Source organism: Chionomys nivalis, chromosome 22 (genome assembly GCF_950005125.1).
Source record: "Chionomys nivalis chromosome 22, mChiNiv1.1, whole genome shotgun sequence".
NCBI lineage: Eukaryota > Metazoa > Chordata > Mammalia > Rodentia > Cricetidae > Chionomys > Chionomys nivalis.
In genome coordinates this window covers 40,544,630-40,665,717 of record NC_080107.1, presented here as the reverse complement: position 1 = coordinate 40,665,717, position 121,088 = coordinate 40,544,630, and the positions used below count along the sequence as shown (strand labels likewise).

General features: G+C 46.4%; 2 protein-coding genes and 2 pseudogenes across 3 annotated transcripts; 2 read left to right on the top strand and 2 right to left on the bottom strand.

Moving 5' to 3' along the window:
• Window positions 1–4,541: 4,541 nt before the first annotated feature.
• Ubac1 (UBA domain containing 1) lies at window positions 4,542–27,387 on the top strand. The gene is made up of 10 exons (XM_057755529.1): window positions 4,542–4,876; window positions 10,027–10,147; window positions 11,423–11,496; window positions 18,261–18,368; window positions 19,470–19,572; window positions 19,866–19,974; window positions 21,169–21,412; window positions 22,334–22,420; window positions 23,240–23,378; window positions 26,866–27,387. The coding sequence occupies exons 1-10, from the start codon at window positions 4,739–4,741 to the stop codon at window positions 26,979–26,981; spliced, it is 1,239 nt and encodes a 412-aa protein (XP_057611512.1). The 5' UTR covers window positions 4,542–4,738; the 3' UTR covers window positions 26,982–27,387.
• LOC130864767 (60S ribosomal protein L37-like) lies at window positions 6,026–6,360 on the bottom strand (annotated as a pseudogene).
• An 8,016-nt stretch (window positions 27,388–35,403) lies between the features above and the next one.
• On the bottom strand, window positions 35,404–37,199 carry LOC130864752 (PIH1 domain-containing protein 1-like; annotated as a pseudogene).
• Window positions 37,200–48,090: 10,891 nt separating this feature from the next.
• On the top strand, window positions 48,091–111,269 carry Camsap1 (calmodulin regulated spectrin associated protein 1). Of its 2 annotated transcripts, XM_057754763.1 has the most exons (18): window positions 48,091–48,520; window positions 70,108–70,370; window positions 71,054–71,215; window positions 80,807–80,887; window positions 81,830–81,862; window positions 84,468–84,609; window positions 92,577–92,716; window positions 92,802–92,898; window positions 93,254–93,431; window positions 96,401–96,492; window positions 97,361–97,445; window positions 98,096–100,457; window positions 101,714–101,850; window positions 102,349–102,557; window positions 102,860–102,962; window positions 104,432–104,547; window positions 105,089–105,207; window positions 109,530–111,269. In XM_057754763.1, exons 1-18 carry the CDS (start codon window positions 48,367–48,369, stop codon window positions 109,830–109,832), a joined length of 4,776 nt encoding a protein of 1,591 aa, XP_057610746.1. In that variant the 5' UTR covers window positions 48,091–48,366; the 3' UTR covers window positions 109,833–111,269. The 2 variants fall into 2 exon arrangements, with proteins under 2 accessions (XP_057610746.1, XP_057610747.1); XM_057754764.1 differs by lacking the exon at window positions 81,830–81,862.
• The last annotated feature ends 9,819 nt before the right edge of the window (window positions 111,270–121,088 follow it).

Genomic DNA, 121,088 nt, shown 5'->3' with positions numbered 1-121,088 from the left:
CTCGGTTTTTGTCTTTCCACTTCGGATACAGAGGACATGCAGAAAATCCACCTTGGTGTTCAGTCCTGGTTCATACTTCCAGACAGAAAAGTCTGGGGAAGTTAAGGTTACACAAGACTAGCCTGCACCAGAGTTAAGATTGGAATTTAGTGTCTGTGCAGGTCTGGGTCAAACTTGCCTTCCAGTCACTCCAATCTTAGCAGCAAGACACAGAGTGGCTGCCAAGGCCCAGGAACCTAAGAGTGGGCAGCACCCCCGCACTGAGGGGAGGGGTATCTGCTTTTGACTCCATAATGATATTCCTCTAAGCTGACAGAGAAGCAAGATGACCTAGTGTCCCCTTGGTCTCTTGAGGAAGGGACAGGGCCCTGCTGCATAGTTGAGGGCCCAGTTCCCAGATGACCGGAATGGTGGCTCTCATCTCATTATTTTGGGAGCTGGGAAATTACTATTCATGACAGTAAACTTAAAAATGAAATAATAAGTCTGTCCTTTTAAAAAGCAAATTACGATGTCAGAATATTCATGAGCTGTGACTTCATGGGAAATGGCAGCCGCCGGGAGATTATCATTTGGTTAAGTCAGCAGCGGCAGAATTTAGGGAAATGTGCCTGTCAGTCTGAGGAGATGGTGATTAATACTTCCTGTTTGCGGCCCCTTAACGGGTGCATTTTAATGTAATAATTAATTAACCTTGGGGATCAGTCACTTTTCACAGCTCCCGATGCCATGGCTCCGGGGCAGTGGAGGCAGCTTTTTTCTGCCAGATTCCTGTCCATCCTGGGCACTGGATCCTTGGGACTGATTTCCTGAGGGGCTGAGAGGTCATGACTGAGCCCTAATCTCAGTGAGAGAGTGTGTACATGAGGGGGTGGCATAGGCAGGACAGGGGACAGGAACCCAATCCTGTGCTAGTAAATGTCTGTGCCTTCCCCTTAGTGCTGCACGTTGAGGGTCCCTGGACTCATGTCCACTTGGAACCCTAGCATGTGGCTTTTCAGGAGAGGGTCTCTGTAGGTACAGTGGTTTAGGATCTCAGATGACCTCACTCTGGAGTTTAAGTGGCACTGAACCCCACAATGAGTGTTCTTACAAGAGGAGGGAACGAAAGGAGGCAGAGGGAAGAGGCCAGTGATTTGAGCCAAGGTTTAGGCTGCCCAGGACTGAGGGAGACACAGGAAGATGGGAGGGGCCTGGGATGGCCAATCTCATTGGGAACTTGGTGTTGATGACTGACCTCCAGAATAGGTGAGAAGGCATTTCTGGTGTTTGGAGTCACAGACAACCTCATGAAGCTGCAGCTACCCCAGGACACTACAGTGGTCTGCCAGGGTGGCCAGCGTCAAGGCCAGTTCAGGGAGGCCCTAGGGGAAAGAATAGGAACTCTTTAGGAACTGGATCAGAAGACCTGGTGCTGGCTTTTACAGCGAGCAGGACAAGTGACCAAACGCCAGTTTTCTCCTCTCTATGTCTAAGAGTCTCCCGTTGTAGAGGGTTGACCAGAGATACACTTCTCAAACTGAATCCCCTCCCGTGCACTCTAAGGGAGCATGAGATCCGCAAAGCCTGCCCTTCTATTTCCTTCACTCGCTGCCTGGAAAACACAGTCATCCTTCCTAGCTATTCCCAGCACCCTCCTCGGGCAGTGCACGCCTCAGTACTCTGTACGTGGCATTGTCTAAGACAGCTCAGGTTCTGGGTTCTGCAGAGCATCATTAGATTCAAGGTGGCCATGTCAAGCTTTGGGGTCCCGGGTCACACACACACACCTGCTCATGCATATATGTACACCACATACATGTGATGACTGTCATCCTACAGACACACACACGCATACTCCCATATAAATTCATACACATATGTGCACAAACATATCCACAAGTATATATCCATATACATGCTCACACATTTGCTCACTCAGGCTACACACCCAGTCAACTCACAAATACCTGCTCTGAGCTGGACAGCAGCTTACCTGCGCCGTCTAGTGGCTATTCCCAGGTACTGCAGTGTCAAATTTGCACCCTGGGGCCTCTGTCCTGTTCAGGGCTGGCCAGAGCATCTGGGGCAGACTTGATGCCTTTTTCCAAGGAGACCCTTTCCAGCTTGTCCAGTATAGTTAATGACAACATAATATGTACAATGACACCACACAGGGCTCAGTGGTTTGGGGTAGGTCTCCCCAAGGTGCTTACCAAGGCAGGGGATAGGGAGGTCATGGGGAGGAGGGTCATGTTCCTGTCAGCCACCATTGAGGGATGCCAACCTCCTCCAGTGAACTCCTGGTGCTGGGGCAGAAGCCAGTACCTGGTTGTGGCAGCCGTCTCACCCCAGGTCTCCACACAGGGTTAGCGCTTTCCGAATCACAACCCTCTCTGGCTCAGCTGGGTCCTCGGGCCTGCCACGCTCAGACCAGTTGAGGTGGGAGTTGGCAGGCTCTGAGAGTGCCCAACTGGCTTGTTCTCTCCTTGAAAACCATATGGGTAGGAAGAGGTTCCTGAAGCTGTAAGTCATGTTACATGCTACAGGTTACTCAGATCCTCCTCATCTGGTTTTATGGGCTAGGGTCTGGGCTAGGGGTCCAGTGTGAAGGTAGGAGTGGGTTCATCTAGTAGAGTGTGTATCTAGCCCTGTATAGTGTGACTTCGGGACCTTATCCTGGTCCCCTTGGCTAACAGAGGTTCTGAGAGAGCCCAGGAACCCCTTTGTAGATTCCTTTCCTCTCCGAAGTGGTTAAAGCTGATTTCAATTGCTTTAATCAAGAGACTTCAGAGCCTTGTCTGGCCCACCTTAGGAAACCACGATCTACCACCAGTCAGGGAGCTCCCTTGCCTTCCCATGTCACACCCCTGGCATAAATAGCAGGTACTCAATAAATACATATCTTTCTATGGGCTAGCAGGGAGGGGGCATCATGTTTTCTGAAGCAGAGACTGAGATCAGGGAGAATCTGAGTCTCCATGCAAGTCCCATGCCTGTGCCAGGCGAGTGAGTGTTAGGATTCAGGTATTATGCTAGCCTGCGCAGTCATTTGGCAGAATGTGTCCAGGCAGTACCCTGGCCAGCCCAGTCCTTGAGAGACAAGCTCTGCCCACTCCCTCACTTTCTTCCTTTCTGCCATTCTCTCTCTTCCTCTCTCCCCCTCCCTCTCTCTCTGTCTCCTCCTCCCCTCTCTCCCCCACCCTCCTCTCCTCTCAATAAACTCCACACCAGGCTGCTCTTCCAGAGGACCCAGGTTCAATTCCCAGAACCCACATGGCAGCTCACAACCGTCTGTAACTCTGGTTCTAGGAGATCTGATACCTTCACACCAATGTACATAAAATAAAGTTAAAGAATATACTTAAAAAAATAAATTCCACACCCAAACTCGTGTGCATGGCATATTCTGTGGTTTGGACCCACTTTCCATGGGATGCCACAAAGGTCCCAACTTGTGCCTTATCATAACAGTGAGCAGGGGGAGAACCAAGTGGGTGTCCCTTGAATACTACATCAGCATCTGCATAGCTTAGCCTTAGAGGGGGCTGTGACCTTCAAGCTTCTGTAGCAAGGCTGGCCTGGGAGGCTGGGCAGAGGGCTTTGAGTGGTGTCTCTGTGTCTACGTGGAAGTCTGGGTCTGTTGGACGTGGGGACTTGTCACCCACTGGGGAGGGACAACAAGCATACATTACAAAGACCACTGTCCCCACAATTTCTCCTGCTTACCATCCCTCTCCTGGGGATCCTGGAGAGCCAGATCTAGTACGTGGAAAGGACTTGTTCCGTGTCCCTCTGGGCAATCCCTCCAGCTTCTTCAGTAGCAGCCTGCTCACACTGACTTTTGGCTCTGTGGAAATACTTTGCCAGCACTCTCAGTATACAAATGGGGAGTCCAGGCAGCCATGACAGGCTTCCAGGAGAAAAGTGTCCTGAGCTTGAAGAATGGGCTGAATTGTCTAGGCTTTGGACAAAGAGCAAGGGTTTGATGGGGAGAGAACTGGGGGATTTGAAGATCAGCTGGAGGGGCCTCAAACCCATTGCTCACAACCTGCATGGCTCGGTTCTGGGAACATCCTCCAAGACTCTAATCTGTGGCAGGAGCCTTCACTTGTAGGGCCTTGCGGACTGGAGACCCCAGGGTGGTGCAACACCCTGCACCCTACAACACCATGTTGTACTTAGATAGAAATAGGTGCCACGGACCCTTCTGGGCCTGTCTAACGTCAGAAGAAACATTGCTTGTGACAGGATCTCATGTACCCAAAGATAACTATGAACTTAACCTCCTGATCCTTCTACTCCTTTCATACCACCATTCCTAGCTCAATGATAGTTATTTTTCATAGGCACCTGACCCTTTTCATACACTTCTGGTAAAGGAGCCGGGAGCCCGACTGGGAACTACACCTCCCGGCATGCCTCGGTGTACTTACGTATTTCCTGCGCGGCGGCGGCAGCAGCTGGGAAGCGCCTACCAAAAAAACCACATCTCCCGGCATACTCACGAGCGCACATTACGCACTTCCGGCGCGGCTGCGACAGCGCGCCCCTGGCGGCTACTGCGACGGCGGCAGCGGCAGCGAGGGGACAGCTCCGGCCCCTTCAGTGACGGGCGGCCCAGCCGACAGGAGCCGGGGCGGGGCGGCGGCGGCCAGCGAAGGAGCGCGCGGCGGCCCGGCCCCGCCCCTGGTCCTCCCGCCAGCCCCGGTGACCTTCACGGGTTCGGGCGGCCGGCGCAGGCTCCGGCGGCGGCGCGATGTTCGTGCAGGAGGAGAAGATCTTCGCTGGCAAGGTGCTTCGGCTGCACATCTGCGCTGCCGACGGCAGCGAGTGGCTGGAGGAGGCGACCGAGGACACGTCGGTAGAGAAGCTCAAGGAGAGTTGCCTCAAGCACGTAAGGCCGAGCCCCTACGACCCCGTTGCACCTCTGCCTCCTTCCTGGAAACCAGAAACTTAGACTCCTGCATGGATTCCACCCCTGAGTCCCATCTCCACCTACTCCCCAGACCTTCGCTTCTGCCTGGGACCCGACCCCGGGATCCTTTGTACAGCCTGCGGTTCCCAGCCGTCGCACCTCTGGGTCGGGTCGGGACAGCTCCTCCCGCTCCTTTTCGGAGCGAGCCGCAAACCTAGGAGAGAATCCGGCTCGGCTGATGGGCGAGCTTTATTTAATTTCTGCAATATCTTGAGGTAGTGAAGGCAACGAGTGAACGGAGGCCGGGAGAGAGAAAGCAAGGGCTCATGGTTTCCTAGTATTAGGGCTTGTTTGATGTTGGGATGAGGTTTTTGTTTTACGTAAGGTTTCCCCAGAAGCTGAGAAGTAATTGGATCCCTTTATTAAGAGAGCCCGCTTCTTGCCTGAGAGCCAGCTACCAGGAGCCCCTGGCCTGGGCCTGGCTCTTAGCTGTAGTCACTTAAAATAGTCTCAGTCTGGGAGAAGTCCCTGGGCTTCTGTTTTCTCCTGGGGCAACAGTTGATTGAGTGGGAAGGTCCAGGACTAGGATCTCCTCACCAGCAAGCGTCCTTTGTAAAGTTTCCTTACATGCTGTGAGCTTTGTACTATAGTTAGCTTTTTGGTTTTTGGTAGTTCAGTCTTGGGACTAATTCTTGAAGCCTCTTTACCTCTAAACTGCTCTCAGTTAAAGGTGAGAGAGATGCCTGTTAGATCCCGTGGCCTATGGAAACACTATACCTGACATGATTGGTTCCACAATTAATATTAAAGGTGGCCACAACTTTTTCGTGGAGATTCTGGAAAGTCAGGGACCTGCAGTGGTAGGTAGTGGAGGATTGTGTTGCCTCTAAAGTAGTCTTCAAGTTTTTGTGGCAGCTCCTTGGAAAGGGTAGTTTAACATCTCCCTTGTGGGGTCAATCTGTAATGTCAGGTAGACACCAGGAGATCTGGTTCAAACTCATGTTACTGCACAGATACTGGGTAACCATGGGTCTTGGCTTCTGTGGTTCACATCAAGGAGGCTCACATGAGCAAGGGTGAGATGTATTTAGACTGCTTTCTTGTTTTTCTTCTTCTTCTTTTTTTAATTTTGGAAACCAGAACATTTATTTTATGACAGATTGAAATCCTCACGATGAACTGGATGCTGCAACAGCTGCCCTCTTGGGTTTAGGGGTTGTCCCTTCACGGAATCCATGTCTGAATCTTCGGTAGACAATTTTTAGGTGCCTCATCCGCCCAGTCCCGGTAGTGTTTCGTCTCTTAGCCTTGGCACTCCAGTTATACTTTCTCCTGTACTTGGCAGGGTAGCCACATTTGCCACAGGTACACTTCTGAAGGTTCTAGGCCTTAGAGCCACAGCAGCGGCACAACGTGTGTGTCTTGTTGCGACGCTTTCCAAAGGATGATGTTCCTTTTGTCATCTTGCTTCTGCCACCAAGGCCAAAGAGACCGGAAGAGCTTGTTTTTCTTCTTAACAGGTTCCAATGGTCTTGCTATCTAGAAAACCCACAGGGTCAGCACAAGTGAAAAGGTTGGGGACTCCTTGGGCATCTAGACTGCCTGGGCATTTACACTTGTCTAGTTCTGTGCTGTGTCCTCTACCACCTGGTTAGGTTCCTTGGGGCTAAACTCGGAGTGACTCTGAAGCCTGTATAAGGATTGAGGGAGCCAGTGAAAATGTGTTGTCAACCCCAAACCACATCAACACGGGATGTCCCCTCCACTAGTGTGGCATTTTGCTTAACTTACTAATGGTGTGGATTTACACATTACACGCCACTAATGGTGTAGCAATAGTTTATGAAGGGACTGGGAAATGATTCATAAATGCTTACTAGCAAATTTCAGGAACAGTGGGGAAAATTAGGCAACTGATTTTGATATGGTGCTAATTATTTGTGATATTTAACATTTCAGTTGGTATTGCAGTTATAGCATTTTGAATTTGTGGGTCTTTATCCTTCTTTAGATTGAGATCTTATTCCACTCTGCATTCTCCAGGTGTGAGGATACAGCGTGATTAAATAACAGGACTAGAGAGCGGAGGGTCAGAACTGACCCACGCCAGGCCCTGTCATCTCCGAGTCACAAAGTGCTCATCATAAGAACCTGAGGCTGCTTGGCAGTGGATGATCCATAGATGCCCCAGATTGGGGCCCGAGAGCTGCCCTGTTCTCCAGTGTAGCCCGGTTTCCTTTCATAAAGGAGCTATCCAGTTCTTACTTCCAATAAACTTGAACTTGGCAAAAAAAACAAAACAAAACAAAAAACAAAGTGCTCATCAGAAGAGAGGGTTTTCCGGTTGTCCCTGCCTGTCTCCCTGGAAACCTATCCGTGCACATCATGTTTCTGTCTTGACTTGCTTTCTGCTCTACACACTTGTACTGGCGTTGTTATTCCTGTGATTTCTCTTCTTTCTGCTATACCAGAGGGGTATTATTCAGTCTTTCAAACTGTTTTTCCACAGTGCTGCTGGAAGTCTACTGCTGTATTGAGGAGTCTTGTTATTGTAGTTCTTAAGGAAATGGATTTGTTTTCTGCCTTTCCGGTTTTTGTTTTATCCAAAGTGACTTCACCATGGTATTCCCCAGCCCCCATTGCCTGTGTCAGGGAAAGGGACACAGTAACCCTCTTTTCTAAAGGGGGTTAGTGGTGGTGTGGTATAATGGAGCTGTAGTGTGGAGGAAAGTGCCCGTATGAAGCGCAGAACTGTCCCAGGTCCTGTGAAGATGTACAGTACCAGACACAAGCATGAGGAGCCAGTGCAGACAGACACCTCTGGGATATATATATGTGAACATGCGGTTTGTGGTGGTGTGTAGTGTCATGACCTATGCTTATGTCTTGGTACTGGTATGCTGTTGACATGCTTCAGAATACAGGTTTTTGGTGTGTTTTTTTTATTGTGTTTCAGACTATATTCTGAACTTGACAAATCCACTAGGATTAGCTACAGATTTTTGAACTTCAAAGTAGCCCACTAATGGAAGCAGAAGGGGTGTTATACTCTTTTAGTTGCTGTGACCAGGTACTACATAAAAGCGTCTTAAGGGACGAGTTTATTTTGGTTCATTGAAGGGATGCAGTTCCTTATGGCAGGGAAGATGGCTATGTGGTGATGGGAGCTTGAGACTGCTTGCCCACTTATCTTTAGATCAGAAAGCAGAGAGAGGGCAGTGCTGGCCCTCAGATGGCTGTCTTCTTTTTATTCAGTCTGGTCTTTATCCCATGTGATGTGCCTTCACATTCAGGATTGATCTTCTTCCCCCTCACCTAATTTTTTGTGGAGAAGCCCTCAGTGTCACCCAGAAGTACACCTTATTAATGCTCGACATTAATTAGCGAACAGCCATTTCTAGGTTCAAGTTCACATTTTCACAATGGTGAGCATGTGGGTTGCTGTAAGGTAGATGCCATGTTATATGCCCATTGATTTTAACAGCTTTGTTTGTGTGTGATGGTCTACTCTTCAAAACTGTTTTCAGTCTGAGTCTGATGGAAGATTCTAGTTTTCTGTAATTCCAGCATCTAGAGGGAACTCATGCTTCAGTTTTTTTCTTCTCTTCTGGTTAGCAGCCATATGTAGAGGCCCTTTGTTGAGTGTGTGCATCATGGTATCAAAGGCCTGACAAACCTTATGTCCCAGATGTGCTAGGTGGCCCATTCTGGGATGGGCCAAAGCTTCCTCCAAGCCTGTGTCTCAGTCTCTTTCAGTTTTAGAAAGTACTGATGAGCCATCTCATTGGGCTTCCTGGACTTCTTCCTTTTAAAATCTAACACCAAGGGATCCATAGCAGCAAGAAACAGTTATAGCCTTGGTCTTGTTCTGAGTTTGGGGAGGACCTGCAGCTGACTTGGCATGATGTGTGGTACCTGGGCTTGGGAAGGCTGTATGATGCTGGGCAGTGGTGAACTTGGGGAAACTTTTACTGGTATACTTGTGAGTGTATCTGGTGTTGAACACACAGGCACTGAGTCCCTGTCTTTGTCATGTGGCACTGGCAGTGTGTTCTTGGTCTCTATCTACATGACAGTCAGGTAGGTGTGGTTCAACTCAAAGGCAAGCAGGACTCTCTCTATCCTTGGAGATGGGTGAGTGCTGGGGCCTGGCTGAGATCATGAGCTGTGTTTGCCAGGCCTCTGCCTACAGTTTGTGGTGGAAGGTTGGAAGGGGCTACACAAGCCTCCACTCAGTATGTGAAGTCATTTGTGAGGTAGCTTCTCTGGTCACCTGCAGGGTCCTTTTGGGGATGCTATCTTCCTCAGTACTTCTGATAGTTTGCTTTCTAGTTCCTGCCTATTCCTCTGCCTGACACTGTTTCTAGGTTTCTGGTGCCCTGGGGGCATAGACACAGCTGTGAGCCCCCTGGTCTGCTGTAAGCTGCATCTGGAATATGGTAGGATCTTGTGTTCCCAAACTCTTAGCCATCCTAAGAGTCTACTGTGGGCTGGTGATAGGCTTAACGGCCTGGCAGGATCAACGCTTGCTAACATCTCACTCATCTTTTTATCATGTGTGCAGATTCTTTACTGTCGTTTATGCTTTAAAATCTGGACTAGGAAGGAAACACTATAATTCCATTGGCTGGGGACATGGCTCAGTCAGTAAAATGTGTGCCATAGAAGCTTGAGGACTTGGGTTGGGATCCCCAGCACCCATGTAAAAGCCAGTGGCAGCAGCACATTGTAATCCAGGCATTGAGGTGGGGTGGGGCGGGGCAAAGACTAGAGGATCCTGGAGCTTGTGGGCCAGGCACTGTAGTTGAATTGATGAGCCAGGTTCAGTGAGAGATGCTGTTTTAAAACATAAAGTGAAGAGTAGTTGAGGGAGACCCCCAACATTAGCCTCTGGCTGTCAGATGCTTGTGGACACATATATGCACACCCACACGAAACATATATACACTACACGCATACACTATGCACAGAGAGAGGGAGAAAGGGAGGGAGGGATGGACACAGACGACAGACACAGAGACAGAGAAGAACCCTCAGTAGTTCTGGGTGTGGCTTGAGGTGTTAGGCCCTGTGCTGCTCCTATCACAGTTCAATTTTATTTATAGATCTGTGGCTTGGTTCTCCCCCAGGGTGCTCATGGGAGCTTAGAAGACCCTAAGAGTGTGACCCACCATAAGTTAATACATGCTGCCTCAGAGAGGGTGCTGAGTGACACCAAAACTATCTTGGAAGAAAACATCCAGGACCAAGGTAAGGAGGCCTTGAGAAGCAGTATCCACAGAGCATGGAGCCTGTGCCCCAGTGCCACCCACACGGTGCTTTTCTGAATCTAGACAAAAGCAAGAGACCAGATTGACTCTGGTTCTCTCTCTCTCTCTCTCTCTCTCTCTCTCTCTCTCTCTCTCTCTTTTATTAAAAGAAGTGTGCATTTTGATGTACTTGTGAAAAATAGCAGAAATCTAAACTGAACAACTGGCAGACATCTGAGAAGCCAAAAGAGAGTGTTACGTTTAATCCTGTTTTAAAGCAAAATGACATTCTGGAGCTTCTGGGGCTTTATTTTTCTGTTGGACGCACTCATCACAGTGGCTGTTTAAGGGTCCGAGTGAGATTCTTCTGTTCTGCACACGCACTTCTTCATTCATACGTGACTCTGGGAGAAAATTTGTTTTCTGTGTTTCATTCAGTTGCGGACTTCAGGCTGTCATCCTTTATGATGGGCTGTGACCAAAGCTCAAAATGGCATGGACGGTGATTCCCCTCCCCCACGATGAACTGTGGACTGGCTCTAGTTCAGGTTGTTCAGGCTTTAGGTCAAGTTATAGATTCACAGATTTTTAGGACCAAGCCCTTGAAAATAAGGACATTGTGCAAGATGTCCCCCAGTACTCTGTATGGTTCTCAGGAATATGTTGTGCCTACCTCAGAAGCCACAGGTCATCTGTGGTGACCCAATGGCCACTTCAAAGCTGAGGAGGGAGAGCTGGCTTGACTTGGGGGGTCCCAGAGGAAACCCCTGATATCAAGTATCCAGCACCATTCTTGTGTGGTGTGTGTGTGTGTGTGTGTGTGTGTGATCTCACTATAGCCTGGTTTGCCTAGAACTAATTATATAGCCCAGGCTGGCCCCAAACTCACAGTGTCCACCTGCCTATGCCTCATGAATGCTGGTATTAAAGGTGTGCACCACCATTCCTAGCCCTTTTACTCTGCAGAGGTGTGTGTCCATGTATGAATATGCACGTGGGGGTCGGGTTGATGTCACTTTATGCACTGAGGCAGAGTCTCTTGCTAACCCAGAACTTGTCTATACAGCTATTCTGACTAGCTCATCTCTGCTGTGCTTTCCTGTCACTCACGTGGTTCTGAGTGAGTGGGGATCTGAACTCTAGTCCTCACTCTTCTATAGAAAGGCCTTAAACCACTGAGCTATCTCTCCCGACCCCCTTCTGGTACCTTTTATGTCATTTATGGCTATGAAATGGTAACTGTCTTCATAAATACAACTGTTACATTTTTTTCTAGATGTCTTGTTATTGATAAAAAAGCGTGCTCCTTCTCCACTTCCTAAGATGGCTGATGTCTCAGCAGAAGAAAAGGTAAGTTTCAATTTGGAACTAAGTGCTCTTCACTGGTAGGTGTCTCTTGTGCTTCCGACTTCAGAGTGCTTGGTTTATTCCGGCCTGTATAGTCCCTCTAAGGGGTCCTTCATTGTGACTGAGCCTGTTCTGCTTGAGTGTGTTCGTGATTGGTGTCTAGTGACAGAGAACTGCCATGGCTCTGGAAGCAGAGGAGAGCGAAGGCACCATCTTTAATGGGTGCTTCCTCCTGTGCTCCAGTGTGAAAGTGCCAGTGTTGATCTGTCTTTCCCTTCTCCCAGAAGAGTAATACAGAAAGCTGTAGCTAGATATATCTGCACATAAAGAGCGGGCATGCACCTGCATTGGCCTGTGTGTGTTCTTGCAGTTATGTTGAATGCAGTGTCCTGGAGTTTATGTTAGAGGGTGATCTGTGGCTTGCGCCTTCCCATTATCTGGGGTCTTAGGGAGGTACCCACTTTGTTCTTTGCGTAGTGACTGCTCCAGAGCCCGTCCTTCAGCAAGGTTCTCTTATGCAGTGCAAGATGTATCCTGTGCATAGCTTGTCTCAACGCCAGACCACACACCTGTGCTTGGTGGAGAGATGATATTTTAAAGATTAATTTTTAAAACTTTTTTATTTGTGTATTTGTGTGAGTCTGTGTTTCTCTGCCTGCAGAGGCCAGAGAATATATCTGATTCCCCTGAGCTGGAGTTACAGATGGCTGTGAGCCTCCTGAAGTGGGTGCTAGGAACTAGACTTAGGTCCTGTGGAGGAGCAGAAAGCATTCTTACCTGCTGAGCCGTCTCTCCAGTCCCAGCGTGTGCTTTTTTAAAGAGCAGTCACCTTTGTTTAACACCTTTTCCTGTTTCAGGAGTCTGTACTTTCTTTATATGTGCTCTGAGTGCTAGGGAAAGTGTTGATCTCAGGGAAGGATCAGGCCAGCTCTTGGGCTGGATCCGTGGCAGATGAGCTATTTTGGAGACTCTTCTGGGGCCAAGGATATGTGAGAGCGCCTGGGTTTCACACCCTCCTTATCTTTGGCCACCTGGCCATGGTGGTGTGGGTGTGGGTACTGACAGGCAGCAAATGGACAGCTCCATCCACCTTCACCAGACAGATCCTGGGCCACCCCTGCTTTCCCGAGCCAGTGGCAGAGCTCAGATTACAGACTTGAAACTCCTGTAGCTATTATGAACATAGTTCTGATCACAAACTGTGTGGCCTACCGCTTGCTTAGAGTACTTACTCAGAGTACTTGGCTAGTAGCTTGCTAGAACTGCCTTGACATAGTATATTACTGCAAAGTGAAACATCGTGGCATTATTTAAAATTCTAAGTAAAAACAATGCAGTTATTAAGAAGAGTACAACAAATCTAATAAAAATCGTACTGGACTCATAACTGTAAGTGTTGGGGACAGATCTCAGCTGCCTTGCGCTTGCCACTGAAACCCATCCAGCCCACCTCTAATTCTTTCAGCTCTTATTCTTGGCAGTTCTCTCTCTTCCTGCTTCCTAGATACTCTGCATTCCTTGCTCTTTCTGCCTTTACCAGAGTTAGATTGTGGCTTCTTAGTGATAAGGATACAGCTCCCCTCCTAGTCTCCTTCCCTCAAGTGATAATAGAAGATGGGGTAAATATTGTTTTCTGTTTACTTACTGTCCTAGTTTGGGTTTTTATTGCTGTGAAGAGATACCATGACAACTACAACTCATTTAATTGGGGTGGTTTGCTTATTGTCATCATGACTGGGAGCGTGGTGGTGTGCAGATGTGCTGCCTCCCTCATCTTGCAGGCAACAGGAAGTCGACTGACAGTCACACTGAAGGAAGCTTGAGCAAAAGAGACCTCAAAGCCTGCCCCCACCGTTACTCACTTCTTCCAACAAGGCTACACCTACTTCAACAAGTCACATTCTAATAATGCCACTCCCTTTGGGGGGCCATTTTCTTTCAAACCACCATATTCTACTCCCTGATCCCCAAAGACTTATAGCCATAAAATAATGCAAAAAAAATGCACTCAGTCCAACTTCAAAAATCCCCATAGTCTCTAACAGTCTCAAACTTGTTTCAAAGCCCAAAGTCTCTTCTGAGATACATGGCAATCTCTTAACTGTAATCCCCCTGTAAAAATCAAAATAAAAAAGCAGGCCACAGGCTGGAGAGATGGCTCAATGGTTAAGAGCATGGACTGCTTTTCCAGAGGACCCAGGTTCAATACCCAGCACCCACATGGCAGCTCACAACTATCTGTAATTCTACTTCCAGGGGATCTGACACCTTCATACCAATGCACACAAAATAAAAGTAGGGAAAAAAACCAGATCATATATTTCTAACATATAATGGTACATATAATTCCCAAAATTGCAGGGAAGGGAGCATAGTGAGGAAATACTGGACAAGAGCAAGGTCAAAAACCAGCTGGGCAAAATCCAAACAGTCAGTTCCATGTCTGATGTAAACATGCTCTTTAGATCTCCAACTCTGTTCAGCTCTGTTGACTGCAACAAATTTATTTCTCTTGGCCCAGTTCCACTTCCTGTTAGCAGCTCTCCTGGGCTGGTATCTTACAACTCTGGCATCTCTAACATCTTGGGTTCTCCAAGGCAATCTAGGCTTCAACTTCACAGCTTCAAGAAATGGCCTGTCTTCTAGACCTCCATTCAGGGACACCCCTGATACATGCCTGGCCTCAGTGGCTTTATTCCATAACTCCTTTCTTCTGTCCTTGACTCTAAAACCAGAACCATGTGACTGAAGCTGCCAAGTTCCGCTGCTTGCTGGGGCTGGGACATGGTCCCCTGGTTCAGTTAAATCTTCACCAGCTTTCTGTCTTCACTGCCTAAACTTGACTGCCTGAAACTTTCTTTGTAGACCAGGCTGGCCTCAAAGTTGGAGAACTGCCAGCGTCAGGCTTTATAGTGCTGGGATTAAAGGTGTGCCCCACCACACCCGGATCTGAGCTTTTCTTTAGTTTCTTTTCACCAGTTGGAAACTTAACTGGGTTGGGGTCTTACCTTGAGGTCACCACTCCCTTTATTCCATTTCTTAATCCTTGAATCTCCTTGAACAGAGGATTTAGCTTCATTCCACTTTCTTGAGTTCTTTTTCTCCTCAGATAATTTTACCTTGCTTAGCTTGCTCCTTTTCATTATATATCTGTATTTGAGTTCCCACTAATATCCACATGAAAGCATTTATACTAGGCTTTTCTGAGATTTCTTCTGCCAACAGATTAATACAAAATTCTTCACTTAGGCAGACTCTTTGGACAATGACACTCTTTGGACAATGACAGAAGGCAACCACTTCCTTCACCAAAATATCATGAGAACAATCTCTATGCAACATACTAAAATTCTCTGAAACCTCTTGAGTAAGCCCCCTATAGTTCACATAACTCTTAGCACCTCTGTCTTCCATGCTCCTACTAGGATGGCCCATTGAGCAGTGCTTAAAGCATTCCATGGCTTTCCAAACTCAAAGGATCAAAGTCCAAATTCCTCCAAACAAACACATGGTCATGCTTATGACAGCAATACCCCAGTCCCTGGTACCAACTTCTGTCTTAGGGTTTCTATTGCTATGAAGAGATACCATGACCACACCAGCTCTTACAAAGAAAACATTTGTTACTCTTCATTCCTAGAAGCAGTTTGCATGACCTTCCTTCCATCTTCATCAAAGAAGTGGAGATTTTTTTTTTTTTTTTTTTTTTTGGTTCTTCGAGACTGGGTTTCTCTGTGGTTTTGGAGCCTGTCCTGGAACTAGCTCTTGTAGACCAGGCTGGTCTCGAACTCACAGAGCTCTGCCTGCCTCTGCCTCCTGAGTGCTGGGATTAAAGGCGTGTGCCACCACAGCCCGGCTAGAAGTGGAGATTTTTAGTGGTTGAATCCCCTTGCTGGAAAGAGTGATATCCTTTGTAAGGGCCCTAATGGCCAGTATTTAAAAAAAAAAAAAAAATCAGTGTGCTTTTTCTGCATTCAACTGTGCCAAATGGCAAAACCCAAACCCAGGGCTGATCATTCCTGCTTATTTCTTAGTATCTTGCAGTCTTTTGGGGCTGTTATCAGGAAGCATAGGGCTATCTGAGTTCTTTTCTGCAGAATTGGGTATCTTCTGTCTTGTTCCTTTGGTGTGTCAGACTTGACGTCACTGTGATATAATACCTAAGGAAACATGCTAGAGGAAGAATTTATTTTGTCTTAACTTTTCAGAAGTTTCAGTTTGTGGTCAGCTGGCTTTATTGTTTTAGCTATCACAGTGCAGAAACCTGGAGGAAGAGCATAGTAGACAAAAGTTGTTCACAGCATGGTAGTCAGGAAGCAAAGAAGAATGACAGGAAGGGGTCAGTCCAAGTTAATACTCTGTAAAAGACACATCTGCAGCTGGGCAGTGGTGGTGCACGTCTTTAATTCCAGCACTCAGGAGGCAGAGGCAGGCAGATTTCTGAGTTCAAGGCAAGCCTGATCTGCAGAGCTAGTTCCAGGACAGCCAGGGCTGTGCAGATAAACCCTGTATGGAAAAACAAAACAAAGCAAAAAGATACATCTTTACCCATTTCATCTAACCAGGCCTTGTCCCCACAGTTCTGCCATTTCCCTAGTGACACTTTGAATCTGTCAACGGATTAAATCATTGATTAGGCTCCAGTTCTCAAAGCTCTTTGGGAACACCTTCTCAGACATACCGCAGGTGTGCTTTACTAGCTTCTCTGTGTCTCTCAACCCACAGGGTAGGTGGAACATGACTTCGCCTTGGTCTCTAGGCTTGGCAGTCCACATCTGACCTGAACAGAGAGTGTTACTCTTGGCCTGCTGTGATCACCTCCTTTCCCTGCTCTGTCTGTCTGAAACCTGGGATCTCTATATCCTGAGGAATTGTGGAATTTCATTATACACTTTGAAATAGACTTTCCCCAGATTCTGGAGATTCAGATGTTTGAATTCTAGAAATTGACTTCTGGATCTTTTGCATATTCTAAGACAGGGCCTTGCTGTGTAGCTCTTGTTAGCTTGTACTTCTAGACTAGGCTGGCTTTGAACTATTGGAGATCTTCCTACTCCAGCCTCCGAAGTGCTGGTATTACTGATGTGTGCCACCACACCTGTTTGTTCTGATTGTTCTTGATAATTTCTTTCTTGCTTTCTTTCTCTGAAGCTATTGTTGGCTGACCTGGTGGGCTTGCATCCTGTGGATTTCCTTGGCCATATCTTATAACCATTCTGTATCTTCTTTCCCTGGCTGTTTTGGCTCTTTCCGGTGGCACCCTGGGTTGGTGTGACTTCAAGTTGCTGGTACCAAGGTACCCACCTCCCTTACCTCCTCCTCCTCTTCCTCACTACTTCCTTCTACCCCTGGCCTCTGAGAGCCCTGGAAACTTGTTGGTGCTTTGTGCCTAGATGACTTGTGCCAGCTGCTGAGCTCAATGGAACAAGAGACCCTTTTCCTTTTGTACCCCTCTTACTCCAGTCTACCCTGTTCCGGTTGGCTTGCTGATTATGTGAGTAGCTGGGGTGAACAAGAAGCAAAGCGGTAGCAGGGTGCAGGAAGGGTCCCTCCTCTCCTTTCTCCTTCCCTTGTTGTTAGGAGCGCTGTTTTTTGTTTCTAGGCTGTTCAGCCTCGAAATAACCACACAGAAACTATATTATTTAAATCACTGCTTGGCTCACTAGCTCTAGCTTCTTATTTGCTAACTCTTTTTTTTTTTTTTTTTTTTTTTGGTTTTTCGAGACAGGGTTTCTCTGTGGTTTTGGAGCCTGTCCTGGAACTAGCTCTTGTAGACCAGGCTGGTCTCGAACTCACAGAGATCCGCCTGCCTCTGCCTCCCGAGTGCTGGGATTAAAGGCGTGCGCCACCACCGCCCGGCTTATTTGCTAACTCTTACATCTTAATTTAACCCATTTCTAGTAATCTGTGTATTGCCATGTGACTGTGGCTTACCGGCAAGATTCCAACTGGTGACTGTCTCTGGCGGGGCTACATGGCTTCTCCCTGACTCTGCCTCCTTTCTCCCAGCATTCAGTTTAGTTTTTCCCATCTACCTAAGTTCTGCCCTATCAACAGGCCAAGGCAGTTTCTTTATTCACCAATGGTATTCACAGCATACAGAGGGGAGCCCCACATCACTTTCTCTCTTAAGTGCAGTCTCCCACTCTAGGCTTTCAGGTTTCACCAGACTGTTGTTGGCTAAGGCCAGTGAGGCAGAAGTATGGTTCTGGCACTGGTATCCCAGTGCCCTTCAGTAGGTTGGTATGGCCTTGCTCTTAGGTTGTATCCTATGGGCTCTTGGCATTAACTATGGCCCCAATGCACCCTTTGTGTGTCTTTCTGGACCTTCTGAACTTGCTGAGTGCTGTTCCCTCTGCTGGTCTGGTTTTCTCTCCTGTTCTTACCTGTGAGCTTCTGCCACCTTCATCTTTACTTTCATTCATGGAGGCTTGGGAGACCTCCGGGCTTCACTGCAGCTGTGTGCTCCTCTGGAGACCTCTGCCCCAGTCCACCAAGGTACCACAGGACTGCCACTCTGCAGCACCAACCTCTCTGTCTTCACCTACATATGATTTATAGCAGGTACGATCATGTCCTAAGCATCTTTTGGCTTCTGCTTCTAATACTGTGCACAGCACTTTCCAGAATCTTCTAGCCCAAAGGGGATCACAGCTAAATCTTAAGAGGTTACTGTTCCCCTCACTTTTGGCTGTTGGTTCAGGTTCATTGTCATACTCTTCATGTTTCTGGGCTCTTCTTTCTGACTTGAATCATTTTCTCTGCAGAAGAAACAAGAGCAAAAGGCTCCAGACAAAGATGCTATCCTCCGGGCAACAGCCAACCTGCCTGCCTGTAGCACAGACCGGACTGCAGTCCAGACCACCATGAGAGATGTGAGTACGTTCCTAGTATGGGGCTAGGGGCATACCCTGTGGGGTAGCAAGAAGCTCTTTAAAAGTGTTTAGGGTTAGTGTGGTGGCTGACATATGCTGTGGTCCTGGCATTCAGGAGGCTGAGGCAGGAAGATGGCTTGAGCTCAGGTTTGAGGCCAGCTTAGATATTCCCCCATGCACACACGCACGCACGCACGCACACACGCACGCACGCACACACACACCGGAAGCAGAACATCCAGGGACTCTTTACTACTTTTGAACTGTTGTACAAATTATAATTTTCTCAAACTACAAAACTGACAAGATATCTGTATCACTGGACAGGCAGCTGTAGGGAAATGATGGCTTTGCTCTGAATACAACAAAGCTTTCAGGGAGGAGTCTGAGCTCCCCAGTCACTTCGGAGAAGAAAACAAAGTTGAAGTCAAAAGCCTGCAGCTTCCATGGGCTAATCCATGTTAGAGTATGCCTATGTCTATGCAGGAGTCAGGGAAAGTGGCCAGCATTTAACTTCAGCAGTTCTGGATCCGTACTGACAGTGCTAGGAGCCCAGCTTCCCTGGGGACTTCTGATAAGAGTTTGATAAGAGTTTTGTAATTCTTCTGCATTGACTTGGACATGTGGCCCTCCTTGGTTTCTATGGGTCCAACCCTGAGTAGGGTCTCAGGAGGCTTTAGATTGTTCATGTCCCATCTCCAGGCCCAGTACCAGAGAGGGGTCTGGTACAGAGGGTGAAGGGGTCTTGATCTCACCAGTCTAGGGGTTTTGTTTATCAGTGAGACAGAGTCTCACTGTATAGCTCAGACTGGCCTTAAATTCGCAGAGATCTGCCTTCAGGTGCTGGGATTAAAGATGAGGGCCAACATACCCTCAAAGATTTGGAGGGCTATGTCCAGGGTAGAGTTACAGATCGAATCAGGTTTGTCGGATATTCAGAGAAATGGTTTTGTTTTTTGTTTATTTGTTTTTAAGACAGGGTTTCACCATATAGTTAGGATGGCCTTAAACTTCCAGCACTCTTTCTGTCTCATGCAAGAGCAGGGATTCCAGGTGTGCATCGCTGTGCCAGGCATGATCTCTTTCCTTATTCTACTGCAGTTCCAGACTGAACTCCGGAAGATCCTGGTGTCCCTCATTGAGGTGGCACAGAAGCTGTTAGCACTGAATCCTGATGCAGTTGAATTATTTAAGAAGGCAAATGGTATGAGTGGGTCCTAGCTTTCAACTGCCACTTGTCTGCCCAAGCCTCAGAATGTGTCCCTAGCCCTTACATTGAAAGCAGGTTCTGCTTTTGGTTGATGGCGGGAGTGTTTGGGGGCAGGGGAAGGTGGCTCCTGGCCTGTTATGTGGCCATTTCTTGTGTGTATATAAGAGTTGATGTTAGGGCTCAAGTTTTCTGTGGCATCCGTAATTGCTAGGAGCCTTTGCAGATGAGCTTATGGGCTTCAAAGGACTTAGGAATCCTCTCATGGTAGGACTTCTCTTTCTTCTCAGCTATGCTGGATGAAGATGAGGATGAGCGAGTGGATGAGACTGCCTTGCGGCAGCTTACAGAAATGGGCTTTCCTGAGAGCAGAGCCTCAAAGGCCCTTCGACTGAACCAGTATGCTTTCTTTCTTTCTTTTTGGGGCTTGACCTGGGCTTCCCTGTGCTCTCCCCTCCCAAACTCTGATGGAGCAATACCTTTGTTTTTTCAGATTTATTTTAATTTTTATTGCCTGTGTATATACATGTGTATATGTACACCCACCCCCAACTCAGGCCCTCTGGAAGAGCAGTATGAGTTCTCCATCTTAACCTCTGAGCCATCTCTCCAATCTCATTAAGTCGTTTCTATATGTGTGTTTTAAAAGATGCACCTTAGAGGCGGGTGGTGGTGACGCACGCTCGGGAGGCAGAGGCAGGTGGATCTCTGTGAGTTTGAGGTCAGCCTGGTCCACAGAGTGAGTTCCAGGACAGGCTCTAAAGCTACAGAGAAACCCTGTCTCGAAAAACAAAACAAAGGGCTGGAGAGATGGCTCAGCAGTTAAGAGCATTGCCTGCTCTCCCAAAGGTCCTGAGTTCAATTCCCAGCAACCACATGGTGGCTCACAACCATCTGTAATGAGGTCTGGTGCCCTCTTCTGGCCTGCAGGCATACGTGTAGACAGAATATATACAGAACATTGTATACATAATAAATAAATAAATATTTAAAAAAAAGAAAAAACAAAAAGACGCACCTTATTGTTGTGTCTCAAGTAGTTTGATTTATGATCCTTTTGGTGTGCATGTGTGTGTTTTGAGGGTCTCTGTCTTGAACTTCTGGACTCATGCATTCCTCCTGCCTCAAGCTCCTGAGTGAGTGGGACTGAAGGGGTGAACCACCATACCTAGCTGTTAGGAAAGTTAAAAATCAATCTGTAAGTAGGCCCTGAACCCTCAAATTAGGACAGTTCTAAGCCAAACTTGCCCCCGGCAGGGCAGTTCTTTCTTAATCTTCTTGGACTCCTGGTTTCAGTCTCTTACTCAGATCCCGTATGAATACTATAGATCAGAGCTGGTCAACGGCTGTGCTCTTTGAGCTGTGGACCTAGGACCTAGACTCCTTTATCCCTTTGTTTTGGGCACATGTCTGTGCTTGCCCTGTTGGGTTTTCGGAGTTCAAGGCAAGAACTGTGTGAAGGTTTCCATCCCCGGAGATCATCTGCTGCTGTTGCTGCTGCTGCTGTTCTTGCGGTCTCTGTTGAAATATGTTGGAGTACATGGGATAGGAAAGTCTCCAGTGACTATCCTGGAATCTCTTGTCCCCTTTCAGCATGTCAGTGCCTCAGGCCATGGAGTGGTTAATTGAACACTCGGAAGACCCAGCTATTGACACACCTCTTCCAGGCCATGCCCCGCAAGCAGGGGCAGGTGCTACAGCTACCACCTCCACCTCCCATGAAGCTGCTGGGGGAGCAGCTGTGGGAACTAGTGCTGGAGATGAGGAGGCCCGGGATGAGCTCACAGAAATCTTCAAGAAGATCCGCAGGAAAAGGGAATTCCGAGCCGATGCACGGGTATGTGATGGGGGCCTCCGCCTGAGGTTGTCTTCATGTTGTGTTGTGCAAGGAAACTGGGAGGCCTGGAGTCTGGGTGGGAGTTCCCATTTAGGCCTGGGCAGACTTGGGTCTTTATAAAATTTTCCGTGCTTGGGTCCAGTTGGCTTCTTTCTGCTCCTGAAAAGCTGAGTGTGCAAGCTTCTGTCTGCTAGAAGTTTGCTGCTGCACCTGTTGCTGTGGCCTTTGGGCTGGGTGGGCAGTGTCCCGAGAGCTGGAGGAACATCTCGTGGGCTGGCAGTGGAGTGGGAATATGTCATTCTGGCTGTTTACTGGACAAGGGCCTGGGATCTAGGATATCTGTCTGCCCTCTATCAGCTGCCACAAATGCACATTTATGGCCCCACCTGATCATCGCCACAGACTGATACTTTCTTGCCTTTGTGTTCCTTAGTCTCTCTCCTGTTCTTGGCTGGAGTTTTGATTCCTCCTTTGGCCTTTCACTTTCTTTCAGGGGGCACATCTGCCCACTCAGGGCGCATGCGACTTGCTCTTCGGATTTTGGCATGTTGAATAAATGATTTTCTCAGGGCGTCAGCTGTGGCTTGTATTTTCCTTAGTAATCCCATTGGCTAGGTTGAGAGATTTCTAAAGATAAATGGGGCTTTAGTTGTGCAGGGCTGAGGGAAACGGGCAGCTAGGGCCTGTTTAGTTAGTTGTCCTGATGCAGTCATGTGCAGTACCAACTGCACTTCCTCTGACTTCTGTCCTTGCTCTGCTCTGCTCTGGCTTTAAGTAAAAGTCCCAGTCCCCTTTCCTACCTCAGGTGTGCCAAGTATGAGCCTGTGTGACTGACTGAAACAAACCTGTACTGCATGTAGTACTGCTCCCTGGTGGGCAGTGTCCTCTGGTGAGGCTGACCGGCTTGTTCTTCCCTCTTAGGCTGTCATTTCGCTGATGGAGATGGGCTTTGATGAGAAGGAAGTGATTGACGCACTCCGAGTGAACAACAATCAGCAGAATGCTGCTGTGAGTGCCAGCAAATTGCAGCCTGCGCATCTAATGTTGCCTTTACCTTATGTGGCATGCACTGGGAATGTCCCTTGTCTCAGAGTTTCCACACATAGTTGGTGGTGGCACTTTTTTATGTGAAATACTAGGGCAAATGTTTCAAACAGAAACTGAGAAAATCCTGGACCCACAATGCTTTTGTGTATATATTCTGTGAGTTATTAGCTGTTAAGATCAAGTTCCATAGGATGGGTGTGGTAGTGCGAGCCTCTAGTCTCAGCACTTGGGAGGCAGAGGCTGGTGGACCTCTGAGCTCGAGGCCAGCCAGGGCTACACAGAGAAACCTTGTCTCAAAGAAACAAAACAAACAAACAAACAGAAAAGATCAAATACCATGTCATGAACACACAGTGGCTGCTAACAGGTCCTCCGTCCAGGGAGCACTGTGTGATGGGCCTATGCCCTCCTCACGCGTGTGTGGAGTTGAGGCTCAGACACCTGAGGCACAGTTCTAGATCCAGACTTCTCAGGATCGTTGGATGTGGAGAGATATTGTCATACTGGGGTTTCCCTCAAGTAAAGCCAGTGTTAGGGACTATGTTGTGAATAGGGCCATGTCAGTGATCAAATTGAACTGCAATGCTAGCTCTGCTAAGAAAGCAAGGTTAATACTTCCTTCTCTCTCTACCCTGGCTGAATGTGGACCAGGTGTGTTTATGTTAGGGCCCCTTTCTGGTATTGCAGCAGCGGGGGCTTGTGGAGAACCACAGAAAGGGACAGGTAAGCCTCAGGTGCTTTGAGAAGGGACTAACTGCTCCTCTGATGTTCTTGGTTTAGTGTGAATGGCTGCTAGGGGACCGGAAACCATCCCCTGAGGAATTGGACCAGGGCATCGATCCCAGTAGCCCTCTGTTTCAGGCCATCCTGGACAACCCAGTGGTGCAACTGGGTTTGACAAACCCTAAGACATTGCTAGGTATGTGTGTCTACTTAGACCAGCTTGGGTAGGGGACATGTGGTGGGTGGGTTTCCTGCCACAAGCCACAGGTGCCAATGAGAGGTTTGGGCACTACTAGTGTGCCATGCAGGTTGGCTTCTGCAAGGCATTTTAGCTATACTTCTGAAAGCCTGGTCCCTGGAAGTTGGGCTGTCTTGGTGGGATGGGTAACTGCAGAAGGTCACTTGAGAACGGCAGAGCAGTGGTCTGAATGGGGATAGGAGATGAGGAGATGGTGTGTTTCGGCTTTTGCTTATTATTTATAAGACACTTCTTTGATAATTATTTTAACTTGTGATATATAGTTATATATTAAAAATCTGCCAGTTGGTGGTGGCATACCACCATCTTTAATCCCTGCATTCAGGAGACAGAGACAGATCTTTGCATTTGAGGCCGACCTGGTCTACAGAGCTAGTTCCAGGACAGCCAAAGCTATGCAGAGAAACCCTGTCTCGAAAAACTAAAAAAAAAGAAAGAAGAAATAAGAAAAAAAATCCACATAATGGGGCTAGCAAGATAACTTAGTGGGTAAAAGAGTATTTGCTTCTAAGTCTGAATTTGACCCTGGAAATCACATAGTAAAAGGTGAAAACTAACTTCTGCTTGCACACTGGCAGTGCATTCCCTCTAAAAAAACAAACAAATAAATAAATAAATAAATGCCAAAAATATAAATAAAATCTATACTTTTAAAAAGTGACAGAGCTAAATAGCCTTGCATTTGGCATTCGTTTGTCAACAGTACAGTGAGCCAGTTTTAGTGGCCATGTCCCACATAGCTGTCATCATCAGTGTCCTCAGTACTGGTCCGGGGAGTGTGAGCAGAGAAGGACAGCCTAAGCTAGGAGTGAGACCTTGTCTCAAAGAAACAATAAAAGAAGCATAGTATTGCTTATACTCTCTAGATTCCTTTTGGCTTCTAATGTAACATAAAAGCCAGGGGATTGGCTGTGATTCTGAATTGTTCAGGGATGATGATATAATGGAAAACTCTATATGCATTTGTGTAATGCACATTTTTTTTTCTTGAAGTTTTATGTTTGTTTGCTTGTGTTTTTTTTTTTTTTGAAGACAGGGTCTGGCTATCCAGCCTCCTGAATCAAGGTGGGCGTTTCCTCAGTTTTATTCCTGTGAGTGTAGAGGGCCGACCCATCCAATCCCTACTTCCTCTGAGCCTTCACATGTTGTTCCCATACATCACCCATCCCCTTGCATACAAGAGTGGCCATGACCTTGAGGGCCTTCCTTCCTGGGCTTTCCTGTAGGATTTGTTTTGGCCACTCTTTTATACATATTTTCTGTCACTTGCCCCTGCCTTGTAATGTGGCATCGCTTTTTAGGCTACTTCTGTGGCTTAATGCCATTATCTCCTCCTGTGAGGTGTACTACTCCATGGGCCAGAGATGACTGTATTCTGCTGTCCAGTCGTATGTGGGTTTTTTCCTTGCATTCAGGACCTTGTTGCTGTCCCTCATGCACATGGGCTCCTGTGGCTGGGCTTCCAGAACCAGTGGTGAGCACAGAAAAGGTACTGCTGCCTGGGCTCAACGTGTTTTGTGCTCTCTGATCTCCGATGGAGTACAGCAGCAGTGTGTGACATCACAAGAACTTCTATGTCTTCATGTCTCTTTTCCTTCTTTTTCTCATTGTTAAGGAAGCTTTTCACATTGTAAACACAGGCCCTTCCTAGTTTACTGTGTATGTGGTTCCACTTGTGGCTTCCTATCAAGTAGCTTTTGGGAACAGAAATTCTCTATTCCTTGAACTTGAAAGGTGCCTATTATCTTTATGTTCAGAAAGACATTTCTCTTAGGTTATTGGAGCGTTTTGTAGTTTCTTTAAGTCCATCACTTAGCAGAAAATGTGTGTGTGCAGGTGTGAGTTGTAGCACGTGTTGGTATAAGGTCCAGAGTTGTCCTTAATGTGTTTGAGCTGTGTCGTTGGTGTTTTTGTTGTTACTGGTCCTTCCACACTGACAGCATCACTCTCCCAACCCTTACCAGGTTCTTTGTGGCTCTTAAGAAAATAATAGGTGGCCGGGCGGTGGTGGCGCACGCCTTTAATCCCAGCACTTGGGAGGCAGAGGCAGGCGGATCTCTGTGAGTTCGAGACCAGCCTGGTCTACAGAGCTAGTTCCAGGACAGGCTCCAAAACCACAGAGAAACCCTGTCTTGAAAAACCAAAAAAAAAAAAAAAAAATAGGTGCTGTATTGGGATCTGAACAGAGGACTGTGTGTGTGCTGGGGATCCAGGGTCTGGCATGCTAAGTACACACTCTGATGAGCTTTCTTTTCGTTTGTCACTGTGGATCTTGCTGCGTGGAAGCTAGTGGGTTTTAAGGTACATTTGGTCAGATAAAAGAAGCTCTCCATTTTAGGTGCTGGTCTTTAGCCTTGTGTTTTTTTTTTTTTTTTTTTAGATTTATTTATTTATTATTATGCAACATTCTGCCTCCATGTATGCCCGCACACCAGAAGAGGGTGCCAGATCTCATTACAGATGGTTGTGAGCCTCCATGTGGTTGCTGGGAATTGAACTCAGGACCTCTGGAAGAGCAGCCAGTGCTCTTAACCACTGAGGCATCTTTCCAGCCCCTGTTTTTTTTTTTTTTTTAAGACTATTACATATATATTTAGCCAGTGTTACCCTTTCTTCCTTTTCTGAAATAAGCCACCTGGAGTAAGCACAAGCACCCTTAGTCTGCACAAGCACCCTTAGTCTGCACCTGGTATGTGTGTGTGTGTGTGTGTGTGTGTGTGTGTATGTTGGTGGGGGTCTGGGTTAGGACCCAGATACGTGAACTGCTCCTCATAGCAGCAGCCTGTTCACAGGGCAGGGTGCCCAGCATAATGGGACTGAGTTGCCTACAGCAGTGGCATATGGCTCTCAGCCATGTCTGCACTGCAGGCTGCTCCATCGTGAAGTACTCCTGTGAAGGTCCAGCCTTCCATGATATGTTCACTGTGCTTGAGCATGGAGGTTTTTCCAAGCTGATGGTGTTAAATCTGCTGGAGTACAAAGGGTTATGCACATGGCCATTTCCTGTGGTGTCTGGAAATGGGAGTTGCAGGCTGACTTGAGTCTTGCTGGTGGCTTTCCTGAGCTCAGGCTGTTGACTGCCCACTGACGGACTGTGAGCTGGAGTACTATAAGCACACAGGCAGTCTGTGGCTTTGACAAATATGTGAGCAAAGGCAGCCGACCATCCTGCTGAAGGGCCATGGGTTGTGGGTGCTCTGATCACACTGTCTACCTCCCTGTTGACAGCCCCTGAGATCTGACTTCTCTTCTCAGATCTGTTTGGTCAACAACTCAGGCACTGTGTTGGCTTTTAAGGGTGAGTGCTAGGGTCAGTATTGAGCATTTTGTGTCCCTGCCCTCTATCACTACAGGGCCACTGGGAAAGGCTCAGTGTGCCCATTGGTTTTGGGTGCTGCCACTCAGCTCTGTTGTCTTCCCACAGCATTTGAAGACATGCTGGAGAACCCACTTAACAGTACACAGTGGATGAACGACCCAGAGACGGGCCCTGTCATGCTGCAGATCTCTAGAATCTTCCAGACACTGAATCGTACGTAGGTGGTGCCTACTGTGCTCCTTGGCTGTGCAACCTCAGCAGCCTCCGAGGCAGTGGGCACAGGGCCCAGCCGGGATCTTGCCTGGATCACAGCTGCGGTAACTCTCCTTCCCTGACCTTACTGCTTATCACCTTCTGCCACATGGCTTGAAAGCTGCAGTCCTAGCTTCTGCCAGGTGTTTACAGGAAGTGGCTCTTGCACTGGGAAGGTGAATGATTGCTGCCCCATCCCCTCCAGATGCTCTGCTGGGCTCCTGAAGTGCTACTTGAATTGACCCTTAGGTGTTTGCTTGTGGAGCCCACTGTATTTTAAAGACGGCATGTTCTGATCCAAAGTGTTATGTCAAGTGTGCTAATTTAACCAGAGTGACTCACAGATAACTTTAATAAATAAACCCTTTTCCTATTTTCAGTTGTGTTACTCCATGGCAGCAAGGACATCACATGTATTTGCTAGGCGGTGTGCATGCAGCCTCTGTCCAGAGCAGCTGTCATTGCCACTTCTCTTTTTGAGGCAGGGTTTCTCTGTAGCCCTGGCTGCCCTGGAACTTGCTCTGTAGACCAGGCTGGCCTCAAACTTAGAGATCCACCTGCCTCCAAGAGTGCTGTGATTAAAGGTGTGTCATCATCATGTTGTGCTCCCCACTCCCCCCACACTTTTATTGCCACTTCTTTACCTTGGAATATTGATCTTCTGGGATGGCCTAGCTCAAGTTGGGTCTAGGGGCAATGACATTTGCTGGAACCAGGCTTTTTCCGTACAGGTACAGCTGGCGAAACAGGGAAGTCTCCTGATGCCATCCTTTTCTCTCTTTTCTTTTCTTTTTTTTTTAGATTTTATTTATTTATTATGTATACAACATTCTGCCTCCATGTATGCCTGAATGCCAGAAGAGGGCGCCAGATCTCATTACAGATGGCTGTGAGCCATCATGTGGTTTCTGGGAATTGAACTCAGGACCTCTGGAAGAGCAGCCAGGGCTCTTAACCACTGAGCCATCTCTCCAGCCCCCTTCTCTTTTCTTATATATTTTTATTTTTAAAAATTTCAAGTGTGTGTGTGTATGCATTCATGGGTGCGTGTGCTTGTGCATGTACTTTGTGCCACAGTGCACATGTGGAGATCAAACCTACACAGGAATTGTTTTTTTCCTCCCATCGTGATCCCAGGGATCAAGCTCAGATGTCAGTCTTGTGCATCAAGCCTTATTTTTTTAAAATACCTTCTGACTCATCTTGCTGGCCCATGAAGGAGTCCCCTTCCTGTGACCCCTGCTCAGTGCTACTGTGTAAAGCTCTCAAGTGTGTTTAAGCAACTTTATGAAGCAGCCTCACTTCCACCTCCAAGGTGAGCTGTAGCCTTGGCACTCACCCTGTTGCAGAATCATCTAAGAACATGTTTCTAGGTGCTAGGGAAGTAGCTTGGTGGGTGATGTGCTTCTGCATAAGCGCAAGGACTTGGAGTTTGAGTCCCTAGCACCATGTGAAAATCTAGGCATGGTGGCACATGCCTGTAACCCCAGTGTTTGGGGAGAGTAAGTGGAGTTTTGATCCTGGAGGCTCATAGTAAGCTGGAAAGCGATAGAGGAAGAAGCACACAACAAGGACTACGCTGCTGTCAGTCCCATGCCAGGCTTATCTGCCTAGTGAGTTGAAGAGTCAGGGAGCGAGCAGAAGCTCCGAGGGAGGGTGGAGAAATGACTCAGTGCCTAAGAGCCCTTGCTATTCTGGCAGAGGATTCAAGTTTAATTCCCAGCATCCACATTGGGTGGCTCACAACCACCTGTCTGACTCCAACCCCAGCTCCAGAAGATCTGGTTTCTTCTTCTAGTCTCCGCACACATATCCAAATATAAATAAAGGGGCTGTGGGGACCATGGAAGTGTCCTGTACTTGCGGATAGGCCCCGATGCTCTGGGTTTTTGTCCAGGATCTCTGTGTGTGTTTTCTATAACACAAGTGTCTTTGGAGTGACCAAGCAGATAAGCGGCTGTGCCCATGTGACAGCTTCAGAAGCTAACAACAGATTGGCTCTGTAAAAGGGTCTTCATTTGGAGAGATTGGATTTTCTGTTCTTTTGGGGTTTTTTTGAGACAGGGTTTTTCTGTGTAGCCCTGGCTGTCCTGGAACTCACTCTGTAGACCAGGCTGGACTTGAACTCACTGAGATCCACCTGCCTCCGCCTCCCGAGTGCTGGGATTAAAGGTATACTTACTTTCAACCAACATGGCTTTCCCCTTCTTGGCTGTTTTTACAGAATGCTTCCCCTGCTAGTGTGAGCCTTATGTGGCTCACTGGTAGCCGAAGGCTCGAGGTTGCAAATGCACTTTCTCTAATCTCAACCTCTGATGTGCATACAGCAGTGTGTCGATGGGGTTGTAGTTTTTTGACATTAAAAAGAATCTTGAATTGTTAATGGTGCGTGTGAGAGAGTATTTTTTGAGCCACAGTGTGTGTATTAAAGTCAGAAGAGTCCATTTAATGGAGTCCATTTTCTCCTTCACTTTTTTATATGGATTCTAGGTGTCTGACTCAGGTCGTCAAGCTCACCTGCAAGCATTTTACTTGCTGAATCAACCTCCCAGCTCTGGGTCGTAGTTTTAATACACTGTGGAGTTCTGGAAAGAACCACAGTGCTGGTAACCAGTCTGCCCTGGGGCCCCAGTGAATAACTACTCTAGTGCCAAATTTCACTCCTTCTTTGGCCACTGGGGAGTGCACAGGGCATTGTTGTGCTCTTGCTACTTGATACACATTCAGCCTCCTGTGGAGCCTGTTGGGTGAGCACTGTCTAGCAGTCATTGTTTAGTGCTGCTGTTGCATGGCTGGCAAAACATGGAATTTGTCATTCTGTATGTAGACTTGAATTGAAAGCTGGGACCCAGAGAGAAAAAAAACACTGTGCCTTGAGCTGGCTTTAAGCTCAGTTTATGTCTCAACTGTTGGTGGCTAAGTGACTTCAGCCAGTTGCGGTGGGTTCTGTGGCTCTGAGATGGAGCTTTTGCTGATGAGTTATGGACGTAGTGACAGAGGCCTGATGGTATTTGCACAGTTGGCCTAGGTAGGACATTCATTCTGTTGAACACAGGGCAACTGTGTCATTTCAGCTTCTGCACAGCCTTGTCCCTTAAGGGAACTTGTAGGATGGGTACTGTGCAGATCCACATTTGACACTAGTGGGGGAACTGGATATAGGGAAGGCCTTTGGGTTCATGGTCCACAACCTTCTTGAGGACAGGACCTATGCGAGATCCCAGGTTCAGGCCTGGCAGGCCATGGTGGTGGTGAAAACAAAGCAAACTCCGTGGGATGGGTGGGGGAGCTTCAAGCCTGTGGCCTCTCAGCCAGCAGTCGATCCTGTGCCCAGAATTTACTTGCTAAATTTCCACACTGGGCTTGAAGCACTGCTGTGATCAGATGGCTTGAAAACCAGTGTTTCATTGTAAAATACTTGTATTTAATGGCGTATTTCTTTTTTTTTTTTTTTCCTCTGAGACAGGGTTTCACTGTGTAACAGCCCTAGTTGTCCTGGAACTAGCTCTGTACACCAGTCTGACCTCTGAGTTACAGAGATCTGCCTGAATAGCATGTTCCTAACTGTGGTGTTTAATAAGACAGGTACTCCAGGCGGTGGTGGGGCACGCCTTTAATCCCAGCACTCAGGAGGCAGAGACAGGCCTCTGTGAGTTTGAAGCCAGCTTGGTCTACAAGAACTAGTTCCAGGACAGCCAGGGCTACACAGAGAAACCCTATCTTGAAAAGCAACACACACACACACACACGCGCACACACACACGCGCACACACGCACGCGCGCGCACACACACACCAGGTACAGCTGGGCAATGGTGGCACACACCTTTAATCCCAGTACTTGGGAGGGGGCAGAGACAGGTGGATCTCTTTGAGTTCTGGGTCAGCCTGGTCTACAGAGCAAGTTCCAGGACAACCAAGGGTAAACAAAGAAATCTTGTCTTGGGGTGGAGAGGGAAGACTCCCAGGTATATTTGGATTTGGACTCTGTACGTACAGAAACTGTAGTCTGAGATGCATGTCATGGGGCAGAATAAGGAGTGGACATGGCACTCTAGAGCCGACAGACATAGAGTTTCTCTGTGTAACTGTGTGGATTGTGGACCAGGAATAAGGGGTGGGTGGAAAGGTATGCATGCTGCCCTGAGGAAGAGCATGAACCGTGGAGTCTTTTGTCAGCTGGCCTGTCGGTTTTCCATCCTTGCTAGACCCTTGCCACCTTTCCCTGTGATGCCCTGTCCTCCATTCATATCCTATGACCCCAGCATGGCGATGTTGAGACTGGTCCTTTGGGGGTCTTGTTCCCTGCTTGGTTGTATAAGGCCTGTAGCACCTACATGTTCCTGTCAGCAGGTTGCCATGGAGCCCAGCTGGGAGGTGCCTACCAGCTGCAGAGCTGTGCAGGTAGATGAAGGCAGGGAGTGGGAAGTGGAGAACCATTGCAAGTTGTAAAAGGTGAAGATCTTGAGTCGAGGGTTGGCATGGGGGTTGCAGAAGAAGGGAATGGGGAGGGAGATGGACAGGAAAGTCGTGGGGATAGAGTTCTGTGCCAAAGAAAAGGGCCTGAAGGACAATAGATACAGGTCGCACACAGGGAAGGGAACTTGAGGATAGATGAGGGTACTCTCTTCACTACCAGAAGGCTTAGACTACTAAGCATAGGACTACCCTAGAGGGTGGTGCACCTCCACCCCTGGCTGCTGTATGTTTTCCAAGCATAGCTCCACTAGCAGCTATTTACCAAAACACCAAATATAGACTGGTGTGCGATTCATCAATAGATACCCTAAAGAAGTGAAAGCAGGCTCTCCAGCAGGTCCTGTGTTCATAGCAGAAGCCGCCACGTAACCCAGAGGTGGGACAACCCAGTGTCTGCAGACATTCTGGGTCAGCAGCCTGTGGTCCATCCATCACATGGGGTGTTACTCGGTCTTAAGCAGAGGGAAATCCCCTCCTACAATGGGAATTGATCTGGAGGAATCATGTTGAGTGACAGGAGCCAAACACAGGTTTCCAGAGCTCACAAAGCCAGGACAGGAAGTGAACTAGTGTGTTTCATGGGACAGTTTCAGTTTAGGAAACGGAAGTTATAGAGAAGTGTGATGACGATGGTTGCACTGTGAATGTGTTAGTATACTGAACTGAAGTTACAGTAAAGTCGGCTTCCAACTCCAAACCTAGGACCAAGGGACGAAAGAATGTAAGGGTACACGTCTTTTAGTGATGCTTAGCAAGGAGAAGCAGCGGCCTAGCTTAGGGTGCCTCAGAAGACAACCTTCCTTGCACGGGTGGGTGCCCTGGAAGAAACCCTTAATTGCCTGTTCCTCTTTCTAGCTTCTTTCTGGCCAAGCTGAGTGACCCAGCACTCTGCAGTCTGGTGGTGCTCCCTGGGGACAAGAATGGTGTCAATCAGATCAGCCTGTCAGGTCCCACACCCAGGAGAGTTGGCAGAGAGACCAAGATGGGTGACGCTGCGCTATTGAGAGACACTTGGATGTAGAGCACCCCTAGAGGGGTGTCCACGGGAGGGTGTGTAGAGCACCCCTAGAGGGGTGCCCACAGGAGGGTGTGTGGCTAGCAGCCATGCTGAGGACTGAAGAGTTGTGCCTCAGGCTTAGATGTCTAGGTGGAACAGACGCAGAACCATCCTCTTCACCCATTCTTTCCGTCCTCTGTTTCATGGGAGCTGTCAGAGCCTCACAGGTCCCTGGAGAGAGGACGAGGCTCCCATACACCCTGTGGGTGTTAGGCTACAAACTGGCCCCACTTGCTTCTAGGCTTCTGGTGCCATTCTAAAGGAGGGTTCATTTGGATTTCAAAGGTCCCTACCAGCTGAGAGGCCCTGACTCCTGGTGTCATACTGACGTTTTGGGGCTCTTCAGGTCTCTGCCCCTAGTGGCTGGTCTCTGGTTAGATCATAAGGCACAGGCCAGAGAGGCCGTGGTGGTGGTGGTGTATGGCTTGTGCAGGCCATCCAACTCCTTGGATTCAGTTCTTTTTGTTATGTTTTTACTTCTGATCAGCCAGCTCCTGGATGACAGCAGCCATCTCTGCCAGGTGCCATTGTACACATGGGGCTGTGGTTTGCCTTGTTCTGTCCTTGACTTTGAGGGCACAGCTTTGTTCTGATATATCCTGGTGCCCTGGCCCTGCAAACTGAAACCATATGCCACTGTGTACCTTAGGGGGTAGGCTTTCCAGTTAAGAAGTGTGATGCCATGTGTAAGGTCTCCCCTACCATTGGCCACACAGAGACAGATTACATCTAGTTTTTTCCTTGGGAGCAGCTCTACCCCATGGACTTTACTGTATCCAGACGAGGTGAGACCCCTGATCATAGCAGCTGTATCCTTGGATACACAGAACCTATTTCCAGGCATGGTCATCTCTGTGTGTGTGTGTGTGTGTGTGTGTGTATGTGTGTGTGAGTGTGTGTGTGTATATATATATATATATATATATATATATATATATATATATATATATACAGAGGGGGGTTTCTGTGTACTTTAGGCTGTCATGGAACTCACTCTATAGACCAGGCTGACCTCGAAGTCACAGAGATCTACCTGTCTCTGCCTCCTGAATGCTAGGATTAAAAGCATGTGCCATCACTGTCAGGCACCAGGCATGGCCTTGACATTTGGTTTTATCCAGTTTGTGGAAGTCTTGTGGAACTAAGGGACTGTGTGTAGGACTTTGTCCTCACTACCTTGAGGTTATGCCTCAGTTTCTTCCTTTACATGGACAGGAGTTTGAAAACTGCAGGTGGGTAGCTGCTCAGACCTGGGTCTCTGCTGAGCTGAGTTCCATCTTCCTTCACACCTATTTTATTTCACTTTTGGTTTTTCAAGACAGGGTTTCTCTGTGTATCCCTGACTGTCCTAGAACTCGCTCTGTAGACCAGGCTGACCTCGAACTCATAGAGATCTTCCTGCCTCTGCCTTCCGAGTGCTGAGATTAAAGGCATATGCAACCATCGCCCCACCTCTTCATACCTAATTTTAATGTGGGTCCCAAAGAAATGTGGACACATGTCCAGTGTGCAGAGATACAAAAAGGCCATACAAAGTCAAGCCTTGATTATGTTCTTCAGCATTTACCCTGTCTCCAGAATTCAGAAGGTCCAAAGATGACAACAGGTGAACAGTGCTTATGTTCCAGAAGCAGCTGGCCTTGAGATGTATGAAGACCACTCAGGAGTGGTGTGGCCGGAGGCATTTGACTGGGCTCGGGAGACCCCAGACTTGGACCTGGGTAACATGGAGTTTTTCTACTTGCCACTGTTCAGATGAGTGTTCTCATTCACCACAAGGCTGAAATCTTGGGCTGGCATGGGTGAAAACACAGCTACGTCCTTGGTTTGGGCTGTGTGGTCCACAGATACCTGACTAGTAAGGAGACAGCCTCCAGGCCACTCAGTCCATTGTACAGCACAGTGCCTACTGGCTGGGTGGGTGGGTGGGGTGGGGGGCTGGTATATATATGTTCCAGGAGGGCAGGCAGCCAAGGGCGTCTCAGCAGTCCCAGAGCTGGGATAGGGCTATACCATCTTAGGCACTTAGAAACTATAACTCCAGTTGCACAAAAGCCTGGGCAGGCTTCCTTGTCTCCAGAGGCCTAATGGCCAGAGGAGCTTTACTAAGTGTGTAGCAGATATCTAAGCAGAAGACAAGCGGGCATCCCCGGAGCTTGTGGCTACATTCTGTAGGATTTAGGAACATCATGGTTATGTTGTAATTTAAAAAACGGCATGCAAAAGAAAGACAACATGCAACAGAACTCATGTGGAGGGGTTTTTTATTGGGGGAAAGAGAATGGGAAAAAGGGGGAAGGGAAGACGGGAGACCAGCCTCTGGGGATAGGCGCATCAGAAGAGGGGAGAGTTAGAGAGAGAAACAGAAAGAGATTGGAGGTAGGCAAGGCCCACCTTTTAAAAGGGAACAGTGAATGTGCACAGGAGGAGCTCTTAGTGGCTGCAGCTGAGGATGTATCCTGTCAGGACCAGCTTGTGCCCAGCCTGACCTTCCTTAGGGTACCTTTAGTACCTCAATAAAGCATTCCTCAGTTACCCAAACGAGAGCCCATATATCAAGTTTAGTTGGGGTGGGGGTTGTGCTGAATTTTAGGGTTTTTTTATTCATAGCTCTTTTATTTGGATAGCAGTCTCATCATATGTGGTGAAGAACATTCAAATATGAACCCAGTAAATCCAGTATGTTAAATATTGGTCTTCAAATTTTATAGCCAATGATGCCACGTTTGCCTATCATCTCCGATATAACCACAGTCACACTTCAGTGGCCACCAAACTATTCAACACATCTTCCTTAACTGTTAATTATTGAAGATACCAGTTTTAGCACCTGGAATTTTTTTTCAAGCTCTGCGTAGCTGCTATAGGGAGCTCAGCAGGGAGTTGTAATCAGGTCAACCTTGGTGTATTACCAAAATGTGGCCAATTGTGGATTGAGTTTACAGTGCTGGGGCCTTCTCTGACAGGTTGCTGATGAACTCAGCTGTGGTCTAAGGTGGAAGGTCCGTCACTTTGAACCACCATCTGAATGTCACCTCCAGAAGCTTGTCTGCTGTTCGGTGTTTATATCCGTAATTCAGCTCTCCAGTTTACAGGAGATAAAAGCTAATATTAGATACATGGTGGAACCCAGTCTCAAAGAGCAAAAAAAACAGAAAAGAAAAGAAAAAAAAAAACTGAGTTTTTAAACCATTTGTGTTGAGGAACTAATTCCCTTAACTTCTCTAAGGCTATTTAAAATCTAGTTTCTCTTTTTCTTTTTTTGGAAGTATGTACAGAAGTGGCCTGTGTTTAGAGTGAACAGCTGATGAGTTTTCTGTGTGTGCAGTGGGCCCTTTCCTGTTGAGAAACGACATTCTGGTGTTTACTTAGTTGTCCCCTCATGCTGGGTCAAGGATACCAGGGCTATAAGCAGGACCAACTCCATCTCTTTCCCCCACAGTGAATAAAGTGAAAATTGTCTCACCCTAGGAACTAATTCTGAGGGGTCACCCTCATTTGGGGGTCAGGATGGAGCACTATAAAATTGTAAACCTTTGATTTCAAACATGCTACAATCAAAACAGCTTGAGTTTGCCTCCAAAGCTGTGTGTCTTACTATGAGCAGGATTTACTTAGCACAGAAGTGCTCCCAGCGTGGGTACCGCGCAGCTGCCCACCCAGACATGGCAGTAGCATCATCTCTCCTCAGCAGCTCTAGCTGTTTTCAAACTGGAAAAACTTTAGAGAATACAAGGGGGCTCTGGAAAGAAGACACTGGCAGGAGGGGCACAGACATCATCAGTTGCTTTTCCCTCTGGTGGAAAGCAGCCCTGCTCACCTCCATGTTAATCAGCAGGGGAATAGAGGCGTGGAGGTAATATAGTTGCTGGGGATTCCCATCCCCTGGGGAGTCTCCTATCTCTAGTGTCTGTCCATGGGCTCTGTCCAGCTTGGGGCAGTCAGCTTCAGCCAAGAAGAGGCCAGGGGCTTCCAACAACCAAAGGTTCCGTTGAGACTACTCTGGGCCTCGATGGGGTTTGTAGGGAGGGTCACACCGAGAGTCCCCAGCTCCTGGATCTGAGGGCACTACCAGGACCAGATGATCTGCTGTGAGATGGAACCCAGGAAAGCCACTGCCAGTCTGGATTAGCTATAAGCCATACTCATCCTCAAGACCCTCCTGGCAATGGTAACCATCAGCTCCTGAAAAAATTGGCTGTTCTGCATCCTCAGGTAGAAGTTGCTATTGATGGCAATGTCATAGACAGTACAACCCTGGTCTTTTGTATTCAGTTTACCGTCTGGCTCTCCCAGGCTCTTGGGGATTTGGAAGGTGGCTTGGTCTGAAGCAGTTTATCTTCAGTCGTCATGTCCACTGGGGGAGGGATGAAGGGAGAGTGGCAGATGTGGATGAACGCCTCTCCTTCTGAAGAGTTGGTCTTTATACAGAAACCAGGCTGGGGCTGGATCTGCATAGATTCTGGCCTGGCTATCTGGGCTTGCTCTTTGGAAGCTGGCAGCAGCAGCTTATGAAACCACACAGTCTCATTGCCTATTGACTCTGTGTCTCTTAGCTCTGGGGCCAGAAGCTTCGAGTCAGCCATAACCCTGGGAAAAACTAGGCATCCAAAACATGGAGAACTTTTCCTGGATAAACAAAGCTAGCCTGTTATAGGGCCTCAGTTGATTCTTGGTTGCTGGACTTTTTTTTTTTTCTTTTTCGAGACAGGGTTTCTCTGTGGTTTTGGAGCCTGTCCTGGAACTAGCTCTTGTAGACCAGGCTGGTCTCGAACTCACAGAGATCCACCTGCCTCTGCCTCCCAAGTGCTGGGATTAAAGGCGTGCGCCACCACTACCCGGCCTCAGTTGATTCTTAACACACAGTACTGTTGCACGAGTTCTAATTGGTCTTAACAATAAAAACCCAGAGTCAGATATTAGGGGGTGAAAGCAGAAAGATCAGAAAAGCAGAGCAGCCAGCCACTAGTTCTTACCTCTACCAAATCCTCAGACTGAAAAAAAAGCTTGCCCAGCCATATCACTTTGTTTCCTCCTCCTAGTGCTGGATTTAAAGGTGTGTGCCACCGCTGCCTAGCCTCTATGGTTAACTAGTGGCTAGCTCCATACTCTGATCCCCAGAGAACAAAACATCACCACTCAGTACTCAACCCGTAACAGTTTACAGTTCCATTATGATGAGGGCATCGTCCTCAAGTTTGTTGGGCTTGTTGGTCAGCCCTGTTTGGTAAATGGGTAAAATTGTATCTGTTTTCTTAAAAGAACTTTGAAATGGGGCTAGCAAGATGGCTCAGTGAGTACAGGTGCTTGTACTAAGTGGGTGACCTGAGTTCAAGCCGCAGACCCACAGGATGGAAGGAGAAAAATGGCTCCTGCAGATTGTTCTCTAATCTCCGCGTGTACACTGTAGTACATGTACATCCTCATACACAAAATTTACAAAAATGTTTGAGATGCAATATTGTGTCACACAGTTCATTCTTTTGAAGGGTGTGATTCGGTGGTTTTTAGCATGTTTTGCACATCTGTCTAGCTCACGGCATTCTGATCCATGCCCATCAGGCCGCAGCACTTCAGCTCCTCTGGATCTGCTGAGTCAAAGCACATTTTCCACTCTGGCTTCTTTTCATTTAGCACCAGGCTGGAGCACTTCCCCTGCACTATAGCCCCGGCTGGTGGTTCATTCCCTGTAGGAGTTAGGTGATTTTCACCAAGCTGATTCCTTTGTATCATAGGCCATTGGACAGTTGGACCCCAATGTTTATGCTTCATCCATTGATGGACCCCTGACTGTACTGTCTCTTAGCTCTAGGGAATAATGCTGCTGGTGTGTGGGTGTCCATTTTTGTTTGATGTCCCTTCTGTGCTATGTACCCCTTGGACAATCTGGTAAAACCCAGACCTCTTCTGAGAGGGTGCCCTCCGTTTTGAGACAGGGTCATGCTGTGTGGCACAGGCTGTCCTGTAAACTCTCCATCCTCCAGCCTCAGTCCTCCCAGGAGTGATACTGGGATTACACGTGCATGTCACTACACTAGCAAATTAAAAATCACTGTTTCAAATGTCTTTTTCTCCTTTTTGCCATGATACAGATGACATTTAAGGCCTTACACATGTGAGGCAAGTGTGCGACACTAAGTCATATCCCCAGCACTGTTTTCCATTCATTCATTCATCCATTCATTCATTCATTTGGTTTTCTGAGACGTTTTCTCTATGTATCCCTGGCTGTTCTGGAACTCACTCTGTAGAGCAGACTGGCCTTGAATTTCTAGAGATCTGCCTGTCTCTGCTTCTGGATTGCTGAAATTAAAGGCATGCTCCACCACCGCCCAGCCAGCCGTTTTTCTGAAGATTTTGTGTGTGTGCATTCATGTGTGTGTGTGTGTCTGCCTGTCTGTCTGAGTGTATTTATGTGCAAGGGACTGAGGTAGTTGAATCTCCTGGAACTAGAGTTAGAGGCAGTTTTGAGCTATTATGTGGGATCTGGGAAGTGACCCGGGTCCTCTGCAGAAGCCATTAAGTGCTTTTAGACCCATCTTTCTAGCCTATGCTGGCCTCATGTTAAAAACAAGCAAGCAAACAAAAACAGCTGTCAAAATAGGGCTTGGTGTGGTGGTGTATACCTTTCAGTACTTGGGAGGCAGAGGCAGGGAGATCTCTGTGAGTTTGAGGTTGGCCACAGCTACATAATAGAGACCCTGCCTCAAAAGAAAAAAGTCAAAATAGCACATACAAATGTGCTGCCATCTCATTCTTTGTGAATGTCATGTATACAAGCACAAGGCCAGAGGTCAATGTTGGGTGTCTTCCTTAATCAGTCCTTAATGTGTACAGTATTCTCAGTATTCTGTCTGCCATGTATGCTGTAGGCCAGAAGAGGGCACCAGATCTCATTACAAATGGTTGTGAGCCACCATGTGGTTGCTGGGAATTAAACTCAGGACCTTTGGAAGAGCAGACAGTGCTCTTAACCGCTGAGCCATCTCTCCAGCCCTTTGTTTTTTAAGACAGGGTTTCACTGTAGTTCTAGAGCCTGTCCTGGAACTAGCTCTGTAGACCAGGCTGGCCTTGAACTCACAGAGATCCACCTGTCTCTGCCTCCCGAGTGCTGGGATTAAAGGCGTGTGCCACCCCTGCCCGGCTTCATCTTATTTTTAAAAATATTTATTTTTATTTTTTATGGTGTATGGGTGTTTTTTATATATGTGTGACAAATGTGTTCCTGGTGCCTGTGGAAGCCAGAAGAGGGCACTGGATCCCCTGGAACTGGACCCAGTTGTGAGCTACCATGTGTGTGCTGGGAACTGAATCCAGGTCACTGAAGCCATTATTCTTGTTTTAGGATTACTGTTTCTATGATTTGACCAAAAGCACGTTGGGAAGTATGGGCTTATCTGGCTTCTGCTTCCACATCACTACTCATCACTGAAGGAAGTCAAGACAGGAATGCAAAGAGGGCAGGAACCCGGAGGCAGGAGCTGATACAGAGGCCATGGAGGAGTGCTGCTTACTGACTCCTGGCTTGCTCAGCCTGCTTTCTTACAGAACCCAGGCCTACCAGCCCACGGATGGCACCACCCAAAATGGGCTGGGCACTCCCCCATCAATCACTAATAAAGAAAATGGCTTACAGGAGAAAACGGAGGTATTTTCTCAAGTGAGGTTCCCGCCTCAGATGACTCTAGCTTGTGTCGAGTTGACATAAACTAAGCTCTTAACCGGAGTCAGCTCTTTAGCCCTTCCATCTTAGTTTTTGAGACAAGGTCTCTCACTGAACCTAGCTTGCCAGTTTAAGCCAGTCTCATTGCACCCTCTAATCAAATTCTATCCAGTAAACAGACGTGAACAGGAAATAGACCTCAGAACAGGTGACTGGGAGCATTTCTGAGTTCTGTATCCTAGCTGGTGTCTGCCTGAAAATTTTTTTTTTTTAATTTTTTTATGGCTATGTAGTAGAGGGTAGCCTTGAACTTGCCATCCTCCTTCTCAGCCTCCTAAGTACTGAGATCCCAGGTTTATACTACAGGCTTCAGTCCGGTTTTGCACATAGAAGTGTCACGAAGGGATAATGTTTTGGTTGGAGACCTCAGAGGAGTTTGCACTGGGGTGTGGAGCAGCCTCCCTCCCAATTCACCTCTCAGCTCTGTCCAGATTTAAGAGAAATGAGCCCGGGAAGGGGAAGGGGAACAAGGGGAGCAAGGGGGGCCTGCTCTCAATGAGCCACACAGCCTCTTACTATCAGGAGCTCCTACTGTGCTCTAAACCGGGCGCTGGTGGAGCTGTGAGTATATAGGGAGGACTCTTGGAAACACCTCAGACTCCCAGCTCCGGGGTGGGAGCAGACAGCTGTCCTAGCTTACAGGGAAACTGTTACAAAGGCTTACCTGCTCAGTGTCCTCAGGTGCAAGAGCCCTCCAGGTGGCCTCCTCCCAGCTTCCTGTGGTGCTATCTTGCTTTTTGTTGTTTTTTTTTTTTTTTTAATTAATTTATTTATTTTGGTTTTTTGGGACAAGGTTTCTCTGTGGCTTTGGAGCCTGTCCTGGAACTAGCTCTTGTAGACCAGGCTGGTCTCGAACTCACAGAGATTCACCTGCCTCCCAAGTGCTGGGATTAAAGGTGTGCGCCACCACTGCCCGGCTTTTTGTTGTTTTTTGACACAGGGTATGTCTGTGTAGCTCTAGAGCCTGTCCTGGGCCTCTGCCTCCTGAGTGCTGGGATTAAAGGTGTGTGGCGTGGTGTGTCCTTCCCGCCCCCCCCCCCCCCCCCCCCCCCCCCCCCCCCGCTCTGTGGTGCTGTCTTAAAACTTTTTCAGAGCTTCCTGCTTCCTGTTGTGCAGGGAGGTATGGTCAGGGGCCTTCCCATTATTCATGCAGGGCCAGGATGCTTCTGATTTCTCTGCTGTATGCACACAATTTTGATGCAAAGGCCAGGAAGAGTGCAGTAAATACTGAGTTTGAGCAGGTCATACATATCAAAGCCTTCTGTGGCTATATTCCCTTTGTGGACATGGGCCATGGGCCATACTCGCCATTGCCACAGATCGGGAGTGGGCCTCAGAGCCACGCTGCATCACGTTCTCCTGGGCATCTGTGACGAGCCTGTGTCTAACAGCAGTGACTTACGGCATATGGGGTCATGCCTGTTGTGTGTCTGAGTTGGGGGAGAGGACCAGCTTGAACCAGAATTTTTAAGAAGACAGGTCAGCGGGCCCTGGCTTGCCAGGCAGACTGTTGGCCTCCTCTGGGAGACACTAGGGGGTGAAGGACAGGGTTGCAAGCTGGTTGTGTGTGTGTTTGTGTAGCTACTGCCCACTGATTGGCACTATCATTGTATCCTGAGGATTCAAGGGTGGCCAGAAGGAGAAGCTGTTCCTCTTGTCTCCTTAGAGCCTGCTAGTGTCTCTGATAAGCCACGCTCACCTCCTCCTGGAGTTTGTTGTAGGTGCTGGGACAGAGCTTCTCCTTCCCACGTTAGTTGTGAGTACTGTGCAGAAGCATGGGCAAATGGCTTTGAGGGAAGATCCCTAAAACTGAAAACAAGCTCAGCACCTAGACAAGGGCTAATCTCGCCAGCTGGTCTCTGAGAAGGCAGTTTAAATACATGGCTCTGACCACCCCAGTGTGGCTACTGTTCGTCTAGGCTCAAGTTCATTCTTTTCTGTGCAGCCTGCTGCTGGAGCTCAAGGGACCTCAGGCTGTTCCTTGTGCCTGGGGCACCCTGTGTTGCTGAATCCTCCATCTGCTTGTTGGCCCAGTGTCACCAGTGACTCCAGCACATCCTTTGATGGTTCTATCCTGGTCAAACTCAGTAGGTCTCCCTAAACCTTCACCCATGTTGTAGCCTCCTGTCCACTTGTAGCAGGGAATGCAGCTGGCATCATGTTCTGTCTCTGCAGCTGAGATAACTGTCCCAGGCCTTTTCTTGTCTAACCCATAGTGCCTTGGCTCTGCCACCAGTACAGAACTAGCTGGTGCCCACTCCAGTCAACCTTCCTGCCCCAACACCTCCTGCTGCTAAGGCAGGAAGAAGAAAGGCCCTCCCTGCTAGGTTTTGGCCCAATGGTATGATGCCAGCACTCTGCCAACCTATCCAGCACCAGACCTTCCTACTACTGCAATATGCCAGTGGGCATCCCAATGATGTAATCTTGCCAATCTTAAAATGGACTTGGTCTACTGTACCTTCTGTAGCCCCTAAGTCCCACCTCCCCTCCTGAAATTGCACCTATTGTGAGAATTCTTCCTCTGGGGAGACACAAACAAACCCTTTCCTCATGAGGATAAAGCCCCAAAGACAAACCAGAGTTCACTGTGTGGAACCAGTGAATTTATATTGGGCTCACTTACAGAACATGGGTGAAGTGCTAGTTATAAAAGGGTGGGACCCAGAGATAGAGGCCAGCCTGGTCTATAGAGCGAGTTCTAGGACAGCCAGGGCTACACAAAGAAACCCTGTCTCAACCGCACCCCCCAAAAAGTGTGGGACCCCAAAGCAACTATAGCAGATTTTTTTTTTTTTTAATCCTGGTTGTCCTGGAACCTGCTATGTAGACCAGGCTTGCCCCTAACTTCTGGAATTAAAGGTCTGAGACACCACACCTGACTTTGCACCAGAAAGTCTTTACTCATCATGGGTGTTTTTCTAATAGCTGCAGAATGGAGGTCTGTCTGCTTTAAAACCTCCATAGGTCATATGCAGTTAGAGCATTATTGCACCCAGATGGCTGGAAGGTGCAGCAGGAAACACCTGGACTCTCAGGTGAGGGCTCAGTGACCCTCCTCACACACCCTCCTTCCAGCTGATCAGATAAACCCGACAGCTGTCTTGCTCAGAGGACAGCACTGTATGACAGTACCCCATAGCTGCTGTCCCTTATGGCACTGCACCATCTGCCTCCAGGGACCTTGTCTCTCTGTTACAGCAACTGCATCCTGTGCCTGGTGGAACCTCCGTTTTCCTTCATAGGAACAGTAATCCCTGTCTTCCCTATTTCACCTTTACCTCATCATTTCTAAAAGGGTTAAGTTTGGTTGTCAACTTGAGGGGATTTAGAATCTAGGAGACAAACTTCACCACACGTCCATGAGGGCATTTCCAAAGAGGTTTAGCTGAGGGGACAGGACCCACCCTGAACGTGTGTGGCACCATCCTATGGGGGTGGCGATCCAGACTGAATAAAAATGAGGACACAAGCCGAGCCCTACCATTCATTTCGGCCATCTCACACTCTCCCTGCTATACCTTTGCTGCCGTGATGTGTTCTGCCCTCAAACTGTGAGCTACTTGTTAGTATTTGGTCATAGCGCACATGCACACACACACATACACAATAGTAATACAGGATGCAATGCAAATACTCATTGTGAGGATGTCTGTCCCCTTCAGGCCTTTGTTTCACAAAAGTACCTGTCAAGGATAGTAAGACCCCATGAACAGAGTCACTCTCCAGACTCCTGAACTAGCTTCTTCTCCTCCTCTGCCTCTTCCATCCTGATTGAAGACAAGGCTTTGGCCCAAATCCCTGGACTTGAATAAAATAGACAGATTCCTAGAAAGACACAAAGCATGGAACTTGACTGAAGAAACGTGATTTGAGCAGACCTCCAGCAAGGAGGAAAGTCTGTCATGAAGTCACCTGATGACCAGCAGGCTCGCTACACAAGCCTGAAGTTTGGTCCCTGGAGTCCACTGTGGAAGAAGAGAGTTGTCCCTGAACGTCATCCTCTGACTGCCACATGGACTTGCGTGACCCTCCTCACTACAAGCCACCCAGTAAGACCAAACCAAGATAGGTCTGCGAAATACTGAGAGCATTCATACCAACTCCTCCCAAAACTGTTAAGAGGGGCCAGGCATTTGTCATAGCCAGAACCTGGAAACAACCTAGATACCCCTCAATCGAAGAATGGATAAGAAAAATGTAGTACATTTACACAATGGAGTACTGCACAGCAGAAAAAAATGACAGCTTGAATTTTGCAGGAAAATGGATGGAGCTAGAAAACATTATTTTGACAGAGGTAACCCAGACCCAGAAAGACAATTATCACATGTACTCACTCATACGTGGTTTTTAAACATAAAGAAAGCCAGCCTACAAACCACAATCCCAGAGAACTTAGACAACAATGCAGACACTAAGAGAGACTTACATAGATATAATCTACATGGGAAGTAGAAAGTATAAAAAGACAAGATCTCCTGAGTAAATTGGGAGCATGGGGACCTTGGGGGAGAATTGAAAGGGGGAGGGGAGAGGCAGGGAGGGGAGCAGAGAAAAACGTAGAGCTCAATAAATATCAATAAAATAAAAAAAAATCCAAGTTGAGTTTGGAGGGGAGTTCCCATCACATCTTTGGTCATCCTGGAAATGTCTTTTTCAAGGTGCATTATTTATTTACTTAATTTATTTTCATATTTGTATAAAAAAGGGGGGGGCGGACATAGTGGGTGGCTCATGTCCATAATCTTAACACACTGGGAGGCTGAGTAGGAGCTTGGCATAGAATGAGTTTCAGACTAGCATGGCCAGTAAGGCTTTGCCTCAAATAATTAAACCAAACCAAACCAAGATCACAAAAGGAACACTCCCAATGTACTTACTTTGACCAGTAGCAATCTGCTACTGAAACCACCCACAGACACCACAAGCAAAGTGAAGACTAGAATCTGCCATGAAAACTCAACAGATAGCAGTAAATGAAGATAGGTACATATAAAAAGGATTATGCTCATGCCAAGTGGAATCTCTTCCAGAATACAGGGATAGATGAGTATCTGAAAACCAGTCAATATATACCACAGACAGAATAAAAACCTTTACATGACCAGCAGGTGCAAAACAAAGCCCTTGACAAAAAACACAGTTTCCAGGCGGTGGTGGCGCAGGCCTTTAATCCCAGCACTCGGGAGGCAGAGGCAGGCGGATCTCTGTGAGTTCGAGGCCAGCTTGGTCTACAAAGGGAGTTCCAGGACAGGCTCCAAAGCTACAGAGAAACCCTGTCTCGAAAAACCAAAACAAACAAACAAACAAAAAAAACCCCCAAAGAAACCCCACACTGTTTCCAAACTGAATGTCTTCAGTCCCAGCACGGGGAGGGCAGGGAGAGCAAGACAGGTGGATCTCTGAGTTCGAGGCTAGCCTGGTTTACAGAGCTCGTTCCAGGACAGTTAGGCCTACATAGAGAAACCTTGTCTCTAAAAGCAAACAAACTAAAAGCAAAAAAAAAAAAAAAAAACAAAAAACAAAAAACAAAAAACAAAAAACAAACCCAGTTTCGTGAGGAAGAACACTGCGCCGACTTGGAATAGATGGATTTCTTGTGCTTGATAAGGAACATCTACCAAATCCCCACACTCATAGTCACTGCAAAATGCTTTCTTCAGGTCAGAGTAAGACAAGGAGCTGGTTTTCATGCCAGTCCATAGGGCACTGACGGCTCTGGGTAAGATAGTCAGGAAGACAGGATTGAAAAGACTCCCAGGTGGGGAAGGAGGAGGTAAGGCAGACAGACTCCTCTACCCACAGAGGACATGTCTGTATCAAGGACATCTCAAGAACCCACCAAGAAACTATCTAAACAAGCAAATGGGTTCCTCAGAGCTGCAAAATACAGGGCCAGCACACCAAATCTCTATCCCTGACCCCTTTTTCACCTCTCTCCCATTTGTCAGCTTTGTCCTGCTACCTGCCTGGTACCACCCCACATCCCAGTCAGGCCAAGTTCTGCTGTTCCAACCTTTGGTCCTGGGGCTCTGTGCTTGGTGGCCTTGCTGTTTCTTACACACTGGGGTTTAGATCAGCCTACTACAGCAACCCAATCTACTGTCAAGGACCGGCCTCGACAATCTACTGCTTCCCAGACAGACTCACACCAAGCTCACATCTTGCCTCTTTCTACCCAAATGTCCCCCTCTTGTCTCTCCCTGGCTACCTAGCCCTAACAAATTTTTATTTTATTTTTGAGACAGGTCCTACTATGTTATTTTGGTTGACCTGGATTCGATTAGAAATGGGTGTCCCTGAAGCCACATAGATCCAATTACCTCTGCATCCCAAGTGCTGGGATTCAAGGTGTGTGCCACACCAGGCGTCTATGCACTTTTCGATTTGCTTTTTGAGACAGGGTTTCATCTCTAGGAGCTGAAGCCGGCCTTGAATTTCATTCAGATCCTGCCTCTACCTCCCCAGTGCTGGGGTTACAAGCATGGGACCATGTACAACCTCATCCACCTCTTATTTATTTACTTATTATTACTTTATAAATAATACCAATCAAAATTTCCACTTCCTCCCCTCCTACTTCCCTCCCCCTCTCTCCCTCCCCCTCCCGGCCTCCTGTCCTAAGAGAGGGCAGGATACCCCGCCCTGGGGGAAGTCCAAGGCTCCCCCCCTCAATCCAGGCTTCGGAAGGTATGCATCCAAATAGAATAGGATCCCCAAAAGCCAGTACGTGCAGTAGAGACAAATCCCAGTGCCACCTCACCTACCTCTTGATCTGATTGCATGCACTCTCTCCTCGAACATCCACTTTACCTACTTACTGTCTTTTTGTGGGTAAGGGATGATCTGACAATGACAGAGGTTAAGCACCCTGAATCTTACAGGGCCAGTACGGCCACCCACACCCCCCACACCCGGGGTGCTGGGTTCCTGCTGCTCCCCCGGGGCTGGTGCATACACTGTCGCCTCTCCAGTGATGTCTTCCGCATTGCGCACCCAGGTTTCACAAAAATACTCTCGTTCCTTTCAAGCACTAACGCAGGCCACACGCGGCGCTGGTCTTAAGCATCCATTCCCCTAGGCACCGAACCTGAGCGAGAGAACATGCCAGTGTCCGTCTGGGGTACTGGGGCTCGCGGTTGCTCCAGACTCGAGCGCTGATCTCAGGTGCTGTTTCCGAGCCGCGTGCACTCAGCCTGCCCCGGCGGCGACGTCTCGCGATCTCCGTCGGCAGGCCCAGCGCCCGTGCAAACCCTAAGGGTGCTCGGTTCACAGGGAGCCGGCCTTACCAGTGGAAGAGACGAACCAGTCCCTGAGCGCAGGAGTGAAGCTCTATCAACCTGCGGCGCCCGATGGTAATCCCCTCGCAAGTCGCAGAAAAGGAGGCGGGTCCCCAGCAGAGTATACTGCGCCTGCGCAGACCCGGGCTGGGGCGGGGCAGGGGCGTGACTACTGTGGCAGAAGAAGGGGGCGAGGCTGGGTGGACCGGCGTGGTTACTGCGCTTGAGGAGGAGGTAGGGGCGGGGCAAGGGCGTGTCCACGGCTACTGAGGACCCGGACTGGGCTGGGTTAGAGGGGCGTTGCCTGCTGCTCCCGCAGGGGACGCGGGCTGAGGGCGGGCCGAGGGTGTGTCTAGAGCGCCTGAAGAAGGGCACAGGTACTGAGCTCGCGGAAGGAGGGCGGGGCGAACGGGGGTACGGGGGTGGTGCCTACTGCGCCTGCGGAGAAAGGTGGGGCTGCGGGAGGCGCCAAGTGCGCCTGCGTGACGCGGCGGCGGCGCGTTAGCTTCTACCCGTTGGCCGCCGCCTCAGCTGCCGCTCCTCCGGGGCCGCGCACGCGCCGCCACCGCCGCCGCCCCCGGCCCGTGCCCGCACCGCGCCTGCCCCGCGCCCGCCTTGGCCGGCGCTTGCCCGCCGCCGCTTTTCCGGCCGGCTCTGCGCCTTCTCGGCCTCGGCTCGGCGCCCGCAACATGCAGCAGCAGCAGCCTGGGTGGCGGCGGCGGCCGTGAAGCAAGGGCCGTGTGCCCGGGCCGGCGGCGCGGGAGGGCGGCGGCGTCTTTGTTGCGGCCGGGCCGCCGCGGCCTTTGTCTGCAGATGGACGCGGGCGGCCGCCCCGCCGCCGAAGGCTGGAGGAGGATGGAGGCACCGCCGGAGGGCGCCGACCTGGTGCCGCTGGACCGCTACGACGCGGCGCGGGCCAAGATCGCAGCCAACCTGCAGTGGATCTGTGCGAAGGCCTATGGCCTAGGTGGGCGGGCGCGCCGGGGTCCGGGGCAGGGGGATGGGATTACAGGGGGACGAACGGGGAATGAATCGGACTCCGGGTTGGTACTAGAGGGGAACCGACGGGACATGGACGGCTGTCGGGCGCGACCGAGAGATGTCGGACGGGTGCGGGAGCCGGGGGATGGGACCATAGGGAGACGAACCGGGGTCGGATGGGATATGCGACCATAGGAGGACGGAGTAGCCGTAGGATGGGACCAGAGGGAGACAGACAGGGAATAGATTGGACTAGGTATGATACAGAGGGGACAGAAAGGGGACTGACATGCAGGGGGATGAGACCAGAGAGGATCGGACGCTGGAAGAACCGGGCAATAGGACCAGAGGGGATCCGATGAGTCGGGGGGATGGGGGACACGGAGAAAGGTCTGGGGACGAGGAGTGAAGACAGCCAAGGTTGAGAATGAAGCCGGTGACAGGGCCAGGGCGCGCCTTCGCGTGGTGTCGGTTCAAGACTTGCTGTCCTGGCGGGTGGCCCAGGTGAGCGAGCGCTGAGGTCGGCCGGAGTAGGTCCTGGCACGGGACTACGCTCGCGTATCATCCATACTCTGAGTCTCGGGTCGGGTAGAGGGTGCCTGTCTGGTGCAGTGTTATTCTCTGGCTACTCGACTGGCCGTCCGAGTCCAAGAGAGACTTTCTTCTTCTTCTTTTTTTTTTTTTTGCTTTTTTTCGAGACAGGGTTTCTCTGTGGTTTTGAAGCCTGTCCTGGAACTAGCTCTTGTAGACCAGGCTGGTCTCGAACTCACAGAGATCCGCCTGCCTCTGCCTCCCAAGTGCTGAGATTAAAGGCATGCGCCACCACCGCCCTGCAAGAGGGACTTTCTTATGTGAGTAACCTCCGTTTAGCCATCTCCTACTGCATCAGTGGCCAGAAGGCTTAGTTTGAATAGTTGGAGGCTTAGTCCAAGGGGACAAACCCAGAGTCCCAGCCATTCTGGTTTATATATTATGAATTTTGATACTTTCCAGAACATGAGCTATTGGATACTCCAAAGATAAATTTTGTGTTACACAAATTGTGCAGAAACAACCCCTTTGGCTAATTCCTGTTGTGAAGAACAAGGTAACCTTGTGATGAAACCCCATTTATGAGGCCTAATATGCTTAGTGGATTAAGACGTTCTGGTTTGGTGCTCTGGGAACTTTGTAGGCCAAATAATGCTGGTGATGTGTTGACTGGGAGGCTCTAGTATCACTGACAAGTACCTTGTTTCAGGCACAAAACTAAGTGTTAAATACTTGTGAATCCCCTTAAAATGAAGTACGAGTCACCCTTGTTCTGGCAGAACCATTACAGACTGGGTTGCTGGAATAACCCTTTCAGGAGAGGGTTAGGTGACCAGTTTAAAAAACTTGCTGAGCAGGTGTTCTCTGTGACAGTAGACTGTGTCGCATCAGGGCCTCCTAGTCCTAGTCATAAGGACAAGCATGTTTCATGAGTTTTGGGAGTAAATAAACTGCTTTCTTTATTTTATTTTAAACTTAATGCTATGGTGTAAAGCTAGCAGTGAGGAAGTAGTTCTGTCTTTTACAATCTTTAGTTTTATAATTCTTGGTCACCGTTTCTGTTGAGTTTCAGGTGGAGAAACACTGCTGTGTAATTGGCTTTATCTGACTTTAAAAAGTACAGTTGAAGAAGCCAGGTGGTGGTGGCGGCTCATGCCTTTAATTACAGCACTTGGGAGGCAACATAGAGAAACCCTGTCTTGAAACCCGCTCCCCCCCAAAAAAAACCCCAAACACTGAATAACCGCTGAAATGGATAAAAAGGTGTCTAATACCTGACTAGAGCAAATAGTGAGTGCCTAGCCAGTGGTCACATCCATCATTGCTGGCTCCACACACCCCTTGTTGCCTCAGCACCTCCCCCTCCACTGCTGTAACCCTTTGCTGTTGTTCTAAGCTATATTATTCAGTTTTTTTATTTGTTTATTTTTGGGGACCGGGTTTCTTTTTCTTCATCTTTACATTATGTGTATTGGTATGAAGGTATCATATCAGATCCCCTGGAACTGGAGTTACAGACAGGTATAAACTGCCGTGTGGGTGCTGGGAATTGATCCCATGTCCTCTGGAATAACAGTCAGTGCTCTTAAACACTGAGCCCTCTCTCCAGCCCCAAGATGGGGTTTCTTTGTGTAGTCCTGACTGCTCTGGAACTCGCTCTGTAGACCAGGCTGACCTCACTCACAGAGATCTTGCCTCTGCCTCATTAGTGCTGGGATCAAAGGCGTGGGGTACCACAGCCTGGCATTGTTAAGTTTTGCATGATTTTTCCTCCTCCTCCTCCTCCTTCTTCTTCTTTCTTCTTTCTTCTTCTTTTTTTGAGGCAGTGGATTGGATTCCCATTTAGACCATTCTGGCCTTGAACTCAGAGATCTATCTACCTCTTTGTCTCCTGAGTTGCTGGCATTAAAGATGCATACAGACATACTGGCCTAGTTTTGTGTATTGTTGAACCTTTTTAGTGCTGTCTTTAGAGACTTTCTTTTCTTCTATAGAATATGTTCATAAGTTCATCTTAGCTCCCAGCATTCTTTTGCCCGGCTGTTTAGTATTTGACCAAGACTAGCCTACCACATGCCATTGTCCTACTGAGAGGTGCTGGTTCATTTCCAGCTTTTTGCTCTTAAACATGGTGCATCCTAGTGCACAGCTCCTAGTCTTATGTACAGATTTCACTCTTGTGTATATGTATTTTATTTAACCTTTGTGCTGGGCATGGGACTCACGGCTTTGCTAGGCAAGTACTCTTGCTGAACTGCCATCTGTGTTTTAAGGTTGGCCATGTGGGAATAGTTTACTTAGACTCTATTTACTTTGTAGTTTCTCTAGGAGGGTGTGTTTAGTGGTAGCATTCAACTTGGTATCTAGAGATAAATTTTCCCCTCTCGTTGGCACCTGGTTTAGTTTTATTCTAGTTAGTACTCGATTACTCATGAGGTCTTGTTGCCTCATCAAATAATGGAGCAAATGGGTTTTAGATTTTTTTTTTTTTTTTTGAGACAGGGTTTCTCTCTGGAACTGGATTTGTAGACCAGGCTGGCCCGAACTCACTGCTATCCTCTTAACCTCTGTGTGTGCCACCATGCCCAGTGGTTTTAGAATTACTTAGAGTGCTTATTTGAGGACTGGGAGGAAGAGCAGGACTGAGGACTAGCAAGGGACCCGAGCCTAGGTGTCCCTATGACCTGAGTGAGACAGGGCCTCTGCTAGCAGAATGCACATCATATGTGCTTTAGAGGTCTAGTTCCCTTCCGTTCATTGTTGTAAATGAGAAGGTTTCCATTCTAGACCCAGCTTCGACATTTGGGAGGTGCCAATTTATATGACCAGGCTGGCTCAGCTGGACAGTTGTTTATGGTGTTCATAGCCTGGTATGGATTTACTTCTACCAGCCTGGAGTTGTATCTTCCAGAAATCAGGGTGGGGAGGGCGTTTTGGCAAGATATGGGGGACATCCTCCTGCCCCCCCCCCAAAAAAAAAAAACAACTCTGTTCCTATTCACGGGGTGAATCTTTTTTTTTTTTTTTTTGGTTTTTCAAGACAGGGTTTCTCTGTGGTTTTGGAGCCTGTCCTGGAACTAGCTCTGTAGACCAGGCTGGTCTCGAACTCACAGAGATCCGCCTGCCTCTGCCTCCCAAGTGCTGGGATTAAAGGCGTGCGCCACCACCGCCCGGCTCACGGGGTGAATCTTTATCTTTGGCAATCTCCATGTGATCTCATCTTAGGCTGCTATTCATTGGTTATGCTGCTTTCCATTTGGATGCTTCAAAGACAATTTAGTTTGGGTGGGCGGTCATAGGGAAAGGGTCTTGTATGTTTTATGTGTTATGCACTTTTTGGTTAAGTCTGGAAGTGAAAATAGTTTTCCTTCTGTGTAGGAGTTGGAAGTGTGGTGGAACTGTGGGGCTAACTACTGGAGTCTCCATTGTCACTTGCCCCGAGAGTCCATGTCCCTATTTCAGCCTGCAATCTGTAGTGAGTGGCAGGCTCTGGAGCTCACCTAGGCCTTGGGCTTATGATTATGAAGAAGCATTTTCTCAGATTTTTTCTGCTCTGGTGCCACAACCTAGATTTGGGCTCTGTCCTATACTTCTGTTTTTAGGTTATTCTTGGGGAATATGATTTTCGGGTGTGTGACTTTTGTTATGCTGCATTTGATTAATTGTGAAGCTGATTCTTTGCCTGTCTAAACTACTTGATGGTCCTAGTAAAGAACAGCCAATATCGAGGCAGAAGCAAGGATAGGCGGGGCCAGCAGGCAGAGTATAAATGGAGAAACGAGAAGGCAAACGAGAAGCAGAAGGACATCAGGGGTTAGCCACCCAGCTACACAGCAAGCCATGGAATAAAAACTATGGAAGGTTATACAGAAATAGAGAAACATAAAAACCCAGAGGCAAAAGGTAGTCAGAATAATTTAAGAAAGGGCTGGGCATTTATATTTAAGAATAAACCTCCGTGTGTGAGATTTATTTGGGAGCTGGGTGGCGGGACCCCTAAAAAGCCAAAAGAGTAAAAGATCACACAACATTCTTTCTCTTCTTTTTCTGGCAACTCTTGCATTACATTGACAGTCTTTTAGTTATTTTTTGGGAGTAACTTAATTAGGCATGCTGAAAATTGTTTACTTAAATGTGTTTGCAAAGAGGAGCAAAGTCTGCTTAACTGCAAGAGTATAGTGGCATTTGTGTGAAACCTGCAATAAATTCATTGATAAGTTCAAAGGGGTGATTTGAAGGACCATTTATTTTACAGGACAGTGTGCTAGACCAGGGCTGCAGCAGTCCTGGCTTTTGCTTCTGGTCTATTTGCATTGTATTTGCGCTCTTAGCAAACTCAGAGGTATCTAGGCTTTGGTTTCAGGGAATAGTGGGGGAATATGAGTTTTTATCTCTCAAGGACAACGGAGCACACAGGGACCGGATGAGAAGGTTCTCAACTGTTTGCAAGGAGATTGCTCTGTGGCTCAGCAAAAACTGATTTGTCCTTTTGCCCCAGAGCTGAGCTGTCCTGAATCCTAGGCCCAGTCAGGAGCTCATCCTTCTCATCTTACCGCCAGCAGCAGGCTGGGTTGGAAAAGGGTGGTGACCTAGCTGGAGGGTTAGGTCTACTAACGAGGAATGCTGCTCTCTGTCCTTTTTTCGGCCCCCAAACTCCCATTCTCCTATGCTCACCAGAGTCCTACAGACTGCTACTTTGAAAAACACGCCGTAGAATAAGAATTCCTATGCCAGCCTGTGGCCAATGGAGCCCAGTTCCTAGGAAATATGTGCTAGAGCCACTGCAGGCCACAAAGTGCTTTTTTACGTTGGTTGGCCTGGCCAGTGTTAGGAGCAGAGCTCTCTCCTAACTCTAGGAGTCACCGCATTGCCAGAGTCATGGTTTAGTGGCATTTGGTCAAAAGAAGTTTTGTTGTGATGTTTTACTCTTTCGGCTTTTAGGGGGGCTCACCACCCAGCTCCTAAATATACACAGAGGCTTATTATTACTTATAAACACCCGCCTTATCTTGGTTTGTTTCTTGCCAGCTTTTCTTAAATTAACCCGACTAATTTTCTTAAATTAAACCTCTGGGCTTTTTATCTTTCTCTATTTCTGTATACCTTTTTTTACTTCTCTTCCGTGGCTTTCTGTGTAGCTGGATGGCTGCCCCCCCACCCCCCGTGTCTTCCTCTCCTTGTTCTCTTGCTCCTTTTCTTCCTCGTTTCTCCTTTTTATATTCTCTTTCTGCCAGCCCTGCCTGTCCTTCCTCCTGCTTTAAAATAGCCAATAGGCCATTCAGCGTTTTATTAGACCATCAGGTGTTTTAGACAGGCAAAAAAAAAAAATCACAGCTTCACAGAGTTAAACAAATGCAGCATAAACAAAAGCAACACACCTTAAAACAATCCTCCCCAACAGAGCTTGCTTCTTGGAACCTCTTTCGATAGCTCCAGAGCTGGCTGGGACTGCTCACTGCTCCTTTCTTTTCCTGGACTGGGCAGGTTTCCCTGGGAGCAGTCTGCTGCCTGAGCTCAGTTCAGAAGTGTCTTACCAAGTTGTTCTAGGTCACAATTTGTTCAGACCACTGTTTCATGAGTTTAGATTGTGGTTTTATTTACTTTTATTTTAAGTGTCTGGGTACATTGTCTTCATGTATATATCTGTACCTGGTGCCCTCAGGCTAGAAGAGGCCTTCAGGTCCCCTGGCACTAGGCATATATATATATGGTTGTGAACTCCTTGTAGGTGGTGGGAATTAAACCTCAGTCCTCTGGAAGAACAGCTAGTGCTCTTCAGGGCTGAGCCATTTCTCAGCCCCTACACTGTAGTTTTTAAATAGCCTTTTGTTATTCTTGGCAAGTGAGTTGGGTGTTTCTGGGTGGGCGGGTCCAGGAGCCTCAAGTGTTTGCTGATCCTGAGAAGTCTGATACTGTAGGGGCTGCTGCCTGGCAGCGGTTGCCATGACCCTTTCTCTGCAGGGTGTCTGGAGAACCTCCTATCTTCTTGTTTTGGTATCTCTGCAAGATTGGGGGGTCCTGGCTCTCACATGTACTGTTGTGCCCACCTGCAGAATACTCGGGTGCGTGCTATGTATGTGGGGGGAATTTGTCTTTAGAGTTGTTCTAATACATGTTCTTCCTGGCCTGATGCCAGGAGCTAAATACTAATCAGAGAATGAAAATCTGTCTTTAATCTCTTAGCTAATCCTTTGTTTGACCCTCCAAAGGGTTAGCTACTATTGTGTTTCAAAATGTTAATTTTGGCTATACATTCAAATGGCTTTTAAGAGGGGGATTGGTTGAGACAGGGTCTCACACTATTTAAGGCTGTCCTGGAACAAACTTAACTGCTGCCATGTTGTGTTGATTTTTGTTTCAGGATAGCCCTGTCAACTTTAGGTATGCTAGTGCTCCCTCTACCTCAGAGTTGCACTGTTCAGTGACCTGGATGGTTGTCAGTTTTCATCTTGTCTGAGGATGACTAACATGGAGCAAAGATTAGTTTTATCTAATGTCTAGTGTGTGCATAACTATTTTTTTTTTACAGTATAGGAAATATAAAGGGAAAAGACACATGGTGCCATCTAAATTTGTTGATCACAATCTTCATGAAATATGGACATTCATGGAGGAAATGGAAGGGTTGAAGGTGACTACATAGGACTGAGGAGACAGCTCAGACACTAAAGAGCTTGTGAGGCACGGGACTGGGGAGATGGCTAAGATTGGTAAAGTGCTTGTTAAACAAGCATGGAGACTTGAGTGGAGTCCCAGAACCCATATTAAAAGCCAGGTATGGAGCTGGTGAGATGGCTCAGCAGATAAAAGATGTTTGCTGCCAAGCCTGACAACCTGAGTTTGATCCCTGGAACCTAAATAACGGAAAGAGAGCTGGCTCCTACAAGCTGTCCTCTGGCCTCTACACATATGCTGTGGCATGCATGGGTATACATGCACACATACGAATGAATAAATATTGTTGTTTTCAAGACAGGCTTTCTCTTTGTAGCTCTGACTGTCCTGGAATTCGCTCTGTAGACCAGGCTTGCCTTGAACTCAGATATCCGTCTTGCTGCCTCCTGAGTGCTGGGATTAAAGGTGTGTCCTCCCATCACTTGGCATAAAGTAATTTTTAAATATTAAAAAAGTCAGGTGTGGTATATGATTGTAATCCCATACTGGAGAGGTAGAAATGGGTTCTCAGACCAGCCAGACTGGCCTACTCTTTGACTCTAGGTCAGTGAGAGACCATGAGTCAAAGAACAAAAGTGAATAGCTATGAAGGGTGGTAAAGGCCTGGATAGACCCTGAGAGCAGGGGGTGGGTATCTGACTGCACCATTGTGTAGCAGCCAAGTGATCTTGTGCATTGAGTAGATTAGCTGTGCTTAGGCAGAGGCGTAAAGGCTGACACAGTAGGTGATTAGTTTGGAAATAGTCTGGGGCCAGGTTGTTTACCACGTTCCTGGTGTCATTAGGGATTTCTTTGTATGTGCCTGGGAACACTTTTGAATAGGAGATGGTTTGCTGAGAGCCTGGGAATGTGCTTTGAGCAGGTAGTCCCCAGTTGCTACAGTTTCAACCAGTCAAAATTAGAGGTGTATCAGTCCAGGTGAACAATGTCTTATGACCCGTGGGAACTGAATGGAGCGTGGAAGGTCACACATGCAAAGACCTATAAGGAGAATCCTGGATGGTGCCTCATTTACAGAGGAGCAGATGCCACTAGCAGGTCAGGTGAAGAAGAAGATCTGGATCTGGAATGCCCCATAAAGAAGTATGTAGTCTAAGCAAGGGCAGGGAAAGGGAATGGAGGCAGGTGTGGGTGCAGCTAGCACAAGCCTAGGCAAGTGGAATTTAGAAGCTGAGATTAGCTTGGACAAATGGCTGAGTTTCAGATATTGGGATGTCTTAAATGACAAATTGGTAAACCCTTGCTGGGTTTACTTATGGACTGTTCTTAAGGATATTTTCCGAGCAGGAAAGAGATCTGGCTTTTTAGCAGGGCATAGTGGGTACTGCTCAAGTGGATTCTTGTTTATCAAGTGGATGCTTGTCTTGGACCTTTATTGGAGTATAGTTGATATACAGTACAAAGTTTTGGTGGTGTGCCTCCTCCAGATCCCTGTCTCATCCTGGCCTTCCTGTACCTCTTCCTGCCTGGAGTTTCTTACTATTTAAGCACATCAGGGTTCTGCACCTAGCTTTCTTTTCTCCACACGGTATCTTTGAGATTCATCTGTGTATCTCATGGTGTGCAGGTCTTTGCTTAGTAATAGTGTTCCATTGTATGGCTAGCCCATTTGTCTGTTGGTGAATGTTATTGGGGTGGTTTCTAGTTTTGGGATATTATGAAAAAGCTATGTGCATTCATTTCTCTGGACAGATACTTTTATTCATCTTAAAGGAGTAATGGGTCATGAGATAATGCATTTTTAATTTATAAGAAAGTATGAAGTTTTCTAGAGTAATTGAGTCATTATTTCCCATGAGTACTATATGAAATTCTCTGCCTTCATGTCAGCGCTTGGTGGTGTTGGTCTTTATACTTTTAGCCAGTCAAGTGGGTGGATTGCACCTTCCTACTGTGGTTTAGTATGCATTTCCCTGATGACAAATAAAGAGGAACCTTTTAAATAATGCCTTTTGTCCCATTAGTTTCTTTTCGTGTAATAATAGCTTTTAGGATCTTGGACAATATAAGAAAAATTAAATTATTTTGAGGTTTATTAACATGTAGTTGTAAGACGTTCTGCAAAGGTTCTGGATGTCTTTACTCAGTTTCTCAATGGTAACTTCTTTTTTAAAAAAATTTACTTATTTTTGTTTTGTGTGCATTGGTGTTCTGCTTGCATCTGTGTCTGTGTAAAAGTGTCAGAAGCCCTGGAACTGGAGTCACAGATAGGTGTGAGCTGCCATGTGGGTGCTGGAGATTGAACCCAGGTCCTGGAAGAGCAGCCAGTGCTCAGAACTGCTGAGCCATCTCTCCAGTTCCGCCAGTAGTAACTTCTTATAAATCTATTGGAAAATTGCAGCCCGATGTTACCCTTTCATGGCTGTGACTGCCTTGTGATCTGACTGCGGTTGCCCTTCCTTTTCTAGTTTTTGACTAGACTTAGCCTGCTGACCCCTGCTTAGACACGCAGTTAGTGCGGCAGTGCTACCTTCCCTGCAGCTCACATGTGTTGGTAGTTTATTGTGTGGTTTTGTTTGCTTGTTTTGGGATGAAGGCTTATGTAGGCCAGGCTCAACTTAAATTTAGGGATGACCTTGAACCAGTCTTCCTGCCTCTACCTCCTCAAAGTGCTGAGATTACCATGTGTGTCACCATGCTGGGTTTATGTTTTCATGTTTATCTATTTCTGTGTGTGAAACATTTCCTTTGATGCTTGCTTTTATTTCATTTTGTTTGCTATGAAAAATACCATAGCCTAGGTAATTCATAAATGATGGAGATGTATTGTTTACAGTTCTAGGGATTGGGAGTCCAAATTGAGTGCAATAGCAGATCCTACACGTGATAAGGCTCTCGTCCTGGTTCCATACCCAGCACCCATAAACTGGGTATTGTGGCATGTGCCTGTAATTCTAGTACTTGAGAAGTAGAGACAGGAGGATCAGGAGTTCAAGATCATCCTTATATACAGCAAATTGAAGACCAGCCAGGACTACATGAGATCCTGTCTTTATTCCCATCCCACATTTAAACATTGGAACACAGCACAATGCAAATATATCAGTTTGATACTTACATGCTGAGGAATGAGGATGGGAAATATTTTTCTGTATTAAGCTATTATGTTTCTATAGGAGCAGAAAACATTGTGTTATCGTAAAAACATTGCTGTTCATGACACACAGTATCCTTGAATCTAAGGTGATATATTTCAGGTTATATTTGTTGGCTTGTATGGTATGATGGCATGTACAGTGTGTATGCTGTGTGTTCAGAACCAAGGTTGCAGTGAAGTTTTTTTATAAAACATGAGTGAGCACTGTCAGAAACATCTTGGATCCATGATACATTTGATTTTGAATTGATTTTCTGGTTGTTGTGTGTTTGGAAACTTTTTACTGTTACTATTTACTTCTAGCTCCCACATTCAGTTATGTTGCCCCTATGAACTCAAGACCTACAGTGTAAGAAGCTAAGACCTAGAATATAATTTATTTTGGTGAATATTTGGGCATGTAGCAAAGATCATTTTAAACAGCTTCTTGCTCTCCTCGCTTGCCTTCCAATCCTTCTGTTCCTTTTGGCCAAGCAAAAGAGCTTTCCTTAAGGCTCTGCTGACCAGATGCAGGAGGTCCAGGTCCTTGTGCAGTTCCTGTCTGGACCCTCATAGATTAAGTTATGGCAACATCTCCCATTTCAAAATCTCCAGCTCTGTTTGATTCATCAGGACACAGGCAGAACTGAGGTGTGTTGCCCACAGACCCTTGGGATAGAACAGTGCAGGTGGAAATGCCATTCATACCTTGAGCATGAGCATGATATTCTGAGAAGAATATCAGAGTAAGAAACTAAGCCGGTTATTTTGAAGGAAGAGAACTGAGTGTGAGGTGATGAATTGGGGCTTTAGTTTTCTTTCCAGTCCTTTCTCTAATATCTTAACATTAATCCTTTTTCAGTGCTACTTCCCTCTTCTTTTGTTCCTGTTAACTGGTTTATTTGAGAATAAAATGCCCAGGAGTTCCCAGATCCAGATGACTTTCAGTAAGAGGGTGGGGATTTTCTACCTGTTGTCACTTTGTACCCCCTCATGTTTTTATATTCCCTACAGCTAGCTTCTTTAAACCCCCTTGGCTTTTGGGCTTCAGTAGAATGTGAGTTCTGTGGACCCAGATTCCGGCAGTAGGCATTCTGTCAATAGCAGCCTGGGCTTTGTGTACAGGTAATCTTGGTGTCCTTGCTGACTCTGATAAACCTTGTCAGTTGCTGAAGAACAAGTGCCAGAATTTTCATGTTAGTGGATTTGTCTGCTTTATTAGCTCTGTCAGATGTTTTATGTATTTTGAGTCTAGTTAGTACTAACAGTAAGCATCATTTACTGTTTGTCTTTAGTAATTTGTGCCCTACCTACCTTTTTTTTTGTTTTGTTTTTTTGTTTTTTGTTTTTCAAGACAGGATTTCTCTGTGTAGTCCTGAAATTAGCTTGGTAGACCAGGCTGGCCTCAAACTCAGAGAGCTCTGCCTGCCTGCCCTGAGTGCTTAAAGTTGTGCACCACCACTGCCTGGGTTCCTCTGTATTTTCTCAGCCTTCATTGTACTGTCATCCTCACTTAGCTGTTTTTCATTTTGTGCAGTATGCTACCATGATCAACTGCAGTCTGAAAGTGTTTAATGGAAAAATCCAGAAATAATTTCTAAGTTTTAAATTGCATGGCATTTGGAGTTGCACAGTGGTTCTCAACCTTCCTAATGCCATGACACTTTAATGCGGTTCTCACGTTGTGGTGACCCCTGACCATAAAATTACTCGGGTTGCTGCTTCATAACTAATTTTGCTGCTGTTATGGATCATAATGTAAATAAGTGATATGCAGGAGATCTGATATGTGACCCTGTGAAAGGGTCGTTCAACCCTCAAAGGAGTCTCAGCTGCAGGTTTAGAACCACTGGAATAGTGTGATTAATCACATACCATCCTTCCTGGGCTCTTAAAATTGCTTTATTGTGAATTGAACTTCATCAGCTACATCTGTATAGAGGAATAGGATTTGGGACTACTTTAGTTTCAGATGTCCCTGGGTGTCTGGAAACCAGTCCTGGCAGAAGAGGATAGAGGCATTGTAATCCTTTCTGATAATGTAACAGCTGCTGAAAGAGTTTAAAGATTTCTCCAGGAAATCCCATGACAGAGAAGGAATTACTGGAGGAGAAAGGTGTCCTGGAGAGTGTTAACTTATGGCTCTGATAATTTACCTGATACTTATAGCTAATCCCACAGTGCCTAGTTCCTGGCTTTTCCTTTCTTTTTTTCTGTAAACTGTAATGTGGCTAAAGGGAAGGCTGAGAGAAACATATTTTCCTTTCCTCATTTGGATCTAAAATTTATATTTCCATTGACCAATTTCCGTCTCTCAATTTTTTGGTAGAGAAACCAGCAGTGGACTTCAGATTCTACTAACACCATCTTCTTATTAAATACTGTTTGCATAATATAGATACATTTTTTCTGCCCTACATCTGCCCTGGGCTATACCCCTAATCATGGTGTATCTGTTTCCATTTTATTTTTTTATTTTGTTTTTTTTTCATCCTTATCCTCTTCTTCCATCTGTTATTCCCTTCCTTTCTTGTTTCTTTTAGAGACTAGGTCTTGCAGTGTTAAACTCAGGCTAGCCACAAGTCGGTTTATCTTGCTGAATTAGAAGTGAATTTCTTGTGAAATTTGTTGTTTGACATAGGGTCTCTATTATGTAGCGTTGGCTGGTCTGGAACAAATTATGTATAGCAGGCTGGCCTTGAACTCAAAGACATACGTCTGCCTCTACCTCCCGAGTGCTGGGATTAAAGATGTGGGCCACTAGGCCCATGGTTCTAGTGTGGTAGTTTTGTTTGTACTGCGTTTCAGTGAAAACTCCAAAGGACAGTCTGCTATAGTTATCATAATGCTCATTTCTTCCTGCTATTTTTTCTTAATGCTTCATTTTCTTTCTCTTTGGAGGACTTACTTTAGCCATTTTCATAGGTTTTGTTTGTTTGTTTTTTTTTTTTTTACTTAACTTACTTTTAAAAATTATTATGGGAGGCAGAGACAAGTGGATCTCTGTGAGTTAGAGGCCAGTCTGGTCTACAAAGTGAGTTCCAAGAAAAAAAAAATATATAATATTTACTTGTGTGTATGTCTTGTACCACTCCCCTGCTTCATGTACAGGGAGGCCAGAAGAAGGTGTCAGATCTTCTGGAACCAGAATTACAGTTGTGAGCCACCATATGACTTCCAAGACTCAGGTACTCTGCAATATCCAGTACTCTTAACTGCTGAGCCGTCTCTCCAGCCCCTGGTTATTTGTGTGGGGGTGTGTTTATGTTTGCCACTGTGTATGTGTGGAGGTCAGAGACAGCTTACAGGAGTCGGTTCTCTTCTTTTATTATGGTGGGTTCTGGGGATGGAACTTAAGTCATCAGGCTTGGCTGCGAGCACTGTTGCATATCGACACCACAGCTTCAGATGACAGTCCCACTGTCACCGAATTCCCTCTACAAGTATGTCTTTCCTCTGCTTCAGAATTTTCTTTTTAGCTTTAGAAGTTTGAATATATGTCTTGGCTCAGATTCCTTTGGGTTTTCCTGATTCATGGTTTGCTCAATGTTTTTATGTTTCTGTTTGTTTTGTTTTTCGAGACAGGGTTTCTCTGTAGCTTTAGAGCCTGTTTTGGAACTAGCTCTGTAGACCAGGATGGCCTCAGACTCACAGAGATCCTCCTGCCTCTGCCTCCCAAATGCTGGGATTAAAGGTGTGTGCCACCACCTTTCGACTCAGTGTCTTAAAATCAGTAGGTTGATGTCTTACATTGTATTTGGTAAAATTTCAATCATTAATTTGCTCTGTACTCTCCTTGCCATCTTTTTCCCGGGACTCTGGTGGACAGCTCCTCTCCCGTAGCTCCGTCTCTTTTCTTCTTCTTCTTCCCCATTCTAGTCTCCATCTTCTGCCTGTGGTTCAGATTGGATGAATGCTATTGATGTAAGCTTAAAACCAGCAATTCAGTCCTGTGCCATTGTCACCCTGCTGTTCAGCGCCATTGTCACCCTGCTGTTCAGCCTGTCCAGTGAGTTTCTAAACGTCTGTTGCTCTCCTTTTCATTTCTATATTTAGTGTTTTAAAAAACTTTCTTTGCTGAACTTTTGCTTCAGAGTTTAATTCCTGCAATCATTTTGTGCTGGCGACTTTCACATGTCAGAGATGTTTCAACACTTGAATGCTGGTGTGTGTCAGTTGGTCATCTTACTGAGTGGCAATTTCAGGTGATTCCTCATCATCTTAGTTATTGCATGAGGAGCCAGGGCTCTCAGTCTGACTTTAACAGCCACTCTCCTGTTTGCTTGCAGCCTTGAGCTTCATTGTTGGCTCTGGTTATAGTAAGTCCTGTGCCCCAGCCCTGTGCTTCTGGTTCAGTCTACTCATGGGCCTCCCTGCTGCTGTTGCTTAAGGGCAAGAGGAACTTCCCAGGCTGGGTAGGTGGGACGTTGCCTACAAGACTGCTGGTTATTTCACACAGTTCTGACAACTTATCGACCCATTTTATAGACAGAGCAGTGATTGGCCAGTGATAGGCAGGACCATTCCTTGATCTGGACTGCTGAATTATGCATGCCTTTTCTTTGAGCCTAAATGTCATGTCAGTACCCTAAAGATGGACTTAGAGGTCACTGGACCCCGCTATTCTTCCCAGTGTGATCACAGTGAATACATTCTTTTCTGTCTGTCTCTGTCACTTGTATTGTTAATTGGTGTATTGAGGACAGGTGGCCAAGCCTAGCTCGTTGGGGATGCCAGGGACCAGAATTATACCCAGAATCTCTACAACAAGGTGATTGATTCCCTTTACTAGAATCCCCAGCTGTATGGGGAGAAGAATTTCATGTCTAGCGGGGAAGGAGAGTTATCTTCTCTGCCAGGTGCTTTTGGTGAGACCTTGTTTGTTGTGTTCCCTGGTCCATGTGGCTCTGACTTTAGGGAGTGGTGTCTCAGGCTGGACATGGAAGCAGAGCACCTTTGCCCCACAGTGTCTCCATGTCCCCTGATGTTTTATTGTTATTGGGGGCCTCCTCTTGATCCCCTCCTTCTAAGGCCCAGAAACTAGTTAGTTGCCTTGCCTGTTTTGCCTGTTGTACTGGGAGTCCTCAAGCATCAGGTCTGCCCTTGGTGGGGGTGCCCTGCAGTGTGAAGTCCAAGCCAGCATCCTTCTCTCCACTTTCTAGTTCCCCTCTTCTTGTCCTTGATTTTTTCAGTGTGTGTAGCTGCCTTCTTCACAAAGGGACAAGCAGAACTGGTCTGTTGGCCTGGCCTGACAGGAATACCTCTGGTACATTAAATAAAAAATATTTTTGCCTTTGGATTCTGTCAGTGTGACTGTAGTGCTTTTTTGATGTGGGTTTCCTTTTTGAGTCTTGCTGGTATTTTTAGTGGTTTCATAAATTTTACAAGGATTGGAAAATTCTCTGCAGTGTCTGCTTAAACATCCTTCTGCCATGTTCCTTCTCCCTTCTGGGCTTGCAGTTCCTTTCTGTGGTCTGACAACCATTGCCACTTGCTTTCTCCTCATTGTCTTATTGTTCCTCATTATGGATACTTATTCATCTTCATTTCTCAAGTGTCTAATCTTAATCTGCTTTCAACAGTTCATTTTATGAAACTGGTTCAGTCAGAATGTGTGTGTGTGTTGATTGTTGTTCCAGAGTTTCTATTTTGCTCTTTCTCTAGTCCGTCATTTTTTTCTTTATTAAAAATACTTTTACTTTTCTACCTTGGGTGTCATCCACAGTCAGCTAGTCTGTGGATGATCAGTTCTGTTGCATTCTGTGGGTTCCTGAGCCTGACTTTCTTTGAGTTTGTTTATTTTAGGGTTTGCTAGGCTTCCTGAGCTTCTTGAGCTGGCCTTGAACTCACCAGGATCCTCTTGTCTCAGCCTCTGTCTGCTGCTGTGTTAGAGCTTTCACAGTTGTTGCCATTCTAGTTGCAATGGATTTAGCAAATAGATCTCTTGAGGTGGCCAGGACATTTTTATACACACCTGACTGTAGTAGGTTTTCTTGGGCCACCAGCCTGCAAATCATGACACACAAACTTATTAGTTATGAATGCTTGACCTTACCTTATGCTTGTCCCACTTAACCTGTTTCTCCATCTACATTTTGCCTTGGAGCTTTTTACTTTTCTTTCATTCTGTATGTCTTACTTTCACTGCTTTCTCTGTGTCTGTCTGGTGGCTGGCTGGCCTGGGATGTCTCTTCTTTCTCCCTCCTCTCTCTTCTATTTATTCTCTCTGCTTGCCAGCCCCTGCCTATCCCTCTACTGCCTAGCTATTGGCCGTTCAACTTTTTATTAGACCAATCAGGTGCCTTAGGCAGGCAAGATGAAACGGTGACACATCTTTACATAGTTAAACAAGTGCAGCCTAAACACCTTTGCATAGTTAAAAGTTTTAGTCCACAACACCCGACATCCCTTCCCTTTTGTTTTGGAATTTCTCCCCACTCTCTGAGGTCCCCCTCCTAGCCTCTGACTAGTAGCCCAGTCTGCACACCTGAGGCTACACTGTCCAGAGAGTTCATGGAACCTTCTTTTCCTTGGTGTCCCTGTTCCTGATGCTGCTGAGGCATGTTGATTTTGGTGGCTCTACCCAGTGTGTTTGGGTGGAATAGGGGTGGCCATATAATTGCCAATGTCTCCTAACCACCTACTAGTTCCTTTGGCTTGTCTTCCTTGTCTGCCTAGCCCAGGGTGAGCCATTAGTCTGACTGCTCAGCTTCCATTCTCACTGTGCCCTCTTTCTGAGTGTTCATACATATCATACATAAATGCTATCTCTTTAATTTGTACTTCTGCTTTGCATATGTTGGCCTCTTCAGAATGCTGCCCCTCTCCCCATATAGCTGTGCGTCCCTTATGGAGCTCCTCTTTCTGCCATGGTCATCTTCTGGGCCATAGTTCCTACTTCAGTGACAGGGCCTGTCCTGTGCCTGGCTGGTGTCCAGACCTGTCTTCTACTCTAGGAAACAGCAGTGAACATTATTTCCTTATCCTCTTCTTTCCATTATTTCCCAATACAACCTGTTCTAGTTTATCCTTTTTTGTGCTTCCAGAGTATATAAGCCTACTCAGTACCCTGACAGTTGAAGGCACAGCATTCTCCTATTCTGAACTGTGTTTCTTAAAACTGATGAGAGTCATTATCTTTTTTCTTGTTTGCCTAAGCTGGGCTCTGTGCATACTTCAGTGTGATGCTCCTTGTTATGGAAGTTGCCTACTGTTTTTTTTTTTGTTTTTTTTTTTCCCTCCTCAGAGCCTCAGAGTGTTTGCTGAGGGTGATGGTCTTCTACCTCCTTTTGGTGGCCCAGAGTGTTCATGCATTTCCCAGTTTCTGCTCAGTAATTGTTCAATGATTATAAACTGCTGTCTTTGCCTTTTAGAGGGCAACAAGTCACCCAAAACACTCAGAAGACATTTACAGTGCTTTTGTATTATTTTTAAAATATTTTATTATCATTATTATCATCTTAAAATTATATACGTGTATGTATGTGTGTGTGTGGGAGGGTGTTGTTCATATGAGTATATTGCCACAGAGGCCAGAAAGGTTGTTGGAACTTTGCAGACAAGTAGTTATAAGCTGCCCAATACAGGATCTGAGACTCAATCTTGATTCTGCAAGAGCAGTATGTGTTTTTAACCATTGAACCACTTCTCTAGCCCTAAATTGCTTTGTTTTAAGAATAGTTATTGACTGCTAGATATTAGAAGACCAGACGTGTGCAAACATAGCTTCTGATACGAGCTGAGCTGAGTATTATCTAGGAACAGCCACTGCACTGGTGGACTGGTAGAAGTAGGTGCTCCCTTTCTGAGCTAGGGACAGTTTCTGCCATGAAGGGCCAGAAAGGAGGTTCAGTTGCTGAGTGGGCTGTAGCACTTTATGGCTGGATTGGAGGGAACTCACAGATTGTGGTGGATCTACTGATCTGGGATTGCTGTCATGAATCTCAAGTGTACAGGAATGGTTATTGTTTTTTTAGGATCCGATATGCTGATTACATGAACCACCTCAGGCCCAGGGAAACATTTCCATTTGGACACTTAGCCTGGATGGTTTTTTCTGTCTTACTAGCTTCCAAGTCCAGGATGTTTATGTCTTTATACTGTGGCTTGAGCTCCATATCTTCCCTAGGTCTTCCCTTGTGTCTGTCAAAGACTAGCTCTTGGTGTGCTTCTGTGGTGTCCTGTCTCTCCTTCCCTGCAACAGAGAGAGGCTCTGTTGGGTCCCTTCTGAGCTGTGCTATTTCTGCTCTCAGAAAGGAACCTTACCAGCTATCCAGGTGAGCAGGGAGAGTTGCTTGGACCAGCCAGTATGGCTTGCAGTATTCACATGGATGTCATGTAGGTGGGTCAGAGGAGGTAGCTGGGGCTAGTATACATGTTGGGATAGACATACATGCATGACTTTTCAGGTCTCAAGGTGGGTAAAGTCCCCCAGAGGTGAAGTCAGATGTGTTCTTGGAATTTTTGAACATGGGAGAAGAACCTGGACAGAGCTTGAGGTATGGGCTGAAAGTTAGGCGAGGGGTAGTAGCTCTTGCTGGGAGCCCTGGTAGCGAGGTACTGCTACTAGGCACTTAAAGAAGGTGTAGGCCTGAGAGGACTCTTGTCTATTTTCCTGGCAGCAGCACAAACTTGGGGTTTGGGCTCCCTAGCTCAGAACCTTGCTTGATTTTTACCAGTCTAGAACCAGATCCCACAGTTTCTGATGGTGTGATCTGTGCCTCTCAGTTCTGTTCCATGGGACTCCTCACTCGAGTGTGGTGTGGCTCGTCCCCTCTTTCTGTGCTACACACTTGGCATACAGCTCTTTCCTCAGTCATCTGACCAGGCAAGCAGAGGCCTTCCCATGTGGAATACCCAGGGCTCATCCTTTTATTACCACCACTCTCTGTTTAGTGTTAGTACTGTAGATGGCTTCAGAATAGGATGCTACCCAATGTAGTCATCCCGTATGGGTTTTGACGTCCTCTAAGCCTGGACAGCGAGCACTGGTGCATAGCCCTGTTCACTACTTTGATTGCTGTAGTGACCAAATCCTATATGCACAACAGAGCTTCAAAACTAAAGTGCTGTGTAAACTCTAGCCATGTTGTTAAGAAATAAGAATCAAAAATGAAGTTGGGATTGTGGAGCGGGGCTGGCAGTGGGTAAACGTGCTTGTCATATAAGCCTAACAATATGAGCTCTGGAACCCATGTAAAGGTGGAAGGAGAGCGCCAACTCCACAGGGTTATTCTGTCTTTCACACTCATGTAGTAGCTTGTATGCACTCCCTCATATGTATATACAATAATAAATTTAGAAAACAATTGTGAAACAATAACAAGGGTCTAGAGACCAGTAATTAGACCCGGACCTCAAAAAAATAGTACCTATCAGAAACAAAGAAGGGAGCAGAGAAAGGATGCTGGGGCAGGGGAGGTAGCTTCTGAGAGCTGACCTTTTCTCACTGTGGTGGCTAGACCTGGCATAAGGCTAGAAGAGTTTGGATGTTTTCCTGTTAGGGTTACTATTGCTCTTATGAAGCACCATGACCAAAAGCAAGTTGGGAGAGGAAAGGGTTTATTTGGCTTACACTTCCGTGTCATTGTTCGTATTGAAGGAAGTCAGGCTAGAAACTCAAACAGGGCAGGGACCTGGAGGCAGGAACTGATACAGAGATCATGGAGGGGTGCTGTTCACTGGCTTCCTCCCCATGGCTTGCTCAGTCTGCTTTCTTACAGCCCCAGGACCAACTGCTCAGGAGTGGCACCACCCACAATGGACTAATCAATCACTAATTAAGAAAACGGACCAGGCGAGGTGGTGGTGGCACTTCCTTTAATCTTAGGACTCAGGAGGCAGAGGCAGGCAGATCTCTGCGTTTGAGGCCAGCCTGGTCTACAGGGCTAGTTCCAGGACAGCTAGGGCTACACAGAGAAACCCTGTCTTGGAGAAAAAAAAGAAAGAAAGAAAATGGACTGGGCATACATCTTTAATGCCAGCACTTGGGAGGTAGAGGCAGGTGGCAGATCTCTGTGAGTTCAAGGCCAAGCCTGGTCTACTTAGTGAATTAGAGGACAACCAGTGAGATTTAAAAAGAAAGAAGAAAGAAAGAAAATGTCCTAGAGGCTTGCCTGCAGCCTGACCTAATGGAAGCTTTTTATCAATTGAGGTTCCCTCCTCTCAGGTGATTTTAAGTTGTTGATACAAATCAACTAGCACAAATGTTCATGGATTGTGGGGGTGATTTTCTGATATGTTTCTACCCACTTATTTGAATGCCCTTCTTGGTGATTGCAGCTTTCTAAACTCTCCAGGAGGTAAGGATGTTTGAGAAGACCAAACTCAAAGGTCTGGGGCCCTGGGTAAAAGAATGAGATTCTTTTTCAGGACTTTGTGCTTTCTACAAAGGATAGGTTTCAGTATCTTACAAGTGGTGCAAAGAGGATACAGAATCAGTGTAGCACACTTGGTCCCCTGGTCATGTGTCTGCTGTAGGTAGTGAGTGCATGAGAGACCAGATTGCAGTTGGTTCCTGTCTCTTTTGACATTGGACATGTCACATCTTTTTTCTCGTGCCTCATTTTCTTGTCTGTAATGTGGGCACATTAGTCTTTTTTTTTTTTTTTAATTTTCGAGACAGGGTTTCTCCGTAGTTTTTGGTTTCTGTCCTGGAACTAGCTCTTGTAGACCAGGCTGGCCTCGAACTCACAGAGATCCGCCTGCCTCTGCCTCCCAAGTGCTGGGATTAAAGGCGTGCACCACCACCGCCCGGCTATTTGATCAGTAGAATTATGATTAAATAGTGTGCTGCCTGAAGCAGAGATGAGTGAAAGCTGGTTGCCTTTGTTCTGTTGTTACAGTGCACCAGATTTGACTCATTTCCTAAAGAGGAGGCTGTTGAGTCTCTGCTGTTACCTGGATCTTGATTTTGAAAGAAGACACACAGAGCTCCCTCCCCAGAACTAATGCCACTGTGCTCACAGTCACCAGATGATGCATCATCTCAGCCCTGTTGCATATTGGTTTCTTTTGAGCCCACTAAGACCCAAGGACTTTTGCCCTTGTGTCCCACCATCATTCAGGTGATGGTGGAAGTTCAAAATGCCTTGTATTACCTCTGTTGTGCAGATGCTAATGAGACTGTCAGTTGGCCCTGGACCTTGGTATGTAGATTGTCACCTGGTCAGTGGGCTGCACTTTGACTGACATTGTGCTGGAAGGTGCTCCTCTGTGTGTTCTCATCCATCTGGGGATGCTCCAGACTGGATTGTGCATGTCCACTCACCCAGTGCTCTCTCCTGCCATAGACAACATCCCTGAGGACCTCAGAGATCCTTTTTACATCGACCAGTATGAGCAGGAGCACATTAAGCCACCCGTCATCAAACTTCTCCTGTCGAGTGAGCTGTATTGCCGTGTCTGCAGCCTCATCCTAAAAGGGGACCAGGTGGCTACCTTACAAGGACACCAGTCTGTCATTCAGGCCCTGTCCCGGAAGGGCATCTATGTGATGGAGAGTGATGATACCCCTGTGACAGATGCTGACCTCAGCCAGGCACCTATTAAGATGGTAAGTGTCTGACAGGCATTCCTTCTGTTCCCTTGGCTGAGCAGGCAAGACTCAGTGCCCTGCTGTTAGGTGACAGATGGTGAAGTCTGTCCATGTGCATTGGTGGTCCTTAATGACATGCCTGTATTTTAAAGAATGCCCCCATTCTGGAAAGAGCAGCTTGCTTCTGGTTCTTCTCACTGTGACGCAATGAAGTGTGACAATGTAAATGTGGTGGGGCACACCACTGCAGAGCCTTTTGGTTGGATGGCTATACTAGCCAAAATCAGTTGCTCTGTCCTCAGAGCTTCTTCCTGGTCCCTAGCCCACTATGTCTTTGCATTGCTTTTGTTAACTTGTTCCCTGGCATTTTGCGTGCCATAGCTTTTTTCACTCACTTTAAGGATGACATGTTGTGGGTGAAGAGAAAGTTCTGAAGAGACTGAAGGTAGGGTGATACAGAAGAGTGCCCTGTTGGCATCCCAGAGCCTTAGGAAGCAGAGGGAGGGTACAGCCTCTTCCCACAGCTTTTTCAGGGCTACAGAGGAAGCTTATAGTGTGCTGGTAAGAAATGAGGACCCTGTACCACTATTGCAGTCTAGAACAGTGCCCAGCCAGTGTTGTTCTTTGTGGGGAAGCCAAGGCAGAAAGTTTTTTTGCATTGGGACCTGGTTTAGGATACTGATTGCTGCCTCTGTCCCCAGAGTGCCCACATGGCAATGGTGGATGCCCTGATGATGGCCTATACTGTGGAGATGATCAGCATTGAGAAGGTGGTGGCCAGTGTCAAGCGATTTTCTACATTTAGCGCCTCAAAAGAGCTTCCGTATGACCTCGAGGATGCCATGGTATTCTGGATCAATAAGGTGAGTGCCTGTCTAGCTCTCTCTTGATCAAGAGCTGTCTGCTTCTTGTTCCCCTTGCTGGGACTTAGGCATTAGGTCTTGCCATTTAGGACTGCCTTATGCCGTATCCAGCTAGGTGTCCAGTAGGTTAGCAGACAGTCCTCACTCCTGAGCACTGAGAGTAGAGCAAGATGAGTTTGTGTGTGGAAATGTACATATATGTGTAGTGACAGCTAATGAGGTTTCATTTTTATCTGAGATACTTGTATATAGTACTTGTTCATGATCTTTGCCAATAATTATTGGGGAGGGATCAAGTTTCTTGTGTATTTCTATGTTTGAGTGAATGGTTGATTTTTTTTTTTATCAGTGTATACGTGTGTATACACATGTACTTATGCATGCCTGTGGAAGAAAACCTCAGGTGTTGCTCATTGTCTTCCACCTTGTTTGAGACAAAATCTTTGGATCTCTACCTCACATTTTACCAAACACTTGCTACTGTGTTTGGGGTTACATACTGTGCTGGTTATAGGGGCATTGTGGCCTAAGATAGAGTAATTTTGGAAGAGAGGACCTCACTTGGAAAAATATCCCCACTAGATTGACCTGAGGGCAAGCCTTTAGTGTGTTTTCTTGATTGATGGTTAATGTGGGAGATTCTAGTGATTCTTGGTGCTATAAGAAAGCAGGCTGAGCAAGCCAATGCTGCCGGGAGGTAGCATGCTTTCATGGCCTCTGCTTTACTTCTTCCAGGTTCTTGCCCTGACTTCTGTCAATGATGTACTGTTACCTGGAAGTATAAGAAGAAATAAATACTTTCCTCCCCAAGTTGCTTTTGATCATGGGGTTTTAGCGCAGCAATAGAAATTATAACTAGGGGCTGGAGAGATGACTCAGTGGTTAAGAGCGCTGGCAGTTCTTCCAGAGGACCTGGGTTCACTTCCCAGCACCCACATAGCAGCTTACAACTGCTAGTAACTCTACCTCCAGCAAGCACTTTACCTCCTGAATCCTCATCTCCAAGATTTTACTGATGCCCGTGATTTAAAACTCACTCTACTGAAACATAACTAATGAACCATGCCACGTATAGACATGGTTCCTTGCATTTTAACAAGCGGTGATATCCTTTAAATAGCCACCACAGTCAAGGCAGTTTTCTGTCATTCGTAGACAGACTCATACCCATCTGCTTTTATCTTTCTATCAGTCTGTCTGTCTAATTTTATGTGCATTGGTGTTTTGCCTGTTTGTACGTCTGTGAGGGTGTTGAATTTCTTAGAACTGAAGTTACAGACAGTTGTGAGCTGCCATATAGATGCTGGAAATTGAACCCAGGTCCTCTGGAAGAGCAGTTAGTGCTCTTAACCACTGAACCATCTCTCTACCTGTCCCCCCTCCCCATCTGCTTTCTTAATGGGATTAGTTTTGCTTCATCCAGGTTTTGCTTATAATGTTATTGTAACTTCTTTCACTGCACCAAATGTAGCTGTAAGTAGTTTGGTTCTGTTTATGCCTTGTAGAATTTCTTTATGTGATTGTGCCATGATTTGTCAGTCACCTGCTGAGGGACATATGGGTGCTTTCCAGTTTTTGTCTATTTTGAATAAAGCTGCTGGGGCATTTGGGTGTGTGTCTCTGGATGCTGATACTCTTTCTTTGAGTAAATACTTAGTAGCATTGCTGGGTCAGATGAGTGTATTTTAACATTCTTGGTTAAATTGTTTTGACAGAGTCTCACTAGATCAGGCTGGCCTCAGTCTCACCAGTTGCCTCTGACACCAGGTGCTGGAACTAAAGACCTATTCCACACCCAACATTTAGTTAAGTCTTTAGGGGGAAAAATGCTAGAATATTTTCTAAGTGAACACCTTTTTAAACTCAGGGACAGGATAGAAATCTTTTGGCTCTGTTAATCAGTACTTGATCAGTTGGTCTTTGATTTGGGGCCATTTGTGTGGCTGTGTAGTAGAATCTCTTGTGTTTCCTGATGTTTATATTTTTGCAAGTCCTTATTTGGCTGTTTTACACAACTTTTATTTATTTTGTTTATGTGTTTTAGATAGGGTCTTACTTTGTAGTTGAAGCTGGCTTGGAACTCTGTGAAGCCTAAGCTGGCCTTGAGCTTTCTGTCTTCCTGCCTCAGTCTCTTGAATGTTGTGAATGTTGTGATTACAACTGAGTGATATATTTCTTGGTTTAAACCAGTTTTTTTTTTAAAATTTATTTATTATGTATACAATATTCTGTCTGTATGACTGAAGGCCAGAAGAGGGCGCCAGATGGTTGTGAGCCACCATGTGGCTGCTGGGAATTGAACTCAGGACCTTTGGAAGAGCAGGCAATGCTCTTAACCACTGAGCCATCTCTCCAGCCCCTTAAACCAGTTTTTAACTGGGTTGTTTGTCTTAATCTAGTTGTAAGAGTATGTGTACCTTTTTAGGACTGTCTGTTGTGATTTTCTTAGTCTTGGCTTCTTACCATTTCTTAGTAATTGCTGTACCAAAGCAAAGGTTTCTGGAATTTTGAAGCCCAGTTTACATTTTTCATGCTAAGTGTTTCCTGCACTGCCCCAAGATTCAAGGATTTGCTTCCTTGCTTCCTTCTAGTGGTCTTTACTCTTGCCTTGAGATTTCTGATGCACCTTGAGTTTATCCACTGTGCAAGAGGAGGGAAGGGATGAAATCTACCTTCTTTTTGCACAGAGAGCAGTTAGAGTCTCCCTGTAGCAGAGATTTTTCTTTCCTCTACATGCTACTGTGGCAGCGGCTCCGTTGGGACCCATTTGAGCTGCACATGGGAGTCTGCCTCTAGGTGTTCCTTGTCTATTGAACTGTGTGACTAGTTCCATGGTCACTTGAGGTGAGTGCAGCTTATGCAAACCGTAGAATGTAATAATGACTTGAATTTGGACAACACATGTCTTTGAACTGGATTCATATTAAAGAAAGAATTGTTTCAGTTCTAGTAGGTTATCTGCATGTCCTCACGAATTTTTAGAATCAACTTGTTCGTTTCTACGAAAGCACTTGTAGGAATTTTGATTGGGAATCCATTGAGTCTAGATCAGTTTGATGGGACATGGATGTGTTACCCTGTTGAGGAATGCAGTCATTGTCCTTTTCATGAAATTTATCCCCAGAATTGCAGTGTTTTGAGTTGTGTTGCAAGTAGTGTTTCTTAGTTCCCATTTCCAGTTGCTTGTTGTTAATCTACAGAAGCACAATTTAAAAACCCTTTTCCCTTATGGAATTGGCTAGGACCTCTTGTAGAATGTGGAGTTGAAGTGGCAGAAGGCGGCATTTTGTTTGTCCCTAATCCTCAGGATCCAGATCGTGGTCTGCAGTTATCTTTCGAGCATTACAAGTCTCTGCTATTTAATATTTATTTTCTTCTTTTACCTTGATCTTCTTTTTTTGTTTTTTTGTTTCACCTTTAATTAATTAATTAATTAATTAATTAATTAATTGCGACAGTTTCTCTCTGTGTAACAGGCCTAACTGTCCTGCAACTTGCTTTGTAGACTAGCATGGCCTCCAACTCTGCCTGCCTCTGCCTCCTGAGTGTTGGGATTAAAGGCATGCACCACCATGCCTGTCTAGCACAACAATGCCTGGCTTATCTTAAATTTATTTTTTTAGAGATAGGTTCTAATTCTTTAGCCCAAGCTGCCCTTCAAGTTCCCAGCATTTCTGCTGTCCTAGCCTCAGTGTTCACCTCTTGATTGTTACTCGCACATAGCAACTGAGCATATTTATGCAGTGATGTTTAGCACCATGTAATGGTCAGATCCAGTTAGCATATCTGTAATGTCAAGTATTCATCTTCTTTAGGCTGAGAGCAGATGAACCTTGTTTCTAGGGGCTGGGCAAGTAGCACAGTGGGCAGAGATGCTTGTCTAGTGGGCAGGAAGCCTTGGGTTCTATTCTCAGCACTAAAAACAAAAGCAAAATTAAATGTTTCAGCTATTGGAAGCATTATACACTCTCTGCATACATTGTTAAGGTAGAAAGCTAGTTCCCTCAGACTTGAGCTTCGCTTCTCCTGTGTGAGGCCTTGAGGTGGTGCATCCCTTCAAGCAGTGCTTTGCTTCGTCTTATGAACTTACCGATGCTGCACTTTGTCATTCCATTTATTTTGTTTCATTTGTGGTTTCTTGTTTTATCAGTGGGTTATCTGAAAAGACTTGTTTGATTTTTAATATTTGGAGGGAATTTATTCCAGACACAGTTTTGTATTTTGGGCTTTATTTTTTAAAGATTTATTCTTATTATTTTTATTATGTATCTGCTGGGGGTGGAGGTGGGGCATGTGCATGCAAATGCAGGTACCTGCTCAGGCCAGAGGTATAGGATCCCTGGCTAGAGTTACAGGTGGTGGTGAGCCACCCTAAGTGAGTGCTAGAAACCAAACTCAGATCCTTAAAGAGCAGTATCTGCTGTTAACTGATGAGCCATCTCTCCAGCCCCTGCTTTTTGATTTCTAGTTTAATTTGGTGGTATGGTTTGAATTCCCTGGGGTGACTGAGTCCCCTTGGCAGCTAGTGGTACCTTCACTAGTTAGTCTTCCTACTCCTGAGGGTCATTCTCTAGGGGAACAGGAGCTGCAATGTTGTCCACTTCATGCTTCATTTTGTCAGCTCTGCTCTTTATAGGTTCAGTCTGTTATTAGGGTTTGTACATTTTTACAAATTAACCCCTAGTCTTTAAGCTGTGTCTATCAAAAGTGAGAAATAGCCCTTGTCCCCAGAGGCTTTCTGCGTTTAGAACCCAGTATTTTTTCCAGCTGCCTTGTGAACAGTATTGTGCCTGTGCTTTACCTCTTTCCTTCTTTGTACTTGTTTTGTGTATGTGTGTGTGTGTCTCTGTGTGTGTCTCTGTGTGTGTGTGTTTATCTCATTATATAGCCTGGCTTGCCTTGAACTTACTATGTAGGCCGGGCTGGCCCCAAACTCAACAGAATCCACCTGCCTCTGCCTCGTGAATGCTGGTATTAAAGGTGTGCGCCACTGTATCCAGCCCTTTTGCTCTGTTGTCTTTTTGTTTAAGTGGATTCTTGAACACACTGTAGTTAGCCATCCTCATTTATTCATTTGATAGCCTCTGACTTGTATTAGAGTGTTTAGACCAGTTAGATTAGTGTTATTGTCCATGTGTCTGAATTTTACCATCTGGCCTGATGTCTGGTTATCTCATCTTTTTTTTTTTTTTTTTTAAACCTTCCCTCCTTTCTTTGGGTTACCTGTAGTTCTCCAATATTTCATAGGGGTTGCTGTAGGTTATGATGTGCATTGTTAGGTTGCCAGGGGCTACTGTGACCAGAGTGATGTATTCACAGTAATAGGAGACATATTTTTCTCCTAGGAGTCTGTCGTTGTCTAATTCATTTTATGGCAACCCCAGCCAGTTAGTTCTTTTATTTTCAGCAGTCATTTGTTTATTTGTTTTCTGTTATTTTGTACTAGCTGTGGTTGTTGCTGTGGAGGCTGCTGCTGACCAATGCTTTCTGGTTCTTGTGCCCTTCCTGGTTGTGAAGAAACAGCAGTTCACAAAGACCATGTGGTGCCCACACTGCAAAAAGACAAAGAGAGTCTTGATGTTTTAAGAAGATATTCTCTTTGTTGGAGGGGCATTGAATATTGTAAGTGCAGGTGTACAGTGAGACCGAGGAAGATGTCTGTTATTTCTTCTCTTCTTTCCTTATCCCCGTGCCACAGGGTCTCTCATTGAACCTGGTTTTGGCTAGACTGGTTGGCCTACAGTGATCCTCTTCTCTTTGCCTCCCACAATGTTGGGGCCACATGTACTGTTGGCCTGTGCTACGTGTGCTATGGTACTACACACTATGAGACAGTTCTTGAGTTGGGCAAGGGCTTGGAGATTTAAACATACACACACAGACAGTGACACAGGTCTTCCTTGAAGCAAGAATGCCCCCTTTATTGTGTTCAGGGGCAGCTTATATAGTGCTCTGGCCACGCCCCAGCTCTCAGGATCTTTCAGTTGCAGACCCATCAGAAAGCACTCCCCTGCCATCAGGGTCTTGTGCTCAGAGCAGCTGCAGGCTGCTCAGAGCAGAAGAAAACAGTTTGTTGACAGGAGATTCAGGGTCTGGTGGTCTGCAGCCACAGGTGCACCTAGTCATGCTCAGCTTAAAAGAAATTACATTTTTTAAAGATTTATTTATTTATTATATATACAACATTCTGCCTCCATGTATGCCCAAACACCAGAGGAGGGCACCAGATCACATTACAGATGGTTGTGAGCCACCATGTGGTTGCTGGGAATTGAACTCAGGACCTCTGGAAGAGCAGCCAGTGCTCTTAACTACTGAGCCATCTCTCCAGCCCAAGAAATTACATTTTATCTGTCTGTATATAAAAGTATGTGTGCTTGTGCTAATGGTGCCATACAGAGGTCAGAGGACAACTTGTGGAAGTTGATTCTCTAATTCTACTATGTGGGTCCCAGGGATTGAACTCGGATTGTTAGGCTTGGTAGCAAGTGTCTCTACTCACTGAGCCTTCTTGCCAACCAGCTTCCACCTTCCCCCTCTTTCAACACTGGGACTTACTGAGCCATCTCCCTAATTTGTATATATTTTTATTTACTTTTGGTTTGTTTGCTTGCTTGCTTATTTATTGGTTGACTGACTGATTGATTGATTGATTCAGGGTCTCTCTCTGTAACTCTGGCTGTCCTGGAACTCACTCTGTAGATCAGGCAAGTCTTGAACTCACAGAGATCTGTCTGTCTTTGCTTCCCAAGTGCTTGGACTAAAGGTGTGTGCCTATATTTATATCTTGAAATGGGGTATTGCATATCCCAGGCTAGTCTCATACTGGTTATTGTTATGTAGTTGAAGGTGAATTTGAACCACTAGTTCTCTTGCCTTCATACCCCAAGGGTTATACCTAGTTTTATGTGGTACCAGGAATTGAACCTGGGGCCTTGTGAATATTAGACACTCTACTGACTGAGTTATACTGATCCCTCCCTTTTTTAAGAGACAGGATTTTGCTATTCTAGGTTGGTCTGGAACTCACTATGTGGCTCAGACTGGGCCTCAAGCTCTCAGCAGTCTTACCTCAAACTCCCAAGTGCTGGGATAAGCTTCGTGCACTACCTTGCCTAGTGTAATCCCAGCAGGATCTGAGATTTCTAGGTGTCCCTGGGTCCCATTTAGAGAACTGGCTGTACTTGCACATTTCCAGCTGCAGTTTCCTTCCCACCTAGTTACTCCTGCAGTGGTTTTTATAGACTAGGTGTGAATTCACTGAGCCTTGGCTTCCTGGAAGAGATTTAATAGACATTTTTTTTCAGGTGCTACTACAGCTGGATATAGACAGTGGTTGGCAGCATCTGTCTTTGGGTGAAGGGGAGGCACTGGGGGCTGAGATGACAATTCTTGCCCCAATTATATTTTTTAAAAGTCAGTATCTATTCTCATGGTCAGCTTTACTTTTCCCTCAGAATGTGGGGTGTGTGTCTTGTATCCTCTCTTCCCCTCCTGTCTGTCTCTCAGCCCACTCCTGCCCTAGCTGCTATGCTCTCCCCTGTGCTTTCTGGGCCGTATGGCTCCTAGCATACACTTGGTTTGCTTTGCCGTGGTTATTCTCCTTGATTCTGAAAATAATGTATGTTTTCCTTTAAAATACAAAATTAATTTACGTTTTAGGTACAAAGATAGAATTTTATGTGGTACTTTTAAAATTTTTTTATATATGTAATAACAAGGGTCTCATATATCCAAGGCTGGTTTGGAACTCAACTTTGTAGCTGAGGAAGACCTAGAACTTCTGATCTTTCTGCCTGCATCTCCCGAAGGGCTGAGATGACGCAGGCACGAGCCACCTCATCTAGTTTTTTTTTTTTTTTTTTTGGTTTTTCGAGACAGGGTTTCTCTGTGGTTTTGGAGCCTGTCCTGGAACTAGCTCTTGTAGACCAGGCTGGTCTCGAACTCACAGAGATCCGCCTGCCTCTGCCTCCCGAGTGCTGGGATTAAAGGCATGCGCCACCACCGCCCGGCCACCTCATCTAGTTTTTGAGTGGCTTTACTCTCCTTCAAAAATCTGACTATTGGCTTGGTAAGATGGCTTATCAGATAAGGGTCCTTGCTGCCAAGCCTGCCAACCTGAAACTGGTCCTTATCCACATGGTAGGAGAGAACTGCTTCCTGTAAGTTGTCTTCTGACCTCCATGTGTGTACTGTGGCACTGTGAGCACAGGCACATGTACACACATAGAGATAGACAGACAGACAGACTATGTGCACTATGGCCTTACCCTGTGTGGGGCAGAGATAAGCAGTTGTAAACTACTATGCGAGTGCTGGAACTTAAACCCAGGTCATCTGCAAAAACTAGTGCTTTTGCTACTGAGCTCTCTCTCTAGCCCCTTTATCTTAGTTTTAAAGAGATTTTTCTACCTTCTTGATGTTATGTAATGTAGTGGTATTTCATTTGTATTTTAATAAATAAAGCTTGCCTGAATATCAGAGTTAAACAGCCACACTGGTCAGCCATACAGACCAGGCAGTGGTTTGGCACACCTTTAATTCCAGTAGCCACACTAGTTAGCCATAGAAGCCAGGCAGTAGTGGTGCATGTCTTTAATTCCAGCCCTAGAGAGGAATATAAAACAGGAGGAGACAGGTCTCTGCTCAATCTCATTCTGAGATTTCCTAGAGGCAGGACTGCCATTTTGGTTTGAGGTAGAGGTAAGAGCCAGTGGTTGGCTGTTTAGCTTTTCTGATCTTCAGGTTGAACCCTAATATCTGTCTCTGGGTTTTTATTATTCGTATTACAGTGTAGTTCAAATATTGTATTTCTATTTGTTGATGAGCCACTCAGTCGTGCATATTTTCACCTAACTATCACTCTGACCATTCCTAGGTATTAATGTGTATTTTTACAAAATAAAAGTTATTATTTTATAAATACAAATTAAGACATTATTGTTTGTGTGCAGGATTACGTGTGGGTGCACATATGACACAACAGGCATGTTGTAGCCAGAGGACAGCTTTGTGGAGCTTGTTCTCTCTCCTTCTGTCTTTATATGGGTTCCAGGGATTGAACTCTAGATACTAGGCTAGAGTGACAGCTGCTTTATCTGCTGAACTAGCTCACTGACCCAGTATAAACAGAAATTTGATACTATCTTAATTTCAAGAGAGATTACTTAAGTCTCTGTTTTTTTAAGGGATGTACAGCTTGGGTTTTATAGTTGAACTTTATTTTGTGTTGACTTTCTCTGGTCAGATGTGACCCAAGATTAGGTAGATTGTTATGGGTTGTCAGCAGACAGCTGTGTACACAGTGTGCATGGGGTCTGACCTTCATGACCACAGTGGAGAGGGAAGAGCCTTGCTGTGGTACTTGGAGGCACAGTGATTTCTTTGCAGGAGCAGGCTGACCCTGTGAGTCCTGGTAAGTCTTGGATCACATGGAATCCAACTGTTTTTACATCTTTGTAATTGACCTGATAGCACTTGTGTCTTAAGAGTTAACAGTAGGAGCTCTGGATCTTCTGGTGATGAAATGGAGATATAGGGGATGACATGGGGGAGCAGTGGCCTTCTTAATGCATTTTCCTTCTGTCTTAGGTAAATCTTAAAATGAGAGAGATAACAGAGAAAGAAGTTAAATTAAAACAGCAGCCACTGGAAAGTCCTGCCCATCAAAAGGTAAAGGGTAAATTTAATTTCTTCAGAACACATTAAGTTAATGTTAGTAGTAAAGAATTATGTCTGTTTCTACTTGCTCATTCTATATTTTTGTCATTCCAAGCAAGCTAGCCTCTTAGATTCTACTGGTGGCTGATTCTCAATGCTTCAATTAGGCGTTACCATTGGCAGCCTGTCTTCTGTCCCTACCCCCAAAAAGGGTTCATAGTTTGAACAGGGGATATTCTGGGAGGACTTGGGAGGATCAATAATGGAAACAATGTAGCCTGAGCTGAGAGTGAACTTCTGAAGGTAAGAGATTGAGCAGAAAACGAACTGTAGTAGCTGTGCCTTGGCAGATTCTTGAGATGGCCTGTTAGGTTTCATCAGGCCGGTGGGGGTCTGAAGCCCAGTGCCTGGAGCCAGTGGAAAGTGTGTACCTTGGAATGGGTGCAGATGGGTGTGTTCATCCCACATTCTGGCTTTGGCCTCATTTCTGGCCATTTTCTCTTTTGCCAAGGCCATGTGTTACAGTCAGTGGTATGTACACAAGAGTGCCTGACTGTTGACACAGTTTTACTGCTGAGAGCAACATGTATTCTCCCCTTGTGGTTTTCTCTCTATATTGTCCAGCTCTCGTCAGTTGGGTTGAGTGCCTGCCTAATCCTTGGATGGGACAGACACACATGGGCATAGACAAAGGGAGCAGAACTCTAGCCTGGTCCCTGACTTTGTCAAGTGTGGAACTATTCCTTGCTGTTGTGAAGGATAGAGTTGTGAAGGGGAAAAGTTATCTTCCAGTTGAATTGCCTGGTATTGTGATCGACGGAGGTCATGCACATTGGAAAGCCTTTGCTTACCAGAGGCTATCTCTACCTCTTCGCGTGAGCATGTGTGTCATGGCCACGCCTGGACCTACAGTGCTGACATTCCTTTCCACCTTCCTTCCCGCTTCCTGAGCAGTCTCCCTCCAAGTGGTATTGGAAGTTAGTACCCGTAAGTGACCCAGGCCACCAGCCGCAATCTGCAAAGCCATTTGTTGCCATCATGCGCTTCCATTAAATTGCTCGCACCCAAGACTGGGTTTTTGTTTGTTTGTTTAAATGTCCACCTGGGGGTTGTGTTACATCTTCTCTAGCATGAGCCCTGCTGGCCACGCTGATGGGCTTTGTAATGTGGCACTTTGGAATTGCCATGTCCATTTCCCCCAGGTTCTAAGTGATCTCTAAGTAACCAGTGTAGCATAGCTGACAGGAAACAGTCTTTCCTCGTAGACCTCAAGAGTCTGATGGTGACCTAGTGACTGGCATCAATCCTTAACCTTTTTTCCTGCTGCTACTTTGCCTGAGAGGTGGTATCTACCGTGACCTTTCCTACTACCTATATCCTAGGCTGTCAGGTTGGGAAGGTGTTCCCCCACTGAGGGCACAGGCGGGCTGCAGAAAGTACTCTTGCTGGTGTGTCTTGATAGGGTTCCTGTTTCCATCCCTCAGGCCTGTATGGAAGTCAACTCAGATTCTGCAATCTGAGTTAGGTCAGTTCAGATGCAGGGCTACTGAAATAATTTTAATACAAATTTTAGAAACCAGGATTAGGCTTAGTAATTTCAGCAGTACCTCACTGGTGACCAATTCTGGAAGTGGGCCAGTTTGTCACTGCCCTTATATGCCTGGTGCCAAGTGGTGCTTTTTCATGTGAACTTTTGGGCACAGATCTCTTTGTAGATGGTTTTGAATGTGCCCTTTGATTGCTTGGATCCTGTAGCTTCATTATTTGGCCCAGATTGTTCTTTGGGTTCTCACTTGGACCCATGTCTGTGGGCTACAAAAAGCTTATGTAAACATAGGTTGTACTGCCTGATGATGTGTTAGAAGGAAAAGAAGGTATGCTTAACGGGTGTTTGAGTCCTGGGTTTGACTAAGGCAAGGCTCACAAACTCAGGTGTCAGAGAGGTTTGGTTTCAGATAAGTTTCATGAAAAAAGAGAAATATAACCAAAATTAATCTCCCTTATCTTGCCTTTGTTAGAGAGGCTTTGGGTGTCCTGTAGTGATGTTTAGTAAATAGACCAATAAGAAAAAATGTGGTAAAGATTGACAGATTATGGGTTTTATCTGAACGTTTCACAACTAGAAGTTTGAAGATGTGGGTGAGCAAAACAGTCATGTGAGCCTCCTGCACCCCTGTAGTTCAATGTCAGCCTAATTTTTACCCATACCATCCATCTTTACTCAAGAAATCATTTGCTTTACTGCATGCCTGCTCACTCTCTGTCTGCTGTCTCCGTGAAAGCCTGGCCTGGAGCATGCTGTGATGCATTGCATGCTGGAACCTGTGGAGTTTGCACGTGTGGTACAGTATTAGGCGGGTTCCCTGTGATAGTACATGTCATGGGCTCTGAGAAACAAGTTAAAATGTATTTTGGAATATACAGTTAACACAAAACAAACCTTGTTGCTAAATCCTAGGGGATCTGTTGTGTTTTCTGGCAAGCATCACTACTGGTTATTTGGAATTTCTGTAGAGGCATCAGCTTGAAGTCTAGATTCTTTTTTTGGTTTTTCAAGACAGGGTTTCTCTGTGGCTTTGGAGCCTGTCCTGGAACTAGCTCTTGTAGACCAGGCTGGTCTCGAACTCACAGAGATTCACCTGCCTCTGCCTCCCAAGTGCTGGGATTAAAGGCGTGCGCCACCACCGCCCGGCTGAAGTCTAGATTCTAGGATAATTATTTGATTTGGATTCACCTGCAGAACTCTCAGAAACCAACAGTTTTTGTTATAGACAGGTGCTGGCTTTCTTTTTTAGTTTCTGTTGTGTATGTGCCCCCTCTGGAGGAAGTGTGACTGGTGGTTATCCTGCCCTGAGCACTGACACAGGCAAGAGCAGTGCACTGCAGCTCTGGGGCAGTTGTCTCCTCACAGAGCAGCCCTCTTTGCTAAGTGCTCTCTGACCATGGGCAGAGAGGCTTGGGCTATGGTGCTTAGAATACTGACGGGAGGCTTCCTCAGGTGTGAACATGAGGGATCCTCGGCCTGGCATTTGCTTGATGATCTTGCAGGTTTTAGTCCTGATGTTTCTCTTGCAGTTCTTGGTGACTGGTGTGGAAATGTGAGAAATTTGTTGAACCTGGTTTCTGAAATTTCTCAAGCAATCAATTAATGCTATTTTCTTAATGATCAATGCTAATCTTGATAATACTTAGAAAAGTGCCTGTAGCTTGGGTCTTTCAAGCTCTGAATGCTCACTGTTTAACTTGTTTCTCATTAGTTTGTAATGCATTGGCTTATAAGAGTGTAGATGTGTGTTTTGTCTCCTTCCCATGTGTGCCCACTGCCAGAGTCAGTTTAGAGTTAGACTGGCCCTGGTAGTGTTAGCAGTGGATCTCTGCCATCCAGTGTACCCATGGACCCCAGTCCTGGATCTGACTTGTTTATTCTGGACAGAGGATATCATCCACACAGTCTTAATTTTTCTAGGCAATAACAGTTGGTCTTTATGTGGCTCTAGGCTTGGTGTAAATCTTACTCTAGCAGTGTACCTATAACATACGCAGGGTGAAGTGATCTCACACGCAGAGACCATTTTCCTTTTATCAACTGCAGGTCCGCTATCGGCGAGAGCACCTTTCCGCTAGGCAGTCACCCTACTTCCCGTTGTTGGAGGACTTGATGAGAGACGGCAGTGATGGCGCTGCTCTCTTAGCAGTGGTTCACTATTATTGCCCAGAGCAGATGAAACTGGATGGTGAGTGGAGAATGCTTCCCCTGAACAGACCTGAAAGGGAACAGTGTGCATTTAATATGCAAGGAAAACCCAAGGAATTAGTATGGAGTCCCTGTATCAACTGGCATACTACCACATACCTAGAAATGCCGAGAGACCAAGTATCTCTGCATCGTATGTGATGTGGAAATTGCCCATTGAGTATTTGGATAATATGTCATTGTATTTTGTGACTTTGCCTCTGTTTCAGAGTGAGTGAGATTTAAAATCCTTTCTTATTTTGAAACACCTAGAAAGTAAGCCGGACAGGGTGGCACACACCTGTAATTCTGGCATTTGGTAGGCTGAGTTTGGACCAAGATCAGCTGGGCTGAATAAATGAGACCCCTTGTCAGACCAAAAAGAAACAACTCTGTAGACCTTTCTGAAGACATAAGGATGAATGCTAGAATCAGTTTGTCTCCTGCCTTGGCCTGATGCCTGAAAACCTCTTTCTAGGTGATTGTGTCCTGCAGGGGGAGAAGGAAAGTGAGTGGTTGTGAAGGGCTTGGCACAGACCTGCTAAGGTGATGTGGAAGCACCAGTTGTCAGTGGCTCGGTGTCCTAAGTACCTTTTGTTTGGCGTGGGCAGGTAGAAGACTAGGGACCCCGCTAGTGCCTCTACTGGACATTGCCTCAGACTTTAGCCCTGGACATCTTAGGCTGGTGTTATGCCTACTCCAGGCATGGAATTGCAGATAATACATTCTTTACAGATACAGAGGTGACTTGTAGGACAGGGTAAAGGGCTAGAGGGAGGGCTCAGCAGTCTTCCAGAGGACCTGAGTTCAATTCCCAGCACCCACATAGCAGCTTAAAACTGTCTGTAACTCCAGTTCCAGGGCACTGCCAACTGTGGTAAAACACCAATGCACATAAAAATAATTTTTAAAAATGATAAAATAGTTTAAAAGAAAAACAGGAAGAGCTCCAGGTTCCAGGAGGATAAAAGCTGCAGGTGGACAGTGAGCTCCTCACATCCAACTGGCCTTGGTCCTATGACTAGGACTTTTTGGGGAAGAGTGCCAGAAAAGTCCTGTCTCACCCAGGAAAATGCAAGGAGGCTCTACAAGTACCCGTGTCTCTGAAGGACTAAGAAGTGAGTGAAAGGGAGGCCAGGTCCACAAAACAAAAAACAATTCTGGGGTAAATAATTCAGTGGTATACACTTGCTTAGCATGACTGAGTCCTTGGGCTCAGTCTCCTGTATCACTGCCTGTTGTGCTTTGCCATCTCCTTTTACATCTACAGCTCCGTCTCCACTTGTCTGCTTTGTTTGCTTCTCTGTCTATTTTGAGACAAGGTCTCTACATAGCCCTGACAGTCCTGGAACTCAGTATATCGACCAGGCTAACCTCAGATTCACAGAGATCCTCCTGCTTCTTCCTATTGAGTTACTGGGATTAAAGGCATGCATCACCATGCCTGCCTGTACCCTGCTTTTTAACCTGTCTTTTGAGGACCTTATGGCAGGAAGTAATATTGGGCCTAACATCATTATTGGAAACAAAAGGGCAGAATTACATGAAGAAGCTGACAAGCCACACATAGCTAACTGAAACTGACAGAAGCAGGAATTTGGTAATACCATAGAAGACTTGAATACAAATGTGGCAGACTACATTTATTGTACCAGATATTGTGCTAACACTAAATAAAAACAATTGATCACGGCTGGCAAGATGGACAGGGTAAAAGTGCTTACTGCCAAGCCTGATGACCTGAGTTCAGATCCAGAACACATAGGGTGGAATGACAGAACTGATTCCTGCAAGTTGTGCCCTGGCCTCCATATACACAAATATTTGCAAATAATGACCCTGGGCCAATTGTGGTGGGACACATCTTTATTTAGTGTTGTGTTCTCCCTCCCCACACACATACACACTCAAGAAGCAGAGATAGGCAAAACTGTGAGTTAAAGACAAGCCTAGTTTACAAAGCCAGGTCCAGGCTGGTCAGGGTCACATAATTGAGACCACGCCTGAAAAAAACAAAACAAAAACAAAAAGACCTAGGTGGGCTAGAAAGATGGCTCAATAGTTAAGAGTACCAGCTGCTGTTCCAGAGGTCGTGAGTTCAACTCCCAGCAGCCACAGGCTCACAACCATCTATAGTTGGATGCAGACGTTTGTGCAGATAGAGCACTTATATACATAGAATAAATAAATAAATATTTTTTATATAAAAAGAGAACTTGATCAAAGCCACATAAGAAATTGCAACAGATTCCAAAGCTTATGTTCTTACTAGTTGAGAACATTAGAAATCAGTAACAAAGACAGCTAGCTACTTTCTGTAATACTTGCAGACCAGGGGCAATATGTATAAATGCTCCATGAGTAAGAGAAGTCAGAACTGGTGGGTAAGAGCTGCAAGTGTGGGGGCTTTTTATATGTTTTCACTGATAGGTAACAACCATTTAAAATAACACTGGGACTGGAGAGATGGTGCAGAGGTTAAGAGCACTGGCTACTCTTTCAGAGGACCTGGGTTCAAATCCCAGCACCCATATGACAGCTCACAACTGTCTGTAACTCTAGTTCCAGGGAATCCAACACCTTCACAACAATGCACATAAAATAAATTCAAATGAATTATTCAAAAAAATAAAATAACATGTAGGGTAAACGGATGTGGACTAGGTATTGAACAAGTGAACAACTAGAGGAACTATAGGACACAGCCTGAAGTATGCTGTGAGTGAGGTGACTGTGTCTGTCTGAAAGGAAGGAACTTGGGAATGAATGAACTAGGTCCATTGCAGCAACCTAAAAAAATCTGACACAATCTCAGAGAAAAGTAAAGGGAAGAAAAATGAAGTTTTGTGACTGTCTGTACAGTGAGCAACTGAAGTTCTAGGCTCTAAGGAGCTGGCTAGCCAAGAAGTGAAACAGAAGTACAGAGGAGGTCAAGCCAGAGAATCAGTGCAATTCACCAGCCAGAATTCTGAAGCTACCACAGGAAGATGAAAGGACTTTGGCTAGCAGTCATACATGGGGGTGTCTTTGAAAGTCAGTCTGAAGATCAGTGAGAGCCTGGGTCCTCCTTTGCTTCCAGCAATACCCTCCATGTCCAAAGACTGGGGCTATAACACACTTGGGGGAGACTGAGCCTGCAAGTCATAGTCTAAGTCATAGTCTCAGACTTCAGCATGGGACAGGCAGCAGTGAGGTGACCAGGGATTTTGTGTGAGCTTCCTCCAGTCACCTGTATCATTAAGCCTTACTTCCTTGCTGGGTTTCATTAAGACATGCAACACAGGAAAGGCATTTTCTTCGCAGAAACTTGTCTAAAGGACAAGATCCACAGTTACTGAGGTTTGGCATCAGCTGGCTTTTTACAATGGTCACCTGCAGCAAAGGCCACTTCCTAATGCCTCCCTCTAACAGTGAAGGGGTGCCCAGGGTGTTCCTCTGACATTTGAGAAAATCCCCTGAGTGCAGCTATAGTTCAGAATATACAGACAGCAGTAAGAAGCTGGGATCTAGTTGCTAAGAATGAATACTGGGAAGGGGCATTTAGAAAACAGTCATATGGTATGTCCACATTAGGTTCCATATAGTTCTGAGGAAGTGTGTGCATTTTGGTATCTGAAGTGTAAGAGTCTACTAAAGAGTTAGATGGCTAAGTAGAAAAAAGAATCTCCCAGGAAACAGAGCAAAAAAGCAAAGACATGGAAGTAAAGGAGAAACTAGAAAAATGAGATCAATTTAGGAGGAACTAACAGAATAGAGAAGATTTAACCAAGGGAAGTGTAGATGTCCCTGGGATGAGCATAGGCAAATTTTAAGAATCTTCTGAATGTGTCTAATCAAAGGACTGTGGTGTATACACTAGGAAGGCCCCAAATAATTTCGTGAGAAGGCAGAGCAGGTTACACAGACTAGGAGATTGTATGACAGCAGCAGAACCTTTAGCCAAGTCCTGGAAGCAACACAGCCTGCTCTTTCTAGTCCCCCCACCCCACACCTCTGTACTCCAGGTTTGCTGGGGAGAGGCAATATAGAACACTTCATTTTTCTTTGTGGAATTTAAAAGACAATGTATCTTGTTGAAATAAAAATAAAAAAGTAAATTTAGGAGTAAAATAGTAAAATAGAAACATTTTAAATGTTTTGAAGAGAAAACTGTAAAACTTAAAGCTGTTTTTTTGACAAATTAATAAAATAATTTTCCAGACTGCTTAGTCAATAAAAGGGGGCAAAATAAAAACTGCAGAAAACAAAACAAGATAAATTCAGGTCTAGTAGACATCAAATAAAAATACGAAGAGTATTTCTGTGCTGAGTATGTTGACAGTGTTCTGACACAAACAGTGTGTATTGGAGAAGGAGGAATGGAGAGCTAAAGACTCATGACTACAGGGCAGATGGACTCAGACGTCAAGAAGGACATCCTTGTGGTCTGACTTCTTGTGGGAACTTTTGCTGGGGCATTTCCCATACTTGTAAAAAGTTGACAGTTTCTGTGGTTTTTAAATTGTGTCAGGGAAGATGGAATGCTGTTGGTCTCTGTGTAGGAGGGTTATCCCTGGCTCACTGGGAAGAGACCCCAGAAGATAGTTAAGCCAGGCTTGTCTTGTCAGCACAGATCGAAACCTTGTGTAAAGTGTTGGAAGACAAGACTCGAAACCTTTACACCTGCTTTTTACACAACTAAACACAACTAGCTTAGTAAGTGTACCTCCTGGCCTGCAGTGATGTAATTTTACCTGGCAGATGCTGTGGTCTACAGGCCGCCCCAGCTGTGGACCAAATATGAACAGGACCAGTACCTTGTGTCCTGTAGTCTGACTGCGCCAGGAGACAAGGAGGAACCCTGGTGATAGCCCAGTTAGTCCTGAATCTTTCTGTAGTTCTTAGAAGAGGCTTCACATTCTTAGATGTGGAGAGGCAGTATCCCGAAAATTATAATTTCTTTCCTGTTCTGTAAATATATTGCCAGTCCAGTAAATACTTTCTTTTCAGTCATCAGTTACCTTTTTAGATATAAAAATGAATCCTCTTTTTAAAAAGTAATGCAGAAAAAAAATGTTTCCTGAATTCACAAAACATTTCAGACAAATTTCTTAGTCAGATGTTTATGGATTCTATTCTACAACCTAGCTTAATCCGCTAGGCAGAAGCTTCTGAAGCAGTTACTAACTCACTTCCTTATATACCCGTGCACAACCTTATGTCTGATATAAAAAAAAATCAACAGCGCCAATTTTTTTTTTTTTTGAGCCACTGAAATATCCAAAATAGCCAAATCATGCCAGACAGAAACAGACACTTCTGCCTGTAAAAGTCAACACTGATGAGAATATGCTCAGGAGCACCTCGGACCCAGGAGCTCTCTGGAGGGAGTGTGACAGATTCTATTGTAAGGCCATGACTAACTTGCCACAGAATCCCCACGGCCACATATTTAGTCGTGTCTGGACCCAAATGCTGGAGGGACTGAGGGCCCCTCTCCTGCCACATCCAAACCAAAGTCACAAAGATATTGCTCAGAGTTCCTCACTGTGCTAGACTAGGGGAAAGCCACCATGTCTGGAGCAGGGTCTGATGATGCACACATGAACACCAGGCCCTGCAGTGTCAGTGCCAAGGATGCCCACAGAATCAGAGCCCACGAAGTACACCAACACCCGTGCACCTCACAGCCCTCCACAGGTTGAGCCACAATCACATTTCTCACAAGATTCTGCTTCTTTGTAGACCTCCAGCTGAAATCTTGTGGCCCTTTGGCTGAGGTGTGTGTGTGGGGGGGTGCTCCCAGGTACCTCCCAGCTCTCCCAGACCCTCGACCCTCAGCCCACCCTGCCAATCACAGGCAGCAGTCCTAGAGACTGCCCAGAGCAATACTTTTGTTTTGTTTTTAACCAGGTTGACAAGGCAACACAGGGGCAAAGTTGTAATGTTTTATTTTGGCATAAGTTTAATATGTAGCAGATGGCTCAAGGAATTTCTGTTTTTTAAATCTAGCTTTCCCAGGGCGGGATTTTTCACTTTTATGTTTGGAGTAGTTTAGGGACAGAGGCTTTCCTGGCAGTGCTGGTGTGTTCACTGCTCAGGGAAGTCCTGAGGCACGCTATCTGAGACCCTGTCCAGGCTTGCCACCTGTCCAGCAATGGCCTTTCACCCTTCACTCACTGTTTTCAGTTGTTAGGCCTTGCAGTGTCCCTGAAGCCACAGTGCCCAGCCTTTGCCTCTCTTGATTTTCAGGCTGTTGAATTGGTCCCTTGTCCCCCCTGGTTGATTGGTTTGGTGTTTCCTTATGCTCTGCCTGCCTCAGACTACAGTGTGCATCCCAGCATCTGTGCCCACTGTGCTCTTGGTCAAAGTGCTGTGCTGGCCTCTTAAGACCCCCCAAGAGAAGTGATTGATGCTTCAAGATTAGCTGAATCCTTTATGGGGGAAACCCTTGGAATATGAATCTTCATTTATCATTTCCCTCCTTATCTGAATTTTACCATTGGAGTTTTCAGCCTCATTTCCTATTATTCTGCAGGGATAGCTTTGTCTTTTTCCTGCCAGCAATGTCTGTTTGTTGATTCATGAGTTGAACTCTTGTTACAATCTCATCATCTAATAGCCTGTATTAGATTCCATTTCTCTTATCATACTTGTTGGTTACGTTTTTACAGATTTTTAGCTGCATTAATTTTGAAGAATAAGAACATGGTCCTTGTTCTATAAGTGTTAGATTTTGTTTGACTTTACACTGGCTGGAGTGTGGCATTGGCCCAGGGCAGTCACTTGGAACACAGAACAGCACACAAACCACAGAAAAGAGACATTCAGTAGAGAGCTGTGTGTTGAGAACAGGGAGGACTGGGCAGTCAGGAATTTTGCAAACAGTATTTCATGACCAGGTGACAATACCTCACTTGATACTGACACGCCCTGTTCTTGGAATAATGACCTAGACTGGAAGACAGCATTTGAGATCTTTGCAAAAGAAGAAAAAAAAATCCTTTTTTTCTTATTTTTGTTCTTGACTATGCTGAACTCCTCTACTCTCCCCCCCCCCACCTGCTTTAAAAAGTGGCACATACTCGGAGGCCTTGGTGCATTTGTCTTGTGATCCTACAGCTGCTGTTTACTTTTACTAAGGAGTATCCGGACAAACACTGGAGGCCCTTTCAGGGGGTCCTTATTTACTGCCTGTACCACATTTCCAGTGGAGGGTCTGCTTTCCTGAATTTTCCTACCTGAGAGGTTGGAAAGATTGTTGCTCTTCATAGAGGAGGCTTGTACTATGTGTAGTCTTCATTTGGAGAATCAGAGACCTTGTTTGACAATTGTAATTTTGTGCATATCCTAGCCCCCACCCTTTGCAAATATGATATTAACCTCAGACAGAGGTATCTGCTTGCTGAAGAAAATGCAGACATTTAAAAAAATTATTTGAATATTATTTATATATGTGGACGTTGGTGTGACGGCACAAATGTGGAGGTGAAAGGGTGCCTTTGCGGAGTTGGTTTTCTCCTACCTTTTTGTGAATCCTGGGGATTGAACTCAGGAGGTTGGGCTTGCAGGGTGAGAGTCTTTACCTGGGGAGCCATCTCGTGGACCCGGAAACATATCTCTCTAGAAGGTGATTTCCACTGTTCATCTTTTGCCTGCCCTCATGCTGGGGATGAAACCCAGTGCCTTGCCTGTGGCAGGCAAGTGCTCTGCTACTAACCTCTAGCTGCAGCTACCACTGTTCACTTTAGGAATCTGGTCTGGAACTCTCATACTATTTATTTTATAAAGGCAGATTCTGGAGATTTCCCATATTTTCTTTCTACATTTATGTCACCTGTGAAACTTACTATCTTTTAAAATCCCTTAATCCTGCCTACTTTATCACCACCCCGCTACGTAAAGTTTCAGTTCAGAATTGTGTATCTACACACACCCTTGTGAGCAGAATATGCATGTCATAACACAGTCTACCTGACTATCTACTAGATATTTGCCTGAAGGAGGTTCCGTCGATGGCTGACAGCCTGTATAACATCCGGCTTCTGAGGGAGTTTTCCAATGAACATCTGAACAAGTGTTTCTATCTCACCCTGGAGGATATGCTGTACGCTCCCCTAGTGCTGAAGGTAAAGCTACCATCAGACATGTGCTTAAAACCAGCTGCTTTTGAGCAGGTCCTTACTGTGTCTGGGTTGTTGTGTTTTGTTTTAGCCTAACGTTATGGTTTTTATTGCTGAGCTCTTCTGGTGGTTTGAGAACGTCAAACCAGATTTCGTGCAGCCCCGAGATATTCAAGAACTGAAGGATGGTGAGTGGTGACTGAGTGATCATAGCCGTTTTCTTGAAAGCCCAGAGGATTGAGGAAGCCCATAGAACTATAAAGGCCAACGTGCCCTTTCTCTCAGTGCTTTCACAGACCAAAAGCCCAAGCTTGCCTTTCCTGTAGGTTCATGTTCCAGTCTGTGTTGTCTTTAAATTAGGTATTTGTAATAGTCTTCGAGGGTCAGCCATGGCCTCACCTGTTAAAAACCAATTTTGAGAAATTTAGTTTAAGTAGAAGTTGGGTTGTTTTCATGGTTATAAAAGCTACAGGTTTTCTGTTTCCTGCTGATACTGTAACTATAAATAATAGATGTATTTCTGTGCAATTGTCATTTCTGCAGCTAAAGCAGTGTTGCAGCAGAAGAGCAGCCGGCCTCCTGTCCCCATCTCCAACGCAACCAAACGTAGTTTCCTGGGTAGCCCTGCTGCCATGAGCCCTGCTGACCTGCCACCACCCACTCAGCCTCTCTCTGAAGGCAGCCATCGGTACCACCTCCACTCGGAGGAGCCCGAGTGTCTGTGAGTCTGTCATACTGCTTTTGGGGTCAGTTTGCCATCCTGTTTTCCTTCTTATAGAGGCCAAAACTATTTGTTGAAGTAGGTAATGCGGAAAGTACCTGAATATCTTCTGCAGCTGGCTGTCCTCCTGTCTGTTCCAGGGTTTTAAAATAAGAGTATTCATCAATACAATTTAAATTAATTAATTAAATTAAATTAATCAAGACAGTTTAAATACATTAAACTGTAGTATAGAAAGGAGATTTCTCAGCTGTGCGGTGGTGGTGCACACCTTTAATCCCAGCACTCGGGAGGCAGAGGCAGGCAGATCTCTGTGAGTTTGAGGCCAGCCTGGACTACAGAGCAAGTTCCAGGACAGTCAAGACTATGTAACAGAGAAACCCTGTCTCGGGGGATAAACAAGGAGCTTTCTGCGTTGTCTCTTCACAGTGATACAGCTTCACGAGTGGTCTAATGAGAAGAGTCTGGGCTCTGAAATGTAACCTGATTGAGGACACTCACCTTGATCAGTACTGGTTCATCTGCTTCAGTGAGCAACGGCTTTCACAATGAGACAGTAAATGGAACTCGAGTGTTTTTTGAGAACTGATTTTGTCATTAAGACTTAGAATTTAGCTGACTGGATCCTGGTTGATTGGCTACAACCAGGTCAATGGGCATGTGGGATGAGGATGAGCAAGCTCTTTTCAGAGGGGGTTTGAGCCGCTTGTATGGAAGAAGAGTCTGAAAGTATTTTCAAATGGAAACATAGTTTTAAAATGTGGAGTGTGAATTTAAGGTGAAAACAATACTCAGAAGTGATTTTTGAATGGCTGGTTAGACACATGTTAGAAAGGACCTCAGCTTTCTGACATTGGCACTAAGGATGCTAGATGGTTGGACCAGGAAGAGAGTGTTCAGAGGGCACGAAGTATGTCAGGTGGTGCTTGGAGTGTTAAGGGCTGAGACTCACTGACAGGATCAGATCTTTGGAGCGGAAGTGGAATGCTGTGTATGGCTCAGAGCCCATGTACAGATGATGGCTGAGATGTGACAGCATCTCAAGGGCAGAGCTGCACAGCGCGTGGCTCCTTATGTGAGTACCTGGGTATTCTTGCTGCAGTCCTTGCATTCAGTCCTGGTTCTGGATCTTTATGGTCAGATCTAGTACATGCAGCTTGTATGTGTGCATGAAAGTTGGTTAAAGCAGCATTGGTATCACATGTGCACTGGCTCAGCGACCTTTTCTACCTAACAGTGTCTGTGAAGTTTTCTCATTCATCAGTCTCTTCCCTTGAGCAGCTGTACACTGTAATACATTCTGGTTCTATTCTGTTTGGTTTTTGCTGGTCGTTGTGCTATGGGTGGTTTGTAACCTTTACCCTCTGCCGGGAAGTTTTCTCCTGCCTCTGCTGGGCTCCTCTGGGGTCCCTATGCCTTTCACCCTTTCTGTGCAGTTTGCTCTTTTTGTCTCCTTCTCTACCTTGTGTCTCCTCCATCTCTGAAGAACCTTTCCCTGTCTTTGTCTTTTGGGCTTAACCATATAGTAACTACAGCCCTGGGTATGCCTCTGTGATTCCTACCCACACTTTATTACTGTCCATTAGCCAAGTTCTTCCCCAAAGTGAAATAGCAAAATAGCCACCCTGCAGTGTGTGTTTCCTGTTGGGCCAGCTAGTGCCAGCCCCCGTGGTTGGGTGTCAGGCTACTGTAGCTGCGTGGGACAGTGCTCACCTGGTCAGTGCTTGTGCAGCACACATTGATCTCTTGTGAGTGTCCTTATAGCCACAGCCATGAATCCTCTTTTATTCAACCTGTGATTGAAGAAATAGAAAAGGTGTGACTAGTTGTGGATTTTCTGTGTCTGTTTCCTTGTTCTGTAAAATGTGAGTATGTTCTCCCAGCTCTGTGGGAATGCCCTACTTGTCCATGTAGGCTCATACTCATACTCAGCACTTTCAGTTAGTTTGTATAGTGGAATCATCTTTGTGGTCTTTCTGTTTACTTTTGTGTTTTAGAGACAGGGTCTCACTAGATAGCCTTAGATGGCCTAGAACTTGCTATGTAGATCAGGCTGGCCAAGAATTCAGGGATCTGACTGCCTGTGTCTCCCAAGTGCTGGGATTAAAGGTATGTGCCACTGCCGCCTGGCTTGTGAGTGTGACATTTTCATACATACATATGCATTGTCTCTACCCCCACTCCCGTCCCCTTGCTGGTCTCTTTTGTGGTAGCCACTTGAGTTTTTATGTCAAATGCTGCAGCCAGAAGTTGTATGATCTCTGCAGCTTTGGGATTTGTGAATGTTTGTGTTTGGCACATGTATGTATGTACCTGTGCAAGGAGGACAGAGGTTGATGTTGGTGTTTTTCTTGATCACACTCTACCTTATCTTTTGAGATAAGGTCTCTCATTGAACCCAGAGCTCACTGATTTGGCTAGACTAACTGGTCAACAAGCCTCTCTAGTGCAAGGATTGCAGATACATGTTGCTCTGCCTGGCTTTTTTAGGTGGGTACTGGCAGTTGAACTTGCATGGCAAACACTTTACCAACTGAGCTATCTCTCCAGTCCAATTTTGAAATCTTTATCTCAGATTCAAAACTTTATTGGTTTTTGGTTCAGTTTTATGGGAACTGTTTTCTCAGAGAAAACTGTTTACTCCCAGCTTAGTACAAGTATATAATGGTTTCTGTTACTTGTATGTGTTTGCCTTTTACTTTCATATTGATTGATTGTGTATATGAATTTGTGTATGTGTGTGTATTTATGATTACACACATACCATAGCGTCCATATGGAAGTCAGGACAACTTCTAGGAATAAGTTCTCTCCTTCTACTATGTGCGACCTAGCAATAGAGTTTAGGCTGTCAGGTTTTTTCTGCCAGTGCCCTGCTCAGCTGAGCCATCTTGCCACCCTCTGCTTTTGCTTTAGAACTTGAAGAAGTTTGATAAACTCATTATTTTCTCTGAATTATTTTTATTTAGTGGGAAAGGAGCTTCCACATTTAGTCCATCCCATCCTTTGTTGCCACTGAGGCAGAAACAGCAGAAAGTGTCACAGGCAGAGGACGTCCCCGGTGAGAGCGTGATTCTCTTCTATTTTCCCTTTTGATACTTTTTACTTTCATAATTTAGTAAAATAATATTACTCAAAATTGAATGATCTTTTTCTTAAAAAACATTTATTTATTTATTTATTTATTTATTTATTTATTTATTTATTTATTATGCGTACAATATTCTGTCTGTGTGCAAGTCCGCAGGCCAGAAGAGGGCACCAGACCTGTTTACAGATGGCTGTGAGCTACCATGTGGCTGCCGGGAATTGAACTCAGGACCTTTGGAAGAGCAGGCAGTGCTCTTAACCACTGAGCCATCTCTCCAGCCCCAAAAATTGAATGATCTTGATCTAATATGTATCCATTTTAGTTAATAATAGCAGGAAATTTTTTTCTGATGTTAATATATATATATGTATTTTTTTTAAAGATTTATTTTATGTATGAATACTCTGCCTGCATGTATACCTGCAGGCCAGAAGAGGGCATCAGATCCCATTATAGATGGTTGTGAGCCACCATGTGGTTGCTGGGAATTGAACCCAGGACCTTTGGAAGAGCAGCCAGTGCTCTCTCCAGCCCTAGCAGGATAAATTTTAGTTTGTATTGCTACAGCTCAGAATTTATAGTCTTGTGGTATAAATGTCATTTCAAATCTGCTAAGTTCTGCCCAGCATCCTGAGCACTCTGCACTGACTGCACTGTTCTTCACTTGCTGGAGTAGCTGGAAGTTGCACTCTTCTGGTTATCTGCTTTCCTGAGTGCCCTTGTGGACTGAGTTAGGTGGTTCATTATCCAGAGAAATGGCTGTTACATTAAAGGAATTTACAAGTGGTACATAGTTGGTCCCTTAACATTGACTGTACTTATTTCCTCCAAACTACAGATCAGCGACACAGATCGAATTCTTTAACTCGGGTTGATGGTCAGCCACGAGGTGCAGTAGTAGCATGGCCAGATAAAAAAAACAGGTGAGTAACTTGGAACTGTTTCTAATTAGGTGTCCTTTAGACTAAGCAACAGTCTCAGATATGTTTTAGGGACCCTTAAAGATTTGCCAAGCTGCTTCAGGGAGCTGGCAGCCAGTGTTTTTGCAACAGTGCCAGTATATGCTTGCTCTATTCTGTGCTCGGCCTCTCCTATGAGCCACTATGTACTTGCAGAGTGGCTCTGTGATTTGTGATGTCCCAGCAATAGAGGGGGATGTGAGAGTCTGCCAGATGTCAGAGAGGTCTGTAGTAGCAGTAGTGCCGCCTACACTATAGGTCTTTTTTTATTATTATTTAAAGTATACACACACACGTGTGTGTTTTATATATTATTATTTTTCAAGTTCCTTGTGATATTTACTCAGGGTTTAAAAAGTATCGAACTTTCATTTGTAGTGTGCTGAGTTTAGTAAATCAAGGATCATTGAAACTTTGTTTACTTTAAAGGGCATGTGAAGGGGTGCTGGGAGCAAAGTGAGTCATTCACCCACTTGAAGTTGCCTCTGGTGCTCTTTTGCCCTACAGCATTTATATAATTCTTCTACGTGGAAGATTGGTATTCTCCCTCTCTCTTCATACCTTGAACTCCTCTCCCTTAGGATTTAAACAGTGAGTTTCTCCCCTTGTTTCAGGCCTGTGTCCCAGCCAACACCCTTTGCTCTCCATCATGCTGCAAGTTGTGATGTGGACCCCAGTTCTGGTGACAGTATCAGCTTGGCCCGCTCTATCAGCAAAGATAGCTTGGCATCCAACATTATCCACCTTACCCCACAGAATCAACCCCATCCTTCAGCTGGAAAGATCAACGGGAAAAGCCTCCTAAGCAATGTCAACATTGAGGATGAGGAGGAAGAACTTGTGGCTATCATCAGGACAGATGTATCTTCTCATTCCCCAGAGATCCCCAGGACCTCACCTCAGGCCCCAGGCCTGGTAGCAAGTGTCAGGTCTCCCCAGAGACAGGTTGACACTCTGGAGAGTAAGCCTGACAGTTTTTATTTAGAGCCCCTGATGCCAGCAGTACTTCGGCCAGCCAAAGAGAAGCAGATTATCACTAAGGAAGATGAGCTTGGAGAAGGGAGGCCAAGGACCACCATGTCCAAGAGGCCTAGTGAGGGCTCCCAGCCTCTGGTACGGAAGAAAGGTAACCATGGAAGTCGTGACCTGAACAGAACTTTCACCCCAATTCCTTGTTCAGAATTTGCTGCAAGCATTGATCCTGCAGAGGTAGGACCACAGTCAGCAGAAGCTGCAGGAGAAGGGCAGCCTCTGGCCATGGGTAGATTTGATCCGTTACCTCAGGGACAGACTGCTGATGGCTTCTTCCTCCATGTAGGCAGGGCTGAGGAAGATGAAGGGAGGTGGTATGTTGGTTCACAGAGCCCCAGCTCCCATGACTCAGAACCCTGGACTATCCTGAGACAGGACTCCGACTCTGATGCGGTAGACGTAGAGGATGCAGAGCAGGATTTCATTGGTGAGGACCATCCTGTGGTTATCCCCAGATACGCTGGTGAGGAAGAATCAGCCAAACTACAAGAGGATATGAAGGTGAAAGAACACGAAGACAAGGATGATGCCAGCGGCCGATCAAGCCCATGTCTGAGTACGACCTCTCAGCTCAGCAGCATGTCCATGGCGAGTGGCAGTGTAAAGATGACCAGCTTTGCCGAAAGGAAGCTCCAGCGGCTCAACAGCTGTGAGACCAAGTCCAGCACCAGCAGCTCCCAGAAGACCACCCCAGATGCATCTGAAAGCTGCCCAGCTCCTCTGACGACATGGCGCCAGAAGAGGGAGCAGAGCCCTGGCAGGCACAGCAAGGACCCTGCCAGTCTTCTGGCTTCTGAGCTAGTGCAGCTACACATGCAGCTAGAGGAAAAGCGCAGGGCTATTGAAGCCCAGAAGAAAAAGATGGAGGCGCTGTCTGCGCGGCAGCGTTTGAAACTGGGCAAGGCAGCCTTTCTGCATGTTGTGAAGAAGGGGAAGGCTGATGGTGCCCCACAGCCACTGAAGCCTGAACACTTCACTAAGGAGTTCACACAGCACAATGGGGAGGACTTGGATGATGGCACTTGTAAAACTGAAGGATTCCTCGTCAAAGAAGATCAAAGAGATCTCGGTGAGTCTCAGGATATGGCATTTGTCCAGCTGCATAAACCCAGGGACCCAGCTTCTCTGCATGATGGCGAGAAGCACAGAGTGATTTCCGCTGCTCTCCTAGAGGACAGTGTCGGCGAGGTAGATGTGAGTGAGTGTGACCTGTCTATTGAAAAGCTGAATGAGACCATCAGTACACTGCAGCAGGCTATACTGAAGATCTCCCAGCAGCAGGAGCAACTTCTCATGAAGTCTCCCACAGTGCCAACGCCAGGCGCTAAAAATAACTGCCAGGACCAAAAGGTAAAGGCCCCAGTCCACTTTGTTGAGCCACTCTCTCCAACTGGTGTGCCTGGCCACCGCAAACCCCCGCGGCTTGGCCAAGGCCGGAACTCCCGTCCGGGAAGGCCAGCTGAATTGAAGGTTCCAAAAGACAGACAGCAGAGTTGTTCCCGGAGCAAAACCCCAACACCCAGTGTGGAGACACTCCCACATCCTCGATCTTTGCCCCCAAGCACCCATCCACGGTCGCCCTCCGACCCAGGTGGGGAACCCCCTGAGAAGTGTCTCTTTGACAGTTACAGGCTCCATGATGAGAGCAACCATCGGATATTGGTTCAGTCCTCTTGCAAAGATGCAAACATTGTATCAGAACAGATGAACTTTAAAGAGGGTCTGGATACAAGTGTGAAAGAGGCGGGGCTGAGCTCCTCTGCCATCTCAGGCAAAGAACACACCCTGATGGAAGAGCCGTTGAGGAGCAAGGCCAGCCTCATTGAGGTGGACCTCTCTGACCTGAAGGCCCCTGACGAGGATGGGGAGGTGGTTGGCCATGAAAGCTCAGCAGAGCTTGGTGGAGATGGCGACCAGAAGCCTGGTGTTGGTTTCTTCTTCAAGGTGAGTGGCCATGAGGTGTGCTTACATCACTTCGCGTATGAGGGCGTCTCAAGAACTCCTGTTCTAAGCTGACTCCATAAAAAGTCAGGGGAGAAACATGTTTAACTTTGTGGGTACAGAAGCCTCCATCCTGAGGGTCAGATGTTACAGGCAGCACACCCTAGAACCTGATAATTTTCATGGGTCTTGAAATACTTGATTTTTGGATGACATTTTGGTAAAAAGTGCTCAGAACTTGAAAACTGTACAAAGACATCCAGGCCAGATACGACCTGCATGCTGCAGTTTGCCCACCTCTGGCATGGAAGCCTGGCTGCAGAGAAGCTTTACAAATACCTCTGCTTCTCTGCCCTACGCTTTCTCAGAGATGCAGAGAAGTGTGGGTTCCGGGGTTGCTCTTGTGTCCTAACCATTCTGTTTTCTCCTGACCATGTGGCATAGTCTCAGCCTCATAAGACTCACATTTTATTGATATTTGTGGTTGTGTGAGAGAGAGAGCGTGAGGTTGATATTGGGTGTCTTCCTTGATTGTTCTCCACTCTGTGTATTAGACGCGATAGGATAAGTTCAGGGTAATATGTCCATAGACCCTTATATACTAAGGCAAGGTGTCTTACAGAATGCAGAGCTTACCATTTTAGTCAGCTTGGCTAGCTAGTTTGCTGTACAAGTTCCCTATCTCCACGTCTCATTGGGATTACAGGCAGGCCGTCTTTCCTGCCTGACCTTTTTGTGGGTTCTGAGGATCTGAACTCAGATCCTCATGCTTGCCCAGCAAACATTTTCTCTGCTGAGCCATCTCTTCGTTCTCATTTGTTCTTTGTATGGTATGAATGCAGTCACATTGCCATTAGCTCAGTTTGTGGAGAAATAAGTGGTTTTGCAGGGAAACTGAATTTGGTGCAGGCCATGTGGAAGGTTGTCTAACTGAGGCCATTTTGATGGCTTGGACTTCTTTCTGTTTGTGTCACAGTTTTGCACATATGTTAAACTCATCCATTAGTTAAGGTGTCAGAGCTGGGTGTGGTAGTGCATGCCTTTGGCAAACAGAAGCAGACAGATCACTGAGTTTGAACCCAGCTTGGTTTGCATGGAGAGGCCAAAACAGGCTGCATAGACCCTGTCTCCCTCTCTCCCAAAGAAGTCAGATTTTCTAAGTGTATGTTACAGTCTATACTTGATCAAGGTAAGCCTAGATTGGATAGTTTAAGGGGTTTCTTGTATTATCACTGACTGTAAAGTGATGGGTTTTGTAGGATGAACAGAAAGCAGAAGATGAGCTTGCTAAGAAGAGGGCAGCCTTCCTTCTGAAACAGCAGCGCAAGGCTGAAGAGGCTCGTGCGCGCAAGCAGCAGCTGGAGGCTGAAGTGGAGCTCAAGCGAGATGAAGCCCGGTAACCTCTTCCTCAGCAGCCTCCAGCTGTGTCCAGTGGGACAGCATAGCGATGTCTATAGATGGTATACAGGGCCAGATTGGCACACCCAAGTTGGGATAGCATCTCACAGCCCCTTCACTCATTCCTCATTCCTGCTCTTGCCACTTACCATTTACTAGCCATGACAGTACACATCTGCACAGCTATCACATCAGATAATTCCTTTGGGTGATCCTTAGTTTTCATAGCAGCCCTATGAGTCCTGTAAGTGTGTAGCACAGTAAATAAGTTGTCTGTGGTCCCAGCGCTCTCCAGAGAGTCTACCAGGTGATTCAGTCCTATCCTACCCCTTTCACCACTGTCTCTTGCTCCTATACTCCCAGAGCTCTAGTAATCTGCGGTGGGAACCACAGAGAAGTACCCTGGGGAGAACTGCAGGAGGGGGGGGGGCTGGTAGATTCCTATCTAGGAAGAATGCCTCTGACCCAGACTCTTGTGAATCTATTTTGCTCTTAGGCGTAAGGCTGAAGAGGATCGATTACGGAAGGAGGAGGAAAAGGCCCGGCGAGAGCTTATTAAACAGGAATACTTGCGGAGGAAGCAGCAGCAGGCCTTGGAGGAGCAAGGACTTGGCAAACCTAAATCGAAGCCTAAAAAGCCTCGGCCAAAGTCAGTTCACCGAGAAGAGTCCTGTAGTGACTCTGGAACCAAGTGTTCCTCCACCCGTAAGCAGCCTCATCCAGCACCCACGCTGCATTTGCTGTTTAGTGCTCGGCTTCTTTATCTCCTTGTGCTTTTCTCGAGACCTGAGTGAGGCGGGCAGGGTAATAAGGGATTATCCCTTCAAACAGGCTTAAGAAGTTGAGACCAAATGTGATGCTTTGAGATAGCTAGGGGCATCCAGGGTTTGGGCCAGAGAGTTGTTGGCTGGGTTTGGTAGAGGGAAGCTCCATGCCACAGTGAGTTACGGCAGCAGGGATGGGCCTGGTAAAGCTCTTCACAGTCTGTCGCTTTCTTGTCCCTGCAGCTGATAACTTGAGTCGCACGCACTCTGGCTCCAGCCTGTCCTTGGCATCTGCAGCAACAACAGAACCTGAGAGTGTTCATTCAGGGGGCACACCTTCTCACCGGTAAGGAGGCCAAGCAGCTATGGCATCTCAGTGCTCTAGTCAAGAGAAAGAGAGAACCCTCCAGATCAAGCTGAAGGAGAGATGTTTTGTAACCAATTCCACAGTGTTTAGGAAGAAATCAAACCTGCCTCTCCACCAGGGCTTGGCAGCTTCTGTCACATCCCCCCTCATTCTTTCCCTTGGCCTCTCTGTTGTTGCCCACATACTTCATTGTGTATCTCATACCATCGTACTTGTCAAATCATCTTTTTTTCTGATCCCAATCTGTCTAGTCCTCTGTCATCTATTGCCCCCATAACTAACACCTCTGACGACCGTTGCCCAGCCTGGATCTGTTGAAATGCTGTTAATTCAGGACTGTCCACCATCTTTTCTGATCTTGACAGTTTTGCAGCCTCCTCGTCCATCCCTCGCAGTGGAGTCACATGGTCTCAACTGAAGTGTGAATATCTTTCTCAGGTTGTAGGCAGGCAGGGCCCAATGCTTTTGGGATATTTGGATCATTAAAAGTGGTGTTTCCAGCCATGCGGTGGTGGTGTATACCTTTAATCCCAGCACTCGGGAGGCAGAGGCAGGCGCATCTCTGTGTGTTCGAGGCCAGCCTGGTCTACCTGGCTGTTCCAGAACAGAACAGGCTCCAAAGCTACACAGAGAAACCCTGTCTCGGGGGAAAAAAAAACAAAAAAAAAAATCAACAGTTTAAAAAAAAGTGGTATTTTGTTTTCCACAAGCTGTTGAACCGTCCCCTTTGCGTTACAAAGAAATTTTACAGGTGCTGTGGGTGCCTGTCCAGACATCAGTGCATTTTTACTGCAGTTTTAAGAACCCCTGCATGTTTCTGACTTCTTGTTGTAGCCAGGGTTCACGTGAATGATATCATATATTGGCATCTGTGAATGCTGTCTGTGAAGAGGCATTTTCCTGCCTCCTTAGTGTCTAGTGGCTTTTTGTAGCCCAGAATTTGTGGAGGACTCCTGGAGAATCTTGAATAGTGCTTTAGTTTTTTTCTGGAAGTTGGTTACCCAGCTGAATTCTACTCTCAGCCCTGTCAGCGTGCCTAGAGAGCATCAGCCTACCTTTTAAGCAGTTTTCTCAGTCTTCAGCCTTGGTATTTACTGTTTGATACAGCATCTCTGCATGTGTAGCCCAGACCTGCCAGGAATCAGTATCTGAGGCGTGAGTTTTCAGACTCGCCCCACTGTGCTCCCTCCTTCCCTGGGTTTCGTCACTTATTTGACAGCTGTTAGTCACCTGTGCTTTGTCCTCTGTTCTTGAGCCTGCATCATTCACTCCCCACACTCTCTGGTGGTACCCACTAGAACTAGCTAATAAAATCTTAGCAGCTCCTCCACCTTCACAGGAAGGCCCTGTTTCAGCAGTGGGCATGCTTCTTGCCCTGGTGGTACAGGTGGCCATGGTAGTAGAAGAGCATGGTACAGCTAGAGCATCTTGTCATTTTCTACCTGCAGAGTTGAATCACTGGAAGCCTTACCCATCCTGAGCCGCAACCCCAGTAGGAGCACAGACCGAGACTGGGAAACTGCATCGGCAGCTTCTTCTTTGGCCTCTGTGGCCGAGTACACAGGTAACAGCCACACACCCTCTTTAGAGTATATTGGGCACAGGGCACCCAGGTGTAACACTCCTTAAAATACATCTTTATTTTGACCAAAAGGTATTTTTTGAAATTAAGTATTTATCCAGTGTCAGAGCTGTATCTAAATGCCAGGTATCCATAGCAGGGAGGCCTGACCTGTCCTCACATTTGTCTCATGGGCAGTAAATAATGCCAAGTCCGTACTACTTTTTAGGGGAGAGCTAAAGCAGGATCACACATCCTGGGCACTTGGAACCTTAGGTTTTCAGGTTTTAGGGTTTGTAATTTATATAATAAAAAGACTCAAGTCAGAGAGTAGCTACAGTTACTTTAGTCTGCCTCTTTTTTTAAATTTATAATTGCAAATTCTTTTGAGTAGATTTGAAGAGGTCTTTATGATCTGTTTTCAAAAATGCATAACTGTCCATGATTGAAGCTTTCTGTATTTTTCTGCTGAGAAAAGTGTTGTCCTTTTGTGTGTGTTTGACCTTTGTTATTAATTTTGCAAATTTTGATCTGGTTTCCTTAGGTCCTAAACTCTTTAAGGAGCCCAGTAGTAAATCAAACAAACCAATTATTCACAATGCCATCTCTCACTGCTGTCTGGCTGGAAAAGTGAATGAACCTCACAAGAATTCAATATTGGAGGCAAGTGTCAAATTTCTTGACGGTTATATTTAGAATAAAAGGTGCATGTAGATTACAATTCTATTAGCCCTTGGTGTTTGCTCAGAGCTGTGTTCTCTTTCTCTTATTTTAAGCTACCCTGTTACTGATTAGCCATGGAGTCTTTTTCTCCTGAATACCAGGGAGTAGAGGATGTGTCCTGAGGCCTAAACACAGAGTTCCTATAGGGACCAGGCTTGGGGACCCCACAGAATACGGAATTTTGAAAGGTAGAGAAAGATGGAGCTTTGCTTCATTAAAAATTCAGTTAATGGTTTTATGCGGGACAAAGCTAAACATAAGGCTTTCTAGCCAGGGAAGAAGACACTTCTGTTTGTAGTCTCCATGGTATGTGGGCTCTGAGAGGGCCAGGGCACTGGTCTAATGGCGCACATTCCTGTGGGGGAATATATGGATATGTTGTTTGTGGCGGGGTTTTGTTGGTGATGGTGTAGCAGTGGAACCCAGAGCTTTATGCTGGCATATACACAAGTACCCTGCTGTCAAGCATAGCCTCCCCCAAGAATAGATCAGATGTTTTTAAGTGAAGAGCAAGTATAAATAGTTTGGTGTACTTGAGACAGAAAGGAAGCCGGTGACCCTGCTGTCCTGCTAGTGAGTGCCCATGGTTGGAGACAGGCGTTAGAGAGAAGGGCAGGCCTTGGAAGCACTTTGGGCACCTGAGTCACCAAGAGCTTAAAAGTTGTGTCAGGTGAAATATGGCTTGTCTTTACTGTGTTGTCACCTTCCCTTCTAGGTCTGGGTATAGTAGCTCATGTCTATAATCTCAGCACTTATAGAGGCTGAGGCAGGAGGATTACTTTGAGTTTGAGGCTAACCTGATTGTAGTATAAGACTTTGTCTCAACAAAAGAACAAGGAAAGGTAGTAGCATTACCAAATGTAAGGGTGCAAAAGGCAATGGAAAGTGCAGGTCAGAGTCAGGGTTTGACATGCTTTCCATTTGGGAGCTTTCAGTCTGGGTGGTGAGGAGGGAGGCCCACATCTGCACAGTGAGTGCTTATAGAGTGATATTGGCGAACAGTGTGCAGTGACCAGGGAGGACAGGTACATCTAGTGGGCTACTATCTAGGGTGGTGGAATCCATGTTGGCTCTGTGGGTCATGCAAGAAGAAAGCCAGGCTTGAGAGGTGAGTGTGGACATCTGATTCCATCAGACTTGGATTCACAGCATTTGGGCTTCAGACAGCAAGCAAGGTAATGGAAAAAGTACAGCAGCAGCAGCAGCAGGGCCTGGGTAGAGCTTCCCTAGGCACAGTGCCCAGAGGTTGAGTGCATAGGTCTTCAGAACAGCAGTTGCAGGAAAGACAGGGTGTGCAGTTCAAGGGCAGGTCAGAGAGGGACTCTGGGCTCAGGGTCTGGTCAGAGGTCACAGGGCACTGGGCCTCTGTGAGTCAAAGCAAGACCAAGACTGGCTTTACCCTGAGTAAAATGATGGTATGAATATGAACAGAGGAAGACAAGAACTGATTGACCCCTCAGAGGGTCAGAGAGCAGATGAATGAGGAGCAGGGTCTCTGGAGGGAGCTTGAGGGGAGGAGTATGCTTCTGCATACCTTTTGAGGGCAGAGCCTGGAGAGCGACCTGATTTCATAGGGAGCAGATGACACCTGAGTTAGGAGTGACTTTGGGTCCTGCCTGTAACAGAGGAAGTGGAGGGGGAATAGCTGACCTTGAGAAAGATGCATACCCAGGGTCTCTGGCTGTAGACACCTGAAAATTAGGGATGAGCTCTAGCATGGTTCCTTAACTTGGCAGGAATGGAATTCTTGCAAGAGAAAGCTATGAAAGCAAGTGGCCCCATATTTCAGGGGGTTTATGAATGTGTTGCTGACCTTGGGGTACCAGAAAAATACAGAACAGTGTTCTGTCTTTCATCAGAAATTGTGTTTTAGTATTTACTACCAAGCCCTCTTCCTCATTTGCTTGTTTTTAGTAGTAAAATTGGTACCTCTGGAAGAACTTGTTTTCTCCCACCACCCATCCCTTTATCTCTTTTGCATTCCCCCTTTCCCCTTCTCCTCTCTTCTTGTCTCTTTTTATATATAATCTTAAAATATTTTCTTTGAGAATTTCATACAGTGTATTTTGATTATACCACCTCTCACCCCACATTTCATCCCAGTTCCATCTCTTCCTTCTCCCTCTTCTTTGAATAACCCACTGAGTCTAATCAGTGCTTTCCATGTGTGCATGGCCATGGTGCCATCACTAGAGCACGAGCAACCTTCAGTGGCCACAGCCGTAAAGGAAAATGACTGTATTCCAGCAGTCATCACTGACTGATAGCGCCTTAGCTAGAAGTTGGGTCTTGTGAGTCTCTTGATCTATCAGAAAATATTTGGTTGCTCCCCTAGTAGTCTTTCCACTGTTCCATCAGTGGGCACATCTTGCCCTGTAGGTTGGTATTAAAGCATCCAGTTCCAGCACTGAGTAAGAACATTAAGGTCTTTTCTTCCCCAATGACCAGTAGCATCTCCTAGCACAATGAAAGCTATCCAGCAGGGAGAAAGTTTTCTTTATTTCAGTTTATTGCTTTATTTCCATGCAATCCAAGTATGTTGTGTCATCAGCAGTTAAGGTCTTATTGTCTAGTTATAGTAGGCAACCAGGACAATGGCAACAGGCTGTGTTCTGAGGTCTTTGGGACCCTTGATCATATACTTGTAAGGAAGTATTCCATGCCTGGCACAGATTATTTTTTGTTTGTTTAATAATGCATGTGTTTGGGCTGGAGAGATGGCTCAGAGGTTAAGAGCATTGCCTGCTCTTCCAAAGGTCCTGAGTTCAATTCCCAGCCACCACATGGTGGCTCACAACCATCTGTAATGAGGTCTGGTGCCCTCTTCTGTCCTGCAGGCGTAGACACAGACAGAATATTGTATACATAATAAATAAATAAATTAAAAAAAATAATGCATGTGTTTTTGGGAGCAACATTGTCTGCGCATGCATGGTACCTCTATTCCTTTAAAACAAAAGTCGTATTTTCTAATTAACATACAAATTAGTGGGTTTCAGTAAGGCTTTGCTGTATGTCTTTACTTTTTTTTTTTCTTCTTAATTAAAGACTGGGGAGATGGATCAGAAGTTAAGAGCACTTTTTTGTTCTTATAGAGAACCTGAGTTCAGTTCCCTGCACCTACATGATAGCTTTCAACCATCTGTAACTCTGATTCCAGGGGACCCAATACTCCTTGGATACCAGGCATACATATGGTACACATGCATACATATATACAAACAAAACACTCATACACATTAATTTTTTTGTATTAGAACAGCACATGGTTGTATCTGCTTCTTCTCTGATGGTCTTTGTCTATCTTGGTGTTTACCATACCAAGTGTTTTAAAGTGTTTTGAAGTCAGATATAAGGTACCTTCTCTTTTTGTTCAGGATTGCTTTTTTATCTAGGGTCTTTGGTACTTCCATATGAATTTTAAGATTTTTGTAGATGGAAGTTTCTGTCCTGCCTGGTCCCTCAGCTGTTCAGTCTCAAAGAAAGACACAGAGGCTTATATTAATTATAAACTGTTGGGCCTCTTAGCTCATGCTTATTATTAACTAGCTCGTTAACTTAAATTAACCCATAATTCTTGTCTATGTTTAGCCACATGGCTTGGTACCTTTTATGAGTGAGGCATTTTTATCATACTTCCTTTGTGTCTGGTGACTTTGTCTCTGCCTTTCCTCTTCCCACAATTCTCCTAGTCTGGTCACCCCACCTACACTTCCTGCCTGGCTACTGGCCAATCAGCATTTTATTAAACTAATATGAGTGACAAATATTTACAGTGTACAAGAGCATTATCCCACAGTAATTATGTTTTCTATTTCTGTGGAATTGCATTGAATCTGTAGGTTGTTTTTGGTAGGATGGCCACTCTCACAGTGTTAATCCTACCGCCAGTCCAGGAGCACAGAAGGGCTTTCATCTCTATTATTTTTCTGTTTCTTTGATGTCTTAAAGTTTTTTTTGTTTGTTTTTTGTTTTTTTTATAGAGCTCTTTTGTTTATTTGAGACAGGGTTTCTCTGTGTAACCCTGACTGTCCTGGAACTCATTCTGTAGACCAGGCTGGCCTTGAATTTAGAGTGCTCTGTCTGCCTCTGCTTCCTGAGTGCTGGGATTAAAAGCATGTGCCACCACACTTTTTTTAGAAATGGGTGCTATTAGATACTTACTACCTTGAAATAATACCTCCCATTAGGCAGTTGTGGTGACCTGTGGTGTAAGTGTGTTGGAGTGTCACTCCGTGTTTCCCTCTCTTCCCATTCCCCAGGAGCTGGAGAAATGTGATGCCAACCATTACATCATTCTGTTTCGAGATGCGGGGTGCCAGTTCAGGGCGCTGTACTGCTACCAACCCGACACTGAAGAAATCTACAAACTCACTGGCACAGGGCCAAAGAGTATCACCAAGAAGATGATTGACAAACTGTATAAATACAGCTCAGACCGAAAGCAGTTTAACCTGATCCCAGCCAAGACCATGTCCGTCAGTGTGGATGCACTCACAATCCATAACCACTTGTGGCAGCCCAAGCGGCCCACAGTGCCAAAGAAGACCCAGACTCGTAAGTGACCATGGCAACCAGGACTGAGAGGATGTGCTGACGGGATTCTTATTTATTATTTTCATTCATTCGGTACGAAATGTGAGGAGCCACAGACAGTGTTTACAGAGGTTCCTACAGAACAGAGAAGATCCTCTCACCCCTGCACACATGGACGCTGGGCACGGAGAATACAGGAGTGAGTGCTGTTTTTCATGGGCACAGCTGCTGTCGCCCTGCTGACCGCTGAGATCCCCAGAATAAGGGACATCGTGGAGTGAGGTCCTGGGCTGTGAACCCTCACTTGAAGTTCTTCAGGATAAGTTAAATGTGATCTGCTCTCTGGCCTCCCTTCACCCACCCCTTTGCACATTGCCTGATGCCCCATGTTGGCCAGCTGTAATCGTGCGTGATTATAGGGCCGAGGCTTGTTCTCGGGTCAGGGTGTTTGAATGTCTTCATAAAAGGAGTTCGTATGGGAAATCTTTTTCATTTTAGAAATTGTATGATATTTATTGACTGTGTCTACTGCCAACCTTTATATCCAGTTCTAAGATTTCTGAAAAAAAAAATCCTGTTCCTTGCTGCTCAGAAAAAGTTTACTGAAAATATCAGTTCACTAAAAGCACTGAAATCAGCAAAGTTTGTCTTCTGCTAAAATGACGTTTACATATTTGGAGTGATTATTTCTGCCACACAGTTGGGAGGGTTGTGGGGTACCGCTAGCTGATGCTGGCCTCGTTGGAAGCAGGCAGCCTAAGCCAGCTTCAACCACCACTGGTTAGGTCTGGGAAGGTGCTGATTTGTTGACTTTAATAAAGGCAGATTTTGGTATAGTAGTGTACTCTCCCCCCTTTGGCCGCCGGCTCCTTTGTGGTGCTGTCATGTCCTGGCTTGCCTACCATAGTTCTTGCTTCTGGAGGAGCACATGCTCAGCCGGGTGTGCAGTCTCAGGTGAGGTTGGTAATTCTTCTTTGTTGCCTCTGTAAAAACTTGGTTATTTGCAGTTATTTCAGAATGGTGTAGCTGCTTCGGGTCCTTTTCCCCGGGTCCCTGTGGTGACTCCGTCAGAACAGACATTCCTGGGGAGCAGAGGTGCCCAGCGATGGATCAGTTGTGAGGAGACCCTGGAGCCACGTTTAGTTTTGCACATTTCTTTTTTTTGAGAGTGTTACTTGAATCTGAACTGCAGGAGGGAAGCGAAGGTAACGGAGGAAAGTTAGACAAGTGTGGCCGCCCAGGTAGACAGGAAAGGAGCTTGGGACGGAGACCAGAGGAGGTGAGGTTGTCATCTTCCTCTTCATCCAGTCGGGGTGGCACCGTGCTGTATGAGCATTAAAGTCTGGCCACCTGTCACCAGCTGTCCCCTGTGTGTCTTCATTTCTCACTGTGCACTTGATGTTATATTTATTTTAAGAAAGCACTGAAATGTAATAAAGTAATAAGCTGGCTTTCTGTTAACCATTTGTGTGGTTGTCGCAACTCCTTCTGCTGATAGTGTCCCCAGCTCCTGGCCTCCAGGGCTGCACATGACTTTTGTGTTGCCTTGGAATTTGATTATTTTTCATGAAGCACTGGAAGATCCATTGTAGAGGCAGGAAGCTGCATTTCTATGCAACTTGTGCTGTGATGAGTCAGCATGGCCTGTCCTGGAGACCATCTCAGAACGCAGAGTTTGGATGAGAAGTGCAGCACCTTAGGTGTCAGGCAGCAGCTGTCTAGGCCATGTGGCGTGACAGCTAAGACGCACCCCTGCCTTCTGTGCACCATGGCACAGCAGTGGGTTTTATTAGGATGTTTCAGGTACAAGGCTGTGGTGGGGATCTGGGGCCTTCTGGTTGCAGCAGGCTCTGCTTACACGCACTGCTTTCTGAGTCCTCCAGTGTGTGGGTGCCTACCGTGCCTTCACCAACTGTGCTGGGACGGCCGCTCATCTCACCTTGCCTCTCAGGCCTCCAGCAGCATGAAGACCATGTGTTGTACTGGTTTCTGCTGGGACTTCGTGCAGGAGGCGTCAAGTGATTCAGTGCATGATGACTCGTGGATCCCAAGGAGCACAGGATGGGTGGTATTAAAAACAGCTCAGAAGTAGATGTGCAGACACATGGAGTGTGCAGGTGTCCATGTGTGCACACAAGCATCTGCAGGCACGTGTGTGTAGACATGGGGTGTACCTATATGTGGATATGGGAGTATGTGCAGGTGGCCTGTGTACACACATGTGCATGTGTGTATGCATGCCAAAGATACTATTTTTAGTGTGACCTTTTGACCTGATGATCTAAGTATATTCCTGCAATGCATTCCTGCAATGTAATCTCTAGTCAGATTTTTCAGGCCCAGATTTCTTTAGGCAATATTAAACAGTAACATAAAATTTACTTCTAGATTGTTTGAAACTATGTTATTTTGAAGAAGAAAGTATTAAAATAATTTTTTCTGTTAAAAGTTAGTTGACTTGGGTAAACCTTTACAGATTGATTCTGGTTGATTCTGGTTTTAGTGAAATGGTTTTGGTCTTGGAGACTTGAGCCTGTCTGTGGTCTCATCTTATGGTTGGTTACCTATGTTCAGTGCCACGTGTGGAAAGCTAATGCTGTCTCCATTGTTGTGGCTGTGGCCAAGTCACCAAGCAGTCATGCCCAGCACCCTCTTATTTCTCACTGATTCCTTTGCAATAAGCTTGTACCTTGCTGGCGTGGGGTCTTTCCTGGTGTCTGAGGTGCAATTCTTGGGGGCATTTCTGCTATCTGTTATCGTTGGTGTTCTATGCTTCGTGTTGCTGTGATAAATCAAAAACCATGATCAATAAAAACCACGACCAAATGCAACTTGGGAAAGAAAGGGTTTATTTGGCTTACAGGTTACAGTCCACCACTGAAGGACACCAACTGAAGCAGAGACAGTGGGGTAATGCCACTTCAGCCTGCTTCTTCCCCGGCTCACTCTGCTGCCGGGTTTTTGTTGTTGTTGTTGTTGTTTTGTTTGTTTGTTTGTTTTGTTTTGTTTTGTTTTGTTTTTTATACATAGGCTGGACCCTCCTACATCAGTTACCAATCAAGAAAATGCCACACAGACATCCCTAGGCCAGCCTAATGGAGGCAGTTCCTCAATGGGGATTGTCTCCTCCCTGGTATTTCTAGGTTTGTCTTGGCAACCCTATGACGACCTACAAAACTGTGAAAGGTGTTCCCAGTATCTTCCTGTGTCGTTGTATTTCCCATCTGAAGGCCCGTGCTATGGGCAGAGTTAGGAATTTCAGAGCTGTGACAAAAGTGTCCCTGACAAACTTGGGCTCCGTCATGGACCTTAGTGTATGATGATAGGTTTCTCCCTACACCCCTCAGCCCTCACACTGTTTGCCAGGGGTTTGACCTGGAAAGATTTGGCAATGCAGTCACCCATCCGAGGTCTCTGAATAGTGTTTGCTTTCCCCATCATTCCCTGAGTAATAATGAGGTACCATAGCCAAACCTGAGTGATGGGGATGAGTATCTGAGTCCAGGCTGCACCCCATGAGTGGTTCACATCAGAGTAGAGTGTCTCCAGTTAAGGTGGGTAGTCCAGACCTCGCCGCAGTCTGGTAGCACCTTTCCCGTGAGAAGGGAAGCCCACGTCAGCCTTGGTCTGAAATCTGTTGCCTGAGGCAAGATCCTGGCTGGTGTTCACATGTAAGCTTCAGAGAGTAGGGTACCCGTCTCTACACCAAGACAAGATCCATGGTATCCCAGGTTTGTGTCCTTGCTGGAAATGATCCTGTCTTGTTTTCTGGTATAGAGAGAAACAACCATGCCACAGGCAGGAGAACAGTCCCTTGTGTTTGTGGCGATTTCTTACATGTTTGATTATATGGGCCTGTGGGACTCCTGTGCAGCCGCTGCCAATAGTTCTAGAAGGCCACAAAGCTGGGAGGCCTGAGAGGGTGGCCCTGTGCTTGATTTGTGGGGATCAGGGAACAGCCAAGCTCTGGGATCTAGAGTTTGTGTGTCTGTGGTTATTTTCAGTTGAACTGACACAGCGATTGTTTTCAAAAGACTACTTGGTTTTAGTTGCTATTCTGGGCCTGTGTAGTTCAAGGTAGACCTTCCTAAAGGGAATGGAACACCCTGGCAGTGGTGTATGCATTCTCGCGAGGTGCTTACTGTAATCATCTTCGTCACCCTGTGTACCTTACTCTGGGCTATATTCAGTAGTAAAAGTTGTAGCAGGCTTCAGTGCCTACCTACCGGCCCACTCACACCAGTAACACCCCCCACCCCCACCATTGCCACAGTGTTGAGCTTGGAATAAAAACGTGTGGTGCTGCTGTTTCACGGTGACATTTAAGTCATATTTCTGTGTGCTACTTCAAGTCAAGTGATTGGCTCACAGTATGCCCGTTTCCTGTTTCTTGTCCCTGGAGGGCAGACCCTGGCAGGAACAGTGCTCTGGGGAGACGTAGCCCCTGCTGGGTAACAGTGGGTTCTGTCCCTACTCTTGGACTTGTGGTGTTAGGCATTGCATCAGATGAAGGTGTCGTTTGCTATTGCTCTGGGGTTGTTTATGCGTTAAAGTTCCAGGAGTCCCTGTTGAGCTGGTTGATGACCACTGGGTACGGGGACATCTCTCTTTGTCACTTGTCAGTCACGAGTGAATGGTCAATAAAAGGCGCTAAACTTCTGTCAGGTGAACTCCAGGAAGCAGCTGTTTGCCTCGGTACCTGAGTACAGGGGTCCTTCAGGAAGGCTGTAGGTCCTAGGAGAGCAGGGATCATGCCCTTAGCAACTTCAAATGCAGGCATACTGGGGACAGTGAAGTCAGAGAGCAGTCACTTTGCCAATGTTATTTGTGGACCTGCTGTGGGGGTGCACATGGACCCGGGTTCTCTCTGGGGTGACAGGTCTGCTCTGTAAGACTGACAGTCTGCCTGCAGAGCTCCCAGGGTACTAGTGGGCTGACAGCGTCCCACACCCCCACACAGCTGTCTCCTTCCCCACAGCTGCAGTCCTGTTCATGGTCCTGGCATATTTTGCCTAGAGCTACAGAAGTAGATAGGGCCTCCGCCTCTGGGTATCTGGGGGCAAATGAGAGGCCTCTTGAACCTGGTGGTCTTGGTGCCATCCCGGCCCACCCGTTCCCGTGGGTGCCACCCTGACACAAACACTACAGGGCACCTTCTGTTTTGGAGTGGTTTTCCCTGCCCCAGATTGTAGCTGCAAGGATTGAATAATAAGCCCGGTTTCCCAGAGGTTGTTGTGAGCTACCTGACATGAGTGTTGGGAACCAAACTTAGGTCCTTTGGAAGAGCAGCAACCTCTTGGCCATCTCACCAGCCCCTTGGGTTTACTTTAAGAAATGACATTCATTGAAGGTATTCAACAGGCACAAGCCAGAGCATATGGGTGAACCTTCCATCTCTGCCTTCCTCAGTGCTGCCAAGTGCTTGGTATTCTTTCTTGGACTATCTCTGGTGCTACCCAGGATGCCACGTGAGCATGCTACTACGCACCAGCACCAAGTTGGCGCTTCACAGTCAACCCTTTTGCTTATAGGTACGATGGAGGTAAAGAGTGGCTGCTACCCCAGGAGGAAATGCCAGTGAGGCTTGAAGCTCCCTGCCCCTAAGAGGGAAAAGCAGCCCACATAAAACAGTCAGTAGGCTTTGAGGCCTGATGTGCCGTCATTCAGGTGTTTTAATAGAGGAGACATCTCCGGCCTGGGGAAGCAGGAAGGGAGGAGCCATTGGCCTCTGACTTCCTGGTGAGAAAAGTCTGGAGGATTTCACAGGAGGGCCCCACAAGTCCTGCTCCTGTTACATGGGCCTGTGGGCCTAGCTAGTCTGGTGCTGGGGCCAGACTTTGGAGCAACCTGAGTTGTCATCTATTCAGCCATGTGTTCATCAAGACTGAATGCTCCTCTGTGAGATTCCAGTTTCTTTGGCCCCCTTTCACTCCTTTCTTCCTCAAAGGAGTTCTTCAGAGAACAGAGGCAGGAGCCTTCCATTGTGTGCGTAGCAGACAGGTCAAGCTGTGACTTTCTAGAAACTTAGATAAGGTCTCACTGTTAACCCTGCCTGACCTGAAACTCACTGTGTGCACCAGATGACTTTAAATGAACCAGCCTACCTTTTATGTGCTGGGGTTAAAGGCATGCACCATCAGACTTGGTCTGTCGTATTTAAAACACTTAAAAAAATGTATTGTGTAAACCGGGCGGTGGCTGGCACACAACTTTAATCCCAGCACTCGGGAAGCAGAGGCAAGTGGACCTCTGTAAGTTCAAGGCCAGCCTGGTCTACAAAGTGACCTTTATGAGGGCCCTGGGAATCAAACTCAGGCCATCATGTTTACGCGGCAAATGCTGTTATTCCCTGAGCCATCCCAAACTGTCGTGTTTATTGTTTGGGGTATACACTGTTTTCTTGCCTTGATGGACGTTTCTTTGTTTGTTTGGTTGGTTGGTTTTTTTTATATTTTGTTGATTTTTATTGAGCTCTACATTTTTCTCTGCTCCCCTCCCTGCCTCTCCCCTCCCCTTCAACCCTCTCCCAAGGTCTCCATGCTCCCAATTTCCTCAGGAGATCTTGTCTTTTTCTACTTCCCATGTAGATTAGATCTATGTATGCCTCTCTTAGGGTCCTCATTGTTGTCTAAGTTCTCTGGGATTGTGATTTGTAGGCTGGTTTTCTTTGCTTTATGTTTAAAAACCACTGATGAGTGAGTACATGTGATCATTGTCTTTCTGGGTCTGGGTTACCTCACTCAAAATGATGTTTTCTAGCTCCATCCATTTGGATGGGCGTTTCTGACCACATGAAGTTGGCCATATTTCCATCTCTTCATTTGTTGGATGTACTTTTTGTCTTGTAAGATGCCTATGCAAGTTTTTGCCTATTTCATTATCTTTTGCTAATTGATTTGGCTTTTCCCTTTTCATGTTGCTTGTGATAAATAATCCTTAAGATTTCTGGGGCCGCATTATCAACTTTTTATCAGTAGTGTTGAAAAATCCCCTCTCTGCTCATGCAGGGTCATGAAGACTTTTAAAGTAACCAAAGCCTTCTTGGTTTTGGCTTGTTGGTTTCTTGCCTGTCATACACTGGCTTTATGGTGTAAGAGTGACTTTGTTCCTCTTCCTTCTGGGCCCGTGGTCTGTGGGTAGGTGGGGTGAGGCCTCCACCCAGAAAGTTATGCTCCATATACGCAGAGGAATTGAGGCCACAGAGGTTAACGAAGCTCTTCGGAAAGCTGTAAGATGACGGTGCCTAGGTCCTCCAGGTGAGCCCTGGCAGGGCTGGCATCTCCCCCTGTGCTTGCGGGAATGCTGGGGGGCTTCTGTCTGTAATTCCTGCCTCACACTGACAGCATATAAATGCAAAAGCTTATTTTTCTGTCTACCTTGCCATGAGCATTCCTGCTCAGCTCTCACTAATTCTTACAGCTGACAGATGCACTCGAACTTTGTTCGCATTTGCTGGAAAGGAATGGTGTCCTTTGTGTTTGTTTGGTTTTGTCTCTGCTCTGTAGCCCTTAGGGTTTTGGTTGTCTTCCTACCTCCTTACCATGATGCGGGACATCCTCCTGGTCCTTTTGGGGTCTTCCTGTTTAAGTTCCCTTCCTTAGTGTGCCAGAATTAGGTTGGGTTTTATAGGATGCATTGTATCCCACTGAAGTGATGGTGAGTCTTCCTGGTGTTTAGACAAACCTGTTTCCCTGGCATGAAGGAGCCCAGCTCTATCCTTTCTACACATTGTCAGATCTGCTTTGCTGACATTTTGTCATATTTATGCTGAGAGAAAGCTGAATTCTCTAACTGTAGCTCCAGGAGCATTTGACCTCTGCTTCTGTGAACACTTGCATTCATGTGCACACCCCCATGCATGTGTTCATGCGTGCGAGCGCAAGCACAGGCACACACACAGGCACATGCACACACGCATGCACGCTCCTGGAGGCTAGAGGCCTGAGGTAAGGAAGGGGTGTCAGAGCTAGCTTCTATGGCACTTCTCTCAGCTTGTAGACAGTCTGCCTACCTGCGTCCTGTATCAGTCCCGACCACTTAGAAGAACACCATTGAGATAGGTCGTCCCCAATGACCACGTCTCTTCGGTTCTCTTTTTTCAATCCTTACACCAAACCCAGTCATATTTCTGGGGCTTGGGGCCTGAACACAGGAATTTGGGGTACACTTTGCCTTGTCATCGCAGCAGGACCTGCACTTGGACAGAGCTGACCTCGCATGATTTTCCTCCCATTTTTTTTTTCTTTTGATTTTTCAAGACAGGGTTTCCCTTTTTATCTTTGGCTGTTCTGGAACTCACTCTGTAGACCAGGCTGGCCTCAAACTCACAGAGCCTTCTCTGCCTCCCAAGTGCTGGGATTACAGGCTGCGCCTCCATGCCTGGCTTTCCTTCATTTTTGTATGATGAAATACTGGAAACTACCCAGAGGGCACAGTAGTATGTGTTAGATATGAAACAACTTCAGAACACAAGCACTCTGGAGACCAAGGCAGGAGGATCATAAACTCACAGGCAGCCTGGGCTACATAGTGAGCAGCCAGGGAGGTCCCAGTGGTTGTGGGCGGAGCAGGTGATGGACAAGATGTTGGTTCCTACAGGGGCAGAGAGCTTGGTCCGAGCTGACTGCAACCTGGGTTGGTGATGGCCCTGATGTACTGCGGTTCATCTATAACACAGAGATCACAAAGTCGGTTGACGGAGCCGGTTACCAGCTGGGGCTGATAAGATGGAAGAGCCGATAAGTCAAGTGGATTTACTAATTGCAGAGGACGACAGAAATCAGAATTCTCTAGGTTCAAGCCGTCTGGGAGGATGTGGTCCTCAGTTGAGGGACTTCTGGAAGGCAGCCCTGATCTGATGTCTAGACACTGGAGTAACGGGACCCATGGGGTCAAAGTGCTGAAGCACATCCTGTGTCTAGAAGCGGAAGCAGAACTTAGCAGTTCAGACTGCCCCGCCTGTCTCTGCTCTACCGCCAGCATATGCTACGGTGAGGACTTCTGTGGGCTTTTGTTTTATGTATATGAAAGTTTGCTGCGTGTGTAGATTGCAGCACATACCTGCAGAGGTCAAAGAAGGCATTGGATCTGGAACTGGAGTTACAGGTGGTGGTGAGCTGCCAGGTGTGTCTTCTAGAAGAGCAGCAACTGTTTTTTAACACTGGGTCGTCTCTTCAGGCAACCCTCCTCCATCCACCCCACCCCACTTCGTTTTTCTTTTACAGGGTCTAATGTAGCCCGCGCTGGTCTGGTTCTTGCTATTTATACCAGGCTGGCCTCTGCTTCTTGAATCCTGGGATCAAAGGTACGTGCCACCACACCTGGCTTGTTTTGTGTCTTCATTGGGATTCCATCTTCTTATACGACTTGGGAAACCTAAATGTCTTTCAGCTGAAGTGTTAGCAGAGAGGCATGGCAGTGCCTCCAGTTAGGGCCTCCTAAGAACTGCTAAGTCAGCCTCTGTAAATCAGCAATGCAGCCTGCACCATTTGCTTGTGCCAATGCTATGTGCTGATCATGTTGGGTCCAGGTCCTGTCTAGGCCTGGAGTTTGGCCTCTCTTGGTTGCTAGGACTCCACCTCAGGAGGGTGGGCAGAGCAGGGATCAGATGTGCTGCTTTGGGGGGGGAAGGGGATAAAGAGGGTTGTCCTAGCCTGGCTGTCCTTTATGGCTTACTTAGAACCACAAGATATGGAGAGTTAGTGTAGGTACCACCCAAGGGTATCGCTACCGCAGCAGTCTAACCTGGTGGGATGATGGAGCTTCTAAGAAGTTTACTTTCAAAGTCCAGGCTTGTGCCTAGCTGCTCTGAACTCAGATTTCCCGGTGAAGGGAGTACTCACCTGTCCTACAGTCTTTGAGAGCAACCCCAAGCCCATGAGGGAGGAGTGCCTTCAGCCATGCAGAAGACAAGGCCATGTCTCTGTTTGGCATCCCAGTTAGCGACCATGTGCCTCAGGCAGAGGCTGGGGATGGACAGTAGCCCCAGTGCCTGCTGTCTCCTGGACCACTGCCAGGTGTTTCGGACATCCCTGTCCGTCCATGTAAGATGTGTAGCACTGAATGCTCCGCCTTGGAGGAAAAGCAGGCCTTAGAGCACGGAAGTACTAGGATTTGTCTGGTTGCAAAGGGTCTGAACAAGGATAGGGGTAGGGCTTGCCATGTTACAAACTGTCCACCCTGGCAGGCACCTGTTAGAGATACGTAGAGTTGCTCATGCAGAACTCCATGGGCATGGACAATGCCTTCCCCTAAGGCTCTGGGCCAGGCTGGAAGCTCTTTGTCTAGATAGGCAGATGTTACCCCCAGCTCAAGGCTAGAACACTGTGGGATCCCTCTGTGAGCTGCAGTTGCTTTGGGAACAAGACAGGCACCCCCTTCTGCAGACAGAAGCCCAGGCTGGAGGGTTTGCTTGGGGGTACAAGCAAGCTCTGCTTAGAACCATCAAGCACAGGACTGCAAAACTTATGATGTCACAGGAGGTGAGGATGGGTATGGCAAACACCCAAGGGTGTTTGTTTTGAGTCTGGACAGCTGCTGTTCCCACCCTAGAGTTTCTAATTAAGCCCCCCCCCCCACCTTCCGGCCAGACTCCAGGTCCTATGTGATGTGGTGAGGCTGGGGGCTGAGGCCTTGGACTTGAGTGTGAGCACAACCCTGCGGTGCTATTGGTTCCCCACAGACCTGCCATTGCACAGCTCCTTCCAGAACACTGGCCCTAGAACCCCCCACCCTCTCTCACTGGACCAGGTAGTTGAAAAATACAGAGATTCTGAAGATAAACAAGTATAAGAATCATGACTCACTGGGCATGGTGGTGCACGCCTTTAGCCCCAGCACTCAGGGGGTAGAGAGAGGCAGATCTCTATGAGTTCAAGGCCAGCCTGGTCTACAGAGTGATTTCCTGGATGGCCAGGGCTACACAGAGAAACCCTGTCCCCTCACCCCCCAAAAATCATGTCTCAAAACAAAACAACCCCTTTTTGAGGTCATTAAGATGTGTCTCCATGGTGCCTCTCGGATGAGGGGTCAGAACGGCGGGGTGGAAATATGGGGCTGAGCATGGCCTGGGTGTACTGGCAGAGGTAGACGGAAGCCACACACCCTCAAGAATCTGTCTTGAGATGGCTCACGGCGTGGGTGGAGTAAGAGGGACCTGGGAGATGGGTCCTAACATGCTTCCTTCATGTCTCAGGTGTGCTTTCCATCCCCCATGGGTTTGTCTTGTCATTGGCCAGCTGAAACCACCCTCAGTCTCTGTGGTTGGATTGACGTCACCACCAATG

What these genes read in the sequence shown, in the direction of transcription:
- Ubac1 (XM_057755529.1), top strand. Translation starts at nt 4,739, where the DNA reads ATGTTCGTGCAGGAGGAGAAGATCTTCGCTGGCAAGGTGCTTCGGCTG. An exon ending in AAGGCCCTTCGACTGAACCA is followed by an intron (nt 19,975 to 21,168) that starts GTATGCTTTCTT and finishes GTCCCCTTTCAG; the next exon opens with CATGTCAGTGCCTCAGGCCA. An exon ending in AATTCCGAGCCGATGCACGG is followed by an intron (nt 21,413 to 22,333) that starts GTATGTGATGGG and finishes CTTCCCTCTTAG; the next exon opens with GCTGTCATTTCGCTGATGGA.
- Camsap1 (XM_057754763.1), top strand. Translation starts at nt 48,367, where the DNA reads ATGGACGCGGGCGGCCGCCCCGCCGCCGAAGGCTGGAGGAGGATGGAG. An exon ending in GGGGGCACACCTTCTCACCG is followed by an intron (nt 102,963 to 104,431) that starts GTAAGGAGGCCA and finishes TTCTACCTGCAG; the next exon opens with AGTTGAATCACTGGAAGCCT. An exon ending in ACAAGAATTCAATATTGGAG is followed by an intron (nt 105,208 to 109,529) that starts GCAAGTGTCAAA and finishes CCCATTCCCCAG; the next exon opens with GAGCTGGAGAAATGTGATGC.